This window comes from Pseudorasbora parva, chromosome 4 (assembly GCF_024679245.1).
Source record: "Pseudorasbora parva isolate DD20220531a chromosome 4, ASM2467924v1, whole genome shotgun sequence".
NCBI classification, from domain to species: domain Eukaryota; kingdom Metazoa; phylum Chordata; class Actinopteri; order Cypriniformes; family Gobionidae; genus Pseudorasbora; species Pseudorasbora parva.
The window spans coordinates 23,926,744-24,048,639 of record NC_090175.1 but is presented as its reverse complement, the minus strand read 5'-3'; the positions used below and the strand labels follow the sequence as shown (position 1 = coordinate 24,048,639).

General features: G+C 38.5%; 1 protein-coding gene across 1 annotated transcript; it reads right to left on the bottom strand.

Moving 5' to 3' along the window:
- Positions 1 to 462: 462 nt before the first annotated feature.
- On the bottom strand, positions 463 to 103,631 carry nr3c2 (nuclear receptor subfamily 3, group C, member 2). The gene is made up of 9 exons (XM_067441343.1): positions 103,299 to 103,631; positions 98,846 to 100,628; positions 40,680 to 40,807; positions 25,920 to 26,036; positions 22,928 to 23,245; positions 19,663 to 19,807; positions 13,585 to 13,715; positions 3,834 to 3,991; positions 463 to 2,359 (listed from the first exon to the last, which is right to left on the bottom strand). Exons 2-9 carry the CDS (start codon positions 100,606 to 100,608, stop codon positions 2,204 to 2,206), a joined length of 2,916 nt encoding a protein of 971 aa, XP_067297444.1. The 5' UTR covers positions 100,609 to 100,628; positions 103,299 to 103,631; the 3' UTR covers positions 463 to 2,203.
- Between the last annotated feature and the right edge of the window lie 18,265 nt (positions 103,632 to 121,896).

Genomic DNA, 121,896 nt, shown 5'->3' with positions numbered 1-121,896 from the left:
AAAGCATGCATAAACATTTCACTTTACAAAAGATCTCATATACTCTTTTTAGACAAATTACTAATATATTGTGTCCAGCAAAATAGAATCTCTCAAAAATACTTCACATCCTATGAACCTTTTAACATTTATTCTTTTATATGTATATATCTGTGTATTTAAAAAAGGGAAAGGTTGGGAAAAAAGAGACTACTGTAAATACCGTTGCAACATCTAGATTTAGGTCCATCAAAAACGTTCAACATACAGTGTATTGACAGGTCGGTGAAATGGGATTTGCCTGGGTACCACAGATTGATTGATTTGTTCTTTTTGAACTATTATAATTATGATATTTGTCCTCCAACAGTCGCTTACCACCAACCAGCTACATCACAAAGGCAAACATCAAAAGTTCTTGGACCTTTCCAGTTCCAAACTGACCCCCCATACCCCAAACCCACCCCCACACCACCCCCCCAAAGCACATTACATAACCAACACATTAGCGGAACATCTAATAACCCAATTATCACATTATCGTGTCTGTGCAAATCAAAATCAGCCAATAGGATCATACTAATCCTATCACAGAGGAACCCAACAATGCCCTCTCAAAAATAAAGCTTTCCTGTGCCTTTGAGAAATCTAAGAGAAACAGAAAAACAAATACACGCACACAGATGCACAAAAAAACAGACCTTCATTGTCCTCAGACTCACAGCATTTCAGAACAAGCGGTACCTCTTTTGATTCCATCAGTAGCACAGTGGGGTTATGAAACATGAAACAGTGGTCCAAATTCCTTTTTTAGATACAATTCACTCAAGTACTCTCAAGTCAACTGCTATCCCCCCCAATAGCCAGGTTTTAATTGCAAGGTGGTTTAACAAAAAAATGTCCTATGTACAACGTTTAAAAAATATGCCTACAAGCAACAATTATAATCATAAGATACACATACACTGTGTGTTTATGAGCAGGTTACCGTTATTGTTGTTCACTAATATGAAAGCTGTATGCTTCAAAAAAGCTGATTAATCCCATACTGTATCTAACTGTACATGTGCTGCTACTGAAAATCGTCTACTTTTACATTAAGAAAACAGAAGCACCGTGTTAGAAAATGGCTTCTAGCTGGATCGATTCTTTGAAACGAAACAAAAAACGGTACAATCGTATAAAATGCTTTTCTCTTCAGGAACTGTAAATTAGTATTGTATTTTTTTTAACGTCAAAAGGGAGCTGGTTTAGTAACAGCTTAGGTACAATTTACTATATTTGCTACAGTCCCATCTCGCACACAAAATGTGCCGTGTGTGTCTGAGTGAGCTTAGTGTTTTTTTGTTTTTTTTTACAAGAAGAGCCATAGTATTTGCTGTATTCCAAATGTAAAAAACAAAACCTAAGAAAGAAAAAAAAAAAAACATTATTTCTCCTATCCAATAGCATTTTTGTCGAGCTGCCATTTTTCAGCTTATCAATCATCGGGCCACCATAGCACTCCATCAGCGTGGCCAGTTCTCTCTATGTAAACACTTCAAGTCATCAAAATGTTACATTGATGCCATTTTTGCAGATAAATTTAGATTTGATTCTTTCTACATTAACTTTTATGCGCCAATTAGTCTCAATTCGGCTTAATTTAATGTATTGTAGCCCTTGGAATATGTCCTATCTCATTAAGTATTTGCAAACATCCAAATGTAATACAGTTGTGGAGGACATAATTCTTAACCAGATATAAAGAGCAGTTTTATTCCTGAATCTCTAATTTTACAAGTGCCAGATTTTGGGATAATTACAAATGGATGCAATGGCATTTACTGGCTGATTGACAGGTTTGGGAGTCAAGGATATGTCTAGTATGTGGGCCCATATTACTGTGTGTGTGTGTGTGTGTGATGTATTCACATGTGACTGTGAACTATAGCTTTACCAAAGAATATGGCTTCATATCCATATAGAACATTGTCAGCATTGTCTTTGGGGGTAAGAAACGCACTGTCACATGAAATATGAGTTCTTCTCTGTTGGCCGGGTACAGAGATCACTCTTTGCCTTCCCTCACTACGCAAGCCTTATATGGCTTTAAACCAAGCCTCTCGTTACGCCTTGCATTGTGCATAGCGGGCTTGCTCTTTTTCGCTTTCTGAGGGCTGGGTGTCCTCTGTTTTCCCTCTCAGTTGATCCTTCATTTTCCTCTCCTTTTGCGAGCTTTCAGTCATTTCTTATGAAAGTAGAGGGTGTGTGTTAGGCCCGACTCCACCTTTGGTATCTGATCGCTGATAATTTCCACCAGCATCTCGGGAAACTCAACCTTTAGAGCCTGGGATTCACGGAAAGTGTAGAAACAAAAGTCCAACAGGCTGCCCACAAGCTGTAAAGAGAGAAACACTTCATATTTAATTCAAAATGACAGTGCTTATCATTAATGTTCTGATGAAACATGAGTCTGGGTAAACATGTATTGATGTATAAGAAAGGGAAAGACAGTAGAGCAGCTGAGCTCATTTATGGATGCTCCGTCTAACTGACCAAAGCGCTTTTAGGCAGAACTTGTTTCCCTTCATCTTACAAATTAATAAATCAACACTGCTGTCAAGTGTTCTTCGCCCTAAAGTGCAATTCAAAACATCTTTTCCAGTACTTCTACAAAATGTTGAGCTGGCAGCAGTGCAAAAAGTGATTAGAAATGAACAGCTCTCAGAAATGAACTGCGGCTCTCATCTCTCAGTGGCAATATGAAAGATGGCAGTTTTTCATGTGAATGCACACTTGACATAACTCTTTAATAATCTACAGCTGTAATATTTTAACATCCAGTGATTTTAAACATTTCCGCTTATAATCACAAATCAAATGAACACTTCTTGTGGATACCTCAATATCAGCTTATTTTTATGGACAAATTCAAGCTATTTTATTTAAATAAGAACAGTTTTATGTATGTATATGTTCAAAGTCAAAATGGGGTCTGCACTTAATACAGATACTATTAAAATAAAGCTGATGATTTCTAATACTAAAAACAAAGTATATAAGCCAAGTGGCAACCTCCCCTACTTTCTGTTGAAGCCAATACGGAAGTAACTTAAACTGTAATTCACCAAAGGGAGAATTACAGAAGGGAGCAGAATCTCATTGAGCTAAATGTTAAAATTCCCAACTTTACAGCAGAATAAAAAAAACATTTATGGCTTTGGTCTATACAGCAAATTTTGCCCTTCGTGACAACTATGAGGGGGTGATTTTTTATAACTCATTCGTTTACATTATATAAAGCCTTAAAGTTCTGTATAATTAAGGGCATGGTTACTTTGAGTGACAGGTGGATAGCCATGTATCCGCTGTCTGTTAGTCATTACATCACCTCAGCTCCGCCCACATCCCGCCTCCTTGTCCACTCTCTGTTATAGTTTATTATGGCTTTGGTGCAATGACTATACAAAGCAATTATTTATTTTTGGCAAAACATTTTTTATAATCTCAAGCTTAGTATTTTTCTCACATCTTTATTCAAGAACTAACTGTGCTAACTAACTATAAAGTTGGAAAATCCCTATTTATATATATTTCTCGTGTTCAAATCAAGAACCTTAAAACCTCTTTGCTTGAGCGATATTTAAAACATTTAGCATAATTATGACAGATGGAAATCCGATGAGGTGTTTCTTGCATGACAGGGATTAGATAAGGGCGGTGTAGTTAGAATGTCTAGATGTGTATGAGTGCCTTTTAAGGGAACCATTGGGAAAGACCAATGAGCTTGATAAACTTACTCTGGATAATTAGAGCAGATTTTTGTCTGACTTTGATCTATTAGCCAATAACTGGAGAGTGTTTCAACTTACTTCATGCATGGCGTCCAATAGCTTGGTGAGCTGGAAGAAGCGCTGCCATGTCTGGCCAGAATTGTTAGTGGCTTTCCCAACTGAACGGCGGAGCTCCTTGATGTAATTAACACGCATCTCCTCAAATGCCCCTTGGTTCTTCAGACCATCTTTGGGCACTGTCAGTAAAAAAAAAAAAGGATGTCACTTTGTTACAGTGGCCAGTACTCGCTATATAGTGAGTAAAACAACACTATTTCCTTTAAGTTGCATCTGTCTGTCTGTCTGTCAGTCAGTCTCTTTATTCATCTCCTTCCCTCTAATCTGTCTGTCTCGCAGACTACCTTCTCAGGTGATTAATGTTCCCTTGTGTAAAGTTATTCAGGATTAACTCAATCTAAGTACTGAAAAGTACTTTCACTTTTGGCAGATGAGCGATAGAATCTCATTCAGGTTGAAGGGAGTAATTCTCTCCTATCCTGTAGAGAAAAAGTGCACTTATAAGTTATGGCCTACAGCCAACTACGTGAAGTGGCATACAGCTTATGGACAGCAGAAAAAGAAATAGCTCACCCTCACTCACCATCTTTCAACATGCAAATAACGTCTATTCTGATGAAATAGTAATTTTGTTGCATCCCATTGACTGGCCAATTTAGTTGTTTCATTTCTGTTTGTCTCAATGCGATTTTGATAACAATAATCAATTTTTGCAGACAAAGCAGTACGTGCTAAAAAAGCAATTACCTAGTTGCCGCTTAAGGTTGTATAGTAATAATTACGGAAAACTTTTAATTAAAAAAAAAGTTTTTATTAAGACGCAAGAGCCAACATCATTTAATAATACTCAGTGTAGCCTTAAGGCATAAACATGTTCCTAATTCTTAGCACGGAACTAACTAAAAAGATTACACGTTTTGTTAACATTACCAAATTACAGCAAGAAGGTCTTCAGGATGCTTAAAGCTCTCGACTTAGCTCACCTCCCCTTGTTTTCTCCTCTCCCACTGACCCACATCCAGCCTCATTAGCCACAGGCTGCCATTTAGAGCCCAAGTGAATAAAAAGTGGGATGATTACGCCGCGCTAATTGGTGTCTTGTCAAAAGAAATACATTCTTCTGCCAGTAGAGTCTGTCATTTTGTTGACATATCTGACAGGAAGAGTCAGTTAAAGAGCTTTGTCGGTACACTGATTAATGCACTGTTCTGTAGATTAACATAAAACTGATGCTATTGATAGCAACAACTTCAGATGCAGATGCAGGGAGTTCAATAAAATTAAGGTCAATCAACATTGTGTAATGTTGATTACCACGAAAAATAGCGTTGTCCCCGTTTTTGTTTAAAAAAGCATAAAGTTAATGGTGATGCATTTAAAATGGTATAAATGAGGCGATTCATAAAATGTAAATCATAAATGTAAAGCTTACAATATTGTGAAAGTAGTAATTCTTCTGTTAAAACTTTGTCATGGCAACAATGTAAAATTGCATATATGTATAAAACTGTGCATATTTACTTGCATATTATTATGTCTTGATATAATATTTAAAAGAGTAAGTATTTAAATGTTTTACGGATTGGCCACATTCACTTTTAATTAAATGTTAAATTAATTTTTGTTGAAAAATCAACATAAGTGCAGTCGATTGAGCTCAACTTAGAATATGTGTTTAAACCCATACTTACAATTAATAATTTTATTATTTAAAAGCTTGAACATTTTGCCAGTCCTATCTCTTTAAAATTAATGCTACTTAATTGTATATTTTGTTACATAATGCAGACATTACATAACAAAAAAAACAACTAGTGTCTAAATTCTTTGACGCACAAAATGTACACTGCTGTTTAAAATCTGTAAGATTTTTAGAAGTCTGTTATGCTGAACAAGGCTGCAGTAATTTAATTAAAATTAAATATTATTAAAATGTAAAATAACTGTTCCCTTTCAGTCGGTCACGTTCAACGTACGTCGGACTTAGACCGACGAATTGGGATCTGATCTCAGAGACCTATCTACTTCTAGTGTGTAAAAATGAGCCAATCAGAGATTGGCATGTGATCCGCACATTCCATGCTCCGCCCCGCAGCGTGAGTATAAATAGGAAGTGGAATGGCAGATCAATGGTTTCTACTTCGGAGCCGAACAGTACTACTGTTTCTACAAAGAGTGTGTGAAATTGAGTCTCGTGAGAGAAAGGAGAACTGCCAGTGTGGGTGAAACGGCACTTCAGCGAGTGATCGACCGACCACTTGCAATTGTTTGCATTCATAAAAAGAGCTTTGTTGGTTCGCTGGGCGTATCCCCTTTTGAGTGCTACTAACAGGCTTGCACTGTGGACTGTGCGCTAGCCGCGGTCATCTCCCTGAGTGCTTCAGCACGTCTGAAAAGAGCAGATTTTCCATTCTAAAAGAGCAACACGGTTTGACCCTGCATCTTTTTCAAGATGTCATTCAAACCGTGTGTTTCTGGGTGCAGTCGCTTCTTGTCCCCGCTTGACGGTCACGTTCGTTGTCTCACGTGTTTGGCCGTTCAGCACGCTGAGGCTGCGTTCGTGGATGAGTCTTGTTCCCATTGCAGGAATATGACCATCGCAGTGCTTAGGTCCAGACTCCAATACCTCAAGGCAGGTGGAGCACCTTTGCGCATCCCCCAGTCTAGTGGCCCTTCTGTGCCTAAGCAGAAGGCTGCTACTCTGGCTGATGACATGGGTGGGGACCTGAGGGTGACGGTCAGGGCAAACCCGACGGTTCAGCTGGCTCCTCGGGCCCCTCCCCCCTCCACTGTGCCGGTGGAGTTCCCCCTTCGGGTGTGACAGCGTTGCCCGAGTCGGACCCAGAGCTTACGGCTATGCTTTCCCTGGCCGCCGCAAGCATAGGGCTGGAACCCTCCACCGTGTCCCGAACCTTCGTGGTTGGATGATTGGCCTCTCGGGACGGCCTTTGCTGGTTCTCGGCGCCCCGCCCCGGTGCCTTTCTTCCCGGAAGTGCATCAGGAGATCTCGAAGTCGTGGGCAGCCGTGTAAGTTCTTGTCCAGTATAACGGGCAAGACTTACACAGCTTGCGGAGAAGCTGCATCAGCATTGCATGCCATGGCACTCCTGCAGGTCTACCAGGCCAAGGCGCTCATGGAATTGCACGTCCTTACGAGCGATGAAAGTCACTGCACGCTTTCTGGGTCGGGCGATGGCCACGTTGGTGGTCCAGGACCGCCACCTGTGGCTGAACCTGGCAGATATGAGAGATGCGGACAAGGTGAGACTCCTGAACGCCCTGATCTTCCAGGCCGGCCTCTTCGGCGACGCCATAGAGGACTTTGCCCATCAGTTCTCAGTGGCCCAGAAGCAGACGGAGGCTATTAAAAACATCCTGCCCCGGCGACCCGCTGCTGCCTCCACCTCATCGCCGGCCGCCGTCTGCCCGTTGCCGATGGCGTCCCCCTGACGTCCGCCTCCGCTCCTGTCAAGCCAATCCAAAGCAGCAGCCTCCACCAGCCAAGTAGGGTGCCGGGCGCAAGAGGAAGCGACCCTGAGACAGGCAGCCCAGGGAGAAGAGGAGCTGCTTTGAGGGAGATGATGTCCGCATCCCTCCCCCACCCCCCGGAGGAGGACCGGGGGGCCCCGACTGGTTCTGTACATCTGCTGCCAGCTCTCCGGAACTCGGCAGTACCCACATTTTCACGAAAAGAGCAGTTTCCTATCTCCCTGGGCCCCAAGAGGGCCAGGGTGGCAGTTTACAATGCATCCGGGCCTTGTGTCTCCCTCCCTCCCCTTCCCTTGGCAGGGGGTAGCAGAGTGGGCTTTGAGAACGCTTCCGGGCCTTCTCAGCCACTCTCTGTCCCATTCGGGAACACTCAGACAACACTCCGGGCCGCCCACGGGCCTCCCGAGTCGGGTCTGAGTATCCCACCTCCCTGTCTCCGGGCAGCAGGCAGCCGAGTGGTCTCTGAGGACGCCTCCGGGCCTTCTCACCCACTCCCTGCCCGTACCAGGAGTACTCGGGCGACAATCCGGGCCGCCTCCAGGCCTCCCGAGTCGCGCCTGAGCACTCCTTTGCGCTGCCCCACCCCGGGGGGCATGTCTGTGGTGCTGTTGGTCCCGCTGGTACGGGCACTGGGAGCTTGGTTACAGCTCCCTCGACCGTCCCATTGGCTCATCCGTACCATCAGACTCGGCTATGTAATTCAGTTCACCCGCCGGGCCCCCCAAGTACAAAGGCATCCTCTTCACCTCGGTGCAAAGCAGCGACGCCCAAGTCTTGCGGTCAGAGATCGAGGTCCTATTGGTTAAGGACACGATCGAGCCGGTTCCTCCAGCCGAGATGAAGGGTTTTACAGCCCCTACTTCATCGTGCCCAAGAAAGGGGGTGGGCTACGACCAATCTTGGACCTGCGTGTCCTGAACTGGGCCCTACACAAGCTCCCGTTCCGGATGTTAACGCAGAAACGCATTTTTCAATGTGTCCGTCCCCAGGATTGGTTCGCAGCAATCGGCCTGAAGGACGCGTACTTTCATGTCTCTATTCTACGTTTTGTGTTCGAGGGGAGGGCATACCAGTACAAGGTCCTGCCCTTCGGGCTGTCCCTGTCGCCTCGCATCTTTACGAAGGTCGCGGAGGCAGCCATTGTTCCACTACGAGAACGCGGCGTTCGCATTATCAACTTTCTCGCCCAGTCGTGGGAGCAGTTGTGCGAACACAGGGATATGGTGCTCAGTCACCTCAGCCTGTTGGGCCTTCGGGTCAACCGAGAGAAGAGCAAGATCTGTCCTACTTAGAGAATCTCTTACCTCGGTATAGAGCTGGATTTGGTTAGCCAGACTGTGCGTCTCATGGAGGAGCGAGTCCGCTCGGTGTTGAACTGCTTGAATTCATTCAAGGGCAGGACAGCGGTCCCACTGAAACTCTTTCAGAGGCTCCTAGGGCATATGGCATCTGCAGCCGCGGTAACGCCACTCGGATTGCTTCATATGAGACCGCTTCAACACTGGCTCCATGCCCGAGTCTCGAGGTGGGCATGGCCGAGCGGTCAATACCGGGTCCCAGTGACTCCGTACTGCTGCCAAATTTTCAGTCCTTGGTCAGACACGACATTTCTTCGGGCTGGGGTGCCCTTAGAACAAGTGTCCAGGCATGCTGTGCAATTCACAGATGCCTCTACCATGGGCTGGGGGGCCACGTACAACGGGCATGCAGTTGGGGGTCTGTGAACGGAACCCCAATTGCATTGGCATATCAATTGCCTCGAGTTGCTGGCAGTACATTTGGCACTGCGCCGCCTCAAGGGGCTGCTACGTGGCAAACATTTACTGGTCCGTACAGAAAGCATGTTGCCGTTCGGGACAGCAGCCAGCACCTTCGGGAGAGTTGCGACTCCACCCCCAGGAAGTCCATCTGATATGGGACCAGTTCGGGGCCGCACAGGTAGACCTGTTTGCCTCCCCGGACTGTACCCTTGGCACAGATGCACTGGCGCGCAGCTGGCCCCAGGGCCTACGCAATTATGCGTTTCCCCCAGTGAGCCTTCTTGCACAGACTTTGTGCAAAGTCAGGGAGGACGACGAGCAGGTCTTGCTAGTAGCACCTTACTGGCCCAACCGGACCTGGTTCCCAGAACTTACTCTCCTCACGACAGCCCCTCCTTGGCCCATTCCCCTGAGGAAGGACCTTCTTTCTCAGGGACGAGGTACTCTATGGCACCCACATCCAGACCTCTGGAATCTTTATGTCTGGTCCCTGGATGGGACGCGGAGGTTCTAGATGGAGTACCACAAGCAGTCGTAGATACCATCTCTTCAGCTAGAGCCCCCTCTACGAGGCGCCTCTATGCGCTGAAGTGGAACCTGTTCATTGAGTGGTGTTCTTCCCGCCGGGAAGACCCCCGAAGGTGTTTGATTGGTGTTGTGCTTTCTTTCCTGCAAGTTGGGTTTTGAGCAAAGACTGTCTCCCTCCACCCTCAAAGTGTACATTGCCGCAATAGCGGCGTATCACGACGCAGTCGAAGGTAAGTCCGTAGGGAAGCACGACCTAATCGTCAGGTTCCTCAGAGGTGCGAGGAGACTAAATCCTCCTCGCCCGAACTCGATACCCTCTTGGGACTTAGCTCTAGTGCTCAGAGCACTTCAGAGCCCTCCCTTCGAGCCTTTGGAGTCAATTGAGCTTAATTTTGTCAATGAAGACGGTGCTCCTGACTGCATTGGCTTCCAGTAAAAGGGTAGAGGACCTGCATGCACTTTCGAATCGTGCCTAGAATTCGGGCCTTGCAACTCTCACGTTATCCTGAGTATCCGGATACGTGCCCAAGGTTCCTACCACCCCCTTTCAGGATCAGGTAGTGAACCTGTAAGTGCTGCCTTCGGAGGAAGCAGACCCAGCCCTGGCTTTGTTGTGTCCGGTCCGCGCTCTACGCGCTTACATTGACCGGACCCAAAGCTTTCGGACCTCAGAGCAACTCTTCGTCTGTTACGGAGGCCAGCAGAAGGGAAAGGCTGTCTCCAAGCAGAGGTTAGCCCACTGGATAGTGAATGCTATAGTCTTGGCTTACCAGTCCCAAGACGTGCCTTGCCCGTTCGGGTTTAGAGCACACTCCACAAGGAGTGTAGCATCCTCCTGGGCGCTGGCTCAAGGCACCTCGCTGACAGACATTTGTAGAGCTGTGGGCTGGGCGACACCTAACACGTTTGCTAGATTCTATAGCCTCTGTGTAGAGCCGGTATCTTTCCGCATTCTCGCCCCTAGTTGCCAGTAGCCCTAAGTGCCCATTCTAAGTGTCGGCTTGCAATGCCACTCCCGCCCTCTGGGCCCGATACGTGTGTCTATTGTCTCCAGTTGTGTTGCCCGGTAACGGCTAACCCTGTCGAGCTCCTCCATCACCCCCACGGTGTCAGACGCTGCGAACCGTCTGACGATAGGCCTGCACCGGTATGCTTATGGAATGTGGTTGTAGGCTGGGTCCCATATGTAGCGGTTCCCTCATGGCAACCCCATATGTGTATTCTCCATGGTATTCGCTACCCTAACGGTTAGCCCCATGTCTTTCCCTTGACAGAGCCCGCTTTGTCGTCTCTGGGCATGTTCTTTCCCCCCTTTAATTAGGTTGGCACCACCCCAGAGACTGCCATATGTTGCACTACCCTGCCAGGTTAGTCCTTATGTGTATTCCGCCACCAGGCCTTCTCTGAAGGACGTGGCTCCGCAGCGTACCTTCTCCCGAGACGGGCACGCTTTCCCAGCATTCAGTAGTCACACTGAGTGGGTCTCGCAGAAACAGCAGTGACTGACCTTCCTGCTTGGAGCCCTGACTCCCATACCATACTAGACGGTCCAGTGCGCTCAATAGGGATCCCAATTCGTCGGTCTAAGTCCGACGTACGTCGAACGTGACCGACTGAAAGGGAATGTCTCGGTTACGTATGTAACCCTCGTTCCCTGAAGAAGGGACCGGAGACGTACGTCCCGTCGCCAGGTGCTGTGCTTCCGCTAGGGGCCCAGTCACTAAGTCGGCTCCTCAGCAGAAAAAAGCATTGATCTGCCATTCCACTTTCTATTTATACCCGCGCAGCGGGGCGGAGTAGATAGTAGATAGGTCTCTGAGATCAGATCCCAATTCATTGGTTTAAGTCCGACGTACGTCTCCGTTCCCTTCTTCAGGGAATGAGGGTTACATACGTAACCGAGACGTTTTCTTTTTAATGTATTTTAAAATGTAATTTATTTCTATGATGCAAAGCTGAATTTTCATTGATGATTTGATGCTCCAGAAACATTTATGATTATCACCCCCCCCCCCCCCCCAAATAAAATAAAATAAAATAAATAATAATAATAAATATAAATTCTTACCGACCAAAAACTTTTGAACGGTAGTACAAATGTTGCAAACGCTTTGTATTTCAGATAAATACTGTTCTTTTGAACTTTCTATTCATCAAAGAATCCTTAAAAAAAAAACAGTTTTCAACATTGATAATAATCATAAATATTTCTGAGCACCAAATCATCATGTAAGAATGATTTCTGAAGGATCATGTGACACTGAAGACTGGAGTTGTGATCCCGAAAATTCAGTTTTGCATCACAAAAATATATTACATTTTAAAATATATTAAAATAGAAAACAGTTCTTTTACATCTTAATAATATTTCCCATTATTACATTTTTTTAATATAAAATTAATGCAGCCTTGGTGAGCATAAGAGATTTCTTAACAGCACTGTTTGTTGATGAAAATAAAGATATTCTCAAAATATTTCTGTCAAGGAAATTAACACTGATAACAAAACCATCACACTTACATGTCTAATGTCTATTTATGATGTCTATTTTTATAGACATATTTCTTTTTGCACAATAGTAGCATCTGTGATAATATTTATTTCCTAGTGTCTGGGTCTACTACAAGCCAAAAAAAGAAAAGTTAAATGGGCTTTATAAAAAAAAGGCAAAAAAACAAGAGGGGATTTTGTTTTGTGACTCACTCTTTAGCAGGTCAACACTACCATCGCAAATAAGGTCATGTGAGAGCCTGCAGGGCTTCTGAAACCTTAGCCAAGGTCAAAGAGGAATAACAGCCTCTCTCTCACTCTCTTTCTGTTTCCACGCTAAAACTACAGCAGCCCTGAAGCTTTACACAATAGCTTTAGCAAAGCAAAAGGTTGATAACACATCAGAAAGAAACAAAATAAAACATTTCTAAAAATTCTGCATTATTCAAATAAAAACATTAAGCAAACATGTAATCATGCCATATGATAATATACTAACACAACAGCATTAATAGAAAAAAAAAAAAAACATTTGCATATAAAGTAGATCATAACGAAGCGCTCTAATACACAATTATTTGTGTAATGGGTTGATTTCCCAATGAAATAAGTGTATTTATAAAACAAAACTGCTTTTCCTAGTATAGCTCATATATTCAACAGCACAGCAAATGTCATTACCCCTTAAAACAGAAATGATATGCACAAGCCCCATCGCGGATGTAGTCCGCAAAAGGCATCTAAGTTTTATATTTATGTTGATTTTGTATCAGGAAAGAATCACTCCATCCAATCCTTCAGCTATTCAATTATGTACCATCCCTGACTACACTTTTTCGCTCTCCCTCCTTCCATGAAGCGTTCTCTTTTGGAGAGAAAAACACCAGCTCTTGGAGCAATGCCCATTTCCTGACTGGATTTTATTAAGTACAGCAGGGCTCTCTGGAAAGGCTCCAGAGGATCAGCAAGTGGTTGTGGATCCCAAAATCTATCCTGTATGAGAATTCAGAACTCAAACTTTACTCTTTTATCTTAGTCTCATATGCTGTAAGCCATGTGGAACTGTTGTTGGCTGTCGTGCCTGTCTACCTGACCTGAGTGGCATCCAAAAGGCTTATTATATTATATTATAGTATATTCTATTATATAAATATTATTCTAAATTGATTTTACTTACTCTTACTATTTACTGTTTATGCTTTATATTATTGACAATTATAGTTTATCTAATATATATTATTGTACTGTATTAATTATGACTATGCTTAAAGATTTAAGCCACCCACGCTATAAGGAAAGAGAAGTGTTTACAATTTTTTGCCTCAATTAATTTGATCCATCAAACTTCTCTGGTCTCACATGCCCACACACTCAGTTCAGGTGCTAAAGGTAAATGTGGCGATTCATTTATGTGTTTCCTTATGTTCCTCTATTGTTGGCTGACTCTCTGTATGTTGTGGCTCTGTTTGAAACAAATGTATTCTATAAGATAACACAATCTCACCTGTGCTGAGCAGCAACAGGACCTTCATGGCAAGGAACTCCTCGTAAGTTAGCTGTAGACGCACAAACTCCTGGCTCACCTGCCGCATGCCCACACACAGATCGTACATGGCTGACTGCCGCATGCGTTCCCTGGTAGAGAAATTGAGAGGATCCGTAGTAAACAATGTCATTGTCACATTGTCAGAAAATTGCTATGAAAATACTGCTAAAAGAATATGTATAATAAAAAGGCACTTGAGGCACCCTTTAGGGTTTATTAGATTATCACATTGGCAGAGCCCTTTGGAGAACCTGTACAGTCCAAATTCAAGTAAAAATAGGCTTGGGCAAATAAAAATGAACACAATTTGAGGGTTAGTTCACCCAAAATGAAAATGATGTCATTAATTACTCACCCTCATGCCATTCCAGACCCGTAAGACCTCCGTTCATCTTCACAAACGAGAGGAGTTCAGAGAACATCTTCAGAAGTTAAGATATTTTTGTTTAAATCTGATGGCTCAGAAAGGCCTCCATTGGCAGCTATAAAAAGGCACTAAAGACTTCATTTTCAAAGTCCATCTCACTACAGTGGTTCTACAATCATTTTATGTAGTGACGAGAATAGTTTTTGTGCGTAAAGGAAAAACAAAACAGACTTATTTAGTGATGGCTGATTTCAAAACACTTCTTCGTGAAGCTTCGGAGCGTTGGAGTCAGTGTATCGATTCATGATTCGGATCGTCAAACTGGCAAACTGCTGAAATCACGTGACTTTGGCGATCCGAACCGCTGATCCGATATGCTGATTCATAAAGCTCGGAAGCTTCGGAAAGTGGTTTTATGAAATCGGCCCATCACTATATAAGTTGTTAGTTAGGGGGTTTTTTTTGCACACAAAAACTATTCTTGACGCTTCATAAAATGATTGTAGAATCACTGTAGTGAGATGGACTATTTAACAATGTCTTTAGTGCCTTTTATGGGTCTTGAGAGAGGAAATGTCATTGCTGTCAATGCCATTGCAATGTCATTGCTGTCTTTCTGAGCCATTTGATTCCAACAAAAATATCTTAATTTGTATGAAGATAAACGGAGGTCTTGCAGGTGTCGAACGACATGAGGGTAAGTAATAAATGACAGAATTTACATTTTTTGGGAAATCTAACCCATAAAGAACTTTTAAAAATGTTGTAACTAGTGACCCAACCACCTACTAATTAAAACAGAAATAACCAAAAGCATTTATACCAAATATATTAAGCATAAGCTGTTTGGATATTCATAAGAAATGTTTCTTGAACACCAAAATCCACAGCATAATTGAATGAATTCTGAAGTGAGGAGCAGAGCGCTAATAATGCCAAGGTCATTGGTTTGATTTCCAGGCAATGCAATATAAAGCATATACGTTGAATACAATGTAAGTCACTTTGGATTAAATCCTCATCTAAATGCATGCATGTAAATGTAATGAATTCTATCATAATGGCCTGAAATGAAGAAAGCTATATGTTTACAAAGGCTTCAAAAGATCACGGAATTACCGTATATACCCGAATATAATTTGAGGTTTTGTGTCCTAAATAGGTTGAAAAATGGGGGGGTCGTCTTATATTCGCGATACAGACAAAATCGCATATCTATTAAACTGACGATAACAAGGTCAAGCTGTTGACACTTGTGTGTTAATCTCATTATTATTTAATTTGATTGGTAACAGCCCTATAGCCTAGTGTTTTATTTTAATTGAATGTAGGCCTATAGATCAAATTTAAGAATATAAAGTAAGATTAGGGTTAAAAAATGCCCATTAAAAGAAGGTAAACATATCACAAATATGCAGATTTCAATATGCCAAAGTTGACTGAATTCTGTTGAGAATATTGCTTTAGAATAAATTATGTGTACAACACACACACACACACAAAAGAAAGTAAAATATACAATTTTTCTATCTGTAAAAATGTAAAATAAGCACATTTTTTACTCGGACAAGTGAATGACTGATTTACTTATTCGAAGGACAAGCACATGAACATGCTTAAGGTCGAGCACTGTAATGAATGGTGTTTAAAAAATTCCAATGAATTATCAGTAGAATTATCAAATAAAAACATTTTCTGTTGAAAAACAGATTTTTTCCCACAAAAATCTCTTCCCCCAAAAATAAGTCTGGGAAATTGGGGGGGGGGGGGGGGGGTCCATTACAATCTCTCTTTCTGTATTTATTTATTTATTTATTTTTGGTTTGGTTTCATCTTGACACTTTCTTAGCTGATTATTAATTTACCAGATAGCTTTGCTGATCTGCCAGTTTGTTTGGCTCTAGGTGTGTCTGTCTTTCAGCATACCTGACTAGGTGAATACATGAACAGTATCTGTCTTCCAAAGCCATCTAACCTGATGTCATTCTGTGCTCAGGTTTGTCTGCCAGAACTGATTCTGTCTTCCCATTCTTCCAGTCTGAGGGATTTTTATTTAATATCCTAACCTTCAATCTGTTTTCAGATGGAATGAGAAAAGAGCTTTAAGAATCTCAGTTTATGGCATCGTTACGATAGCTTTTCTTAATATTCTTTTTATTTACACCATTCACGTTCTCTCATAAATAATCAATTTTGTAGAGAAAGACGAGGAAAAGGCATACATTTAAGCTCTTCTTTCAGTTGCTATGGAGAGGGTTTCTTTAAGTGATGTTGATGAATATTGTGAGAGGTGTGAGCTGTACATACACCGCGGTCTGTCAGAGACCATCATGCACATGTGGATTTATATTTCTGTCTCCTTTTGACATACTTTTAGAGGACACTGAAAAGTGTTGCACTTGAAACCTGGAAACTTTTGTTTCAAGGTAGACAGAATGTTTTCAATCAATATCTTTTAAGGGCACTGCTGCGCCAGTCCTGCAGTGCTTCTCAACTGGTTATGCTTCAGGACCTAGATTTTACATTGGACATTTGGCCACCAAAATGCACCTAAAAACCAAACATTAAAATGTAATAATACATTATTCCCCATAGATCCCCTAATATATATATATATTGCTGTATGCTGTAGAGTGAATGGGGTATTGTTTCTGTATGTCTGTTGAATTGTTATATGTTCTTTGCAGCCAATAATTCTCTAAATCAGGTCAGTACAAACCATTATTTCATGCAGTCTAAAAACATTATTTAATGTAGTATTTTACCTTGTGTAACCATGTTTACCATGGTTTTCAAGATTTTGGGCATGTATCTATCCATGTTAGCATCTTCTAAACCAATTAACAGGACAATTTGGGGTAAAATGCCATAAAGTTTGATTGCATGCATACATGAGAAGTGTTTCTAGGAGCCTATTTATTTTGCCATCTTAGAGTAAATATTTATAAGAAATGTATTTTAATTAATCATAATATCAAATGTTAATTTCTAATACTTATATCATTGACAACAGTAGTCCGGCCAGGATATTGTCATTCAAAAGTTGTTGTTGCAGCCCTCAACTGATGTTGATATTTTGGCCAGAAGCTCCACACTCCACCTATCGACCAATCACAAAGTCAGTAGCGTTTCGGCATCCGGGTTGCCAGATCTGCTCTAGTTACCACAGCTGCAGCTACAAACGTTCCTGCTGGATCCTGCAGCCTATTTGACAACCTCAAGTCAGGGGGAGGGGGAGAGGGATACACCTGCAGCACCAGTTTTGGCCACAATCTTACATACACTTCCTTTAACTATGCACGATGAGCAAGATAAGAACTTATGTATAATACACACTGTTTTTTCAGTGTTCTATTTATACTTTTTATATAGGACAGTATAACATCTTATAAATACCCCTATTTTACAAATATTGTGAATGACAACACTCAGTGGCCTGCAGTGCATGGGTACTGTTTCGCATAGCTTAAAGACCTCCTGTGGTCAAGATGATGTTTTTAATGTTGTTTATATGTCTATGAGGTGTTTATAATATCCTTTAAGCAATCATCTGCACATTCATAAGAGTATTTTCTCCTTAAAACTTCAGTGAAAAAAAGGCGCCATTTGAAATCGCCCGTGTTTCTCATGTCACAAACTACCTTTAACCAATCATGTCAATGGTATGGGCGGCTTTAGTTAATTTCATTAACAATGCTGAAGTCTCAAGACTATCCCCTGTATATTTTTCTGTTGATATGAAATTTGGGTACATTTCACAATATAGCGGGTGAATCATGTATTTAAAGTTTATTATGTAGGGGTGACCCTGGATAGTCAAAGATTCAATGCATCGATATGCAGAGCCAGATTCGACCACCGATCTCACATTCCAATCTTTGCGTGTTATGATCACCCCTTTAAGGGCGCAGAGCTTCAAACCGGACGCGCTGCGCCACACCTTTAAAATTCGAACACGTTTTTAATGAGTGTAGGCACGCCTGCAGCGGCAGTCATCACCTGTCCTCGGCGACTCAGGAAGTTGTTTAAAATCCTGCCGCAGCACAGAGCGCCATTTCAAGGTTTTATATTAAATTTATAATATATTTCTCTCAAATCGTCAATGTACATACTGATTTCACCCTGTGCTACAAGATACAGCCATCGTGCAGCTCTTCGGTCAGAAGTCGATTCAAAATTGAGCCTGCGCTTATACAATGTGCGTGTCTGGTGTGAGATACCTGAGATATGGCGCTGAGCTTCGTGTCCGGTGTGCGACCCCCTTTAGGCACAATCGGCTTAAGAACGTGCATGTAAATGCACTTAAAGTGTTATTTTCCTCTCTAGGCAGGTATTCTATTGAGGTTTATTTATCAAAATGTTCTTTTATATATTTGTGTGATGTTCTGTATTTCAATCACGTCTTTAAATGGTATGAGAAAACGTTTTGCAAATGTTTATCCACCACATTACCTTTTTTTAAACCTAAATAAGAAAGCCATTGTCAGTTCATCTGTCAGTTGGCAGGCAGTTTTGGTCGCTTTATTAAAAGTTGTTGCTGCGTGCAGTGTGTAAAGGAAAATAAAAATAGTTTTACCCTCCTGCTGACTAATGTCGTGCCCCTCCCAGCCCATTTACATACACATAGATTCGACTTTCAGTTGACCATAGAAAGATTCGACAATTCTGATTCGTATGTGGGGGAAAAATCTGGGGGAAAAAAAAAAATCGGGATAGGACTTGGGCTGAAATCATGTTCATGGATGCGATTATTAACGTTACTGTAGTATGAAGCAGAGCAGGCATCCCTGATAAGACAACTTTTGCCCAAGTTCTTTTTTTAAAGAGATAGTTCACTTTAAAATGAAAATTCTTTCATCCTTTACTCACCCTCAAGTTGTTATAAACCTGTATTAATTTCTTTATTCAGCTGAACACAAGGGAAGATATTTTTGAAGAATGTCAGTAACCAAACAGTTAACTGGAGTCATTGACTTCCATAGTAGGAAAAAAAATACTATGGAAGTCAATGGCTCCAGTTAACTGTTTGATTACTAACATTCTTCAAAAATATCTTCCCTTGTGTTCAGCTGAATAAAGAAATTCATACAGGCTTGAAACAACTTGAGGGTGAGTAAAGGATGACAGAATTTTCATTTTAAATTGAACTACCCCTTTAAGTCATTTGGCAAATGCAATGAAGTACTCCAATTTTCCTGCAGGGGTCACTGTAATCTATTTTACGCCTCTCCCACTATACACTCAATAAATGGACATTCACACAGTAACACTCTTTCCACTCAACACGTCTTGTCGATTGTGCTGATTATGTGCCCCATTGACCTAACTCTCTGCCCTGATCAAACACGATCAAGAAGCATTTATAGGGAAAGTGTATTTTCTAGACGAGTAATTGAAGGGACAGGTTTAAGGTCACAGCCGTATGCCTGCTGGGAACATGCTTATTGAGCTTAACATTTTTTATTATTATCTTATGCTGTAAGTCTGTAACTTGACGCACCAAATTCCATATACAGGGTTGACCTAAGGCCTATGCAGGTCTGTATGTTGTAGGTTATTGAAATGAAGGAATTTCTCCATGTACTTAAAATGTTTGGAGGGATTTTGAATATTACGGAAATCAACATCTCTAAAGGAAGTAAACATACAGTGTTGTGGAATTAGCTTACTCGTTGAAGACGAGGTCAGGGGCAAAGTAGAGCATTTGGGCGTTGGTGTGTTTGTAGGATCTCCAGCTGAGGGAGAAGGAGGAGAGACACATCCAGGAATACTGGATCAGCGTGATTTGGTCCTCAATGGGTAGACTGCGGAAACCTGAGGGGAGAAGATAAAGGGCACGTTAACACAGAGCAAAGAGACATATGGGATATACTCTGGGGCATGACTTGCCCTGAAGAAGAGCTAATATTAAGCTATAACTATAGGCTCTAAGAAACAAAATAGGATCTGCTTTTAAGTTTGTTTTTTCTTTGATTTTTGGAGATGCACATTTGTTGTATGACAAAAGCCATGTAAAATATTGTGTTCCACAGAAAAAAAAATGACAGCATAAGGGTTCAGAATGATATAAAGATGAGTAAATAATGATAGAATTTCCATAGTACTCTTTTAAAAGAGGCATTGTGTTTTTGAGAAGGATACATGCAAGAAATGGATGTGGTTAGTGGTTAACAATATTGTTTGGAAAGAGCAAGAATTCTTATTTACTTTTTTAGTTTATGTAATGTGTGGCTGTTGCCAACTTAACAGTGTAAGGTTGATTCCTACAGCTGCTGAAATTTGTTCACAAATGAAAAAGTCTTGCAGTGCAGTCAAGTTTACATGAATCACTGAAGGTTTCCACTCATTGTCCTGTTGTCAAAGAGAGTTACCAATACAGCAGACTGGATTCTTGCCAAAACTCACATTGAGAGCTATGAAGTCACCCACAAGCTATAATTTCAGCCACATGAGGACACACTACCGTATAAACTTATCGGGGAAGCATAGACTATTTTTGGCATGTCTGCAATACACAAATTCATTATCGACTACAATGTGTCACACATCAACAATAACTTTCCAGGCAATCTCTTTGTGTTCTCCTTTCTTATAAATAATAATTTTCTCACATTATTCTTTTATAAACTGAAATTGTCAATAAAACTTGCACAAATGTACAAAAATTACCCCTGGTTACACAGACAAGGCATATGTCTAGTCCCAAAATGCATGTTTGAGCTGTTTTAAAGGTGGGGTAAGGCATTTCTGGTAACCGTAGTTGTTATTTCAAATCACAAAGGCCAATACGCCCCTACCCCAAAAAGAATCTCAGCCTTATTTTGATAGCTCTGCCCTACACATAAGTAACCCAGGCAACGACTATGGCAGAATCTGGGTGTTACTATTCCAGGTCGAATATTCAATTAAAAAATTAAAAAACATCACAAAAACACAAACCTTTCTCATGAACAATTTTATATCACATAAGCACGACGGTATAACTAATGAACATATTACAATTATGACAAGATTAGAGTTATAGCGATCACAAAAACACAAACCGTTCTCATGAACAACTCAATAGTACACAAGCAAAACAGTCCAGCTAACGACATATTACAATTATGACCGGATAAGGGTTATATAGATCATGAAAAGAGGAAACAAACATGTATTACAAGTATAGGATCTTACTTGTCAGACACATTTTGTGAGCTGACGCTTGAAACAGACAGTGAGGAGATTTAGATGCTCCATACAGTGTGGAAATGAACAAGTCTTTATCATCGCAGAAATGAGGGGCAGTACGATTGCAAATGGACAAAAAAATCGACCATGACACACGAGCATATTCAAGCAAAAGCCAGCAGAAATTAGTTCTTGGCTAATGTCCGTGTGTTGGGTGTTTTGAATAATGAAATGCACTGAGCCTCTCTTCTCACTGTCAATAGTAGACACGCCCCTTACCTGCTGATTGGCTATAAGTTATGAGTCTATGAGTCCATTTTGTAAAATGGTTTTGAAATAACACTTAGCCTTACCTTTAACTGAAAGCGTCGTCCACTGGCATATTTTAAAATACGTCAGTGTCATTGTCTCAAGATGCACACCAGTAATGTTTTTCCTTAAACATGTTAATACAAGCTACTTAGATGTCCTAATTAAACTAAGGCTTAACCCTGGCTTAATCTAAGCCCTGTCTGTGAAACCGGGCCTTAAAGTTTTGAAATCCTATTTTTTTCCATCAAATTCTCATCCTTATATCAGCTGTTTCTAACTCCAAAAGTGGTTTGAAATCACATGTGAATCAAAGAACAATGTTGATATAGAACAAAATAACCAAAACTGAACATCTGCAAGTCATCACTTGTAGATTGGCTGAGCGTGTGATGCACTGACTGCCCAAAGCCTGCCTGAAAAGTCTTTGAAAGTCGGTGAGCCAGTTTGCCCTGGTGTGTTTTCAGCCTTCTATTTATAAATCCGGATATAGCAAGCAGACACCCTGGTATCAAATAATTGCAATACAGCAAATGACTGTCTTGTAGCAAGGTACCTTGAAAACTTAATTTGGAAAGGCAAATTGAGATTTTTATACAATAAAAAAAAAATTAGATGTTCTATGGGATGTTTTATTGTACAATACAGTGTAGTGTGATTTATTCAACATATGCTAGTAATCCTCAATGAATAAATTACCTTTGATTCTTCTATATGATATGTCGGCCTACTTTTGACATGCTTTTAAAACTCACTTGGAAGCTTGTGGACAGTGTCAGTCAGTAAGATTTAAAAAAAATAAATAAATAAATAATGCTTTTATTATTCAGAAAGAACACATTCAATTGATCAAAATTGACAGTAAGGTTGTTAGAAAGATTTTTTTTTTACTTTCTGTTCATCAGCGAATCCTGATATAAATGTTTTCACTGCTGATAATAATAAGAAATTATATTTTGGAGGAATAACTGCTGCCATTAAATAAATAGATTACAATTTTATATTTTAAACTAAAATAATATTTCACAATATGTTTTACTGTAGCCTTGGTGAGCATAAGAGACTTTCAAAAGCATTAACAAATCTGACCGACCCCAAACTTTGAATGGTAGTGTATATATGTTAATATAAAGTTCAACCCTTACAGTTTTCTCAAGTGTCAGTGCTTGTTAAAAGCATGAAGAATTAAGCGTGGGCTCAAGACATAGATCTTCTGAATTTGATTTATGTAAATTGTTTTAGAGATGACGACCCTACTTTACTATACTAAAGCACCTGACAGGTCAAGGATTGAATCAGTGACTGCATGGTTCCAAAGCACATTTCAGAGACCAACAGCTCAACTAATACTTCACCTTGAACAACAAATGCCTAAATCAAGAGAAAATAACCCTGCCGTCTGAATGGGCAGAAGACGGTATCTGAGAAACAACCAAATTTGCCTTGGAGTCGTACCTGGAAGTACTTTGGCCCACTTGACCACTCGGATCATCTGTTTGCCGGCGAGCTGGTTGAGGCTGGTGAGCAGGTGATCGGTAGTGTCGGGCTGCGTGTTATCATATCCAGCGAACACAACTTCAGGCTCTATGAGCTCCAGGACGCTACACACGGACGGCGACAAAAACGGTGCTACCGTGGGGACGTGGGGGACGAGAGCGGTGGACGAGCTCAACTCTTTCTCGGAGGTCAGAAACGGAGGCCCATCCTTTGAGTTCTGCAGGGAAGAATCCTCGCTAACACTCTTCATCTTTCCCAACTTCTTCGACTTCCGTGCTGAGGAATAACAAACATGTATTATTAAAGGCGTTCGCTTCAGCAGCCTCATCCATTTTATGAATAATTACAATTTATGTTAAACATTGAAGATTCTTAAAATGATTTATAAGAGAGATAAATAATTTGGAATGAACAAGATATTAATGAAAATACCCCCAGTGTAGACTTGAAGCAGTGTTCTTACAGTTTTTCATATTTCAAAGGAGCTGGAGCTGATAGAAGTAATTATTGAAGTAGAGATGGATCGTATAGCAGAGATCACAGTTTAAATCCCTGCTGTATAGATGTGACCTCTTATGTAGTTCAGCAGGATGCTGTTAATTGACTGTGTGCGTGTTCCAATTTGATATTAATTGCAAGATTCCTGTGCCAACAGATTTCATATCACATCAGTAAGTGAGACTGAAAGCGGCATATGTGCTAGTCCCAATAAAAACGGATTCTGTGATCTGGACAACTTTGTGTAATATTTAGAGATTGTTTAATCTTTATCTGCTTTAATGAAAAACTGTTAAAAAATGTATATAGTGAATATTTGTATAAAAATGTAACATATTTCTTTAGTATATACATGCATGTATATACTTATAATTATACACAGTATACACACAAATTATGTAAACACGAACTATTTTGGATGCGATTAATTATGATACATTTTTCCCCAGCGTGTGTGTGTGTGTGTGTTTGTGTGTGTGTGTGTGTGTGTGTGTGTGTGTGTGTGTGTGTGTGTGTGTGTGTGTGTGTGTGTGTGTGTGTGAGACCTAAGTCATAAGTCACAAAGGTATATTTGTGGTAATAGCCAACAATACATTGTGTGTCAAAATGATTGATTTTTCTTTTATTCCAAAAATCATTAAGTAAGATCATGTTCCATAAAGATATTTCCAACCAAAAATATATATGTATTTATATATAAGTATTATTAGTAGTAATTTGTATAGTATAGGACTACTTTAAAGGTGATTTTCTCAAGATTTAGATTTTTTTGCACCCTCAGACTCCAGATTTTCAAATAGCTGTATCTCGCTCATATTTTGTCCTATCCTCACAAAACATACTTCAATGGAAAGCGTATTTATTTTGATGATTAATAAAAAAGAAAAGTTCCAGGGTCACATATATATTATCTTCCCAGCTGATGTTCTGCAGTACCTTCATTAACCCCTCTTAAGCAGTAATGACGTCAAAGAAGCACAATATTTTTCATTCTATATTGGAACTTAATGCCATTTCAGGTAAATATTTGTTTGTATTGTTTTCAAGATGCTGTCTCCATGAAGGACATAATGGACAGAAAATAGACATAAGTGCAGGAAAATCTTGTTTACTGAGCTATATTAATTTAGCGATAATAGCTGCTTTAAGATAAACTATATATGACATGCATGCATTTGTTAACTTTATTTTTTATTTCATTTATTTATTTAACGAACTCTTCCCTAAACAAACTGAAATTTTGCAACCCAACCATGAAGAGGCTGACCAGAGCTGTCCAAATAAAATTGTGATTGTACCCACATTTCAAATGAACATCATGAATCTCCCACTATGTGTGCTTGAGTTTTGGTCTGTTTCTACATTTTTGTAATCACGATTTAATCTTTGCCTAATGTGTTGTTTTCAGGAGTTTACATGGCTGTAGTGATACCCGCAACAATTGTTGAGTCTGTACTCATTTCTAAACTTCATTATTCATATTTGTTAGCCTGAAAAGTCAGACCCACATCAAGATGTTTGGTCTGGAAACTCACCATTGAGAGGGCTTAATCCGAGAGGCGGGATAAACGGTTGTCTTTCAAACTCCCTTTGCACGTGATAGGATAACGCTACAACTAACCAGAGCAACGTGAAGCGGAGCTAGTTGATGATTTAACTTTTGCCATATCCGGTCGGCAAAACTCCGAACACGTCTTCCTTTCTTAAGAATGACTTCAGTGCTGTTTTTTGTTCTTTTCTCAGTGAAAAGCTTAACTCCAAGTCTTCCAGAGTCGCGGCCAAAGCCATTTCGAAAGACCGCCGTTCTCCAGCTTCTTTGTTTACAAGTACCACGCAACTCTGCCATCATTATGTTAAGCCCCGTCACCGACTCTATACACGACGTGATTGGCCTAATCAGAGTTTGTTTTTTCCAGCTCGCAAGTCTATGGAGAGTTGCTAGACAACACTCGCTGCAAATTAGATTTGCTGCCGCTAGTGTGCATCTAGATTTCTAGGGGTAAGGTAGTATATTTGTATATCTTCAATATAATAATAAGGTGGCCCCAATCAGTATGACCCTTGGCTAGCATGTGCTACGCCAACAACCAAAATCTATTTGAAATCAGCCACACTCTCAAAGTTTTATACATCGTGGTCATTTTTTCCAGCTCCCTGAGTACTGATCATATTGTGTTGCAATTATATTGAAAACACAGATGTATGCGAAGTACTTTTCAATATGTTCTTTTAAGCCACTTACCTTTTATTAAAAAACAAAATAAAAAAATCATGTCTGTGGAACATTGTGCAACTTTAGTAGAAAGGCAGGCCCCTCATATTATAATATAAAAAAACTTTATCCTTTAGATGTTTCTTATATTTTAAGATTAATGATCTCAGGTGTGCAGGTATAATTATTTCATATCATTTCACAACAGATTTTAGTCCCGTAGTAAGTAAATTCAGTTACCCCCAAGATTCATCCCAGCTTGTAGACACTTCCGTACTCTGCAGGCTGGGCAGTTTTTCCGCCGAATCTTGTCAATGATACAGTCATTCCTCCCAGCACAAAGATAGTTGTGCTGACCTGTAAAAAGAAAGAGAAACTGTAAAAAATCTCTTTGTATGTATCCTTTTTTCCTGTCAAAAACGAGGAATTAGTTCTTTCATGGTTAACGTGGATAATTTGCTGTAAATGTAAAGTACATTTAATTAGTAAAATAACATGCTTTTCTAAGAAATATCGATAGATTTTGGTTCATTTAAATGTTGCATCAATATAATTTTAATTCAATTAAAGGTATTACGTAATACAAAAAAAAGACACATCATTCAATTACATGCATTAGTCAAAATGTGACCTTTGCAAGGACACTGTGATGCATTCGGGGTCCTGGTGCACAGTCATCTCGTTTTAAGTATACGACGAAAAGGAGACAGCTGTCTTACACTTTACGCCCCTGCACTATTATCACAGAGGACAAATGAGCCATCCCAAATAGTGTTTTTGAGTGTGTCATGGGTTGGCTGATGTCTTGGCGCGGGACACTATGACAGAGTCCGTAACAGCCTGAGAATCCCTCATGCGCTGCCTTCCTCAGCCAAGGCCACAGCTCTCGTTTCAGAGCACCATTCCGCTCCACTGACTCGCCGCACACCCACGCGCTCCACAGGCCAGAGCATCGCGCCGCAGGGCCGCATCCAAGCACTGTGGCCATGTACATCTCTCTTTCTTTCTCTTACCCATGTTCCACCCCCTCTTTCTCTCATTCATCATGGGAAGGACTTCTCTGCTAAACTGCACGGCACTGGATGTGCTACCTACATGAGGTCACTTTCCTTTAGCGCTTATGGACCGTGTGGCTGCAGACAGGCACAATGAGCTTTTTTCGGTGGAGGGGAAAATGCGCAGCGAGTCTGTCTAAAAGCTGCCAAAAAAGCCCAGGATCTGCAAACGGAGCAACAGCAGCTGTAGCCGTGCCACTATTTCTGGCTAAATCACATGACCTCTTACATAAGCCCATTTTTCTTGCTCTAAAAAACAGTAAACTGCGACACAGGAAACACAACGAAGCCCTCCTCCGCCTCACCACCCAAACAGAGACGCAAATCAGACCTGAAATCTGTTCGGCTGACTCTCGGGCCCCTTCTGACCGCTATCTGCAGCCGTCCCACAAATTCTGTTAATCATTATCCCAACAGAAGCACATACACAGACCGTATCGTGTTGTGCTGGTCTGTATCGCCGCACGTGTGCGTTTAAAGGTGTTTGCGGACAAAAGTAGCAGAGAGACAGTTTGTGTGTCTAAAGGACGAAAGGGGAACATCGACTATCGGTGTTTCAGCACACTGTAGTTTGTGGATCTATATCTGTGTGGTGTTTATGTGCATTGGCTTAGAATCTCAGCAAGTGCTTATTATGGTTTATCACAGAAATATATAACGTCATTGTTTAGTTATTGTTTTCTCAAAGTTTAGTTTAGTTTCGTTTTTTCGGATGGGAATGTTTTTGTGTGCTTTTAAGTGTTAAAAGATTTACGTTCGGTTTCGTTTGTGAGATAATGCTAAAAGTCAAATTGTGTTTAAAGGAAGAGTTAACACAAAAGTACAATTTCTGGCATCATTTACTCACCCTTATATCATTCCAAACCCAACTTTTTTGTATTTTGTACAACATAAAAGGTCATATTTGAATGATTATCCATTTGGGTGAATTTAAGACAATGCCAGAACATTTCTCCACAAGATTGGTCTTGTTTTGTTAAGATAATCACTTGTGCATCATTCAGCTTTTCACACTCCAGTCCAGTAAGTGGCTGAAATTCTCATCTGCTTCTTCTGGTGTTTCTGCGCACCAGTTTAAAAGTGCTTTTTACCACCATTTTTACTGTTCAAATTGCTTAAATACTGGGCTGTTTTTCATCAAAACCGTATAAAGCAATTGGAACATTTTCAGTGAGCCACAAATACTTTTTCTGAAATTTCTATGCTTTATTAAGGGTTACAGTGAGTCTCAAAGTACTATATTTGAACTGATAATCCCTACGTTATGGGAACAAAATGTCCCCACAAAGATGGCAATATCCGAAATCCTTGTCCTTGTGGGGACATTTTTAGGTCACCATGAGGAAAACATCTTATAAATCACACAGAAGGAGTTTTTTTGAGAAAGTAAAAATCCAGAATGTGTGTGTGTTTGTTTGTTTATATTACATTGTGGGGACCAAATGTCCCCAGAATGTAATATAAACCTGAGACCACATTGTGGGGACCACATGTAAATGGATTTATAAAATTATGTTGTTGTTTTGTTTGTTTGTTTGTTTGTTTGTTTTTTGAAAATACTGAATGTTTCCTGTAGTGGGTAGGTTTAGGGGCAGGTGCAGTGTAAGGGGATAGAATGTACAGTTTGTACAGTTTAAAATCCATTACGCCTATGGAAAGTCCCCACAATTCACAAAAACCTAACGTGTGTGTATGTGTTCCTTAAAAGCAGGTAAGACGAAAGTTTTACTGCTGATTCCCTTAGCCAGTTCTAGCCTGAAATTATGTGTATCATTTAATCTAATAAACTCATCTCATACACATTGTACTAATTACACATTAATTCCCACAAAAGTGTGTTTAATACTAATTTAATAATGTTTAATAAGTGTGTAATAATAATAAGGCTGACTTTGGAATACCATTTCTACCATATAAAAACAGCCTAAATGTGTGATAACATGGGGGTTCCTGTGCAAGCTTGTCTCCTTTTACACAACCACGTCATTTAATATAGACCAATGAACGGAAAACCTAGCCTGTCAGCTTAGAAATGAAGCAGACATTATAAAAAAGAAAATCCATGTGAGATGCACACAGTACAGTATTCACAACTTTTTTCAGCGGTTTTCCGACTTTCGTGTCGTATCCAGGCTTTAACTTGGACACATGAGCTTCTCCTTCAAAGTGTTTCTCCTTATGTCAAGCTTTCAGATTTGTTTTTATGGTAATACAGTGTCATATATCTAACCTACATTTAGACAGAGATGAATAAGCCGCCCCTTTTCACATTAGCTGTTAGCTACAACATGTAGCATAAACAACAACGACATAGAAAAACACAGGCCAATGGCATACGAATCAGCATCTGTCTAGTTCTTTCACCATGTACTTCAAATATCTTTGACACATGTGACTCACTGTATTATTTGTTTTTGTAGCATGCAGTTTCTGCAACATTAGAGTATTCAGACTGCAGTCAAAAACGTGATATGCCATTTTCAGTGACCTCTGACCTTTAACGACAGTGATGCAACAAAGTTAAGCTAACTGCAAGCTCAATGGCATTGCCAATTTCAATTTCTTAAGAAAGAGATTGATTTATTTCTGCTAAATGTGCTTTTTTATTGATGTGTACTGCAACTAATCGCTATTATTTTTACAATCAGAGTTTTTCCAACACAACAGGGGGATTATTATATGACCAGACACTTGAGAGTTAAATTACAAACTCAAACGCAGCTGTAATCATTTATGAATTATTATTTTTTTCCAGTTTCCTCTCATCATTTGTTATTTCCACACATGTACTTCCTGCACTTTGCAGTCCTCTGCTTTCCTGTTAGAAATTGTATCTGGTCCAAGGTTGAAAAGCTACTGCTGTATCTGTATAGAACGTCAAACAGTGCTTTAATTTCCAGTGGAAAAGTGTGTTATATATTTGTACAGTACATGGAAATGAATCTTTTTCTCTGATGCTTTGCTGTAGATTAGGCTTAGAGCTGCCTTGAGGGCAACATGCCGATTAATAAGCTAAGAAAGCCAGATAGTTCTTAATTAGTTGTTGTGGTTACTATGCTAAATTCTGCCATCAACTTACCAGAAAAAAAAGCCTTTCTTAACCTCAGGCATTTCAAAAATACACGGTCATGACCTATGTCCTAAAATATATTGATGTTGGAAACACAGATGCCACAATGTGATAGCCGTCATCCGATTTGCTTAAACACAAAGGGCGTCTCATTTTGCATTGATGTCAAAGAACAAAGGTATCACCCTGAAGGCGGAAGAGATGGCAGATACTGAAAGCAGCGGTGCCATAGGCAAACACAGCAGGTTATTTGAGGTGAGGAAAAAATGACACGTATGACCTGTTTAGTGGACTGTGGAGTTGTCAGTAGGTCCCGTTAACACCACACTGAATTCTGTCATATTTCAGTAAGCATGTCTATCAAACTCAAGCATGAAAAAGTGGAGTTGGTGGAGTTTCACTTTTTGTCATTAAAAGCCTATTTCAAATTCATCCTTAGGGCTATGAATTATGGAAGCCATTATGGGACTATATCTCACAATTGAGACTTTATTTCTCTGAATTGTGACTTTATATGTGACTTCAATATATGTATATACATTAATGTTAGAAAGGTTTGGGTCAGAAATGTTTATTTATTTATTTAGAAATTGATGTTTATTCAGTACAAATGCATTTAATTGATCAAATGTAAAAGTAAAGACTTTTATAATATTAAACAAAATTTATATTTAAAATAAATGTTGTTCTGCTGAAATTGATATATATCCAAGAACCTTGAAACAAAAATGTGTCACATCTTGTCCAAAAATATTAAACAGCTAACTGTTTGAAACATTGATAATAAAAAAAACACAGTATTTGAGCACAAATCAGCATGTTAGAATGATTTCTGAAGCCTAGAAGGATCATGTGACACTGAAGAAAATGTTGCTTTGCATCACAGGAATAAATTATATTTTTAAAATATATTCAAATAGTAGATTTTTTTTTATTGTAATATTTGTATTTTTTAAAACTATAATGTAGACTTTAAAAAAAAAAAAAACACTAAGATGGAAAAAAAAATTCCCTCGGAAAAAGAAATATTGCCTTTTTTTGTATTTCCATAACTTTTTCACTCACGTACTGATGCACGTTTCTTATGCAAATACACAGTACACAAATAACTGCCATATAGATCCATAAGTCATGTTAAAACCTCTGCAGCAGATAAGTGTAATTTCCATCAGTACTATGATTACCAAGTCACAGAAAAGTTTTAACAACTCTGAAATTAGGTCTCTTGTTTCATTATGGTCTAGTACGGTGTTTCTCAAACCTACCCACCCACCACTGCTGGGACCCCTTTAATGGTGTAGTAAGTTCAATATAAGCCTATAAATGATGAGTTGTGCAGGACTGACACAGAGTATCATTAAACATGATGACATGCCAAGACGCTGATGGCTTTTGAATAATAAGCATAATGCTGAGCTTTCTGAAAAGAATCACTGCACAACCCATATGGAAATCACAGCCAAGCTACAGACTGTGGTTTGCATAGACAAGTGATGAGGAAATGTGTTGATGGGAAAACTGTAGATAGACAAACTGTCTCACATACTTACCTGAGCTATTGTAATTTTGTAGAGAAAGGACATCTCAAACATTTAATGGTATTGCAGTATATATGTTTATATGTATGTCAATAATCAAAATAATAATAAACTACTCACACTAAGATGTTACATGATGTGAGCAAACCTCTTTAATCCTGTTTACATGCCATTATTTTGATTATTCGCTATAAATGTGTTTGTTTTATTGACATTTTACTGCTACTGTGATGTATTTCACTAGGACCACATTTCACAACACGAAATGTTTAAGGGAAATGCAAGACCGATTTGCTGCTTTCGCTCTTCTTTATCCGTGCTGAAATATCGGGCTTCTATAATTTTGCCAGTTTTCAAAGCAGTGCATGTGTAACTCATGTTCCCTCTGTATATTGCTAACATCGCCTCATTTTGGGTAAAAATAGTTTTTCAGCAAACTACGCATTTACTCTTACTTGAGTCATATTATTTTTCAGTACTTTTACTTGTACTCAAGTATAATTTACTTAAAGGGGTGGTAAAACACATTCTTCCGAAGGCTTGATTGTGTTTGCGGGGTGCACTGTAACATGTTCATGCTTCGTTTAAAAAAAAAAAAAAAAAACATTATTTTTAACAGAGTAGAAAATGGTTGTGTTAGTTGATCAGTAAAGTTTTCACGGGCTATGGGCGTCCATGCCGCCATTATATGTGGACAACACTGACGGAGCCTGCTGGATTTACAACACAAGACCATCCACTTCTCCTGATATAGGGTGAATTTAAGGGGATTGGGACACTTTTTGTCATTGAGATGACTTGGAAAAAGTGTCCCAATCCCCCTGAATTCAACTTATGTGACATTACGTGAGGAAACCGGGTAGAAAATGATTGTGTAAGTTGATCGTTAAAGTTATCACGGGCTGTGCTGTGTCCGGCGTCCGCTTCCTCCTGGCATGGTAATCCCATTCAAGGCCTGTAAGTTCATGTCCACTCTAACGGGAAAGGCTTACAGAGCCTTTGGATAGGCTGTGTCCGCCCTGCATGCAATGGCATTGCTCCAGGTGCACCAAGCCCAGGCACTCATGGACATACAGGACCTACAATAGACCTTACCCCAAGCTCCTCCGGGAGGCGACGGACCTGCTCTTTGGGCGACGAAATTCACTGCTTGCTCCATTGGTCAAGGGATGTCCACCATGGTAGTCCAGAGCACCATCTCTGGTTTAACCTGGCCAATATGAGTGAGACTGATAAATATCAGTTCCTGGACTCCCCCATTTCCCAGGTTGGGCTATTCGGCGACGCGGTTGAGAGCTTCAACCAACAGTTCTCGGCTGCCCAGAAGCAGATGGAGGCCGTCAGGCACACCCTGTGCCCCAACGGGCCACTGCTGCCTCTATCAACACGCCAGCTGCAGATCCCCCAGCTACTCGTCACCGAGCGTTAGAGTTTAGATTCCCTGCCCGAGCCCAACCTGACCCAAACCAACCCGCGGGCCGAGTCGGGCTGAGATTTCCCGGCACTATCCTCGGGCTGGGTCGGGCAGGGCCTTTGATCCAGTTTTTTTGTGTGTTTTTTTAATCATTACTTTATTAGTCTAATTGAGTGGGCAGAAAGCTATGCTATAATCAGAAATAATATAAATTTTTAGCAAAGAAAGAACTAATACTACAACTAAGAAACAACTGTGAAGGCTACAAAGTTGCAAAAGTCAGGATTAGTATAAAAATGTGCGTTAAACTCACAGCTCATGCAGTGATGAAACACTGCATTCTGAACAGAAACCCTCTATCATAATCAGATGAAATGTAAAAATAATATTATAATATTTAAACAAATATAAAAAAAGAGAAAAAAAACATTGTTTAATGGTTACAACAAAGTAAGCTACAGATAAATGTCTGAGCTTGATTTGAGCGAACATCATTTAACCGGTGAGCGGTTCATGAGCGTGACCTGCAGATTATTGAGCTGAGTTAAGTCAACTCAACTTTATTTATATAGTGCTTTTACAATGACGATTGTTTTAGAGCAACTTCAGTGTAAAACAGGAAAATATTGCAACAAAATTTGATTTGGCTGTACTGTCGCTCTGGAGAAAACGGCGATGTTATCAACTAATTTCAGTTTATCAATGTTAGTTTTGACTCAACTCGTTGGTTATTATTGAGTCACACTGGTCCGCTTCGCTGCGCTCGGCTCATTACAGGCTCGTTCTCGTCAGAACACCCATGTATTAAAAATGGTCAAGTTTAAATCGGGCTTGGTCTAATAATTACAGTTAATGTGTCGGGCCGGGCTGGGTTCGGACACAAAGTGCACTGGCTCGGGTAGGGTCGGGCTTGATTTTTTTAGCCCGATCTAAGCTCAACCGAGCGTGTCCCCCTACCGCCACCTCGCTCAAGACCAGCAGCATCATCCATCGGGGCCACAGTGTGGAGCCAGCTGCAGGGAGGTCGCCCAACCCCTGCCAAACCAGGTGGCAAGCGGACCCTGTGACCCTGAGATGGGCCACCCAAAGATGGAGGGGACAGCTCTTCGAGATGGTGTCTGCATCACCCCCTCCCCCGGAGGAGGGCCAGGGGAAAATCTTTTCTTCAAAGTTTATTTGTGTTCCACCACTGGCCTTCAATAAAAGCTGTTTCCAAAATTTCTAGGCTCCAAGAGAATGCGCTTGGTGGTATACGGCGCTATGCCCAGTCACCCAAAGGTTCCTCTCCAATTGCCAACGGGGGGGGGGGGCACTGGCTGTGCTCAGGACTCGAGAGGCTTCCACACACCAGTGCTTCCCCTCAGTGTTAGCAGGGTACTGCACTGCACACTCAGACCCCACTTCGGGCCACTACACTGTCCAATTCGGGTCCCTGCATGCCACGGGTACGTCTGTGGTGCCATTGGTCCCGCTTGTTCGGTTGCTGAAAGCCTGGTTAGTGCTGCCCAGCCTGTTTTGCTGGCTCATCCATACTATCAGACTTGGCTATGCGATTCAGTTCACCTGCTGGCTCCCAAGTTCAGGGGTATCCACTTCACATCGGTGCTGAAGGAGGGTGCAGCTATTTTACAGGCAGAAATCACAGTCCTAATGGCAAAAGACATGATAGAGCCAGTCGGTCCAGCCTTCATTGTACCCAAGAAAGGCACAGAAAAAATATTTTGGTGCATCCGTCCACAAGATTGGTTTGCAGCGATCAACCTAAAGGATTCATACTCGATTCTCCCTCGATCCAGACCCTTCCTATGCTTTGCATTTGAGGGGCGGGCATATCAGTACAGAGTCTTACCATTCGGGCTGTCCCAGACGCACTCTGTTTGTACGAAGGTCGCAGAGGTGGCCATTGCTCCGATTAGAGAGTGTGGAATTCGCATTCTTAACTACCTCGATGACTGACTGATTCTGGCCCAGTCGAGACAACAGTTGTGCGAACACAGGGACATGGTGTTCAGTCACCTCAGCCAGTTGGGACTTTGGGTCAAATTGGAAAAGAGCAAACTCTCTCCCTGTGCAGAAGATCTCTTTTCTCGGTATGAAGTTGGACTCTGTCAATCTGACATCCCGTTACACCACTGCAGTCAGCAGAGTTGAAAAGCTTGTCTTGGAAGACAGTGCTCCTGACTGCATTAGCTTTCATTAAGAGGGTAGGGGACCAGTAGGCATTTTCGGTCGACAAATCGTGCCTAGACTTATATGTGCCCATGGTTCCCACCAATTCCTTCCAGGACCAGGTGGTGAACCTGCAAGCGCTGCCCTCGGAGGAGGCAGACCCAGGCCCTGCTGGGCCCCCTGCTGAGCTAGGTGCCATATGTTGTGACCCCTACGGCGGTCCCATAAGTGTATTCTTCAACGGTACGGCTCCCTACGGCTAGCACGTGTCTTTCCCTTGGCAGAGTCCGCTGTGCCGTCTCTGTCTGGTATATTCTCCTGCCTAGGTTGGCTGGGGCTGGGGGTATGTTGCACTGCCCAGATGGCCAATCCTCCACATGATACCTCCCTGCGGGTAGGATGTGGCCTCCGCAGTGTCCCCCTTGAGGCACGCTTTCTTAACGTTATTCACTATTATGCTGAGTGGGTCTTGTGGAACAACAGCAGTGACTCTCCTTGTGTAAGTTCCTTGCCCCCACAGATTGGGGTCTGAGGGGCTTATGCATTGTGCTGGAAGTGGCAACAGCCATTGCATTTTCCTTAGGGATCCCAATATTTGGTGACGTCGACATAACAGCAAATGTGATTGACTGAAAGGAAACTTCTCAGTTAAGTATGTAACCCTCTTTCTCTAAAGGAGGGAAGAGCAACATTACCTCCTGTCACCATGTTTGCTGTACCATAGCTGTACAGCAGAGTCACTAGTTCGGCTCCTCAGTGAAAAACAAATGTGTGCTGCATCCGCTTCCATATTTATACCCACACTGCGGGGTGGAGCGCAAGATTAAAATCTCTCACGCCAGTGGCCATTGCCCCATTCTGTATACAAGCAAAGCTGTTAGAGCTCCCAGAAGTGATCCCAATACGTTGGTGACGTCAACTGTCAACATAATGTCTCCGTTCCCCCCTTCATGGAACAAGGGTTAAATACGCATCCGTAACATTTCCTCTGCTGCACTAGCATGTGCACTTTTGTCAATGGTTGAGTGGAGGAAATGTAGTTAAGGTGTATATATGCATACATGCTGTGATTAGGGTTACTATAATTGTAAGTATAATCACATTAACATAATTTCAGGACTGCCTTAAGCACATTATAAGTGTGAATATAAACAAATCCCATGTCAAAATTAACTATTTTCCACCAAAACGGTTCTTGTGCTAGAGCTCAGCAGGAAGATCTGCAAATATTTACACTGAGAACACATTTTAACATCCAAAATTAATACAATTTTGTAACAGTAAAAAATGTTTTTAAATATATATATAACAAATAAAATAAATAACAATCAATTTGCATATATATAATATTTCTAAATATGGGCTGAAGTAGTTCATACTGGTTTTGGTTTGAGACCTGATTGAGGGGGCCAGTGCACCGTTTAGTTTTTTGTTTTTGGAAATGCACATAATGGTTCTAAATGGGGCACCAGATCTGGCACCAGCACTGCCAAAAATGGGTGAATACATGCCTATATAAAGACGTCATACCAGGAACAGCTAAAACACTATAAACATTTGTATGTGGATTCCTTTTTATTTAACGTTTGTCCCTCTTCATGCCGGAGGTCCGAAATCTACAGCTAAACCAACACAGTGAAACTGATCTATCCGTGGTGCCAAATGTAATTACAAATTCTCATAATGAAGGGACAAATATTTTAGTGCTCAGACTGAACAGCTGTAGAGCTCCTAATAAAAGTCTGTTGAGTATTAGCTAGTACCATATGGCCACTTCACACTATTCCCACAGAAACAAGTGTTTATGCTGCTATTAGTTATTATTTGAACAGTTTGAGAACTACACAACAGAGGTTGTTATGTGTTGAGTGCAATATTTTCCTTGCACAAAATTTTGCATTTTTTCTGTTTTCTTTTATACCGGAGAGAGCACACCAGAACTTTCCACGTTTCAAAAAAGTGTGAAGGGTGAAAAAAAAGGTCTCTCATATATCTTTAGGCGTCAGTCTGGTTGCAGTCTTTTGCTCTTTTTCAAATCTACATGAAATGCCACACAGAGGCTGAATTTTGAAGTCATCATAAAACCACACTCCTAATTTGAAGGCTATTCCAAAGGGTAGCCATCTTAATAATGCTGCCTCCTTCAAAGATACATTGTTTTGGCCAAATTCTGGTGTGGTCACAGTTACGTTACCATTGTTCTGTGAATTTTAACCAAAGAAATCCAATCATTTCTATAGAAATAGTGATATGGAATATCATGTGAGAGTGAAAGACTTTCCCAAGCAGATTTCTGGAACAGGCTGACATTGATCACGCATAAATTCTCTGTGTTGACCAACAGAAAAACGTTGTTTTCTGAAAAAGTGACCTCGTACATTGCTACCACTGTAACAATCACAGTCACACAATTTCACAGAAATTTTGCTAATGTAACCACACTTTCAGAAAGCATCAAATGCATACTTTGTGGAAAATAAGGCATGAGAAAGCTCATTCAATACTAAAAATACTTTTTTTTGTAAATCAGATTGATTATTTTGGCCAATATTTGTGTTAGCTGAGTATTTGGATGCTTAGAGTAGTGTTTCCCAACCCTGTTTTTGAAGGCAAACCAACAGTAAACATTTTTGAACACTTCCTTAAAAATAAAACTATTTAACTTATCAGCTCAGTCGAAGAGACTATCACAACCTAAAATGGATAGTCAGATAGGTGAGACATCCATAATGTGTACTGTCAATGTCCTCCAGGAACAGGGCTGAAAAACCCTTGTGCTGTTAGCTTAGCAACATGCTAATGACAAATTCCCCTGAAATCAATTGCCTGTCAAGTCTCCCTTGTGCGGAGCGCTATTTATGTTAAATTACTGCCTATGTAAAGCATTCAAATTCATTCTCTTACGAGCTTCCATAACAGTTTATAACAGGATACTGAATTAGAAAGCAGCTGCCTGTTTGGGCAGCAGGCATCGAGGCTAGGTTTTAAAACAGACCTGTCTCTGTCTATTCCCTCACTGTTTCTATCGTTTTATCCATTTCCAATCTTACTGCTTACCCTCCTTCTTCCCCTAGCTCACTCTTCACAATCTCTCTCTCTCTCTCTTGATCCATCTCTCTCTCTCTCTCTCTCTCTCTCTCTCTCTCTCTCTCTCTCTCTCTCTCTCTCTCTCTCTCTCTCTCTCTCTCTCTCTCTCTCTCTCTCTCTCTCTCTCTCTCCTCTCCCTCTCCCTCTCAGATGGTAACTAGGCTGAGGTCAGGTAAGGTAATGGAGCGCACACTCTTACACAGCACTACCTCTGCTGTGGTGTTGGGAAAGCGGCTGCACTTCTGAATGCCCTTGAGATGTGACCTCATTCAGAGCTCTAAGGAACAATCAGACTGCTTGATATAAACACACGATTTTCAAGTGTTTAATAACTTTTTCTATTACTACCATTAACTAATAAATTACTAAATTAGTTCAATAGTAAATGGTACCGCACAATGTACATTCATCTTTATCGCAGAAAAAACCCTGACAGAGTGATCATGAGACATGAAGCGTAGGCATCAACCTGAAAGGATTATTTTGCAATAATGACTGTACATTTTCATGCTGATTAACAAATAATAAATAAATGGGCATGTAATGTGTCTTAAAAGAAACATGAAACTAGGTCATTATACAAAAATATTTATGACACCAATTCAGAATTCCAGAGAGCAAAAATATAAATATATTATAAGATATTATATAAAATATTTCGCTTGGCATTGAACTTTGATCTTTATCATTTTACAGGTATTATTTATGCTCTAACAGCAACATTACACACTAAATAAAGTTTGAAAGATGGAATCGCGAAGAACGGGACCTTTAAAACATCTTGAAAACACAAGATATTTTAATATAACCTGAGAGATTTCTGTCCCTCCTTTGAAAGTCTACGCAAGCAAAATGTTGACACCTAAAAAAAAGTTCTGAGAAATTATAAAACTAATCTATATGAATCACGCGGTTTAATCCAAGTTTTTTGAAGGGACATGATCACTTTATGTGATTAACAGATTATTTTGAATTCACATATAAATATTAGTCAACGCACACACACACACACACACACACACACACACACACACACACACACACACACACACACACACACACACACACACACACACACACACACACACACACACACGCACACACGCACATGGATGATCAGCCATTTTTGCTTGATGTACATGATCTATTACTTTTGCAATGTCTTTATGAAATATTTGAAGCATCGCAGTTTTGGTTTGCATAACCATTTAATGGACAGACTGAAATCTCTCATGTTTCATTAAAAATATATTATTGTGTGTTTCGAAGATGGTGGTTTTGTAGAAAACTGATGGTGAGTAATTAATGACAGAATTTTCCACTAGATACAACTTACTGCTAGCCTAGAAATCTAGACGCACCCTAGCGGCAGCAAATTTAATCTGCCCGCAAGTGTCGTCTAGGAACTCTCAATACCCTTCTGAGCTGTATTCCTCACAATCTGGACGGGCCAATCGCATCGTGTATAGAGTCGGCGGGCGGGGCCATAATGACGACGCCCGAGTTGCGTTTGCGTTCTTCTGTTGTCTAGTAAACACAGAAACTGGCGAACGGCGGTCTTTCGAATCAGCTTTGACCGGGACTCTGGAAGACTTGGAGTTAAGCTTTTCTCTGAGAAAAGAACAAAGAACGGCACTGAAGTCATTCTTAAAAAGGGAAGATGTGTTCGGAGTTTAGCCGACCGGATACGGTGAATGTTTAATCTATCAACAAGCTCTGTTTCACCTTTGTTGCTCTGGTTGGTGGTAGCGCTATCCTATCGCGTGCAGAGGGAGTTTGAAAGACAACCGTTTATCCCGCCCCTCGGATTGAGCCCTGTCTATGGTGAGTTTCCAGACCAAACATCTTGATGTGGGTCTGGCTTGTCAGGCTAACTTACTGCTTATTATATGAGAAAAATGGAATATTCACAGGGTTATTTTTTTAATTAATATCTAGTTGTTGTTGTCTGTGTAATCGGCAGAATGCCACATATGCTGTCTTAATTTACACTTCAAATTAAAACAGTCTTGACAAGGTTTTGACAAGTTTTCTTCAGTGACAATATGTAGAGTACACACAGGTGTTTCTTTGAATAGACTCAATAGATCTCTCTTGATTTGCCCCCCATCTCACACTTTTTCTGTTTGGCTGTTCTAGATGCTCTGTGGAGTTTAGATGTGTCTGTTAGCTTAATCAGCAATTTGCACCTTTCTGAAGAGGCTGTGATAATGATGTGCCTGCTTTGAAGCTAATAAACTGAAAAGTCCACACTGAAAGTTTCCTGAAAGCATTAATGATATTTCGCTACTCTTATCAGATGTGAATTATCCCATAGGACATTGTTACCCAAATATAGATGGGTAAAAATCTAGGCAGGGTCTGTTTTACAAAGTATTATGCAGCAGTATATGGTTAATTCATTTTTATTTAGAGCTATTTTTTGCATATTAGTATATGTAATTAAATGCTTTTCTTATGGATCTTATATATTTGGATCAATACACATATCTCACCATCCAGAATGACTGTGATCTCTAGAGCTCTTTGAAATATTATAAACCAACCAGGAATTTATTCCGCTTTAAACTGGCCATTTCAACATGGATTCATCCTGTTAATATGACATAAAGACATTTCTCAACATTAAGAGAGAAACAGAAGTGAAAAAACAGATGAGAGTCTTACCTTCTACTGCTCTTTTGAAGAAAACTTTGCAGCTTCCACATGTAACAACCCCATAGTGACATCCTGACGCCTCGTCTCCACATACCAGACACACTTTGGCTGTCGAAGACGTGTGTCTCAAAGACGCACTGAAATAAGAGCAAATACATTTTGTAGCTGTAAATTGTACTTGAGACATCAAGTTACAAACTACACAAATATTTAGCGCAACAATTTATGTTCTCATGCTCAGGAATACTGTATAGCTATATTGTATGTGTTGCATGAGTAACTGAAGAAATTACCATAAACAAATTAAAGCATTTGATATTTGAAAATAGCTGGAAAATCAGAAGCAAAAAATCGTATAAAAAAAAACATAAAAAAGGTCTTGTGATACATATAAGATAAACAAAATTCTTTGACATTGAATACATGTGAGGGTTGACCCTTAAAGTGTTAGTTCACCCAAAAATAAAATTGATGTCATTAATGACTCACCCTATTGTCGTTCCAGACCCATAAGACAAATCGTCTGAACACAGTTTAAGATATTTTATATTTAGTCCGAGAGCGTATCCGAGAGTATACACACTATACTGTCCATGTCCAGAAAGGGAATAAAAACATCATCAAAGTAGTCCATATGTGACATCAGTTAGTTAATTAGAATCTCTTGAAGCATCAAAAATACATTTTGGTCCAAAAACAAAAAACGATGACTTTATTCCGCATTGTCTTCTCTTCCTTGTTTGTGTTCAATCCTCAAATAAAGATTCAAATGGTTGTGAATCAGTGAATCGATCAATGGTTTGGATCACATGCCAAACTGCCAAACCGAATCATTGATTAACAACCGTTTGAATCTTTATTTGAGGATTGAACACAAACAAAGAAGAGAAGACAATGCTGAATAAAGTCATCGTTTTTTTGTTTTGTTTTTTTGGACCAAAATGTATTTTTGATGCTTCAAAAGATTCTAATTAACCCACTGATCATCAATTGTTAAAAATAGTGCAAATTTCAACTAATTTTTTGCTGCATGTTGATTGAGTATGTTTTGATCTGGAGGACAGAAGGTGCTCAATTATTATTATTATTAGAACTAGTAGTAGTAATCAATTTGCATAATCAATTATCGCATACATATAAAATATTAAATTCATAAATTAATAGACCCAGGAAAAAATAATTACCGCCATGTCATTGACCTGCCTGCTATTTCATTAAAATAAATAATCCATAAATAACATCCCAGATTTGAGCTAAGTTTGTCCTGCTCTGCAGGGCCGTTTGAGCCCAACAATTTTAGCACTGCAGAAATCACGTAATTCCCACATTGTTACTGGGCACCCAAAGGGCACAGCATATGTCACTGACTCATAACATATGCCTCACAATTTTGCTCCAGATCATAAGAATGGTCTGTTCAGGAAGTCTGACTCTACAACATCTACACAATTGCGCCCATATATAACATGCCAATTTCAAAGTAGTCAACGTATACCTAATCCATTGGAGACTCAAGATATAGAGTCTACACAGAAATAAATACTGAACAATATTATGTGGCAAAGAAAAAAAGGCGAATGTTGGAAACTCAAAAAGAGAGATTTTTATATCCGCTGCCCTCCAAAATGAAATTGAAACATTGAAAATGAAGCACATACTCCAAATAGTCTGGCTGACTTGGCAGAAATCTGATTAAATTGCCCAGTGAAACCTGACATAGCCTGAGTGGGCAGAGCCTCTTATAAGGATGCCCTGTGGACCCGGTGAAAGTCACTCCTATGGCGAGCACAAAAAAAAAAAAAAAAAAACTACACATAGCAGAGCTCATTTAAAATGAACAGTAAGACTCTAACAATGCTTTAACGACAAGATAGGCTTAGCACGTACCTCCCCGGCCCCGGCTTTGATAATGAGTGTGCTCTCGTTTTAATCAGTAGTGCACGGTAATTGTCTGGTTAGCATTCTGACAACATCCTTGAGTCTTAACAAGCCTCTGGGTCTCAGAGGCACGTTCCCTCTCAAGGCCTGGTGCGGGTAGTAACTTCACAGCATCTTTCTGACACAGTCGAGAGAGCTGATCTAATTCTCCCTCGTCCGTCTAAACACACATTCAATTTGTTAGCCGGTTAGCAGGGGTCTCTTGCGAGGGAGTCGATTGGCAGGCCCTGGTGAGCTAATGGCCCCGGCAGCACCGCAACGCTCGCTGTGCATGATGTGGAGAGGTCTGGCTGTATTAAACTATTCAGCAAGCCCCTCTGTTTCTCTTGTTCTGCAGCAAGCGTTCTCTGCCATGGAGTAAAAAAGAAAAAGACAAAGCAAAGGGCCGGCAAGGTGACTGCTTTTGCAGGAAGTAGGTCAGCGTTCATTGTTATGAAACAGATCGCCCTTATGACCGGCATACTGCGAGGCTGCGGTGTTTAGTGCACGAAAGAAAAACACCAATTAATGATGACAAGTACTTTAGCTGGTGGATATTCCAGCGGTATAAATAACGAAGCAAATGCCTGCCTCCCTTCTCTTAGAAAAAGTCAGAAGTTCGATTCCAAACTTCACTTCTGTTTTCGTGAGGCTGTGTGTTAATGAAGTAACCCGTCTCAGTGCGTGAGTGGTCAGTGGGTTTACATGTATAACAAATGCTGATAGCGATCAAAAAAACAACTCATTATGAAAACCTGACAACGCAAGAAACCTGTGTTTTTACGTCAGATGTTGAATCCTTTGATGTGTTCTCCGGTTTTGACATCAAAACATAAACATATTGGCCTTTCTTTGATAAAAGAATACAATGTCTTAAATGCCGTGCGAGATGCGGCATGTAAACATGCTCAGAAATGCTTGAAGTGATTCTCTGGAAACAGACAGGTCATAAGGAAGGTAATATGAAAAAGGTGTGGGGTGAAGTGAGGACAGTTGTAACTATCCACAGGTGTTTGCATTTCTCATCCATTTTAAGTACAATTGTGGTCGGTAGACTCACCATGGGTTGAGATCAAATCTCAGTCTTTCTATTGTAAATTTTTCTAGCTTTAGGTTTGATGAAGCACAAAGCAGTAGATATGCCTTTTCATCTTCAGAATTCATAAAAACATTATATCCCTGAGATATCCCTGCAAGCAAGTGGTTCACTCAAAATACTCTAAGATGAAGAAGCAGAGTTTTGATCATTAATATGACAATTGGGCCGTTCCTGTTACGCAATGCCTTTTGAACACTTTAAGTTGAATATAAAAACAAATGAATGAGTATGCTTTAAATTTTAAGAAATAAGGACATATTAGACGTTGTATTGCTTTTCCATAGCATTATGCCTCAAATGTCAAATATACAATGGTTTGGTTTCTTCTTTAAACAAAAAAATATGCATGCAAAAATATTATAATTTGAGAAAATGGAGGAAAAAAACACATCTTAAGCACACAGAATAATGTAAATGTTATGTTGCTTTTTGTAATTGCACTTTTGAATGATTAAATAATTGTGGCATCCTTAATTGTAATCACGATCAATTGTGCAGTTCTAGTTGAGACCACACACTAAAAACCCATTCACATCAAGGACAATAACTGTAAAGATAACGATATAGATATAGCTCTAAAAAACATTCTCAGTATTAAAAAATAGCAGTCCACACCACAGCTAACGATAATGACACAGATAAACGATGTCGTTGGAATCACTTTCAGGGGTGCGTTTCCCAAAAGCATTGTTAGCCAACTATGGTCGCAAGTTCCGTCGTTATCAACATACTTCAACGAGTCTGGGTTTCTTTGTGAGTCTCAAACAGCATTGCCTCCTCATTCATATGTAATTCATATGACTTTTCTACCCTTCCCGCAGATAAAAAATGTCAACAGTCATAGTTGATGTTTATAATCGGATACCACAACAATTTAATTCAAGATCGTTCGTTTGTTCGGCCCATTTCAAGCAAGCTTTGCTCAGCGACTTAAACTGAAGGAAGGAGCAACTATATTCCTGCAAGCAGTAAGTAGCGATTTTATTCACTGACTGTTTAAATTTCTGATTAAATTGAAAGTTTCTTAGAGAGACAGCATTGTCTAGATAATGCAAGATGCTAGTAGAGTAACAAAAGGAAACTCCACCATACAAAATTAAATAGTGTGTCTAATGACAAATGTTAATATTATTTTGAAATAACAAAATACAAACGTAGATACGTTGCTTACAGATCGTTCACTCGATTGTTCACTCGATCCTTCTAGCAAACGTCACCTTTTCCACCGCTTAAACGATTGTCATTTGACAAGGCTATTCATTTTGAAAAATTATATATATTTATATTTTTGAGAACTTAAGTATGATGATTTTGCATGCTTGTATTTCATAATACATCACAGTCACTGTGTAGCCTACATTGTGACTAACGTTATATAAACATGCAATATCGTTGACGAAAAAAGACAAGTCTAAAATTAATGGTTTTGGTTTTGCCTGAGGGAAGAAAGAACGTTCGTGCTTGCGGTTGCCAGATTTCGGTAATTTAAATTCCCCAATCAGAGCTTTTCTGTGAAAAGAACACGTATGCTATCTGGTGTTTTACCTAAACATGTACAATCTGGCAACCATATGCACACGAGCGCTCTCTCGCGCGCACGGATGATCTGAAAACACCAATAAACAAGTAGGCTGCATTTTAGCCATCTCCATTTGAGATGTTCTGCTTAAAGTGTCATTCAGTCGGTCTGTGTTCTGTCAGGAAAGTCAGGACTCATGAGCCACTTCGCTGAACAACTGAACTGCTGTGTGCTGTGAGCTGCTGAAATAAGCCAATCAGAGCAGAGCTCAACATTAATATTCATGACTCTTCCAAATAAGGCAGAAACAGAGCATTACATCCTAGGGACAATTTATAGGGTTGTAAATGGACCTGTAAAACTGTATCTGGACAATTGTTGCCCTTAAATAAATAAGCCACATACCCTCTATGTAGATATCAGTTTTTAGGTCCCGTTCTTCTCGTGTTTTTGAAGCTTTGATTATGTTTACAGTGTGCAATATAACATGAGTTCATGATACGCGTGTAAAAAAACAGTTTTTTTTACACAATTTACTTATCTGTACAGCGCTGTTTCCTCTGTCCTAAAAACGGCCTGATGATTTCTTTGTTCTATGAAGCCCCTCCTTCAGAAATACGTAACGAGTTCTGATTGGGCCAGCGCTTCCCGTGTTGTGATTGGACATCAGCTTAACGCACTTTGCCCGGAAAGGTCCTGCCTCTTACCATAACGGGGAGATGGAAGCGCTGAATGCCCGCTCTTCTCCACGTGGAAGAGTAACAAGACCACGCCCCCTATTTTGCGTGTTCTTGTGGGCGGAGGGTTAGTCAACAAACGGTTCTAGTGACGTCATTACATCCCTGCACTTCCTGCTGTAGTCCAAACCAGCCGTTCGCTGTAGGCTTTGAAAGGGAACTTCTGTTAAATAAATCTCGCTTGGCATTGAACTTTGAGCTTTATAATTTTACAGGTATTATTTATGCAACATTAGCAACATTACACACTAAAGTTTGAAAGATGGAATCGGGAAGAACGGGACCTTTAACATATAGTTTCAACTCATTCTAGGGCACCTTTAAAGTGACAGGCAAGCACAGGCTTAGAATAAACAGAACTATGTCATCCTTTGGGGTGGACGATAGAATATGTAACCCCTCCTTTTCGAACCGCCCGCTCCAAGCGGGACTCGAACCTGGGTCTGCCGGCATGAGAGTCAGATGCTCTAACAAGGAGGCAAAACTTGTCAGGATGATGGTATCATTTAGTGCGTGAGTTTACATGTACAACAAATGTTGATGATTATCAAAAAACAGCTCATTATGAAAACCTGACAATGCAAGAAAAACATGTTTGCATTAGATGTTGAATTCGGTGATGTTTTCTTCCCGGTTTAGACAGCGAAACATGATAAAAGAATGTCTTGTATGCTGTGCATGCGGCATGTAAACATGCTCAGAAATGCTTGAAGTGATTCTCTGGAAACAGACAGGTCATAAGGAAGGTAATAAGAAAAGGGTGTGGGGTGAAGTGAGGACAGTTGTAACTATCTACAGGTGTTCGCATTGTATGTCAGTTGCAGTCTGACTAAGAAGAATCATCATGCATTTAGATCAAATGACAATTCTTCTAGATTCATTTAGCAAAAATAAGCAGAAATCAGTAGATAGGCTATACCTTTTCATCTTCAGATTTTATAAAAAATGTTCAGAGATATCTCTGTAAGCAAGTGGTTTACACAAAAAGACTCAAGGATGCCGAAGCCCTGTTTTGATCATTAAGATAACAATGGGGTCATTCCCGTTATGCAATGCCTTGTAAACACTGTAACTCAAATAATAATAATAGTAATAAAACATGTATATGGCCATGGTTTGTCATTTAAGAAAAAAATATATAAAAGGATATATTAGACTTTGCTTTCGTCAAAATCGGGCAGTTTATTAAACACTATTATTTACACAAATCATTGGGCACCATCTTTTTTGAATATTACAAAAGACTACAGGATGGTAAGTGATAATAAGTACACAGAATAACCTATAAATTGAAGTTAAAATGAAAAGAGTTAATGCAAAGGCCCAGGCGAAAGACAAAAATAGCAACATCCAAACAAAATTTTATGTCATGTTAAATTAATTGTGATATTATAAGAGATTAATCTAAAGCTTTCCATCTTGAAAATGTGTAAATTCCATATTCAAACCAATACATTATGGTCGCTAAAAAATAAACTGCACAGTAGGAATGACCCAATTGCATTCGTTCAGCAGAAACTGTAGTTTATGTAAATGCCAGTGCAAGAGGTATAATACAGTGTGCTTAACCAAGTTTCATGGACAATAATCAGGAAGCAATTTTTTATTTTTTATTTTTTTACAATGCTGCACCCTAATATGCAAATACTTATTGTTCCCTGAGCAATTATACAATCTAAATTCTTTCAAATGAAGTAATTATGAATGAAAACGGTAGTGATCACTTACCGGCAGTCACTTATGGAAATAAGCATATAACATTTCATCATGTTTAACTCAGCTCAACTCAACTCATTTTATTTATATAGCACGTTCAAAGCCATTAAGACGGACCAAAGTGCTGTCCATAGTAGATAAAAATAGTTTTTAAAAAACACACACATTAGAGCAATGAAAGCCCAACTTGAAAACTACTGGAGTGCAATGTTTTGGCATTCTCTATATATTATTTGGATTCTGAATATTTATTGCTGCTTACATGTTGCTGCATCAGCTGAGATCGGCAGAAAGATACTGGAAGGGTTGAGGAAGAAGACTGACAGATGGATCAGGAATGCAAAAATAACAAACCGTATAACAGCTCGAATGCACTGCGCTGGAGCTGTCACGTATCAATCTCAGCAGAGCGCTAAAGCGGCAGTCTTTCTCCTGGCTCTGTGCAGAGCAACGGACAGAAATAGAACACGCAGCGATAGTTATGCTGAATTTAAACCATTAGAAATGTTCTCTATCGGTTCAGGTGGTGTAAAGTTATCACAGGTGTACAGATGCTAACCAAAGCCAGAAAGTAAAAGCCAGTGTAAATGAGTCCTGCTCGACTTCAAGAGGATCACCCTTCATTGTGCAAACAGTGACTGCACTTACAGACAGCTACCTCCTCTCCGGTCTAGTGTGTTTATGTAACACAACTTGGAATGCGGCAAAAGCTAAAGGTAGATTAGGTAAAACAAACAGGAGAGAGGACAAATGGCTTACATAATCAAAGTGAGACAATCTAAACATTATCACTGCATCACACGGCCTGCAGAAAATGATGGGTCCCCAGAGTGCTATTAAGACCTGGATCTACCAAAGGGTCAACTGCAACGTCAGTGAGTGCGTGTAAAATGCATTTACATTCTCTTAATAGAGCAAAACATGAATTAATATCCTCTTGATCTGAAGTGAGCGGCCCAATATGGCTGCCTCCCTAATGCGGATAAATGTGTGAGTTATGAAGTAGTAAAAACAAATAAATCTGTGAGACAATTATGAAATAGTTTTCAAAACAATTTTGCAAGGAGAAAAACATGCTAATTCAGACATCCAAAAGTTTGTGTTACTAGTTTGTGCACACAAAATGAATAATCATAATAATAATTTTACTCAAATCATGAATAACATCAGATAAATAACATTAAATATTATTATTCAGAATATAATTCATCTTAGTTGGTATTTTCTTCGTATCTTCTACACTGTAAAAAATATTGTTGGTTTAACTCAAAAAAGTAAGTAACCTGTTTGCTTAAAATGGTGAGTTTATTTAAATAAAAAATGTGAGTTAATACAAGGAAGGAAATTGGTTTAATAAATAGAAACTCAAAATATGAATGTATCTGAACCACATCAAAATTTGATAAATCATGAAAATAGCACAATTTGGCACGTTTCACTGCGTCATCACAAATAAAAAAGGTATCCTATATGCTTAAAAAATCTTTTAATAATATTTGAATAAAGGTTGTCAATTCTCAAAAATGTTCATTGTATTAACTCAAATTTTTAATGTCAATGAACTCAAATTTTAAGGCAACTAGGTTACTTACTTTTTTAAGTTAAACCAACAATATTTTTTACAGTGTTAAAGATACAAAGAAAATAGCAACTAAGACTTTTACTTAAGATATTTTGTAAATATTTTTTTTCAGTGTAGAATAAAGTTAAGAATATTTTCTATTCCCAAAAATAATGATCTTATGAAGAATTTGAATTGACAATTATTTTTATTTTTTTAATCAAAAAGGTAAAAAAAACTTAAAGCTACGCTGTGTGATATTTTCCCCATCTAGCGGTGAAAAGATTATAACCATCCAGTGAGTAATAGTTTCTGTTCCTCTCAATTCTGATTTCGTTTTAACACCTACGGTGGCCGATTTAGTCCAAGATTAACATGACAATCCCCCTCTTCACATTCAACACGGTGACATCGAGTTTTAAAACGCGAAAGGCGAAGCTTGAATTTACGGGTATGTCCCTCTTTGGCTAATGTACTTTCAAGATGTAGGGGCAACATGGCGACCGGCATCCGAACCCCTCACCCGTATGTATTGTCAATGCATATTATAAACTTATGAAAATACTTTATTACTTGAAAGAAGTAAATATACATTAATGAGAACATATATTTTTGAAATAACGACGTGTTTTTAGCTAAGAATAAACTAAAAAAGTTATAAAGCGTAGCTTTAATTGTTTTAAATCCCCAGAAGATGAGTTATTTATTTATGAATAAGTTATTTATGTATGTTCTTTTAATTTTTGTATTGTTTTTATTATTATTAAGCATTAACTGCACATATTCCTATTACTAGAGATATACAAAAGAGCTCTGTCGGAAGTGACACCAATGATAATGTAAACAATAATTGGTCATGGTTGTATTTTCAATTTCTATATACTCTAATTATTGTTAACAACATGTTATTCTTATTTCACATACCCCATTGTCTGTGCCTTAATTTATTTTTTATATTGATTAATTGTTAGCTAACTGCGTACTTTGTATATGGATGTTTCTGAAATATATAACTTGGACACAGTATCCTCTAATAATACCCCTTTAAATTGTATTGGACGCATGCATTTTCGTGAAGCTGCTTTGAAACAATATGTATTGTGAAAAACGCTATACAAATAAATGTGAATCGAACTGAACTGAATTATATGTGGCATGACTTTATGCTGAAATTGAAATTCAGTAACAACTCTCCAACAACAAACCAAATAGGGACCTCATTTTTAACTTTACAATTACAACAATTTTAGGCAGCAATCAGCACAAGTGGCCATACACAGGATGTGTCTGCTAGCAGCACGCACACGCACACACACACAGGCAAGAGGGAGCACAAATGAATGCAACAGACCGCTTCATCTTCAGACAGGCTCTTAAAACATAGCCATTTGAAATACATGGCATAATAAAAAAAACGCAAAACAGAATGCTGAACTCGGATTAATTATTACAGTAATCTGCAGGCAGCACATAAAAAAATGACGTGTGGTGTTTTTTATAGAGTTGATCAACAAGTCTACAGCAAGAACCAGATAACATCAAAGACAGTCACTTTAAAATTTCTCTAGTGTACTACAATGTGCCTCATTAATTGTGTAGAGGCTACTAATGCATGTGATGTGAAAGATGTTCAGAAAGATTTGAATAATAATTGGATTATTTTAATATATTATTTCTAACCCAAACAGTATAGACTACAACTGTCATTTTACAGTTATTATTCTTGCGAGATGCACATTGCAAGATATGTTCAAGGCATGCATATTCACTGCAGTGTGTATAAAATTAAGCACACTGGACCTGACATTTGGGGGAGAAACATTGGAAACATCCCGATTCCATGTTGTATTACAAGCATGTAAACAGTGAGTGAGGGATAGATACTTCAGTCTGTCAACATGAGCCCTGGAGGTATGACAAGACTGACAAATAAGTAAACTATGAATCTGACATCCTCATTTTTAACAGTCGCACTTGGATGCCAATTATTCGAGCATGTACTTTTTTACTCATGTAAGAAGAAGAAAAAAAACTTGAAGAAAATATAGAAGAACTGGATAGACAAGGATTGTTGACTGTTGAAAGTGCCACAGGTTATATCTTTAGGGCAGACAGCCTCAGTGAACTCAGTTTTATAACTTTGCTGATATGCAGTCTTCTTTTTATTCCCATCAGGCACAACAGTGTCATAAATCCTTAAGTGAGTTGTCTATATAATTAAACTATATAATGGATTACATTTGAATAGAAATAGTGATTGCTTTAAGTTAATCTTGTGCTTGTTTCCAGATGTTGTACACTGGTTTAATTAATGCCCTCTATAGCAAGAAAGGTTTGAGATGTCATAATCAATGAATTAGGGAACTCATCTTGTGTTACTCACCTAACTAGTTCATCTAAATCAATTTAGGGTTCATTAACATAAATATTATTTCCCTGGGTGTGACAAAGCCTGACAGAGAATGAACAGTCATCTATTAGCAGAGCCACGGAGACAGAATCTCATGTAATAGGCCGAGTGGTCAACAACGCCAGATGTGACAGTCTGAAAACATCAACAATGATGCAATGATGTTCCCTGCTGCCAACTATTATCACTACGAGCAAAGTTTCTATTAAGTATTGCGGTATTAAGCAATACAACCACACAAATCTTAAATATTATATGTAAATTCAAAGATTAGATCGAATAAAATAAAAACATTAATCCTTCTACTCTACTTGCATATGCTTTAAAACAGTACTTCTCAACCGTTTTGACTCCAAAGTCCACCAAAGAGTAATCAAAAACCCATAACTTTTCCAGTTTAAAATTTACTGGATAAGACTAAAAATAGTGATTATTATTATTTTATCATTTTCCATTTTCTGAGGCCCTATTTGGCCCGAGCCCACTGGATGAAAACCACTGTTCTATAATGTTGACAAAAATAATCTTTAGCAGATAAATGCAATGAAAAAAAAAAAATGATACACATAAAATATGTGTCCTTTTTCGCTTCCTGAAAAACAGTTTTATCTAATCAAATACTCTCTAGAATCACAATGCTCCTCCCACTAATACCGCCTGGAGCCAACAGCATAAGTAAAACATTTGCAGCTTTTTTTTATGTTGTATTTTTAAATGGACTAGCCTTTAAATAGGTACCTTCCAAACATCCTGTTTCAATGTGAAAACCAACCTGGAAACTGAGCTTCACCTATGGAAGCTCATTTCAACCACAAAACAAATCACTCTTTGACATAAAAAGGTGAAATTATGAGATGCTAAATCATAATTTTGACATAGAAAGTCAAAGAATATGAGATAAAAAGTTGAAATGGAATATTTAATGAATACAAAGTCAATTTTGAGCTAAACGTACAAAATAATAATAATACAAATCATAATATATCACCCAGAATTAATACTTTTTATCTCATTTCAACTTTGTCATACTTTTGAATTTTTAATTGTTATTTAGTTAAATTATCGTGACATTAAAAGTCCAAATTAATTTTTAGCAGAAATAGGCTTCCATTCTTCACCAGAAAGATTAAAAAAAGATAATCAATGTTATAAAACTAGCTTTATACAAAACAATCTTATATTTAAAATAACCAGATTTCTGTGTGATCCAGATATGGTTTAAAAAAATGTGAGGGTATTTCTCAGCAAATAGCCACAACCACCTGTAGCACCTAATTCTAGCAATAAACCCCATATGAGGTCCTGTTTTCAGCACCTTTGGAATGATATGCTGCACAATTTACACTAATCTGGCTTATGACGAGCCTGGAGATATAAACAGACCTTCATGAAAGTCTGTACACATACAACTGTGCAAAAATGCCACAAATCCCTTGTGTTGGTGACATGGGTGAACTTGTGAACTCACAATGAGCCGTTTCCACTGAATCCAGTGTGACCATCTCTTTGCTTTTGGTGGCCTACTTTAGGCACCGAGTCAGAAACATGGCCCTGATTCACTTATGACCTCCAGACTGGGTTTATGTTGACTAGGACAAATAGGAAGCTAAATCCCTTCAAGTGTAGCTTACCTGAAGGGGACATACTGATGGTCCTCTCTACCTAGTCAGTCAAAATGTACAATAAAATCGTCACTGTATAATTCAATACAGACTGATATAGATTTCAGTTTAGATTTCAATTACTTTTATTCAAAAGTTGACGTATACAAACTGTGTGTGTGTGTGTGTGTGTGGGGGGGGGTATTTCTACAAAAAAAATAGTGGTCTTTTAATGGTCTTCATCCAGGAAATCAGCAAAAATTGTACAAATACTCTAGATAAAGTAACTTTTCAGTGCCTTCAATAGCCTTCCCCTTTATGTTCTTTAAAAATGTAAGCCAAATGAAGACTTCACATGCCATTACCTCTAAGTCTATCTCAATTTTTCTTTTAAATTGCCATTTTTATCAGGCTCCTATGTTTATGTTCAGTAGTTTTACTTTAGATGCCAATAAAAAGGTTATTAGTCAGTTACTGAAATGCCTTCATTTCAGCCTGTTTGGACAAGACATAGCAAACATTTTCACTTTGTTGTGGATGGAGTAGAGCTGTTCTTTAATGTAGGTTATGTCCGTTTCTGTCAGGCCTACAGCAGCGCACAAAACACTTAGATGCTACTCGCCAAATGCTGTCATTGCCGCTGTAACAATTTTCTATTGACTAAAGGATAGAAAACCCAGAATACATGCTGCCAGTCTCTGTTCAGGACCAATTGGTTAACAGAGGTTGGTTGTCTTCTTTTTAATATGTGGCTTCAGTATTGCTAGTAAAGCATCCACACTGACATCCTGAAGAAAACTTTAAATCGCGCTGGATAATCCCGCAGCTCCTCTACTCTATCTCAGGATTGGATGGACCCAAGATTTCCTCTTTCTTTTTCTCTTTTTAAGAAGCGAGAGGACAACAATTTGATCCACAGCTTGAAGACTAAATTTTGTATTGTTTTGTGATTTTTTACAACTTAGTGTGCAAGGACCTTTAGAACGATTAGCGGCTTTTGCCTCTGATGTATTCAAATATTGGATAGACCTACAACCAATCAGAGCAACGGAGTAAGTCACGAGCGACACATAGTTGTCAACAGAACTCAACTGCACGCACGCTGGAAGAAGTAGAAGAAGAAAATGAGTGTAAACCACTGATCTATAGAGAGAGAGGTGAATGCATACATGAACAAGTTCTCCGTTTAGGATTAGAACGAATTTAACCCAAGAGCTCGTTGGTGACGTGGATGATTGCATTATGTTATCTGTCCATCATCGTATAAAGCCCGCCCTGACAATTTGATGGGTCCAAAACAGCTCCGGTTCGAGCATAGTTGCTCCACAAAGGAGCTCAAATGTTGTGGCCAGGGCTAAGCTCGGTTGGCATCCAGGCTATAACTATTCAATATAGGGTTAAAATCTGGAGTCAGCCTGATGGACTTGCTCTCAACCCACTTCTTGGTTGTCTTTGGAATTCGGGCTGGAGCATTGTCTTGTTGAAAAATCAGATCACTCCTCTTTGGATAACAATTTTTCATTTGTGTTCATGACTTTTATCAGGGAAGTAGCTCATCAATATTAGCAGCTAAAAAGGCTCACCACACAATAACAGATTTTCCTCAATGTTCCTCATATAGATACCATGCAACTTGTGTTTTATTGTGATTCATCACACCCCACACAACGTCCCATATTGTGTCAAAAATTTGATTCTGCCAATGATGTTTAGCTAAAAGAGTAATTAAATTTTGCTAATTTTGTAACTAATAATTTTTGGTTAAGACAATTAAAAGCTTAGTGCCATTTTGGGCTTGGCTCTTTTTTTGTATAAAATACACTCCTGTTCAAATGTTTGAGGCATGTGATGGCAAAGCCGAGTTTTCAGAAGGCATTACTCCAATCTTCAGTGTCACATGATTTCTCAGAAAACATTCTAATATGCTGATTTGGTGCACAAGAAACATTTGAAGTATTCTGGCTGCATGTTTACCTTATGAAACAATAAACAATGGAGTTCAGACTGTGCCGTGCCTCTGCTGGAGTTGTCTGACAGCCGGCCGGGCGATTCAGTGCTGCATTTGGACAGTGTGGCGTGCAACATTCTGTGCGTGCTCACCGTAAACTGTCCGGCCCGAGGCCAAAGTCACACAGCTGTAATGACACACTCATTGAACAAGGCTTACTCAAGGGCAGCAAGTGGACATTAAGACTGAGTTATGAGGTTAAGTTTGCAGTCCTGCTAAGAAGAAGAATCAAAATATCATACCAGCCCTTATCAGCAACAGATGTGCTTTAGAATGCTTGAGTTATGAGTCATCTGACATGCTGTATATTTCTTTAAAGACATGACAGGTCAAGCTGTGTTTAATGAGATACTGATTAACACCTAAGATACTAATTTAAAAAAAAAAAAGAGTTTAATTCTTCCTATATAAAAGAATGAAAAGTCTACTGCTTTTGCTTTATTAACTTAAATAAATAACCCTGGGTTCTACAGCATTTGCCAAAATGTTGATTATCACATCACAAAAATGTAATTTGATTTGTGCCTTCTTTGCTTTTAAACAAGCAAAAATGCTACAGTGTTACAAAATGTACAATGTTTCAAAAATGTTAGTGTGTTAGAGTGAGGCATTTACTATAGAAGTGAAGGAATTATATAATCTGTAATGTTTTCAGAAGTATAGCCACAAGACCTAAACTAAATATGTTAACATGATTTCAGTGTGAAAAAAAAAAAAAAAAAATGCTTGCTAACGTTTTCTATGTAAAGTTCTATCCAATTTTAAAATGTTTCTGCCGTGACAACAGAACGGCGCACACCCTTAAAGGGACAAAATGAAAATTCTGATTTACTCTTCAGATTACTCTACAAATTACTCTTAAATTTGTTCCAAACCTGTATGACTGAAATTTTCAGTGGAATACGATATTTTAAGAATGTCGGTAACTAAACACATTCGGTTACCAGGCTTCAAACATAATGATATAAAACGAAATGATTTTTTGTGAAGAATCAACAACAAGTGGGACACAATCATAAAGTGGAACGAAATTTATTGGATATTTTGAACTTTTTTAACAAATCAAAAACTGAAAAATTGGGCATTCAAAATTAAGTTAATACTTTGTAGCGCCACCTTTTGCTGCAATTACAGGTGTAAGTCGCTGGGGTATGTCTCTATCAGTTTTGCACATCGAGGGACTGACATTTTTGCCCATTCCTCCTTGCAGAACAGCTCGAGCTCAGTGAGGTTGGATGGAGAGAGTTTGTGAACAGCAGTTTCCAGTTCTTTCCACAGATTCTCGATTGGATTCAGGTCTGGACTTTGACTTGGCCATTCTAAAACCTGGATATGTTTATTTTTGAACCATTCCATTTTAGATTTTGCTCTATGTTTTGGATCATTGTCTTGTTGGAAGACAAATCTCCGTCCCAGTCTCAGGTCTTTTGCAGACTCCATCAGGACTCCATCTTCCCTGTCCCCGCTGAAGAAAAGCAGGCCCAAACCATGATGCTGCCACCACCATGTTTGACAGTGGGGATGGTGTGTTCAGGGTGATGAACTGTGTTGCTTTTACACCAAACATAACGTTTTGCATTGTTGCCAAAAAGTTAAATTTTGGTTTCATCTGACCAGAGCACCTTCTTCCACATGTTTGGTGTGTCTCCCAGGTGGCTTGTGGCAAACTTTAAATGACACTTTTTATGGATATCTTTAAGAAATGGCTTTCTTCTTGCCACTCTTCCATAAAGGCCAGATATGAGCAGTATACAGCTGATTGATGTCCTATGGACAGAGTCTCCCACCTCAGCTGTAGATCTCTGTAGCTCATCCAGAGTGATCATGGGCCTCTTGGCTGCATCTCTGATCAGTCTTCTCCTTGTATGAGCTGAAAGTTTAGAGGGACGGCCCGGTCTTGGTAGATTTGCAGTGGTCTGATACTCCTTCCATTTCAATATTATCGCTTGCATAGTGCTCCTTGGGATGTTTAAAGCTTGGGAAATCTTTTTGTATCCAAATCCGGCTATAAACTTCTCCACAACAGTATCTCGGACCAACCTGGTGTGTTCCTTGTTCTTCATGATGCTCTCTGTGTTTTAAACGGACCTCTGAGACTATCACAGTGCAGGTGCATTTATACGGAGACTTGATTACACACAGGGGGAGTCTATTTATCATCATTAGTCATTTAGGTCAACATTGGATCATTCAGAGATCCTCACTGAACTTCTTGAGAGAGTTTGCTGCACTGAAAGTAAAGAGGCCGAATAATTTTGCACGCCCAATAAAAAAATGCCCGAATAATTTTTTTCAGTTTTTGATTTGTTAAAAAAGTTTGAAATATCCAATACATTTCATTCCACTTCATGATTGTCCCACTTGTTGTTGATTCTTCACAAAAAAATTACAGTTTTATATCTTTGTTTGAAGCCTGAAATGTGGCAAAAGGTCGCAAAATTCAAGGGGGCCGAATACTTTCGCAAGGCACTGTGTATATATATATATATATATATATATATATATATATATATATATATATATATATATACATACACACTCACCTGAAGGATTAGTAGAAACACGATACTAATACTAAGTTTGACCCCCTTTCGCCTCCAGAAATGCCTTAATTCTACGTGGCATTGATTCGACAAGGTGCTGAAAGCATTCTTTAGAAATATTGGCCCATATTGATAGGATAGTATCTTGCAGTTGATGGAGATTTGTGGGATGCACATCCAGGGCTGGAAGCTCCCATTCCACCACATCGCGAAGATGCTCTATTGGGTTGAGACCGGTGACTGAGTCTATCGAGACTCATCAGACCAGGCAACTTTTTTCCAGTCTTCAACTGTCCAATTTTAGTGAGCTAATGCAAATTGTAGCCTCTTTTTCTTATTTGTAGTGAAGATGAGTGGTACCCGTGGGGTCTTCTCTTCTACTGTTGTAGCCCATCCGCCTCAAGGTTGTGCGTGTTGTGGCTTCACAAATGCTTTGCTGCATACCTCAGTTGTAACGAGCGGTTATTTCAGTCAAAGTTGCTCTACTATCAGCTTGAATCAGTCGGCCCATTCTCCTCTGACCTCTAGCATCAACAAGGCATTTTCACCCACAGGACTGCCGCATACTGGATGTTTTTTCCTTGTCACACCATTCTTTGTAAACCCTAGAAATAGTTGTTCGTGAAAATCCCAGTAACTGAGCAGATTGTGAAAAACTCAGACTGGCACCAACAACCATGCCACTCTCAAAATTGCTTAAATCACCTTTCTTTCCCATTCTGACATTCAGTTTCGAGTTCAGGAGATTGTCTTGACCAGGACCACACCCCTAAATGCACTGAAGCAACTGCCATGTGATTGGGTGATTAGATAATTGCATTAATGAGAAATTGAACAGGTGTTCCTAATAATCATTTAGGGGAGTGTATATATATATATATATATATATATATATATATATATATATATATATATATATATATCAAAAAAGGTAAGCTATTTTCAAATTATACAAGATTCAACTATTTTTTTTAGTTGAATATAGTTAAAGTAGAAATAACTTAAACTTCCAAGTTTATTGTACTGCCAAGTTTAAGGCAGCAACAGTCCTACAGTGTTGTGAAGAGTTATTGCATATGAAGCCATGACCGCCAAGACCCCCCCCCCCCCCCCCCCCACACACACACACACACACACACACATACACTAAAACATTGCCGTGAGAAGGAGCACCACTGGATTTAAGCCATCTAATTTGCAGCATGTGAGCCAACTGGCTGTGTACAGTCTCATGTTTGACTGTACTTGACTTAGGAATAGAGTCACTGGGTCTAACAACCAGAAATAAAAAATGTGCCTGATAACCAGGTTTATTTTTAAAATTGGAAATAGGATTTGGCCTCACAAGTTAATAAAGGCATGTGTGGATATCAGTCTTGCATAGATGAATATCAGCTCTACAGATGTAAAACTCTAATTTATTTCCCCCTTTGTGTATATTAGTCCCATGGGTTATGATTTTTTCTCATCGCTGACTATATTTAACACAATTTCAGTCTGTAGCAAGACGCATAAATCTTAATGGGGTATTGTTTGAGTTGTAGCACAAAGGGTTCTTAGATTACGGTACAAAACGTAAAAGAACATTATCAGAACATCACACACACATGTCACTTTAGACCACGAGTGTCCTTGTTTCATGACCTTTTTCAGATGTAGTATGTGCACGATGGAGGATTACTGCACCATATGGAGGTTTAAAGAACAATGCTACACCTGCCCAAGAAAGCTCATGAAGCATGTACGTACAGACCACAAGAAATGCTCAAAATAGCTCTTGTTGCTTACTAACAACAATAAATCCTTTTTTTTTTTTTTTTTTTTTTAAATTAAATCCTGTTCAATAATGATTCTTTTTGAGAGCAACATCCGTCGAAAGCGTGTCTTCAGATGTTAAGGAAATCTTACAGAATGAACTATCATGGAAAGCACAAAACAATTTTTTTTTTTTTTTTTACAAAATAATCAATAGGTAGACAGGTGGTCTGTGGTGAGTGAAAAATGTACAAGAAAAATGATTTTTAGGGCTGCCTTAGGTAATGTGTGCACTAAAAATAATTATTATACTGTATATAGGATTTCCATCACCAAAATGAAAGACGATTCTATTTATTTATATTTATCAAAGAGTGATTTTAATTATTTTATTCTATTGACAGTGCAATTTTTACAGTCTGAAAAAAACATTGTTCAAAAAAGTGATAAAAGAAAGTGGTATTTTCAGATACGCTGTCAACTTAATAAAAAGTAAATATTTTCCAAATTTGCTTTTGTACAATATAAAAGCTCATTATTTTATTGAATTGTCTTTACCATATTCTAAATATATTTCCTCAATCATGGCATGTGTTTTATGAAGGGGTCCCTCGCAATCATATTTTGGGATCCTTGGTATCTAAAAGTGGTGTCTACTTGCTGTCTTAAATTTTTTATCTAGATAAAAGTGGGTCTATCATCGACAGCCCACTTTGATTTTAATGATTTTAATTTTTGATTGAAAAAAATTGTTGAAGCCATGTGTGCAAATTGTACCATGACTTTCAAAAGGGTCAACTGAACTGTTTTAAAATAATTTTGTCATTTACCATTATTGGACATTAAAACCCCTGTTAAAATCCATATACAGTACAGTACTTCTTTGAAAAATATGAACAGGTTTATACATTACCGCGTGAACCACAATTTGAAGGTTGACATTTTTTCCAGTGAGGAGAATATAACAAATTATTGTGGTAAGCTTAACATTGGCAAAGCAACAATAAACTGTTTTTACAGCGTATAAATGTCACATAAGACAGCTATGGCAGCGGGAGACCTGTCCTCCTGCAGCAATGCCACCCAGTCTGACAGACACTAGGGTCAATGCCACATCCAGTGCCCGAAGCAAACCGACTCCACCTGATGTGTCACGCTCTGCGTCACACACTAAGACACGTGTAAGCCATGTGCCTAAGACAGATTCTGGATGCTTTCTAGGAACATACTTGCTGCTCTCGCTCATATCCATTCATTTTATGAATCTGTTTTCTTTTTCTGTACATCATTTTCTCTCCTTCTCTATCTGTTTTTTTCTCCCTCTCTGTTTGAAGCACAACTCTTATTCAATGTAAAAATGTTAAAAATAAAAATCTGCCAGTGTAACCTTGAACCACCTTAAAAACTTGAGCCTATCGATGTATATTTAATAAGGTGAAACATTTGAGGCGATGCACTATCTGCCCTTTGCTGGATAGAGATGTCACCTTGGATAAGCAATTTCTAGGTGATGTCAGCACCAGAGCGCCACTAAATCTGAGCATGCTCACTGAGCCCCACATCATATAATGCCTCTGTAGGTCATATTGCAGCAAAACCTACATGGACACATTCACATTAATTTTCTGTGAATGCATGGTTAGTCTAAAGAACTTTCCGGCACATTTCTATAAATTATACATATACATATATATATATACATATACATATGGATGCACCCATATAGCCAGCCATAAATTTGAGCTGTAATGAGAAGTTACATATTTAAATGCTTATTACATACATCGGCATCTTGCAGTTAAGGTAAATGCGACTTTTCCCCTCACAAATCTGACTTTTTTTCTTGCGCTTGCTAGTTTAAATCTTGCAATTCTAATTTTGTTTCTTGCCATTCCAAGTTTATCTCAAACTTCTTGCTCTTTTCTCAGAATTGCGAGATATAAACTCAGCCCACCAGCTACTAGATACAATGTTCCTTGTCAAACCACACTTAAAGGGTCATGAAACCCTAAACTAAATGTTCTGAGATTTTAACAGAGGTATGTGTTGAGCTTCATTAAAGATAATAGCATCTGTTAGATTTAAAGTCCTCATGAACTCAAAATAGACCCTTTTTACTTTGTTAGCATACAAGTCTTAGGGCTTAGTTTTGAAAATGCTTAACCACTCCCCTCCAACCGTTAGTCTGCTATGAGCGATCGATGAAGAGGAGGGGTTCTGAAGTAAAACCCTATTCAATATTCCATTTCACTTGGAAATACGTCAAAGCACAATAGAAATCTCACTTGCTACTTCCGGTTCACTGGGACTTTAATTGTAGGGGAAAAGTGGCTCATTTTGAGCTTTTTAATCTATCAGGTTTAAAATCTACATTTTGTCCACATCACATATTGAGTGCTTGTCTCATAATTATTCATTTTTCTTATCCTGTCAAGTCAAGTCAACTTTATTTATATAGCGCTTTTACAACAGGACTGTACAGAAGGATTCAGCTGTACAGTCGTTCTGGAGAAAACGGTGATTTTATCAGCTCTTTTCAATTTTTCATATAGCGACAACGTGGACATATCAGTAAAATAGTTGATACAGTTCATTTAGTAAATCATTTTATTTTGATATTTAGTTGAAAACTTAGATCGAAATTTTAGTGTCCCCAACTGAGGAAGCAAATCTCAATCTCCAATTGCGAACTCAAAACTCTGACCAGTTGATAATCAAAATGACCTAGAAGATCAAAATCAACTGCAGGCGGTCGATCCTTTTGTTATTTAGCACCTAAACTCTGGAACTTGTCTTCCTAGCATTGTTCGGGAAGTAGACACACTCTGTCAGTGTAAATCTAGACTAAAAACGCATCTCTTTATATGGCATCATCATAAAACATTTTAACTTATAATATTAAAATCAATTGACTGATTGTTAGGCTGCATTAACTAGGAGGCTAGAATAACTAGGATATCCTGTGAGAAGACACTGTCTCTTGACTCTCTTAATCTTAATTCATGACACCCCACTGTGCTTTCCAATGACAGATGTGTCAAACTGTGAGATAGCGTAGTAGAGAGCCGTTCACGGCTCGCAGGTGTTTGTTTCTGTAGTGTAAAAGTTGCATGGCTTTCCCTGCGATGCTGTCAGGGCTAGACTCTGGCTGCGGGCGGTTGGTTGGCCATCAACTACCGACACATCGAAACTGTTTGTGTGTAGCAAGCCTTTTTCTTTGGAAGTGAATGTGTTCAACACAATCATGTTAGCTGATAACATGTAATGGGTACTATCATGATAATTAGTACCGCAATTCAGAGAATCGGATCTGCCTGATTTACAACACGTCAATTCATCAATTTCTCCTAAAATACATGAAAGAAGTGGGAGAAGAATAGAGTAAACTTTATAGTTATACAATTAGTACCTAATAAGAATAAAACACATTGTCTAATTAAGAATTGAAAGGGTTGTTATTGCAACTTTCTAGACATCAGTGTGTATTTTATATAATGTAATTATAATGTATTTTTATATAGTGTATTTACATAAATGAATAGATTTGTTAGTACTTATGTGTATTTAAATGCAGTGGGGGAATAAAAGAGTGCTAAAAAAAATGCTATAAAATGCAGATATTTTGACTGATGAAACATGAAGACAATGAACACGGCAATTATGTCTATAATGCACAAAAAATCATAGAATTGTGTTTATATATATATATATATATATATATATATATATATATATATATATATATATATATATATATATATATATATATATAATATTAAGCCTCTTCTGTTACACATATATCATAGATCACATTATATGGCAAAGAATAGAGCAGGCTATTTCAGAATCACTGTATACCATCAATAATACCATTAATATGATGGACAACATTATAATATAGTTGAGACTTGTGAGTACACCAGAATCCTATGCAATTATTTTTGTCTCACTAAATGCTGCAAAGGGTCCTATATACATGTATATATATATATATATATATATATATATATATATATATATATATATATATATATATATATATATATATATATATATATATATATATATATATATATATATATATACATTCTACCTGGAAAAAATATAAATAAATTTGTATATATATATATATATATATATATATATATATATATATATATATATATATATATATATATATATATATATATACACTGTATGCCGGTGTGTAAATGGTAAATGGCCTGCATTTATATAGCGCTTTTAACAGACCCTATGGCCATCCAAAGCGCTTTACATTTTTGCCTCGCATTCACCCATATATATATATATATATATATATATATATATATATATATATATATATATATATATATATATATAAACACTGATTCTTGAGATAAGGGACAAAACATGTCCCAAACACAAAAGCCATAGTAATGTTAAAAAAGTAAGAATGTCAACACAATATAAAATACTTCAAAAGTTGCCAAATGCATTGCTTATTCTTTTAAATAATCTCTTTAGTATTATTTTAAAAGCACACTCTATACTTGGAAACACATTTAATCTAACCTGTCCTCAGCATGAGGTCACAATGTAAAACTGATATCAAACGATATAAGTAAATATTGCTTCATATTTTCCACAAAAAATAGATATAAAAGTTGTGTCCTCACTTCGTGTCAACTCTGTCAGGATTTTTTATAATTCTGAATAAATCAGGCCATGACGGGCAGCTTTAACTCTGAGGAGCACTTAGTATTTCCTGCTCATTGTGGATCTCACAGTAGGACACAAAGTCCTGAAAGTTATGTATTTTTTAAAATAAAATAAAAACAATACTGAAAACTCTGCAGTCACAGTTTTATGTCACATGTCAACATGTCACATGTTTACATGTCAACTCCGTCATCGCAGTGTAATAGTTTCTCTAAATAGTTGTGGGATCAATCTTGCCTTTTTATGTTTATTAAGGCAGCAACAACTGAGAAAAAAAAAAAAATTGCTCCACTGTACAATACGTGGTGGGGGGGGGGGGGGGGGGTAATGTTATTTCATGCATTTTGAGTTTTTGTACACGGTTAAAGACTTGGATTCCCATGGCCAAAGTTTCAAAAAACAAGTTGGACGTTTGATGGGGTATTTCTGTGTCAAAAATACTCCTTCTGGCTTTTCACAAGTTTCGGAAAGGGTTTTTATTTGTATTTATTTTTCTCGAGTATGTGCCTATCTGACGTCAACAAGGGCGGGATTTTCTTGTACGGACACTTCGTCGCACGCTTTCCTTGTGCACACACGTCGACCAGAGTGAGAGACCAAAAGCACGCCCATCAACACACTTAGCACGGCTTTAGAGAAGTCGTCTGCTGAGCTGCACAGGTCAAAGGACAAAATCAACAATGTTACCAAAGAAGTGAGTTTTTGTTGTCAAGACAAGACAAACCTGATCTGCTTTCCAAAAACTCCAGCGTTAAGGGGACAGTGAATGGAGTTAGTTTTTCCGGATCACCAACGGAAATACGCAAATGTTTTTGTTTGTTCCCTGCATTTTGACATTGATTGTTTTATAAACAAGGCCCAGTTTAATTCCAGATTTGCAGAAATAATGCTGAAAGATGGAGCAGTCCCAACGATAAAGGTTTACCGCTGGCAGTGAGTAATACTGCTTCAAATGTCTGCACCCACATGATACGCCTCTATACTACTCGGTTTTATCCGGAAAGACTCAGTACAGCGTATCTGTCTTTTATAAATATGACAAAACTTTTTTCGGAGATATGAATGATGCAATACTACCTTTATAGGTACTCAAGACTGACATGAGAATGACAGACACTGTGTGTATTTAAACTGACTAATATATATATATATACCTTGGTCAGTTTATTGATTCTGATTGGCTGGAAGGAGTGCAGTAAAACCATTTAATGCACAGGTAGTTCCAGTTAGAATGTAATCATATATACACTGTAAACATTTAGTAAGTAACCTGGTTGCCTTAAAATTTTGAGTTAATTGAAATTTAAAATTTGAGTTGATACAATGAAGGAAATTTGTTTAATAAATAGAAACTCAAAATATTTTTGTATCTGAACCACATAAAAAATGTGATAAATCATGAAAATAGCACTATTTGGCATGTTTCACTGCATCATCAGAAATAAAACACACACAATTACCCAAACTGCTTAAAAAATATTTTAATAATATTTTAATAAAGGTTGTCGAATCTCAAAAAATGTTCATTGTATTAACTCAAAATTTCAATTTCAATGTACTCAAAATTTTAAGAAAACCAGGAAACTTTTTTTCTAAATAATTTTTTACAGTGTAGGCATTATAATAATTTAGCATGCATGAGTCTCAGAAAGAACAATATAATGGTTAATATTAATTCCAAGAATTATTAATTGCAACTGAAATGGCAACTGAAATGAAGCCCATGTTTATGCTATAGAGAGAGGCAGATAGCTCATATACTGTACATTGTGGACTGTGATATGTTAATGCAGTTATGTTATGTAATGTTAGTGTCCTTTGCTCCACATCAGATAGGACAGGTAAATGATCTGCTAAATATACTCAGATGGGTTGGTTTACAAGGCTCTATAATTTTGAAACTGGCTAATAGTCTCTCCGTACCTGTACCTAAAAACTCACATGTGCCGTATGTCAACATGATAGAAAGAGGAAGGATAGATAGGTGGAGAAGCTCTTGTTGCAATAGCACTCTTATCTGACTCTAGACACCACAAATAGACTGAGTCAGAGAGACCACAGGAGGGCCGGTTACATAACAGAGAAGAGGGAGATGGGATAGCTGCAGATTGCCTCTTTACCCCTCCGTCTTCAAGGATGATTCCATCACCACATATTCATTCTGAATCACGCTGAACTTTTAATGAATCCTAACATGGGAGCGCACAGCTCAAACAAAGAAGAGCCCAACCAAATACGCTCCAGGCTTTTAAATATTTCCCCATATTTTCCATCCTGGAGGATTGCGGGAGGAACTCCAGCCCAGTTTTACTATCCTGTGCTAACACTGTGCCTTCTTGTTTAAGGTATACTCAAGCAAGACTGCCAATGAAGGTAAATACACAGCATCATCCGCTCCTCTCATAAATATTTAGGCATTGGGACAGGCCTTTGGTACGTCTTGCTTTGTTTTAACAGAGTGGAGGAAAATAAAGTATGGGCTTTGCTGTAGACACTCAGCACCAGTCTTTTAAATTCCAACCTTGTGGAAAAGGGAAAAAAACGGAGGAAGAAAGACATAAAATGGACAGTTTACCAAGTTCTGATCGAAAGTTCCCCTAAAAAAAAACATTTAATCTTGTGGTATAGTGGTTTATGTTTCTTTTTTAATTGCCTTTGTAATTACCTTTTGAAGGTCTGGAGCTAGTCAAAGTGCTAACATGAACAACAATAAAGGCTTTCTCCATTTGATGGGGAATACTTTCCTATAGATTTTCCCTTGAGTGATAATTCCCAACGTGAAATGAGGTTTGAAAACAAAAACACCACACATTTCTTGTTATCTCCTTGCATGTTGCTTCTTGTATGCTGTGAAATCCCCTGTTTAATTAGTATTTGTCCAACAAGGTGAGAAGTATCACTATTAGAACAATGCTGTAAACACAAAGAAAGTGGAACATGAGACACTTATCTTTATGCATAATTTTCCTGACCTTACTCCACAGGCTTTTTACCATAGAGTTCATTCTTTTCTGTTTTTGTACACAGCGACACCACATCCATTTGTGGACTTTTCTTTGGTGTAGTTGGCCTCATGGGAGCTTCCGTTACCCACAGACTTTTATAGGAAAACCTATCATAACTTTTTCTTCAGGGAAAAATTGCCAATTTCTCTATGAGGTTCCCTGCCAAAGAACACACTGGTAATGACCAGCCCCGATGAGGTGAGGTGAGGCTGCCCCTTGAAGCACATCTCCCGCTGCCAATCTCCAGGGATCCGACAGGAATACTTTCCATTTAGCACCTCCAGACAAGCTTTTACGTTTTTTAAGTCGGCTTCATGAATATGGAACTAGCCGGCAGATTTGAATCTCTGTCTTTGGCTAACTACGGAAGTCTCTTAGGATAAGTCTATAGCATATGTGGCAGTCATTCAAAGTCAGATGACCTGGTACTAGATCTTTGGGTACTCTGTAAAACTGGGCTGTGCAGAGGCAGCTTTAAAGCCAGCCTGCAGGATCCACTGCAGTACCTATTGTCATAAATAAATAACCAACTGGCTAGACAGAGTGAGAAAAAAGAATGGGGGGGAGCATTGACTTCTGTATAAAAATTGCATTTATCTATAATTATACAATAGTTACAACAGAATAAAAATGACACTAATTGATGTTCCTTCTAATGCAATAATGCTTCTAATGTGCAGATTCTCATGCTCCTCCATTTTATTTGGTTGGAATGAGGGTCAGCTGAATCTAAAGCTGTATATGTGCTCGATAAGCCATGGCTGAACTATTTTAAAACCTACATTCTATTGATTCTTCCATTCTTTCCATTTCCATTAAAGTGACAATAAATTTGCTCCACTTTATACTCTCTACAGCGTTGCTGTTTAGTGTATGCTGCATCTGATTGGACTCTGCCATACCTTTCAACCCAAAGTCCTTAAAGGGGTCATATAATGCTACATGCACTTTTACAAGTTGATTGTATGGAAATGTGTGTTGGCAGTTCCTATATACAACCATCCTATAATGATAAAAATCCATCCAGTGGTTTTTTTTATTTTTATCTCCTTATATGTTTTCCCGTGTCATGGCACACGGTCGGACGCCCCTCCCACGATTGTTAATTGACAGCAGTGTTTCAACACAGACCCGCCCTGAGCGAGCTCTGTCATCATCACAGTCTGATATTGAGGATACGCTGGAGCAGAATTTCATCTAAGCAACTGTGGTGTTCTGTTCTTGGGTGTAATAACGAACACAGCAGTCATTTTGATGTTCCTAAATCCGAACCACCGAAGACACAGTGGCTGAGTTTTGTTTTTGAAGGGAATATTACCCCGATCAACGTCAATGCTTTCATGTTTGCACCGCACAAATCATTTCTCACCAGACTGCTTCATAAACGATGACCAGTATAAAGCAGGTTTTGCTAAGAAGCTGCTCCTGAAAAAAAGATCGGTATCAACTATTCGTGTTCCTGAGTGTAATGTTTGAAACGCGTGCACGCTTCATGATGAATGCGGCTAAAGTTTACAGGGTAAGTTAAATTACGGCATGGCATCCCGCGTTTATAATGAACCACACATTATGGTAATTGTGTTATTACAAACTGCGTACCCTAGTGATGAAGTTAACATGATAACAATGCACTAAGCTTACTTTTGTAGATGGTTTATAACGGTGTCTGTTGAAACATTCCTGTGGTGACTTAATGTCAGTGCTTCAGCCCTGACACTGACAGTTGTGCCTAACACTGCATAGATAACATTACGCATCACTGACATTTACATTTCATTTATAGAAAAAAGTTTTTCATGACCATTAGCTGTAACATCAATCTGTCAATGAACTAACGTATACATCAGTAAATGCATAGCATTCGTATCTCACAATGCTAACATTACCCTGCCAGTACAAAGATATATCAAAGTGACATTACGTTAATCAACCATTCTGAAACGTCCAGCTTGCCAGGCTGTCATCTTGTTCCAGGTTCAAATTGATACGATGTGTCCTCAGAGACTCCCATTGCCATTTTTTCTCCAAAATATTCCACAACGGTTGTCAAAGCACCTTTCTACATGTCAAAACGGCCCACAGAACAGAGGGGTGGGGTGAGCAAAGCTCATTATCATTTAAAGTCATATGCACTGAAATGGTTTGCTGAAAACAGAGCAGATTTTTTTTTTTTTTGACCAGGTAAAATTAGTGTTTTCGTACAATACTAAGGAGAATTTTTAATTAAAGTATATTACAAACTGTTCATTTAGACACTAAAGAATCATATTAACTTGTACAAAAATGGCATTATAGGACCCCTTTAAAGGTCCCGTTCTCCGCGTGTTTTCGAAGCTTTGATTATGTTTACTGTGTGCAATATAACATGAGTTCATGTTTCGCGTGTAAAAAAACACAGTATTTTTCACACAATTTACTTATCTGTATACTGCTGTTTCCTCTGTCCTAAAAACGGACTGATGATTTCCTGGTTCTATGAAGTCCCTCCTTCAGAAACACGTAACGAATTCTGATTAGGCCAGCACTTCCCGCGCTGTGATTGGACAGCAGCTTAGCACACTTTGCCCGGAAAGGTCCCGCCTCTTAGCATAACGCGCTCAATGTTATTGCAAAAATGTCTATGTTGCCTTATCAATTTGAGCCGGAATCAGACCCGGAGAATATCGAAGAGGATCGATTACAACCTGCTCAGGAAAGACTTTTGCTGGATGTTTCAGAATGGTAAGCTGTCTATTCAGTAGTTTAAACTGATCATTACAAACACCAACAATCGATGGTGTCTGAATGAATTACTACACTTCTATATGCTAAGTTTTTCGGATTAGTTTCAATTACCATCTAACGTTAGTTAACAAAGCTAAACAGAGTTGCACTTTGTGTCATGAGTTACATAAACTGTTAAACGGACCAACTTAAATAATAAAATACACATACCGGTTGTCCACCATAAACAACGCCTTCTCCAGACAAAGAGGGAACTGCGTCATCTTTTAAGAATAATCTTTCTGCGAATCCGGCATTAAACTGATTGAGATTGTGGAAGTAGTCCTCAGCTAAATGTGCTGCACATAGTTTCATTGATCTCTACGTACATCGTCCGTGGGAAGGCCAAACAAAGGTGATTTGACTCCGGGATGAAAATAACAGTGTTTCAATGGCATGGCGACAAACACACTCTACAAAAACAATGCTTCCTATTCTCGACCTGCGAGAGCAAAAGGACAACGCCCCCGAATTTGCATGTTCTTGTGGGTGGAGGGTTCGTCAACAAACGGTTTTAGTTGCGTCATTAAACCTGGAAGTGCAGGGGTGTTGTCCAAACCGGCCGTTCGCTGTAGGCTTTGAAAGGGAACTTCTGTTAAATAAAATATCTCGCTTGGCATTGAACTTTGAGCTTTATAATTTTACAGGTATTATTTATGCTCTAACAGCAACATTACACACTAACAAAGGTTTGAAAGATGGAATCGCAAAGAATGGGACCTTTCAGATATAGCATGACTAGTATACACATCTTATTCAAGTTGATAGATCAGACAGGTTTTCCTTTCGCATTTATCACTTTCCTTATGCTAAACTTATTGAAGTGCTCTGAATACTTTCATTATTCACTCAAACTGCTCACCTTTAGCAAAATTTGCAATTACGGAAGCAAAATTAGTCACTTGTGTGCTTTCAAAGTCTAAGAATTTTTGTTTGGGTGGGATGTGTGGGAGAGATCGTTCTACACAAACGGCCAATCATGTGACAGCCAATCGTGATCAACTTAAGCAGGGCATGCATTACAGATTTTAAAGCAGGTTTCCTCAAATCTAGTCCCGGAGGGCCACTGCCCTGCAGAGTAGTGATGCTGAAGACCTTGATTAGCTTTCTCGGGTGTTTTAGAACAGGGTTGGAGCATTTGCCCTCCAGGGCAAGATTTGAGGAACCCTTATTTAGAGTAAATCTGTATTATCAATGTTTATGGGCCTGACATGTTTTCATAGAGATTGTAATACAATATTGAGCATGACGAGACACAAGCCCATCCAACCCAAAACATGAATGTATCATACAAACATATAAAAGCAAACATAACAAATGAAATGAAACTACAAGGTCACAATATGATTAGTGCTCAACTCTTGATCAAATAAAATCAAATAAAAATGGTGAAAACTCCATTGAACAGGTGAAAATCAATTGCATGAATAACTGCTTTGAGATATTTGAAATAAATAAACTCATTGATAAAACAAACTCCAAAATATGAAATGCTTGCAAAAATGATTTAATCAAAAAAGTTACATTTCAATAGCCGTCATTGGAGTATGATGGTGTAGTTATAGGGCAGGACAAATCTCAGATCTCACAAGAGCCAACTCATGAAGGTATTGCCTCTTTAATTGGTTTATATGCTAATCTGCAAACAAACCGAATAAGATGGAAGACACGGGATCAGTGTAGAATTTAACCAGCGTAACCTGAAATTAAACATTTTTCTTGAACATGGAATTTCCCTGTGATTCATACTGAAATATTTCAGGTGAAAAAGTTTTACATTCAAATTTTATCAGCCAACAGGAAATGGGCTCTAATTTGCATGGAATTATCATTCTCCTTGACTTGCATTGGTTTGGATAAATACAGTGCGCTGAAGAGAAAATAAAACAGTTTTACATAAACAATTTGAGCTAACAGGCAATAATAACTACAAGATAAATCATTTATTTTAAAGATAAATTTATACATTTTAAATTGACTTTAAAGATGCTCCTGTCCCAGTTTATCCCGTATAATATATTGTTATATCTGCATTTGTTGTCAACAAAATAGAAATGACAAACTGTCTTTGAAGGATATTTTAAAGCAACGAAATGCTAGATTCTCATGTAAAAAGTGTAATAGACTTCTATGAATATTTATTTTAAAAAATCTATTGTGCCAATTAAGAACTGCACATATTGAATCTGGGCTAATATTTAACTCTGCCTTGTAGTGCAAATACTTCTGGCTCGTGATTCCGGACATGGAAAAACGCGAAGTCTACAAGGTCGAACCCACTGTTAGTTCAGAAAAAGGTGGAAATGTATGTGTGTGTGTGTGTGTGTGTGTGTGTGTGTGTGTGTGTGTGTGTGTGTGTGTGTGTGTGTGTGTGTGTGTGTGGTCCTGGTAAACCCAAAATGTCCCCACAAAGAGGGCAATTTTGTGGGGGGGGGTGTAAAGGGCTTCCAGGCTTGAGGTTTAATTTCACTTTGTCGCGTTCCTCCTTGCTGGCTAATTAGTTTGCTCATACCCTTGATAATAATTATATAATTATAATTATATACTTATTATCTCATATTATAGTCATTTCGGTGCTGCACCTAATCTATTCCTAATCTCCTCAAACACAGTAATCTAGACAAACACGACAAGCCCTTTCATGTGATAAGTATTGAACACTCTCAGCAGCCAGTCTTCATACAGAACATTTTTACCATGATTCATGCTTACAGTGAGAGGAAATTAAATATGTCTTATTAAAGGCAGAAGGAGTGCAGTTTCTCTCGAAAATCCAGTAAGGTGGGTTTTTTTTTTTAGGTCAAGTGAATACATATTGTGTCTGCCTAGCATACCTGCAGAGGAAAGAGATAGTGAGACTAGAGAAAGTTTCCTTCCAAAAGTTGTCGAAAAACCAGCAAAAAAAAAAAAAAAAAACTGTTCTCAGGGTAAGCTAGGAGGGAGAAAGTTAAGGCGCTTAACAGATGGAGATAACTGACACATCAACAAATGCTCTGACAAAGTACTGCAGCATCATTCTGGGGATGTATCCCACCCTCCATATTTTCCCCATAGCCCACCCTCCATATTTTCCCGTAGCCCACCCTCTATATTTTCCCAAAGCCCTTCACAACAGCCCAATGGATTTGAGAGCTTAAATGTCACTCGTCAGATCAGTGTCATTCGCATTAAGCGTCCTAAGCACAATACAATATGTATGTAGGCCAATGAGTGGGCCTTACTCAATCCAATTAAGTACAATGAATGGAGTCGCAAGATATTTGAGATTTGTATTTTCATACATTAAATAACAATCGTCCCCACTGGTGATTTGTGGAGCTATTTGTGTGGGCTTGGTGAATCTGGAGCCTGGTAACATTTTTATTAAAAATGTTGTGGCATGGTGATTTTCTCTCAAGCCATATAAGTAACTGCATGTGGACCAAAGCAATAAGATCCTCCTTTGTCATGTTTTTTTATTATGTATTGATATGGCCACCATGATCACTTTACAGGCCTGTCATATGAAGTGCATTCAGAAAGTTTTTTGAATATGTGATGTGTAAAAATAAAGATTTATGTAAAGCATTTTTAGCATTAGGTTACAACAAAACAAAATGTAGAAAATGAAGAGAAAGGTTTATGAATGCACTGTAATTTAGTCAAAAGAAGCATCTTGAAATCAGGGGTAATTCATCCAAAACTGAAAATTCTGTCATCATAACTCACACATAACTCACTGCTTAACCACCATAGCACAATGCATTGTTGTTGAAAATAACTAGCTAGTCAGGACTGTTTCCCGAAACCAGTTGCATATCTGTGGTTTGAACCACATTAGTTCAACAATATCGGACTGTCGTTAATGATGTAACGTGCACTTCTGCTAATTTATCAATTCGAGACTGCAATTAATGTATTTCATATTACTATATAATATACATAAACAAGAGAAATACCTTTTTTAATTACGTTGACATGCAGTATTTAGCATACTTCCGTATGCACGCGGTTCATTAAGGCAACAGCTTTCTCTGTGTAACGTAATTTTTCTGACATGCTTCTGAAACGAACTAAGAATTACTTTACTTTTTTTTTTCCTTTTTGATGTTTGATTCATTGCAGGTTACCTCATAAATCACACTATGGTGTTTTCTTATTATTATACACATTCCTTAAAATGGCACAGATTGTTTACAAGCTAAAATATATAGGGCCCTATCTTGCACCCAGCGCAATTGACTTTGTACACCGACGCATGTGTCATTCCTATTTTGCACCCACGCAAAGCCCGCTTTTCCCTCCACAGAAGCACGTCGCTAAACTAGTGAATGAACTTGCGCTCCCTGGGCGGTTCAGCGCAAAAAAGGAGGCGTGTTCCGGCGCAAACAATCCCTGGTGCTATTTTGCTGTTCCATTAAACAATTGCACCACTGACCAGAAAAAACCTAGTCTAAAGTCAGTGGCGCGTTGCGCGTTGTTCATTATGCTATTTTAAGGGCGCATGCTTGACCATAATGTATAGCGTGCACAACGCGCATACACTTTGCTCATGAAATCTACACAGATGCAACAGTTATTTTTGCAAATCATAAATTGTTACACTAAAAAAATATTAACACATGAGATGACGGAAATCATTGTGGTGTGCCACGAAGATGTGAAAAAATAGGCATAAATCTAGCTTATAAATTATTCAGGCTAAATGTAGTAATTAAGGATCAGACCTGTTTGCCCAATAGTGGCAAGACATATATGTATATAAGGACATCTGACAAATTGGTTTGTCCGTCAAGAACCAGAAAAAAAAGTCGACTGAAAAACTGAAAAAACTGTTTAATCGACGCTATTTTGGGTGGGTTTCTCTCATCCCCATACAACACAACTTCAGAACATCAGTCTCCTCGGCTGTGAACCGCTCCTGGCGTGCGCCTGGTAAATACGCCATAATAATAGCAATCCATAATGGAACTTGCGCACCTGCTTTTAAAGGGAATGTTGGATGACGCTCTGATTTGTTTATTCACGTTACGCCCAAACCACACCTATGAATAATGAAGCTACTTCAGACCAACCCATTTTAGATTTGCGCCGGGCGCAAGAGCCATTTATCCCGCCGGGAAAATAGCAACAGCGCCGAGACCCGCCCACAAAGTTACTTGCGCTTCGTGCTTTGACACTTGCATTTCAGATCATTAAAATAGGACCCATTGAATAAAATATACATTTAAATGCAATGAAATTGGTGATATTTTGCGCTTGCTTATTGTTCTCAAAAGCTCTATTTAAAAGTGCAGTGGGTAATACGTATGAGGATCTAATGAAAGAAAACAACACAATATACATAACTATGTTTTCAGTGACCTTACATGATGAGCTGTTATATTTGTATTACTATAGAATGAGCCATATCTATCTTTTTACACCGTGGGTCCTGTTACAGTGAAGTTTTGTGCTGTCATGTGTCTACAGAAGCCCTAAATGAACAAACTGTCACAGGCAACAACCATTTTGTCCTGTGTTGGTCACTGTAGCTTTGAAAGGGAGGGGTGTGCGGTGGCCGTTTCCACTTCACAACCTCACCACTAGATGCCGCTAAAATTTACACAGTGCACTTTTGTCCACATGTCATTTTAACAAGACACATTTTTAACTCAAGAGCTGTAGTTCCAACCACGCAAGTTTTGCGATACTGATTGCGAATTTTCATTAAAACTATGGTTACTTTTGTTGTCTGGCTATCGCCAGACCAAGCTCAATTTAAAATTGAACATTGGTCTGGGGAGTCTGCTCTGTATTTTCGAATGCACAAGGTCAAAACCAGTCTAACCTGTTTTTGGGAAATGCCAAATCAGTGAACTATGTTAGTAACGGTGGACTTGAACTTGTGACCATAGTTGACTAACAAAAGGGAAAAGTATGACTGTGTGTTTGTTTATTTTTAATAATGTGTTCGATTTATATAGCGCTTTTCAAGGCACTCAAAGCGCTTTACATTGAAGGGGGGAATCTCCTCAACCATGTGCAGCATCCACCTGGATAATGCGACGGCAGCCATATTGCGCCAGAACGCTCACCACACACCAGCTTATAGTAAAGAGAGATTTTTGTCTATACAATGGAAGTCAATGGTGATCAACATTCTTCAAAATATCTTTTTAATGTTCTGTAGAAGAAATAAAGGTTTGAAATGACATGATAGAGAGGAAATGCTCAGAATTATCAGTTTGGTTTCATTAATCCCTGTAAAGATCGACATCTCCTTTTTAGATTTTTGCAACTGACCTTGGTCAATGTGAAATTGTATGATTGTGAGTGTTTTTTTATCACCTGTTAAAAAGGACTGGTTAAAGTGGATAGTCCATTGACCTTTATCAGTGCATGACTCAGCAGTTGCTATTTTATATACTTTATAATTAAATTTGATTGAAATGCTGTAATGCTGCTAATACATACACACACACACACACACACACACACACACACACACACACACACACACACACACACACACACACACACACACACACACACACACACACACACACACACACACACACACACACACACACACACACACACACACACACACACACACACACACACACACACACACACACACACAATGTTCCTTCCAATTATTTTACAAAAAATAGCCGAAGACATAATCTATGGATGAACAGAAGCAGTATAGGCACATTTCATCTCTAGCGTTCCGTCTGTTGAGCATTTGCACTAGATCTAATCTTGTTAGTGCAGATTTAATGAACTGAAATGCCCAGATGGTTGCTAAAGAGAAATGCGAATGGTCTGATTTGCTCACATAAGGCAAGGATAGCTGGCCGTACTCTTTATTTCCTGGCCAAACGTCTTGTTGATTCTATAAATAGATATAAAGTCTGTACTACACAGGTTAGTTATAGATGACTTACATGTAATCCATGTCAGGTTGTTTATGCATGATTATGTATATTGTGACTTAGGTTTATGTCTCAAAAATGTCTCATTTCAGTCTCATTCCCTTCTTTTCACCACATCCATACAGTTTAAGCAATCCTGTCTTTCTTTTATAACAATTACAATTATGCGTAGATTTGGAAAATAGAGGTTCAAATGAAACCTTGCCACTGCTTTCTATGCTACAATCCTTGATTAACTTATACATACACCAGGTTGACTATTATTATAATGAGATATTAAATCCCAGCAAGCAATTTTTTCTTTTAAAAGATGTCTAATTGTCGTCTAAACACAGCCCTGGCATCAGGCTAAAACAAAGCAAAATTTAGGCTGTCAGTGAAAATTTTATAGACATCTTAGCATAGCCCAAGAATAGACTAGTCATCAACCGTGGCTATGCACAGGCTACACATAGAACATGTCAAAGAAATGAAACCAGACACCTTGTAATCCCTGTTGACTTTGCTTACATGATAGAATATCATACATCTTGCAAGTTATTTTGGCAAAAACGGCATGTAGGTTATTTTGGCTAGAAGTGGGTTACTCATAGCCAGACTATATCGGGTCTATAGTTAACTGAGATGGCGAGATGACAGCTATTTCTTGCTGGGATGCGATTGCAGTTCAAAATTATTTTTATTTTTCCTACAATATGACCCCAATACTTCTAGATCAATCGATATTTGATTTTTATGTTCTAAATAGAGCTATTCTAATAGAGTTTTTCATATCACAATATGCGGAATATTGCAAAGTCATTGTCTATATCAAACCATATAGCAGATACTGCTATTAAATACCTGGCAAACTTGTACTTCACTTTGTATCTTTGCTTTAATTTGCTCTGTGTTGCTTATCCTTTTATTACTTAAAAAAATACTTCAATAATACTACAAATTATTGAAAATCACTGTATCATTTATTTTTTATTTAAAAAAGGAGTTTTCTAAAAAAAAAAAAAAAATTAGTGTTTAATATTAGATTTTGCTACGATACAAAAACTGGTATTGAGAATCATAACAGGTATTGAGATTGACTAATGAAATGTGTGACGACACTAGTCAGGACTACCCAAAGTAAATGTTAAATCTAAACTATTTACACTATAAATGTCAGTGAATTTAATACCATGATTGAAAACAGATTATGCTGAATTTGTTGGTCTAGAAGAACGACAATAAATCTTACTTATCTACTGACCGAGGCTAAACTTAACTGCTCCCTCAGCTCTTTGTTTCTGCTTTGTTCTGTTGCGAAAGGTTATTTTCTCAGAGCCTTATAAATCAACAATCTTTCGGCGGTGTGAGTTTAATTTTTAAGGTTTCAAGGGTGTTATTCATCTCTTTGGAGCAATAAGGAAATTTCCCTCTGGCTATTGATGATAGGATAAATCAGATCATCGATTTTATATTGCCATCCTAATAAAAAAGGATGACACACAATGTCATATAACAATCACTATCATATGCGGCAAATAAAACACACTGTAGAGCTCATAATCGTCAGTCCATCGCTCTGTTCCCATACATAGGCCAAGATGGTCGACCAATGCAGGACAATGGTAGTAATGAAATGATTGCAGAGTGAAAACACCTAATAAATGCGTCTCCTCTTTTCACAAGTACAGGCCAATTACCTTAATGCGCTGCCATAATATCACTTTACAAGCATCATGCTGCAACCTTCCCAGTGAGGAGATGATTACATTTTGCCATATTCCAGTCATTTCAGTTCAAAACTCCAAAACACAAAAATCTGCAACCTGTAACCTGCAGCCACGTTCAAGTATAACATTGATATGAATGGCCAAAAAATTAATTAATTCAAACAACATTCATACATATATTTAGCTTGTTTTCATGTAGTTAATTATGTGATCAGTATAAATAGCAAATCACATTCAAGACAAGATAAATTTAGTTGAGAAGAAAAATAGCAGCATAAATCAAAAATAAATTGTAAGGTTTATGCTTATTACTAGAAAGACAAAAAATACTTTTTAGATTAATTAGAAAAATGTACTTTAATTATTAAAAATAAATGATTAAATACTGAATTCAAATACTGATATATTTAAATGAGTGTATTTAAAATGAAGTTCTTTATTTTCTGAAAACAAGGCTTATTATGCACTGGTTTGCTTTTCAGGTAAATGTATCTTGTTTAAGTAAGATTAGATGTTTTATTTACTGGAAAACGATACAAAAATACTGATTAAGAAGATTATTTTGTGCAATGTTCAAAAGAGATTATGGAATGTATTGCTAAACAAGACATCACTTATTTTTCAGTTTCACCGCAGTTTAAAACACTGTGTCCTGAAAATATCTGGGGGATAAAAAAATAAGCTTAGCGAGCATTTTTGGCACTACTAAACAGTTCTGACATCCATGGCTTGACAACAATTGAGTTGAAAGAGTTAACGTCGCAAGAGAAGAGATCATGCCTAAACAGCACACCAACTGCAGTGACTGTTATGTCTCAAGTTCGGCGTTAAGTGCTAAGGAGAAATTTTAAGGGCTCCCGAGGGACCGCAGTCCCTCCTGCATGATTCCAACATGCCCTCGTTTCCAGAGCTGACGATTCTCAGGGGGGCTCGAGACTGAGGGATCCAAACTTCTCAGCGTGCTACAACCCTTGGGCGAAATCCGACTCCCCGATATCTAGTGACTCAGCATTCGGGCAGGGCATGGCAAATTCCAAGACATTTTCCCGTGGCATCCTGTCACTACAACCACTAATAGCAGGTGGAGTGAGCCTGATTATCTATGAAGCCCCTTCTCTGGCCTGTGTGTCATTGCCGATGGTCTGTTTTCCTGGCTCATTACAAACGGAAGTTAGTTAAAGTCATTAAAAACAGCCTCAGGTGCAAAGATAGAGGCACTTGATTAGACCCAGCATGTCTGCTCTTCTGCTAGAGCTCCTCTTCTAGAAAGGTGACTTTCGTTTTCTTTTTTTACCTTTAGTATTAATACTTCATCACATTATGTGATGCCATACTCTCTGTTTTTCTTCTTTAACGTAACACGCAGTGTCCAAGATCTTGAGACCTCAGTTGCTCCTACTCAAAGGGATAAAAGGTGTAATTCACATAGTGCTTTGCTCCCTTTTTTTTTGCTCCTTCCCAGTTTAAAAAAAATGAAATGCAGCTTTGTGTCCCACTGAGGATGCACAAATTTGATTTGTGCATGTCTAATACAACCACAAAGAGAAATCTAATAAACATTATAGCACTACAGAGAAAACAAGAAGAAACTGAATGCGATCGTGTTTGTCTAGCAGAGGTTTGCAGAGACAAATGGGATATTATCTGAGGATCAAACATAAAATAGTGCACAGAGGAGAGTCTGTTTGAGAATTAACCTGCAACTGTGAATCCCAGTGGTTTTGAAATATTGAAATGTGCCAGAAGACTGAATGGGATGCAATATCACCCTGCTTTAATAACTGTGTTCTGCCATATATATAATATAGTTTAGTTTATGAGCGTCTGGAGAAAATAGAGCATGTTCATGTTTTTATTTTTCCATAAATGAGGGAACTTTTCTTGGAAAAGGTCCATAAAGTACTTTTGAGTTTATGTTTTGTAGGCTAATTAAAATAAGTTTTTCCTATAAAAAAAAAGAGACAATTAAATTCTGTCATAATTTTTTTGCATTGCCCACATTGCGTTCTTATTTCGAATCATGGATCCAATTCACAAAGCCGTCTGAATAATTAATTGATGAATCAGACTGATCTCTGATATAACACAAGATTCATATGGCCTGCTTTAATGATGTTTTTGTATTTTTCGTCACTAAGGCCATGTCCACCAAAGCATTTTTTCCAGAGGCTAGCGTATTTTTCTAATTGTTTTCAATGGGAGCACCTCATATTTAAAACGGCAGCAGCACTCAATTTTTTTTTAACGGTCGCTCAGAATTGAAAAATGTTCAACTTTGGGTAAAATGCAGCGTTGATCACTGTAACTTTTTACCCAGTAGAGGAGTGGCAGGACAAGTCTCACAGCGACCAAGCGTCACAATAACAAACAACAGCAAGCATCTCTTCATCCAAAACCAAAACCAGAGCAAGGAAGTTTGTGTCTACACTTTTACATTCAGAAACAAACTATTTGCAAAATCAGATAGTATACAGTTCCGTGGATATTTCGTATCATAAAACATATAACATCTATCCCTTCAATTTGGCAAATTGTCTTCAATCTTGAAAACATGGCATGACCACATCCAGAGAGTTTGTGTGTGTGTGTGTGTGTGTGTGTGAGCCTGTTTATGTGGTTTATGAGGACACAAATTTGTATAACTACATGGGTATTACACTGGTATTACACTATAAATGTGGTTTATGAGGACATATCAAATGTCCTCATAATTCAAATGGCCTTAAAAACATACTAAATGATGTTTTTTTGAGAAAGTAAAAATGCAGAATGTTTCCTGTGATGGGTAGGTTTAGGGGCAGGGGCAGTGTAGGGGATAGAAAATATGGTTTGTTCAGTATAAAAACCATTACGCCTATGGAGAGTCCCTGTAAACCACATAGACCAACATGTGTGTGTGTGTGTGTGTGTGTGTGTGTGTGTGTGTGTGTGTGTGTGTGTGTGTGTGTGTGTGTGTGTGTGTGTGTGTGTGTGTGTGTGTGTGTGTGTGTGTGTGTGTGTGTGTGTGTGTTCTTGTATATCTATGGACATCTGTGTGATGCACTGATTCGTTGGACTCTCTACTGTACTGTGCATTAAATTTGGATCCAGCCCAACCATTCTTCCATGTGTACTGGCAAACAGACATGAAGAATGGTGGCAGTGCTCATAAACCACCGTGACACACATTCCCAAAACCTGCCGTATGCTTTTTAGGTATCGGAATGGAGGAAGCACTTGAGGCATGTGAAACATGTCAATAACAACTTGGACAGAGTTTCTTCTACTTCTCAAAAGACTTAAGCTTTGCAAAGCATGGCTTCGCAATAAAAGTGCAGGAGAGTAGGACACAATGGCTGTGGGAATACAAAAAGCATTATTCAGATGACTTGTGACATCAATAAAGTGGGTTAATGGGGAGGCTGGACACTGTGAACTGCCGTAAAAGCAGCACTTTTTGTCCTCAGCCTGCCAATCGTTTATCATTCGGCTGATGAACATTGGTGGGGATCTGACCCAACAATTACCCCATTGGCCTTGCTATTGCTCTACAGAACAAAGTAGGAAATCTAGGTCATTACTGCAGTCTGAGTGGTAAAACCTCCCCATTAAGCATTCATAATTTCTGATGCAGTGATGCAGTCCTGTTTTAAATAGTAGGTAGTACGCTGTGGTATATTAGGTTCTCACAAGCATTTAACTTTATCATATGTTGTTGCTGTAGTAACTGCATGATGCATTAAAACATATCATTGTACTGGGTCTGAGCATCACATCAACAGATATGAGCTTTAGTGACGCACCTATTAAAGGTGCAGTGAGGGATTTCTGAGGAACACTAGCCACTTTTACATGCACACTTTTTTGTCATTCTGATTTAAATAATTCCGATTGAAAGATTTAGTGGACTGTTTACATGAGACGTTATCTAAACCGATCTGGGGTTTACATGTGCTGATCAATTTCAATTTCAATTGCGATTGAATCGATTTCAATCGCAATCATCACAGAGCAGTTTGTCTGCCGCATCAGAAATGTTGACGCCGTCCTCTAATGCGACCCACAAGTGGGCCATGGATCATTCTATAGGGGGTTGCGAGACTTTCTATGCATTCTCCTATTTTACAGTTTCGTATGTTGAATCATTATTGCCATAACTTTCTAACGCTAATTCTAAACTGTCCTATCACAATAGTGTATCACTGCCGCGAACGGCTCTTATTAAACAATGTCCTACTCTCTTTACGCAAGCTTGTTAACGACAGCGTGCTCGAGATGCCAGAATTCCTTCTGGAATCAAACCAGACACGAATATCCAGAACTCGCAGATCGCGCAATGAAGTTTCTCTTGCCATTCAGCACCACCTATCTTCGTGAGTCGGGATTTTCAACAGTGACTGCAATGAAAACAAAACGCAGGGATAGACTGACAACAGCTAGTTTGAGTGCAACACTACGAGTGGCCCTTTCCCCAATTCCATCTGGATATCATCGTTTCAAAACGGCAGTCTCAAATGTCACATTAATGTGATTAAAAATAAATAAATCAGTTTGTCTCATAGTCTGCCTAATTATTGAAAAAAAAAAGTTTTTCGTGAAATTATTGGTAAAACTTTACAATATGGTTCATAACATGAACTAATAATGAACTGCACTTTCAATATTTACTAATGCATTATTAAAATCTTGTTAAAATTAGTTAACCCTTAAAGACCTAGAACATTTTTGGGGCGCCTGATGTGCCTCTACTTTTCTTTGTTTTTCTCCCCCATTCTAGCAGTTAGCATCAAGTGCTATCATTTTAAACAGGAGAACCTGAAGTTTCCATCTAGCTCATTTGATGTCCCAATTTTACATTTATTTATTCTGAGAATGGATTAAATTAATATAATTTCAAGACAAATGGCAGCAAAAATGTGATGTTTTTACTGTGAACTCGAACAGAACTTCATGAAGTTTGGATTTTCCTTTAGAAAGTTAGACTTGGTTGTTTTACACTTCCAGATTAAATTTTGTCTACATGTAACAATCCCTCAGCAAGTTATAGCCATTTATTATAACATTATTCAAGGCGTTTCTAGGTTTTTGAGTGAAAACAGGTGCATTTTATTTACTGATAATGTGTCCTAAAAAGTTCAAGTAATAAAGTAAATAGAAAGATTGTTTTATAATAAAAACACTGAAACAAACATTTTTCTTCAGAGAAATATATTATAATTTGAGCATGAAAAACAAACGCAAACAATACATCAAGTTGTGACAACAAACCGTGAAATAAAATATACTGAGGCTACTTTTACATGTGGGCGGCTATTTTCATAAACGGACATTTCAACTTCTCTGCACATAATCTTCTCAAACACAAATTGAGGAAAATATAATAGTGAAAATGTGTAAAACACAAACTACATACAAATAGAGAAATATACTGACTGTGCTCTGAGAGAGAGCGCTTTGCACGCGTTTATTTCTGTTTGGTTTCATGATGCATGCAAATTCACACCCACGTTCATTTTTCAGAGAAACGTGATTCGTGGTTCAAAAGACCAAACACTGTGTTTATTGGTTGAGTTGATGAAAGTTTCAACGAATCTGAGCACAGGGGGGTGGGACTAATAAAAAATAATAATTTCTGTTTGGCTCAGGGGAACAGCCCACGTGTTTTTCCTGGACAAATCAATGCTGCATATTTTGATGACGCATCCACACTGACTATGGAGCCTCTGAATGATCAATCACGAGACATATTATACCTATGGAAAGCGGAGATTCTCCTCTTTGCAGTTTACAGCATACAGATTGGATTTGCGGTTTAAAAGTTATTAAACATTTTAGAACGATAGTTATTTTTAGCCGCGGGCGGCTGTCTCGGTCTTTAAGGGTTAATGCACTGTGAACTAACATTAACAATCCATGAACAGCTGGATTTTTATAAACTATCCCAGGTCTAAAATGTATGTTATTTATTTCCAGCCTTAGTGAGTGGTATGACTGGCATACAAAAAAAAAGTGGGTCGCAGTAGGCAAAAGGTTGAGAAACCCTGCTCTAAAGCAGCTGGAATGTGTTCACGGATGCCATAGCAACTCTCAGCGGCCACCAGGACATATACGGTTTTATAAAAGCTATTTATTTATTTATTGTAAAGTGTAATCATCTCAGAAAAATATTAATTCTTCTGTCAGGCGCAGTTGAAGTAAAAAGCTGTCAAGATGAGAGGGTGTAGCCGGGCTATGTCTGTCATTATGCCAACATTATCTTCATAACTTCTAACGAAATAAAAAGTTTACCCCTCAAAAAAATGTACGTTCCTCTCTACATTATAGCCTAAGTGATCGCGGCGCGCGGTCAGTGGTGAAGGCGCGCGCTGTGTATCACCTCATATAAGGACGACCACTGAAAAGTAATCGGGTCGGGTCGTTTACATGGTTACATTTTTCGTTTGATCGGTTCATAAAAAGGTTTATCCCACCCCTCTCAAACCGATTACAATTTCATTTGGTTGGGGTATTTTCATTCCGATTGAGGTGTTTATATGGAGCATTTTCATTCGGATTAGACTTTTAAACCGATTACAGTGCTCCATGTAAACGCACCTACTGTTGACATTTGAAATCAAACCAAACAAACACACTCCTCCCTTCATTGCTCCGCTTCCAAAAAAGCACAAACATGCAATGCTAAAGTGGATGTCTCTTTATCGTAGTTGAAGTGAACCAAAATAATGCTTTGTGAAAGATAGTGTGAAGATGACAAACTACAAGAAAGAGAAAAATATTGACATACAGAACACAAGAGCATAGGCCTATAAACAAGAGTTTGTTGTTAGTCACCAGCAGCACACCAGCTCCAGACAAACAATGACACAAAACTGCCCTGTTACTATAGCTAACATTACAACAACAGCATATCTGGGTTCTGTAAAAACATGGCAAAATCAATATTACTCTCATATTGGGCAGAAAGAATTCATCCTCTGCGTTTGTTTTCAGGCTTTCCTGCTTAGTTCTCTCCAGCGCTTAAAAGCTTTTCTAATATTAATGCGGATCCTAAAGCTCATGCCTGATCATAACCCTTCTTTTTCCAGTGCTTTTCTCTTTTCTAATGTCTCTCAGCCATCTCTCTTTCTATAGCCTTTCTTCAAATCTCCCTCTTGCTCCAATCCACTTAAAGTCCCCATGAAATTTAAATGTAAAGTTTGTTTGGCATTTACTATGAATATGTTTTACTGTTACTGTTTACTGTTATGTCTCTGACTTCTGCCAATATGGATCATTGATTTTGCACTGCTAACGGCTGGAGGCTACATTTTCAGGACCGCAGTTCTGAGGCTCTCTCCTGAACGTTGGGTTTTGATGGGCGTGCCGCACTGGAGACTTGGAAGTAAATGCCCACGGCTAGGATTGGATAAGATTTGCATATTTAATGAGCTTCAGCTCCGCTGTCAGTTCACATGAGGGAGGGATTGTTTTGAAAGCGGCAACCGGAATGATCTCTCGATCACAGGGCTCGTAAACGATCAGACAAACACGATGATTTATTTCTCATCCACCCGCGTTTGATTGGAATATTATTTTTGTATTACACTTCGCCCGATCGGTGGATATAAGTGCGAACCGCAGACCCTCACACAGACATGTGCGCGCGAGCCCTTCAAATATCATGTCGAGAGTGAACAACCTACGTAGATCAAGAAAGGAATGTTATTTCATTATTTAAGGTTCACCGGCCTGCTGACAGGCTTACATGTCCAAGTCTAATTCCAATGCAATACTATCAAATATAAAAGACTTGTTTTACTCACATAAGTGTGTTGCACCATTTATGTCATATCCAATATAGAAGAAACAGCATTGTGTTTCAATCACAATGGCCCTCATTTATCAATCTTGCGTAGAAACGGGCGTATATGTTGGCGTAAAATTATGCTTACACTCCTCTCACTGCCTGATTTATTAAACTGTGCGCACCTCTGCAATCCAGGTGTACGCAATACTTGCCCTTGATAAATGCTACGGCTGAAAACGATCGTCATTAGAATAACATGCCCCTATATATTCAAGCCTCTGCCTTCCCCACACCCTCATTTTACGCCATGGACACACGGAAGACAGCAAAGAAGCGAAACTTCTCCGACGTGGAGATCGGGAGCGTCTCAATCATCTTACTAGTCCACTAGTCAGGGCACTGATTTGGACATAAGTCAATGGGCTGACTCCCTGATCAGTGCTCTGACTAATGGACTAGTAAGATGATTGAGGCGCTACCATTGAGACAATCACCAGGGAAGTGGAAAAAAACCCAAATTGTTTTATTTGGGAGTTTAAAGAGTGGGATTAAAGGCACCCAAAAAAAACTAATATGGACCCAAATTATGAGTACTGTTAATAGTGTGGAGGTTGAGAAGTGCACTCCAGCAGTTTAAATAGCTGTTTGGGTGATAAATTACCTATCACAATTCATTATTTTACAGCACGTGTTTTGAAACAATTAGCATTTAATTTCGTATCACGCACATGTATTGGGGTGTACGATATGATGATGATGTGATGTGGAGTAGCCTACCATCACATTAATAATTGCATGACAATTTGTACGATTCTTTTTATTATTATTATTATTATTATTATTATTATTATGATTTGTATTATTAATGACGCTTATTGTTATTTAGAAGAAGAATGCCGTTATTATTTATTTTATTATTATTATTATTATTTAAAAGAAGAATAATGTAATTTTTATTATTTTGTCAGTCTGAATTATTCAGTCCCAGTCCGTGCACAGCTGCTGCACAGGCTCGCAACTGGAGGAATACATGCCTCAAATGCTTTGGTAGCCTATAGTCACACAAATTAAACGTTGAAGTCTACGTTGCACAAAAATAAACACCGAAGTTTATCATTTTTATGCTGTTGTTGTTTTTTACAGTGGGTCATAATACAGCATATCTTTGTCAGTGCGTTTTGTGGTGTTAGGAATAGTTTTTCTGCGCATTTTCGCACTAACTCAAAACGTGCGTACACCACCTCCTGAGCTGGCGTAGGATTTGAGTGTGCTGTACGCCGACGTCCATATTGATAAATCTCAAAGTCACCGTGGGTTTGGGTGTACACAAGGTGTACGCTGGAAATTTGGTGTATGCACTTTTGATAAATGAGGGCCATTATCTCTGCAAATCCAGTCTCGACCTATGTCTTGTTTACAAATGATTCAGCAGTGAAATGCAGCACATTGTTTTCCCCACGTGAGCTGGAACTTCATTAAAAATAAAGTTCAACCACACATTCCTAATAATAGGATCCGAAGGAAGCTTATATGTAGCGACTGTTTTTCCACAACCAGACACAGCGCAATATCTTGCTATCTTCTTCGGCATGTTTATTGCTGCTGGCTAGCAGGATCCGAACAGCTCGGTGGGTGGGACTACTGAATTTGGCATGCTTATTTTTCTGTAGAGGCGGTGTTTCACCACACAATGATGTCAAGATGAGGCACATTCTGAGGTCGATCGTTTTCTGAGCCTGGTGTCAAAAAAAATATCCTTTGACTAACAAGGAAGTTTTCGACTCTGAAACTTACAGGATATTCTTATATTACCATGACCTTTTATATATCAAAAGCTCAAGGGAAAGTTGATTTCTCAATTCATGACCCCTTTAATAGGCTATTTGTCAATAGTAAACAGGTCCCAATGTTTTGGGGATACCAACAATATTATTGATTTGACTGCACTGACACTACTGGATGAGAACAAAATTGAGCTGAGTGCTTTATAGATGAAATGAGCTAATTTAATAATTGATGATCTTTACAGCAGAACTGAATTAACACTGAAATTACTTCTGCTGAACATACACACTGTTTTCTTTTAGAGCTGCTGCATAGCCCAAATGAACTATATTTGCATCATTGAATGATTTTTCTGTTAGCACTGTAAAGCTGCTACTTTAAAAACTATCTGTACGTGCTATTTAAATAAAGGTGACTTGACCCTCACTGATTTCCATTATATGGACAAAAACCATTCTTCAAGACACTTTCTTTTATGTTCCCTAGAAGAAAGTTGTACATATCTGAAGCAACGTGGCAGTGAGTAAATGATGACAAGTTATTCATTTTTGAATTAACTATCTCTTTAAATGCTTTTATAATGAAGTTGTATTTCTAAGCGAGAGTATTACCAGTAAAGACATACTTTCTCTCCCTGACAGGTCAGGAGTTTTGAACTGCTGTGTAATGATGTGCTGATTTTTTTAATCTCAAACTGTGGTCTCTCTTTTTCAGCGTTGCACTCCAATCCTCTTACTTTTCGTTCTTCAAACAAGGAATTTATGTCTAGAACATTCCAGTTTGCAATGGCACAAGAGACTGGCTGCTTAATTTCCTTAAGACAAAACAAACTGCCACACGTCTCTCTCTCGCTCTCTGATTAGGCAAATACAAATATCACATAAAAGAGACAGTGCTTGTCCCTAAATTACTGATGACAGTAGAAACAAAGGCAGGCAGTAAACAGAATGTGAACTTGGCCGAGTACAGTGTGGTGAAATGTGGGGGTTTGGCAAACTCTGCCCCAGGCAGCCTCAAAGCTGTGTATCAGGTGTTCAGAAACAACACAACATAGCCACAGGCTCTGAATACACTCATGAGTATGAGGTTCAAAACACAGGTGGTTATATTTAAAACAATTGCCATAGACAGAAGTTGCTATTGAAATACTCAGGCATACTTCATACCCCGTATAATCACATGATTCATCTTAGTTCACTCTCCATATAATTTTTAAAAAAATATGTTTTCTTCTTTTAACATGATATTCTAAAATGCACAAAAGTAGAGAGAAAAAAATAAAAAAAAATAAAAAAAGGGTGTGCAATAGATGCAATTGTGTGAAGTTGTAATCATGAGAAATAATTTTGCAGCTGCTAAAATTCCATTAGAAGAAATCATCACAGTTGTTTAAAATAAGCAATATTCACACAGTAAAATACAAAGTTGCAATTGTGAGACGTACAGCGAGTATATATAAATAAATTTGCAACTGTAAGACTGTAAGAGATACAGTTGAAATAGTCACAATTGTTCAAAATAAGAAATAAAGTCATACTGTGAAATATACATTTGCAATTGTTAGATGAACAGTGAGTTGCAATTATGTGATGTCATAAATATCATTAAGTGTACATTATGAGAAATAAAGTCACAAATGTGAGAATGTTGCAAGAGTGAGATATTAATTCACATTGTAAGATAAAGTCCCCATTGGCAGATGAAGTTGCTGCTATATTATGAGAAATAAAATTGTAGTTGCGACAACTTGTGAGATATAAATTTCCAGTTACTTAATTGTTTTATAAAGTATACTTAGCTATTATCATACTTCGTTCGCTAGCATATGCATACAGTTGAACGCATAGCCTTTCAAAATATACTCCATTTGATATTGTTGACATGGGCTCTAGAGAGTTTCATCTTTGTCCAGTATCTGAGCTATTTTTCTCCAGAAGTTATGACCAATAAAAATGTCTTTATATTCTAAAGTCTAAAGTCTCATAACATTTTGTTGTTCTGGCTTGCATCGGCCAGTGATTTTTACTTTGTGAAACAACTGATTAGTGCAAAACAAATTCAATGCACATGTGCGACCTGCACATACAAAAATAAATGTGTGTCCTCAAATATGCGTAAAGACCAATGTATACTTTGGCCATGCATGTTCAGCAACATTCCACAGACTGTCCGTGTAAAGCAGTTTTTCGTCATCAGGAGGGTCCATGTGCGAATTGTCACCATGCAGCCTAGAGTGTCTTTCCATGCTCACGGCCAAGGAGTATACTTTGAAAGGCTCTATCACTCAACTGTGTACAAGACGGAGCGAAACGCAGAAAATTAAGTATGCCACTGGCTTAAAAACTAAAGTATACTTTGGGCTCAAGAAAAGAAGCTTCCATAAGGCTGTGCTTAATACTTGTAAAGAACCACCCGTTGCTGATTTAACCCCACATGCCATTTTTCTTTTCCTGTAATAGAACCCATTGAACTTCCTGCTGAGGTTTACTCTTGTATTTGAGACTGCACTGTGGATGTGTACACTTGATATAGTGTCTTTTCTATAAAGTGCCATCTGACACCTTCCAGTGTCTTTTTACCTGCTGGTTCTGTGTGTCACTGGCTGTCTCCAGGGCATGGGACATTTATTTGTGGACCCGGTGCCTTATAGCCCAGTCACGTCAAAAAGGCGCAACTCAAGACTCGACAAAGCTCAACGGAGCTTGTGTTTGTTTCCCACAAATGAGTTCAGAGGGAGGTGGGGGATCTGAGTTTGCTTTCTAGGTCACGTCTGATGCCACAGTGTTGACCGCTTTGAAAGATTTATCAAGCATACTAAAGGTGTGGTCGGTCGGAGTGTAGTGAGGTAAAATGCATTTAAACAGTGTTCTTGCTCTCCTGCTCTAATTGAGCTTCACCTATTTTGTTAACAGCTCAAGCTGAAAATTAACAAATCAAAGTGCGTTTTAATCAATGGCTGCCGAATTTGCCAGTCAATCTAATCTACATGACTGATTCACCTGACTTCATCCACAAAATGTGGACTGCGCTGAAGCTTTCCCACAACACTTAAGCAACCTACAATTTGACGTGAATGATCAAGTTACTCTTTTTGTTTGTGCAGTCATGCACAGCTAACGACAGAAAACAGCAGCGCTGTGACTCTCCGTGAGAAGTATTAGAGGTCACATGACCTGCCTATGCAGTGCTATTGAGTCAAATGAATCAAAGAACGCATTCAAACAACACTTTGGATTGTTCATAACGTCTGGTCTCTGCTTTCAACTCACGGCTTGAAAGATTTTGTTTTTACTCTCTACTGAATCATTGTTAGGAACAATCGTGTATATGAATTCATGACACAGATCTTATTTTTATGAATCATGAATCAAAGACATATACATTCTCATGTAAATTACAGAACTGACTATATGACACATCAGTTATTTTGAATATAATCTGTCCATCTGTATATATATATATATATATATATATATATATATATATATATATATATATATATATATATATATATATATATATATATATATATACTTTATAATTAGGATGATATACAGATAACTCACTGTCATGCTATTTTTCAAGGGTTTGCTGTGTTATTTATAGTGTTGCTTGGCCACATGCTAATAAATAATAGAGATTTTAATCAGCACATAGAATTGGTACTGTTGTAATGTGGGTATGCCACTGCTACCTTGAAGAAACCTGGCCCAGCGTCAACAAATGCTGTTTGAGGAAGAAGTTCAAATGAGGACAGCCATTACAGACCCAGAATCCCAAGCATTACAGTAGCTGCACTTTTAATAGAGTGCAAAGAAACCTTTGTTCAAGAGAATTTAACATCCTTTCCTTTCAACATCCTAACTATTAGTTTGCCGTTGCCAACATTATAATGGAAATCAGTACAAGTAATTAGACAACAAACTCTCTGTTTTCTACATGTCATCATCAATTGTGATACACTCTCATAATTTAGAAAAAACAGAAGCAAGAAGTCGGAAGATAATAAATAATTTACAAAGCGTTTGTATTAAATATTTTAAAATACATGAAACTTTGTGATTCATATTTAAAATATAGTTGATGGATAGCAAACATCACTACTCCTTATTCCAGCAAAGCAGAGATCTGAATATTTTCTGCATTGGTGAACAGCATCATTTTTGTTTTTGTTTTTGTTTAGTTGTTTTGCCATTGCTGGATTAATAATTTGTTTTATTTATGATATTAGGCTAAAATTAACCCTATAGCATGCTTAAAGGGAAAGGCATTTTCCATAAAAAAATAAATAAAACTGCCATCATTTACTTATGTCAATCCAAACCAGATTAAGGGCCAGATTTACTAAATAGAGCAAATTAGCATGTGGGAGCAATTCCAGAAAAGTGGCAATGGGAGTGAAAAGTTCTGCACGTGATCCACTGATGACACATAAAGTAAAGAACTCAGATGCAGACTGATCATTTCCAAGAGCAGGGCAAATAATTAGCGTCTGGTTTAAGACATGCTTCTTTAAGGGCAATACATTAATGCACATACCAGTAAACTGACTACCACAAATCTTAATTAATCACCTTGTGTGATTCAACACTCTCCTCCCATAAATGTAGCATCTGAAAGGGAAACTCATAAAAATGCATATGCAATAAGGTCATCTGTAAAAAATTACCATGTCCACACCTTTTCAGCGCTAATACTAAATCACTGCGTGTCTTTACTCTTCAGTAAATCCTGCCAGTAGTTTTTTTAACGCCACAAGAGATTTTTCTCTTTGTAAATCCAGTGTTCTGTCGATTTGATAGTGGATTTAATAATCACAGAATTTGTATTTTTTTGTGAACTGTCTCAAATTCACTACAAATGTAATTTTTTAAAAGTTGAAAGTCTTTAATAAGGAGTAAACAGGTAGCCTGGATGCCAGCCGAATTTAGCCCCGGCCACAAAATTTTTAGGTCAGGCAGTTCGGTCTGGCCTTGATCCATAGAGGAGTAATTATCTGTAAATTAATAGATAATATAAATTAACAGAAACTGTTCGGACCAATGAAATCATCAGGGCGGGCTTTAGACGATGACGGACAGATGATCAACAGTAACGTAATCATGCACGTCATCAAAGGGGCTTGGATTATATTTGTTCAAATCCTAAACAGAGAGCTTGTTTGTATATGCTGCACCTTCACTATTTCTCTCAATAATGATGATCATGTTGGGTAAGTACTCTGTGTTTTTTACAACACCGGCAAAGATTTTTCAGCGCACGTGCAGACAGGGTTGCCAAGTTTTTACAACAAAACCCTCCAACTACTAGCACTAAACAATAGCTTCTCGGTGAGTTCTCCGGAAAAAAAATGGTGTTTGGGGGGTAAAATGTGTGTTATTTTGGCAAGGTTGCTGCTAAAATTCGCACTCATGGGTCTATATATCACATAATTGAGATCGCTTCAACCCGCAGATATAGAAAACAACCCGTGGAAAAAAAAACACGGACTTGGCAACACCATGGGCAACACAGTGCAGTTGAGCTCTGTTGGCGTCACTTCGTTGCTCTGATTGGTTGTTGGTCTATCCAATTGATGTCTTTCCTGGTTTGGTTGAAACACGCCCCATAATCACAGCCCAATGGAGCAGTTTCAGACTCATATTCTGACTAGAATTGAGTATGACCACGTCAGGCTAGTTAACAGGAGGCTGAAGCTGTAATTTTCTAATGTATGTAACGACTGCTTATATATATGATATGTTTTTTTCTGGTTTGGGAATGAATCGACAGGTAGAAATGCAAAGCAGTCCCCACAGGCATTTGTTACTCCCAAATAAGCAGCACATAGAGTAGTTTGCAACACTTTTCTCTCAGGCGCAGGACTCAGAGGAAACCGCTCATACTTCCACTTCCCGCCTCTTTCTATTCCTGCATCCCGTCACAAATGAACAGAGGTGTTGGCCCTGTCAGCAGCCCATCATGCAGAGATTTTGTGAGGTTGGGATTTAATTGGTTTATTAGTATCCAGCCACATCTAAATTGATCAAATCTATGGTGGCATTAATTTTGTAAAAGAACATACAATTAAGAGCTCATTAGTGCTCTCACAGGGATATGCCCTTTCATCTGCTGGAGGAACATTAGGAGTTGGCCCAACTCCAGAGCAAAGATCTCGCTTCTTCCTGTACTGCTGCTTCTTTAACATGCCTCATCTGGCATACTCAGTCCGGCCAAATGGAATTCTGCTGTATGAAGTATTTTTTTTATTTTATTTTTTATTAATATTTAAATATACATTCTCAATAATTAAAACTAAACTTGTTGTAAGGTGTGTTGTAATTGTTGCAATTGTCCATGTTGTAATTGTCCAGAAATAATAGGCTTCTATATATTGAAAGAGCATGGTATCTGTAAATATACCATGCTCTATCAATATATAGAAGCATATATTTTTGGACAATTTCTGGACAATGTGTAAGTGCGAATTGTGTTTCTTTTACTTGAATGATAATGCAATATGGTACAGAGTCTGCCTAATTTCAGCTTGCCTGCAGCTGGAAATGAAACTTCATACAGAACAGCATGCATACATTTCTGCACTCAACATCTAATAAATCACCCTAAATTAGCTAGAGCAAGTTTTGTGGAGTAAAAATAAATGTAAAAATAATAATTAATTGCACACGTGGTGAACTTATAATTTGTGTTGTTTATTAATATACTTTTAGATTATTAATGTGTGTGTGTGGGTCCCCACAATGCAATATATACCTGAGATCACCTACATTGTGGGGACCAGCCAGCCACAATGGAAGTGGATTTATAAACATGGAGAATGTTAAAAAAGTATAAAAAAAAAAATGCAGAATGTTTCCTGTGATGAGTAGGTTTAGGGGAAGGGGCAGTTTAAGGGGGATAGAATGTACAGTTTGTACAGTTTAAAAGCCATTACGCCTATGGAAAGTCCCCACAACTCACAAATACACAACGTGTGTGTGTGTGTGTGTGTGTGTGTGTGTGTGTGTGTGTGTGTGTGTGTGTGTGTGTGTGTGTGTGTGTGTGTGTGTGTGTGTGTGTGTGTGTGTGTGTGTGTGTGTGTGTGTGTGTGTGTGTGTGTGTTCATGTTTTTCTAACCCCGGTAAGGACTTCAACCTGAATGCACACTGACTCATGGAGAGTTATGTCACCGTAGGAACGTAAATTGAGGTCTTCATGAGAAAACAAATGTGTAAATCATACAAAATGAGGGGTTTTTTTATATATAAAAAGGCAGAAAGTGTTGTGTGATGGGTAGGTTTAGGGGTAGGGTTAGTTGAGAATATACAGTAAGTTGATAGAATATACAGTTTGTACAGTATAAAAATTATTACGTCTAAGGGTCCACAGAGATAGCAAACCAAACATTTGTGTGTATGCATGTGTGTGTGTGTGTGTGTGTGCGCGCGTGCGCGTGCGCGTGCGCGTGCGCGTGCGCGTGCGCACATGGCTTTTTCTCATTCTGTTCTGCTGCTCTGAGTAAGTGTAGTTTGAAATTCACTGAAAATGTCATTGCTAGTGTGACCTGCTGCCCTATGCAGTGCTGCATCACTCAATTGCATAATTTTGGTTAAAGGGGATTTCCATTCCTCTCTGTTAATACTCACTGTCAATCTTCCTTATTGTATTCAAACAACAAACGGCTTATTCTTTCACTCAACGTTTAATAAAATGCATTCTACTGGTTACCAGGCATAGTAGTTTTCATCATTGTAATATATAGCTTCTCAATAATCGTCATTTCTACTTCATTTAATGAAGTGTCAGTTTCAGCAAGATTGTCAATATCAATTCATTCTATTCAGAGTGGTGGAAAAAGTTGTAAGGAACATATCACTGCAGGTTGTCGTTTTGGCAGCACTGTTTTACAGGAATAAGAAAAACAAAGGCATGAAGAGATTTGCCTAACACTATGCACAGCTTGAAGGCACCAAACATCTCTCTCTCTCTCTCTCTCTCTCTCTCTCTCTCTCTCTCTCTCTCTCTCTCTCTCTCTCTCTCTCCCCCCACCCCCACTTATCTTCATATGTCATTTTCTCACTTCCTTTTCTCTTTCAGCCTTTCTGGTTGATTTTCTATCTTTTAACATGTAATTGATTCAATAATGGATTATAGTTAATGTGGATATCAAAGTTCCGTGTGAGTACTATCAGGCTCCTATGATGAACCTAATGGCTTATGAAGGAGGAGACGAAAAACAGATACACAAAGAGAAACATTAGAGAAAGACAGAGAATATAACAGTAAAACAGAAAGAACGAGTGGAAAAAACACAGACATATTGACTGACCAGGCGTAATGTATGATGTTGAGGGCCAGCTGGGGCCGACGTGGCAGTGAGCCATCCCACCTCTGACTGTCATCTACTCTGACATTCTGGCTAAGCTGGATCTCATTAGGATGAGGGTGACTTTGATCCTGTCAGCAGTGATGTGACTCCCACTATATAGGTTGCCTTCAAAGTAAACTGCTGTATCATTGTAACTTTCAAACACAGTAATCTATATTTGTAGTCCTCATTTTCTCTTACTTGATTGACAGCCCCACCTGACTATTAACCATTCAGTTAGAAATTGTTGTTTTTTTTTCAGTTACGAAGGTTTTAGATTAGCGCCTCTCTTCCCCGCCTCTCACCTCTGTCATCTCACTCATGGTTTGCTCAGTGTGTTAGTTATTGATTTGAACTTGGTGACAGCGTGGAACCACTGAGAGCAAGTTTTGAGCTATACTCAAAGGCAAATTATGTCAAGGTTTTGGGTAAAAATAAAAATGGTTGTCTCTTGATCTGTGTCGTGCATTAGTGTGCTGTCTCACAGTGTTTTTTTAACGTAAATTCATGTTCCAGTTACACTTCATGATGACACATTTGTCAACATTACTTACACTATCAACAAAAAACAACAATGGAGAATAATTTTACAGCATTTATTAATCTTTGTTAATGTTAATATTTGCATTTAAAGTATTAATTAAAACGATTTAATTAAAATAAATGTATTATGAATCTAACAAATGAACAAATAAACACTAACCAGGAATAATAATTGCCATAAAAATGTTTTCCCTTTAGTTCATCATACCTAATGTACTAATCAAACTTTATTGTAAAGTGTTACCAAAAAAATAAAATAATAATTGCTTGACTACACCACTCGTAACCTCCTATCTTAAAGGAACTGTACACATGCATTAACAATTAAATAGCACTAAGACAGTATGCTATGTAAATCATAAACTTAAATAATTCACTGCAGCCTAGTAGCCAGTCAGAAGGGACTGCTCCATAATAGATGGTGCTACAGTGGCGAGCTTAGCTTGAATCTGCAATCTTAAGTAAACAGACTTTTTTTTAAAAATCCTGTTTTAATGAATCATACAAGTTAGACTTACAACGAAAGCTCTCTAGCTGAAAAACACATGACAAAAAGCGACAAACCTATAGACAACGGACATATCTCTCATTAGTTAACTTAGCGTAACATGGTTCCTGCTATCATTAAAAAAGAGATTATTTTGGATGAGTGTTTGGCTGACTGTTTCAGAGGACATCTGGGATGGGGTGAAAATCATTAGCTATACTGCTAGAGCTCGGCTAGCTGTAATTGCCTTGTCTCAGAATAGCATCAAATGAACACATTCTGAAAAGGGGGTTTAATGCATCACTCCGTTAGCTCAGCAAACATCTGACTCTTGTAAAAGTTTTGCCTGTCAGATGGGATATGCTTTATAGAACTGTTTAGGGCTTCCTGCACTTTGCAAGCTTGTTAAAGAAATTATGCAACCAGAAAATTTAAGTCTGGTAAGCAAACATTTATGACTTGAGTAACTGGCGAGTGTTTCTGAGGGCCTGTTGCGGTTGATTCAGCGTTCATATAGCGATGGCTACAGCGAAAAGGTCAAAATGTCAGTTTCGTCCTCACATTCATTTTACACTATCCAGTTTTGCTTTATTTGCTAAATTTTTAATTAAGCATCGAAACACTGGCTTAAAATCAAATCATTAATTAAGCCACTTTCTGTATTCTTCGATCTTTGCCATTGTTTGTTTAAGAGCCTTTCATAAAAACTGCTTGGTTTTCATTGTTTTTGAAAGAAAGGTACTTGACCTACCATCAATTATGTATGATGCTGCTGCATAATGACTGGACTCAATAACAAGATATATTTCATGGCATAATATCTTCCAAGGCCTTCTGATAACAACATAAGTTATGTTTATGTTCAGATTCACAGAAAAAGGACTGATAAGAAGGAAACTTTGCTTCCCTCCATTAGTCGTTCTTAATAGGACACTTGCCTTGTAATGTTGGGTTGAGATCACATGTTGGTCAGCTTCAATTTGAAGTTTAGACTTAGGAATTAGGAATTAGGACATTAGGAAAGAGAGGATGTTTCAAGTGCACAGATGCAAGCCATTTGTCTGTCAGTTGGGAGCTCCCAGACAAATGTAATTGATTTAGCCAATTTATTAACAAAACAAAGAGTTTGCGACTTGCTACATTCTCAAAATGTTTCATTTGAATGCATGAATAGGATTAATCTAATGTTCGAGAACACAACAACACAACTGCGCAAAAGATTTCAAAGCACTCCCCTTGACATCTTGCTTTAAAACACACACACATACACACACACAAAAAGAAAACTCTCTGCTTGTGTCTTACCTTTCCATGTTTTCAGTAAGGCAGACTGGGCCTGGATAGCCATCCCCCCTGGCAGAGAGAGGCCCCTGTGTCAGCCCTGGGCGAGTTTTCCACGTCTCCATTAATCCAGTAACTGGAGAAATTAGATTCAACAAGGGGTTCGTCTGGTCTCTCAAATTGTGGCGTGAAAACGACATTGTTCCTTGCGCTCCGATCTGGTAATGAAATGAATGTCCACCTGAATTAACGCCAACAATAGCCGACATGGGCACATTATTATTCGCTTGGTAATAGCTGCCATCATTGGTTTCCTGTTTAATCCCCTTGGGCAGGCCATTGTTAGGAAACACACCAGGTTCGTAGTTGCCATTCAAAGAAGAAACAGGAGGTCCCAAGATCCCAGAAAGACTATATTCGTCAATATTATCCCTCAAAGACAAGTATGTGGTCTCTGCAGAAGGAAAGCAACCCAGAGAGTGCTGCGGCTCAACAAACTGGAGGTTCGAACAAGTCACCTCTCTGTTTGGCTCTGTCTTAATGTGTGTTATGAATGGAGAATGTGGCATAGCGCTCTTGCTGCTGCCTAGGCACATGCTCCTGTAATCAGTGCCAGGTTCATTTTTGATATATTTGGCCACTCCCATAGCATCCAAGCCGATGTTAAACATTTCCCCGTCCACATTCTCTACCTTCGGAAACTCGAATCCCTTGAAGTCATGCTCTCGACTCTCAGGGCTGTTGACGTCATTTTGCACTAGGCCCAATCCACTGGGAGGGCTAGAGACAGAGAAACCCCTTGAAGAGTTCCTGGGACTGGACATGGTCATGCTGCCAACAGTGGGCGGACTAGAGATGGATGGTCTAATGTTACAGGTATTGCCTCCATTTGTTGTTGGGCTTGAGATGGATGATCTCATGTTAGTGTTACACGAAAGTGGTGATCTCACGCTACCTATACTATGAGGGCTGGAAACCGGAGATTTCATAACACTGAGTGGACTAGCCACAGGAGGTGACCCCACCATGCTGGATTTTACAGGGCTACAGGTGTTGGGGCTGGTGTGGTGACCTTGGGTCAAGTTGGTGCTGGCTGAAGCCAGCGATGGACAATCAGAGTCAAAGTAGGTGGGGCTGGTAGTGGACGACACCATGTTGTGTCCAGTAGGACTAGACATGGGGCCAGACCCAACGGTGCTGCAAGAAAGAACGGTGGCCAGTGCAGAGGGCACTGAGGCAGAGACCACAGCACACTCCTGAGGACCACCATTGGGTTGCTGGGCCCCAGGTGGGAATGAAGACGGGGGAGCTTTCATCTTTGGGCTCCCAGTTGTTCTAGCCTGGCTGTCTTCAATTGCTTTCCCACAAAGAGGATACAGTTTCCCCGGGCTACCCTGCCCACCCGCAGTACCATGTTGGGCAAAGCCAAAATCTGCCTCCCTGGCAGCGTTCATGTACAAGCCCATAGACTCAGCGACCGTTTTGGAGAGCTCCTTTGAATCCGTTTCTGACTTGCGGTTAAGGAAGGAGTTGTTGAAGGAGGGAAACGGTAATGGTTGATTCTGGTTAACTCTAAGCATTGCTGTCTCTGTAGCCTTAAAGTTGTTGTCCTTGCAGACAGACGGCACATTAGGGGCGTTGCTCGAGTTTACAATATCCATGAGCACATCACTGTTTGTCAAACTCTCTTCTGCAGAACAGCAATAATCCATGGTGTTTGGCATCTGTGCCCACTTGTTTTCTGTAGTTGCCCCTTCGCAGTAACTTTGGTATCTTTTAGTCTCCATGCCTGGATCATCTGACAAACCTAATGGACCAATAAATTAGAGACATTTAGACCTTGCAGTCAAAATAGCAAAGTTTTGATTAGTACAAATATTTCTCATTAGTTTGACTGTCAAACCAAATAGCACATAGAATCATCATTTGAATATTTTTTGGAAAATGCATTATAGACCAACTACTTATAAATCTTTGCATTTTTTTATTACAAAGAAACGTGGCATTTATTTATAGGATTCGTTTAGAAAATTCTTTATTTATTTTATTCTTTATTATTTAGTTTTTCATGACCAATTTTTACCCTCGGATTTTACCCTCAGGCCGCTTTTTGCTGAATTATGCAGTTGCCCTCTTCTTCCTGAATGCGGGGGCTAACCCCTGCACGGTCAATCCCAACCTAAAATGTTTTTTATTTGACAAAATTATTTTAGATTTCCAATGGGCTTTACTATGTTTTTATCGCCGTGTTGTGTGAATCCAAAAAAATAAAAATAAAGAGTAAATCTGTAAATTTACTGTGAATCTCTTTGCTTTGAGCAGTACTGGATGCTGGCACTGCCTCAGATGCAACGCTGCACATTTCAGGTAGTTTCATGGGATCCACTCACCCCTCTCATTGAATATGAATTGTGACCTGGCAGGTAACTTTTTCTCAGCAACTCCCTGGCCTGTGCTTTACTTTACCGCCCCCTCTAACTTCAGCTGCTATCTGTCTGCACCATAAAAAAAAGGTATGTTACCTGCTAAATGTAGGAGGGATGATAATATCACCATACAGATCAGGTCAAGTTAATAAAATATGTTCCTCCACCCCTCATATACATCCACTGAAAGGCAGTGCTATATTTTTATGCTTACTTTGGGTTTGAACCATAGACCTCTACCACTTACTTATTCACAGTGTTCACAGCACTGTGTTGTTAGGCAGTCTCATCATTACTGGTGATAGCCTAGTCTTTTTTATTTATAGTTTAGATAGAATTTTGAATTATTTTTTCTGGATCTATTTGTATTATTTTATAAAAGTTATTCAGTCCTATTTACTTCTGCTGTCCTTCAGATGACAACGATACACACAAGTTAACTTTTAGCAGTGTTATAATCAGTTGGTAAAATGTGTGCACCTTCTGAAATTACAAATTATCCGTTTAAGTAATTCATCCCGGTGCTGGCGTCCTAAACATGTCAACAAAAAAGCAATAGTGGACTGAGATGTAAAAACAGAGACGGTGTGAATGCAAAAATAACTAGTTTGGATCTGAAAAAAAGCGATAACAAGCAGTCTGGGTTCAATGTGTTGTGTATTCATTTCCCCCACATATGTAACTAATGAGTTATTTTAGTTATTTAAAAAGTAATTGAAAAAATAAAAATGCTGTGCACAAAATCAATAGGCTTAGGCTAATACATTTTGGACAAAAAGTTAATGTCCCATCCTGTTGCACCAAGAGGATCTAAAAAAGAAAGCTGACCACACAGTAATAGATCCTCTGTTAGTTTAAACCACTCATCTAAATGTTCTCTATAGTTGAGTGGTTTAAACTCTCATTTATGTACAATACGACTTTCTCCATCCAAACTAAATCAACCATGAGTAGATATTCTCTAACGAGATACAGTAAGTTCATCAGGCGTTGCACTTCGTCAAATGATAACGACAATATTCCGTTTGACGTAGTTCGTTGTTTATGTTTTGTTTTTGTTTTTTTTCCCCTCTATCGTCTTTCTTCCCACGATGCCCTGCTTATGCGCGCAACCATTGGACAGAAGCAGACACACTGTCGCCAAGAGTTTATCACGCCACTCACGGATTGGTCCCGTCGCTCTGTCAGTCTTTTATTTATAAGCTTTGTAGCCACAAAACTGCTGCGACATTCTTTGCGAAATTAAAATTACGAACTTTGCTCTGTGTTTAGCCTGTAAAAACTTTACGTGTTAGTTCGGATGCGCGATAACTCTTGGTGCATTGCACAGCTAGCGACCTCCAGAATGAGTGTGACGCAGTTGTTTCTTTTGCAAAAGAACTCCCGACTAAATATCGTTGCGATGCACTTTATCCATCACATGACGTCAAGTGAATCAGGCATGCTCAAATAAGTATGAATTTTTGCATGCATTTGCACAAGAATACATCTTATTCGCGACTGCTCTCACCGGCCAGAACATTGGTCATTATTGTGCCCCATCTGACTTCAGTTTCGCTCAACTCTGTATTCACTGTACTTCAGCACACGTACAGTAAATAAGATGCAGTTAATACAAGCTGTCCCGTGGTGAACGTATCGAACCATGTTAAGCTTTATAACAACTGTAATATTTGACATGAGCTTGATTTGATATTTGATATAGCCTAAAGCGTTAGCATGCAATGTGATAAAAAGTGTTCACTTGCATGGATTTATCTAGTTCAGACGAGAAAACGTCAAACATGTGTATGCAAACTCCGATGCAAAGGATGCTGGAATAGGATAAATTGCATTATTGTTACCATACAGTTGTAATTATAGGCCTATTGTTTATTTAGAATTAGGCTGCATGTTTCTTTTCATCGGTTTAAAGTGGAAATGCACTCATGCACAGCACGGGGGTTCCGTTAAACATCAAGTTTTAGACAAGTTTTTAACGCGTCTGCATTTACAGTAGTTCATACATACAAGACTGCTTTGCTCTTCGGCGAGATAATAAGACATCTTACCGTAGTCACGGCATCCAATTTTGACAGTTATCTGTACTGCTGGCCACTAGTAATCCGGTGGCTAAAACGAAGAAAACGACACTACACAGTGTCGTTGAGTTGTGTTTAGAAGTATTCCCAGTGTCGCGACTGCTTGCATACTAGTTTCAGTTGTGACAGCTGAACGCACCGCACACTGCCGCGCGCATGACGCGAGATCCTTAACGACAGCGCACTGTGCGCTTACAACAGTCGACAGCGACTTCACCGAAACGTCCTGTCGACAGTTTTCTGTTTACGTGCACATTGCTGCTAGATTGTTGAAGGCGCCCAACTGAAGACTAATAAAAACAGCGGAGGACTCAGACAGACTTGCGTAGCGACGTCATTGTGTGCACATGGACCCTCCTACTGCAATGAGAGCTCGAGTGGGAGGGGGCGATGAATGCGCTCAGGTATATACGGCTCATAGTCCAGAAGTAGGGCAAGGTATAGTTTGATTACGCAGGCGCTAACCTGTGCATCTAGGACAAATGGATATGCAAACATTAATAAGTGCGTGACTTACTTTGCTAAATGATATTCGTTGGTAAGTAAAACTCGATTAATATCTGTTAATCTAATTAATTTACCATGCGTTGCAAAGCCAAACTATTTTTTTTTTTTTTGGAACACGTTTCGTAACTAAGAAAAAAAACACATTTTAGATTTAGAGGATAAGCGTAATTATAAATGTTGTATTTTGCAGAAATGGATCAGTGAGGATTGGTAAACTGATCCAGCATTAAATGACAAACTGATGGACGTATGCAAGAAATTCCAATGTTTTGGTCCCACACTCTCATGTCATCCTCCAATGTTTTCTAAAAGTTATGCAATTATCTTTTTTTTCTTTTCTTTTTTTTTAAATAAACCAAAAGACAGATAGTCTACATAATGTCATACAATCTTTTTATGCTTAGATCTTCTGATCTAGAAAGCGCTTGAAAACTCTGGAGAAAGTCCTTTTTTGTGACTCTTTTGGAAGTGGTTTGTGTGAATTCCAGGCTTGAGATGATCACATAGGAATGACCTCATCTTCTTAGTGCAGTCACTAACTTTTTAACAGGGCTAGAACAAAATATGAATGTACTAATTAAGAACTACATGAATATAAATCAAATTATATATATATATATATATATATATATATATATATATATATATATATATATATATATATATATATATATATATATATATATATATATATATATATATATGTCCTCGTTGCCTTGACTATAAAGGTTGAATAAGGCTAATTTTGAAAAGACCTACCACAAGGTGGTGCAATTTTTGTGATTTTGTTGGAATTTGTTGACATGGAAATGGTCTTTAATAACCCTGTGCTTATGTAATGCTGATAAAGGGGTGATAATTTCACTTATATTAAATACCTGTAGTATGTAATATGCAGTTATAGTAATATGTCTGTAATTACAGTCCTTCTTAATCCTGTCAATGACATAAATACTTATATAAAAATGCAAAAGCATCTAAGTCCGTCTGATGTTTTTCTTTAAAATAAGCATTTTTGTCAGGCTCCATGTATAGGTTTCTACCTAATACTGGTACTTCTGAATGGGCTGAGGCTGGGATTTAGCAGGTTTGAAGTGAAAGTATTTGATGAACATATACTATGTGCGGAGAGCATACACTCAGTATCGTTATATCATTTTTGACCGAGGTAGCTTTTAGAGGCTTTTGCATTGGAAGTCTTCATAGTTTAAAATGCAGATTTCATAGTCTTGTGTTTATCTGATTATGTTGCATAAACTCTTATTTTCTCTAAGTAAGTAGTGGCGACGATTTCTGTCCAGCAGAGATTTGTGACCTTTTGAGGCTGTAATGTTACCAAACCTCCTGCGGTGCTTAACTTGTAATCTTACATGCAAGAACTTGCTTTAAAAAAAAAACTGAGAATTTGCCTCTATTAAGGATTAAAATAAACAACATTTTCTAGAACTAGCAGCTATTTGATTTAGCTACTGAGTAATGAGACGACTGTAATGTTTATTGTCCATCTGTTATCAAGTCAAACTGTTAGTTCTTTCTGGTCAAATCATAGGGCAAACACTTGTAAAGTAACTATTTTCTTATATTTGGATTATCTGTAGACTAACACAAAAAGCAGTCAATTATCAGCTAAATATTATAGCTAATGAATAATTACATCTCTCATTACTAAGATTTTGGAAAGCAATCGATCATGATCAAAATAACTAAGTAAAGTTCCAATTTACTTTTAATTCACATACAACTTAAGCCGATGTACAAATATAGTGCTGGGCAGATTACTTACAAACCAGTTAGAGAATAAAGAATTACATTTTCGTCAAAGAAAGTGTTACCCAATTACATTTAATGTTATATAATCTTATTTGGTACATTTTGTGAATCCTAAAAGATTCCTTGAATAGGCCAAAATTTGATCGCTAGTTTGACAGAGTTACATCACAATGTTTTCACTCTGCATTGCATTTCGGGAAGGCGACGCCATTTTGGCAGGATACGCTATCTGTTGCCATGGTTACTTAGACAGTGAGACCGAGAAAGCAGTTTGAGATTTGCTAGCATTTTTTTGCGTTACAGCACATTTCTTGGGAAGAAATGGAAAAGGACGAAGCAAAAGAATCGGTACTCTATCGAGAGACTAAAAAACATTTTTTTAGAGAAACTGCTTGACATCAACAACATCGACCCGTACGACCTGCACAGAATGGACAAAAAACCCACAAGTGCTACCACCTCTCACATACCCTGACATGGTCAATTACCTGGTTTATGATATCAGTGCCTACACAATACAAGAGTTCAGAAGCTGCAGAAGAAAAATACACTTGCCTTGGGAAAAAACTTTTTGGGGAAAGTAATGATCCTCTTACTTGAGTATGTTTTTTTAAGTACTCTTTCCACTCCTGGCCTTGTCTGCCGTACAGTCTGACATTAATGACAACTGAGATCCCACAGTGTGACATGGCTTGACAGCGGGGATCATGTTCTTACAGTCTGACAAGCAACAGTCTTAAAGGACTATTATAAATGGTACAGCAGTGTCCGGCTTTAGTTTTTTTTTTAGCTATGTTTCCATCTAAAGTAGCAAATTTAACTTGTGCAATTTACCACTTGGAACACCATTTACAAATAAAGCACCGTGAAGAGAAAGAAAACATCACTTCCTGATAAACTGGCACTTAATATCAATAAGAAAAGTAGGAGAAGCAACTATACATAAAAAATGTCATATATAATAAATGACTTGCATCTCAGAGCGTGCAAACAAAACGCAAGTTCTGGGAGGGAATTATACCATACCAAACCACTTTGACAACAGCATTTCAGATGTTATCCCATCCCATTGCGTAGTCACATGAGTTTTTTGATGCACAACGAGGAATTTATTTTGTAAATGTGTTTATCTATCATAGTTTATGTACATCATTTCTTATCTGATAAAAAAAAAAAAACAGACTCAAATGATGGAATATGTTTTTTATGCACATTTATAGACGCATTTACAGCTCTGGAAAAAATGAAGAGACTACTTAACATTGAGAAATCCATGTTAAAGCTACACTGTGTAACTTTTTAAGTTTATTCTTAGCTAAAAACACTTAGTTCTTTCAAAAATATATGCGCTCATTAATATATATTTACTTCTTTCAAGTAATAAAGTATTTTCATAAGTTTATAATATGCATTGAAAATACATATGGGTGAGGGGTTCGAATGCCGGTCGCCATGTTGTCCCTCCATCTTGAAAGTACATTAGCCAAAGAGGGACATACCCATAAATTCAAGCTTCGCTTTTCGCGTTTTAACTCTCAATTGCAGTCATGAACGAGGTCGAACTGGAAGCCATGTTAATCTTGGACTAAATCGGCCACCGTAGGTGATAAAATGATATCGGAATTGAGAGGAACAGAAACTAATATTCACTGGATTGTCATATACATTTACACCACTAGATGGGAGAAAATATCACACACTGTAGCTTTAAGGGGTCTTTTAATTTTTTTCCAGAGCTGTATATGACCATTTTATCTTATGTTAACGTTAAATTGTGAAGTGTATACAAGTGTTTGTGTTTTTGTCATTCATTTTACATCACGCATCTGTCTTCTTGGATTTAACCATATGCAACCCCTCACAGAACACAAGACTTACTGCGAAAATATCATGGATATCCCCGCAGCCCACCTCCTGATGGAGCAGGGGGATGGCTCCCTCGAAGATCACACGAAAGGGTTTCTCAACCTGCCGTGCCTCACCCACTACCCAGACCGTTGTTTTCTATTACAAACACTAGGATTGGCAAGCAGTCGAAGGCACATCTGCCCATGGATGGTCGTCGAGGGAGATTTGCAGAATATGTTGAGTGGGTGCTGGTGCTGTGCGATTCACTGTTCACCGTCTGCATTACCGATGAGAGCAAAACACCAGCCCCACTCCAGAGCCAGAGCCCACTGCTAACTGGAAGCCTAAGCCTGCCGTGAAAACTGAGCCAGTGTGATTGCCCAACCCGATCACACATAAATGTGTATAAATAGTACGAGTGTGCAATGGCGTGGAATGTATACGCCAAAACTCATTTTGGCGTGCATATGATATGCTGTTTTTCGCGTGCATATGATACGCACTTTATGGCGTATATATGACACGCTCTTGGGTAGGTTTAGGGTGGTGGGGCGTATATATGACACACTCTTGGGTAGGTTTAGGGTGGTGGGGCGTATATATGACACGCTCTTGGGAAGGTTTAGGGTGGTGGGGCGTATATATGACACGCGCTTGGGTAGGTTTAGAGTGGTGGGGTGGGGGGTTCGTATGTATAATACGCCATAAAATGCGTGTCATATGCACGCGAAAAACAGCGTGCCATAGACACGCCAAAGTGAGTTTTGGCGTAAACATTCCAGGACATTGCACACTCGTACTATTTATACGCATTTTTGTGAGAATACCCTGGATTGCCAGAGGTTCAGTTTATTCCTTAGCCCGAACCTGAGCCCAATGCAGAGTCTGTCCAGGTCTGAGCCGGCATTAGCGTCTGTCAATTAGGGCATTTTAGTGGAGTTTTGACCTGTATGACCTCTGACCTCTAATAGGCCAGAGGAGAACTGACCCCCTGATGGATCCTGGTTTCTCCCATGATTTTTTTCTCCATTCTGTCACCTGATGAAGTTTTGGTTCCTTGCCACAGTTGGCTTTGGCTTTTAACTTTTGGCTTTCTTAGTTGGGGACACTAAATATCCCTTGTCAAAAAATCCTATTGGAATTTTAGTTTATCCTGTAGGATCTTATTGGATTCTTAGAATCCTATTGGACATTCTGATTTATTTTAATGGAATTTCACTTTGTCCTGTCGGATTTTATTGGATTCTAAAAATCCTATTGGACATTCTGATTTATTTTAATGGAATTTCACTTTGTCCTGTCGGATCTTATTGGATTCTAAAAATCCTATTAGACATTCTGATTTATTTTAATGGAATTTTAATTTGTCCTGTAGGATCTTACTTAGAATCTTATTGGACATTGTGTTTTTATTTAATGGAATTTCCCTTTGTCCTGTGATGTTTTTTTATTTTTTTTATTATTACTTATTATAATAAATACATTATTAATTAATTAATTACTTTTTATAGTTACCCTGGAATGAAAATAAAGTCGCCCTGCTGTTGGCCATATGTCCTTCTATCTTTTTCAGACCTCATAAGCAGAAAAAAAAGAAGTCATGCACGCACTCCTCCATGGCAGTGAAAGGGGGTGAAATCCAGACTAAAATTTTACAAAAAAAATACAAAAGCATCATGCAATGATACAGGGAGATGTGCACCATATATGCAAAGAGGCATACAATAAGGTTTTGCGATAAAGAAACCATATATTCAGTCAAAATACTGAGGCCGGCTATCATTTCGGTTTTTTTATCCTTTTTTAAAGTTTTAGCCTGGTTGCCATTCATTGCCATTATATGGAGGAGTGCATGCAGGACATTTTTCAAAATTTCTACAAAAAAAAAAAAAAACAGATAGAAGAGCATAGGTCATTGAAACAGCAGCAGGGTGAGTAAAACATGACTTGCAGGGTGAACTAACTTTATCCCTTAAACTTTTAGAGTGGTGCAGTCTGGGGCTGGACTTATTTATAGGGGTGGTTCCGTGGTTTTTTTTTCTAGGCTTGGTTGTGTTTAAGAAGGCTTGGTTGTGTTTAAGAAGCTTAATACTTCTCTTCTTTTTTTTTTTTTTTTTTACTCCGTATTTTTCTTATATTTTACCTTTATTCCACACCGCTATCTCCACTGTCCTTTGAGTGGCTTGTTTGCTTCCTGCTTCTATGAAGCCCATTCCTCCAAGAAAAAAAAAACAATGGTCTTAGATTGGTTAGATGGCCAAATGTAGTTTCTTGTATTTTAATTGGCTGAAGTGCCAAGCACAGGCTGCAGGAAATTCCACGCCCCTTACCATTACGGGCAGAAGTCACATCTGGGGCAGTATTTATGTTAATAGCAAGGGTTTATGATGTCACCAACCCGGGAAGGCAATAGACTACCATAACTTTAAAAGACAATATCACCATTTGCATTGAACTTGCATTGAGCAGCAACATTACACAATAACTAAATTTAAAAAAGTGAATCACATGCAACCACCCCTTTAATACTGGACAATGAAGTATTATATGATGAGAAGGTGTTTGCTACACTACAGTCACCACTGGTCCCATAAAATTTTAAGTAATCTAAGTCATCGCTGGATAAGTCCAGCTCCAAGTCATCTCGGTCTTCACTGGATAAGTCATGTTCCAAGTCATCTAAGTCAAGCCCAGCTCCAATTTTCACTGGTTAATCCCAGGTCCAATTCTTCTTCATCATCCAGCAAGTCTCCTGCGTTGTGGATGGTCTTAGCCTCCCTCTCCCTCCTCCACTGTCAAAGCTAACAGTTCCTCTGCCTCAAGCAACCAACCCCCAGCCTCCGACTCTGTATACTGACCCTTTGGCTCCGCCTTAGCTAAATGCTACGTCAGCTCCACAATGGACTGTCATCCCTGGCTTCATCGTCCCTCTGGCTTCACCTTGGTCCATCTTTGCTCTGGCTCTGCCTCAGACTTCCGAGTCAGCAGATTTGCCTCAATCCTCCACAGTTCTGGCTCTGCCGGGCTCCTCCTTCCCTCCAGTTCCTCCATTGTCCTCACTCCCAACATCTCCGCCCCAGACTGTCAAGCCCACGCATCCATCTCGATCACGCCCGTCTACAGCTCCTCTGTGGTCCTCTAAGCCTTCTGTGTCATCCTGAGTCTTTCAGTTCTTAGGCTCAGCCTGAGGGACAGTTTACATCACATATTTTTCAAATTAAATGGAAAACCTTTTTTAGTATTTTTTTAATGGATCATGTAGCTTTTTGCATTTCAAGAAAAATTGCACACATTATCCCAAAATCTCAGGTTATAGTTACATGAATATGAGAGGGAGATATACCTTTATTTTCCCCCAGTATACACTTTTAAACATCAATAGGTAACTCATAGCCATCAGTAAGACATGTTAATAAATAATGCTAATAAATAAATCTGGCTGCATTAAAAGTAGATAAGCAAATTTGAAGCAACCCTTTTTACTCTTTTAATAAAAAAGCCTGAACCTATAATCAAATATTCATCATTAATAATATTTGGTTAAGGTGTATTATTTAGCAGGAGATGTTCCCCTCAGCGCTTGCATCTTTTGGACATGTGATTCTAAGAAGGAGGAACTCTTCTGCTGTTTTTGATCTGCTTTCCTCTTCGGTTGACTGGTTGTGCTGATATATTGATCTTTAAGTCATCATATATTGGAGGAATCTGAAAGACAGCACTGGAAATGAAGACTAAACAGCATTCTACCGAGATAAATTAAAGTAAATTAATTTGAGAAAATGCTACAAAACAACATCCAAGTTTGTACAGGAGGGCTCTGCTGCCAATTTACAGAAAGTTGAAGCTATACAGTATACGCGGCCTGAAAATGTTTTCTTACAAAACTTTCTGAGTGAAGCCATTATTTGGGTCTCCTTGAGTGGTGATGTCATGTAATGCCTTCCATTAGGCAGTCTGAAGAAATAGAGGGAAGAATATATGGTACATAGAACTTCTGCAAAAAAAAACCTGTCAATTTGCAAAACAATGAAGTGCTCTAAATGAGATTATTTGCAGTAGCACTATTTAAAAACTGAGGTGAATAAGCCTTTTAAACTATCCCGAACAACCCAGAGCATGGAATAGGTCAGAATTATGTCTGTCTAGTGCATTTTTAAATTTTAGACTTAAAGCTTTTATTGCTGCTAAAAGTGACCTTTTTAATATAAAACCTTAAAGGGTTATGTCAGGCACGTTTTACAACCATGGGGGTTCCTATCATGGGATTATTTTATGGATATAAAATTAAGTTAATTAAATTAAGTCAACAGTGAATTGCTTTGCAGTGTCAAGTTGATTTTTAATCATCACTATAATTGCTTATATTATAATTATTAAAAAGGTGATTCTGGTATTTTGACTTCTGTGACTAACTAATGCCTTTCATTACAACCCCTGTGTTACTGCAGCATCAGATCTTGCAGTATTAGCCTATAACAATCATTTATAATATTTTAACAAACATGTTGTGCATGCACAAAAAGTTAATTTAGAATGACACACAGACATCAAGAATCAGCGTATGAATCTCAACAATGGTGACAATAAAAAATGCAGCATATTCCTATTCAGCTGCATAATTTATTCATACAGCAGGGCATGCTGGGTACCAGTATAGTGCAAAACTCCCAGCATGCATTCCAGGATGAATAAATTATGCAGCTGACATGTCCTACTAGTTTAAATCTAAATATTTAGTTATTTTTTGTTGTTGCTTTTTTGTTGTAGTTGTTGGGAAATCTAGTAGCATTTTGTTGATCTGATTATATTAATATTTTGTTGACATACACTGATTGTTGATGTCTGTGTGTGTCATCATCAATCAACTTTTTGTGCACATCTTTTAAAATATTCAAAATTGATTGTTATAGGCTAATACTGCAGGATCTGATGCTGCAGTAACTCAGGGGTTGTTATGAAATGCATCTATAACACAATTGTTAGAATCAAATGACATCAGTCAATTGTAAGATGATTATAAAACCGTCAAAAGGTAACAAATGTATCATCATCTGATACATCTGATCAGTTCATTTAAGGTTCCTTTGCTACTGCAGATGTGTTTTACAAACACATTTTCACAACAAGCAAATGTATAATAAAAGTAAAGAGCCCATCTAATGTAAACACTGATCACCATTATGGTGACTTCAGATGAAACACATTAGATTTAAACCTTTGTTAATTCTCAATAAGAGCTTCTTAAGACATCTGACAGAAATAAAGTCAGTCTGGTTATGATGTGTGAAGCTGGTAATGCTGTTTGTGGAGTTGTTTAATCCTCTTCTGAGATCTTCAGAGATGTCTTTTTATCCTCAGTCAGTTGCAGTTCTTGTGTTTCTCGTCTCTTTCTCTGTTCTCGTCTTTCCTTCTATGATTCTGCTTGTTAACAGACTTAGTAAGGCTGAGATGACTCCATATTTAATATACTGTACACGGATTTTGTGGATCAGATAAAATCCAGTTCTAGTTTATTTTTTTTGCTCTTGGCTGATATGTGGCATTGTTATGGCCTGCTTGTGACCCAGATGGCAAATAGAACTGGGCCACTCAAGGGCCGTCATTCCAAGCAGCATGTGGGCCAGCTCAGTATTCCACATGTGCCAGATGTGGGCCAGATCCGGGCCGACACAATGTTGCTATGTGGGTAAGGAAGCAGACGTTACACGTAGCATAACGTTAAAGGGTCATGAAATCCCCTCAGTCATTTTTTTTTTTTTTTGCAATATGAACAGATGTTTAGCAATGTTTAAAATCAGCATTTTTAACCAGTGTAACAGCACGTTTCATTGTGTCACCTGTCAGTGACATATGTACAGTCTGCATATCGCTTTGTTATTTTTTTGGTCAAAAAATAACAAAGACTATGACTTTATTCAGCATTGTCTTCTCTTCCGCGTTTGTTTTCAAACCTGTGCACTCAACATTTCAACATTTGACTCTCTCCGTAGTCATATTTTAATATTCATGTGTCTGTATAACTGTAGGTCTCTATTTTATGGGTTACCCTCCTCCCCCCACCATTACATTCCCTACACTCCCATACACTTTTCCACAGCTTGACACACCTATTTGTAGATACTTTTTGCAAGTCTGAGGTGTGAACATCCAGGCTAAATAGCAACAGAAACTGTAATAAAACTTGAATAAATTATTTTTTATCCATAAGCGTCGGACTCATCCTGGGTCTCTTCCGATTGCTTTCCATCGGCTGTAGAGATGAAGAGGAGTCCTATGATTCCACACATTCACATCATCATCAAGCTACACCTTTGTTATTGTTTTGAATAAGCGACCTCTAACGGCAAAAACTGCATACTGTGCCTTTAAACAATCACTAGTTAAACATAGCTAGGATTTTAGCTAGGATTTATATATATATCTATATATATATATATATATATATATATATATATATATATATCTATATATATCTATATCTATATATATATATATATATATATATATATATATATATATATATATATATATATATATATATATATATATATATATATATATATATATATATATATATATATATATATATATATACACGCTTAAAAACAACTAATTAAAAGGGATGAAAACAGGTATAACATGACAGATCAAGCGTGCAAATATAAACTACAGTTTTCTCTCTCTGCTTTTATCTCTCTTCTCCCACATATCTGACCTCCACTTGCTTGCCACACAATCTTTAAACAACAAGATTTACTCTCATTATTTAGAGGCTCAGGGCAACACCAAAGGCAGGCGTTTAGTATCACTTTAGCACACAAAGCATAAATGCAATTGTCTCTCCACCTTATCATCAAAGGTCACACAAAAAGGGAGAAAAAAACGATGAAAAGTAGTATGTTCATGAACACAGATTACGCGCCTAAATAAAGAACCCTAGGTACACCATGCAGCCACTTGTATTGAATAATGTGTTTATCCCATTATGGCTCTGATGCATATTCACTAGGAACACTAAATATGAGCGATGGCCTGACTCCACATCAGCGCATTACCGCGTCTGACTTTTATCACAGAATAATGTGATGTTTGACGAAATTGTGTCAAATAGATTACGAATTAATATGCTACGTGTCTCCTAGCACACATTCTGTGCAGCCTCGCCAGTTCCAGATGCCAGGGTAGCATTTCATTCGGATGACAAAAAACGCGGTCCACGCTGTGTGAAAACAAGTGATCATCAAGATTGTGCATATGTTTCTGTACTGGACCATTAGGAAAGCTTATAGCTCTTTGCACAGCCGTTAGTTGCAATTCTCGGTCGAGCAGTGTTACAGCAGTATTTAGAGAAAAAAGTCAGAATTGCAAGTTTTATTACCTCAATTGCGAGAAATATAGTTACTGTTGCGAGTTCTAAAGTCAATTATTAGACAAATAATGCACATCTGAGGTGGTAATCCCAGCATGAAATCATTGAAGCAGTGTTGAGTTGAGTCAGTGTTGCTGCATCAAAGCCAATTACATTGAATTAGAATTACAAAGTGATGTTGCATTAGCATCACTCTTGCCCCCTCAGTTAATGTTGAAGCAATATTGATATTTTAATCACAAATCAATAGTAATAATATTGATTCAACATTACAAAGTGACATTTTTTTCAACCTCATTTTTGCACTCTCAGTTAATATTGAAATAATGTTGAGATTTCAACTATAAATCAATGGTTTTTTGTATATGCATTGACCTTCACAATTTCTCTCAGGCCCTGTCCACACGAACACGGGTATTTTCAGAATCGCAGCTTTTTCTACGCGGTTTGGCTGTTCGTCCACACGCAAACGCTGTATCCGGTTACTAAGACCGGACTTTTTTGAAAACTCCGGCCAGGGTGAAGATTTTTAGAAACTCCGGTTACAGCGTTGTCGTGTAGATGGTGAAACCGGAGATTTCGGCTTTTTAAATTGAAGTGCACGCTGTTCTCTCCTTTGTTTGATATCAGATTTTCCACATCTCCTTTTGATTTACGTGAGTCGATTCTATGCGGTGGACTCCACTAACAGCGCTTATCACATGTATATCCTACAGATACATGTTCAGTTATTTCATTGTATTGCAGAACAAAGGCGCCAGAATGCAATAATACAAAATAGTAAAGCAAGTGTGTGAAGCTATTACAGTCCACTTCGGCCCTGCATCTGTGTATATACAGTTACCTCACTGAGTCCAAAGCAAAGGAACTTGTAGGACGTGTTTCACTTGAGCCCTTGGCATCCCTCAGTCAGTGCAATGTGCATCGGTGCAATGAATGGGACCCATGTGGAAATCAGGCAGCCAATCATAGCGTAGTTTTGCGATCTCATGTGGACAGAATTTTTTTTTAAACCGTGCTTGTGTGGACGCGATTGGTTTTTTAAAACGGAGGAGGAAAAACTCCGGTAATAAAAATACCCGTGTACGTGTGGACTAGGCCTCAGAAATGATGATCATGTTGGGTAAGTACTCTGTGTATCATTAAAGGTGCACTATGCAGCTTTTGTCCACTGGAGGGTGCCTATGCAAAACAAATGCGTAGTTTGATGACGCAAAGTGTGAGCGCAGCATCTTGGGAGATGTGGTCTTCTCATCACAGCCGGTGAAAAATAGGACTCGGGCAGAAATCACGTTCATGCATGCGGTTATTAACGTTACTGTAGTCTAAAGCAGAGCAGGACCGAGTGTTATGGACCTGAGCAAAGCTGCTGGAGCGATTGTTAAACAAGTACCCGCCTTGCGAATACCGGGACTTTTATTATGACGGGACGGGACTCATTTGCCGGGCGCCTGCACAGATCCCCTCTTCCGGTTATGATTTTGAGGTAATGGAGCTCTGTTTATCATATTAGATACATTTAAGTGTGTTTAAAACGATGTTATGACGTTACTCCGTGCGTTCAGTTGTTCACACTGCTAAGAGTAAAGCGCTCATGCCAAATAAAAGCCGAAACCGAGGGGAACGCAGATATGACGCAATTGACAGGCGACTCTCTCAAATGCAATGCTGCAACGTCCCTGTCCTGAGTTAAAATAGCAATTTACTCACAATTTACAAATAGTTGGAAACATCTGGGATATTGTAGGTACTCAACTGAACAAAATATATAACACTGGCCTAGTGGTTTTTGGATATTTTACTGCAAAAATACTACATAGTTCACCTTTAAATTATGTTATTTTTTTACAACACCGGCAAAGATCGTGTATTCCAGCCTGATACCAGCGCACGTGCAGACAGGCTTGCCAAGTTTTTACAACAAAACCCCGCCAACTACTAGCACTAAACAATAGCTTCTCGGGGGGTTCTCCGGGGGAAAAATGGCGTTTGGGGGGTAAAATGTGTGTTATTTTGGCAAGGTTGCCTGCTAAAATCCGCACTCATGGGTCTATATTTCACATAATAGTCGCTTCAACACGCGGACATAGAAAATAACCTGCGGGGGAAAAAACGTGGACTTGGCAACACCATGGGCAACACAGTGCAGTTGAGCTCTGTTGACATTTGACAATGCGTCGGTTCGTTGCTCTGATTGGTTGTTGGTCTATCCAATTGATGTCTTTCCTGGTTCGGTTGAATCACGCCCCATAATCACAGCCCAATGGAGCAGTTTCAGACTCATATTCTGACTAGAATTGAGTATGACCACGTCAGGCTATGGTAATATAGCACTGATGTAACATTACAAAGTGCTATTTTTAAGAACTCACCATTCATACAATGTTGAGATTTCAACCACAAATCAATGATAATATCATTTATTCAACATTACAGAATATTTTTCAACATCACTTTTGCACTCTCAGTTACTGTTGAAACGATGTTGAATAAAAAAATAAAATAAAATAAAAATCTATTGAATTAACATTATGAACTGATGTTAGTTTAATATCCGATTTACACCTGCATTAATGTTGAATCAGTGGTGAAATAAAAAGGGTAATGGTAATGCTACTGAATTCAATGTTACACTGATAGATTCTACATCACTGATGTTGAATCAACACTGAAATTACCAAAAATAATCAATGGTAGGTTAATATTGTTTGATCAATGTTACAATGTGATGCTGATTCTAAATCACTTTTGTTGAAACTGAAAATACAACTGAAATTTAATGACAACAAAACAAGAATGCCACTTGATGTACCAAGTTATTGTTGAAACAACATTTCAATGGACCCTTTCAAATTCGGCGAAAACATTTTAAAATATAAAATGACCTTCTCAGCAGAATTTATGAATTTATTTTATTTATATTTATTTATTTAACGGTTGACCACAATCAGTGATAAAAAAGATATTAAAGATAATTCTTTATAAAAGAAAAGGGTCAAAAGCATTACAACCTTTAAAAATAAAATTAGTTTCTGAAGTCTGATGTCATTATAACGGTGGTGGTCCAACGGTTCAAAAATCTAGCTTGCATCAGCCTCTTTTCCTTTGGGCTCTCTGAAATCTGAAAAATACAGCAAAATGTTACTTACTGTGTATAATGTTACCCTTTTTGAAAATAGACATGACTTTAGATTTTACTCTAAAATTACAATAAAATCAAAGCCATGTGTCTAACCAAGATGTGTTCCAAATTTTAAGTTTATATCACAAAAGTTCCCCTGAGATTTTGTTTAGGCGCAGTTCTAAAAATAGCCATCGGGTGTAATCCACATTCCATTGATTTTTTTTCTGCGCCCAAGGTGCTTCACCTGTGCTTTTCCAAAATATAATCTCAAATCAATATCTGCCTAGGAAATCGCCTAGTCTTAATCTGCATCACTATTTGTGAATACGCAGGCCACAAGAAGCAATTAGGTGTTTTTTTTTTTAATCACTTTTACTCCGGACATGCTAGCTGGCAACATAGGATTCCATTCATCATACTAAACTAAGCTAGCGGTGACCCCGCCAAACTAAAACAATGCATGCACTGACAAAAATGAGACAAAAATGCATTTGCCCACATCTAAATGTAGGAAAGAAGTTGAATAAGCCTTATTTCTAAAAACGGTGGAGTGTTCCTTTAAAGCTGCAGATTCATAGCCTGACGTGGTCATACTCAATTCTAGTCAGAATGAGTCTGAAACTGCTCCATTGGGCTGTGATTATGGGGCGTGTTTCAACCGAACCAGGAAAGACATCAATTGGCTAGACCTACATCCAATCAGAGCAACGAAGCGACGTCAACTGAACTCAACTGCACCGTGTTGCCAAGTCTGCATTTTTTTGTCTGCATTTTTTTTTCTGCGGGTTGTTTTCTATGTCCGCGGGTTGAAGTGACTATTATGTGATATATAGACCCATGAGTGCGAATTTTAGCAGCAACCTTGCCAAAATAACACACTTTACCCCCCAAACACCATTTTTTCCCCGGAGAACCCTCCGAGAAGCAATTGTTTAGGGCTAACAGTTGGCGGGTTTTGTTGTAAAAACTTGGCAACCCTGTCTGCACGTACGCTGGAATAAACGATCTTTGTCGGTGTTGTAAAAAAATAAAAGAATTTAATGATACACAGAGTACTTACCCAACATGATCATCATTATTGAGAGAAATTGTGAAGGTCAATGCATATACAAGCAAGCTCTCCGTTTAAGATTTGAACAAATATAATCCAAGCCCCTTTGATGACGTGCATGATTACGTTACTGTTGATCATCTGTCCGTCATCGTCTAAAGCCCGCCCTAATGATTTCGTTGTTTTTCATTCTACATAGAAAACAACCCGCGGGGAAAAAAAAAGTGGACTTGGCAACAGTGCAGTTGAGCTCTGTTGACATTTGACAATGCGTCGCTTCTTTGCTCTGATTGGTTGTTGGTCTATCCAATTGTTGTCTTTCCTGGTTCGGTTGAATCACACCCCATAATCACAGCCCAATGGAGCAGTTTCAGACTCATATTCTGACTAGAATTGAAAATATTTGTGGGCGGGGCTAAGTTTGGCTGGCATCCAGGCTAGCAGATTCACCATGTAGACCTTAATCTCTTTAAATATCACAAAATAGTCATGTCAGTCATTTTAAGTTATGATGTTTTTTTTATTATTATTTATTTTTCAGTGGAAACAGGCTAAACTGAACAGAGATCAGTTATATTCCCTAAATTTAAGGAAAATGTATAATTTCCTGATTAGTTATTAAAGGAGCAGAAGATATGGCACAGGTCAGGTGATTATGCTTTTGACAATAACTCAATGTATAACCAATGTCAGCATTATCAGGAAGGTGCTTCTCAATTATTTAATTGTCCATCTTCATCTGCCTTCACTCCTAATAGAGAAATGTGCTCTGCAAGCACTGATGGATGAAGACAGTGCTTGGGCTGTGTGCAGTCTGATTTCCTGCTCATGTTCATGTCTCTTGCACTTCTGTTAAATGATGTTAGAACTTTATTCAGGAATTTCATAGAAAACATTACTAAAGCATGATGCATTTTTTAAGAATGCAGAAAAAAAGTTTAATTACAGTCAGTAATGATACAAATCTGGTGCAAATAACAAGCATGCAAAATAAAGAAACAGCGAAATGAGGTGGATGGAGCATTGTATATAATTGTACAAGACAAGTCATACATGTCAGGTGGTTTAACACACTAGACTGTATAGGATGCACCTGTGGTTTAACTGCCGGGTAGAAGTCATCTGCGTAGCTCACAAACTTCAATGAAGAGCACATCGAGGGCTCATATAGCAGCCTCAAGGGGGGCGCTCACGAGCATTCTTCTTTAAGCTTAAATGATAAATGGCACACACTACGGTCTTGTGGACTCATAGACACGTGCACGCAGCGGCCATTGTAAGTCCACAAGACGAAAGGGCACATGAAGTGTGCTATTTGGGACAGGGCCTTAGAAGTACACATGCTAAACCAAAATGGTTTATAATTGCGTTTAACAATCAGTGACAAATGTCAAACTACAATAGATATTTTTCAACCATTTTTAACAGACTTGGGCCCTGTCCCAAATGGCACCCTAAACCCTCACGCTTGCGGGCTCAGAGAAGTGCGCATCAATGGCACATATCAGCCGCAAAGGGCACGGTCACCCTTCTTTAAGCGTACATGACGAATGGGACACCCTGCGGCTTTATGGACTTAACAGATATGCGCACACAAGGGCCATTGTAAGTCCACAAGACCGAAAGTGCACATGAAGTGTGCCATTTTGGATAGGCCTTGCTAAACTCATGAATGCCCACCCCTAAACCTACTTTAAACCTAAGACATACTTAAAAAATAAAATGTCAATCTCAACCAAAATGATGTTTTGGATCAAAACTCAATATTGTATCCATGTAACCATGCTGTCTGGGAATGCACTCACGATGCGAAGCGGAGTGTGCATTATTTTTCAATAATTCAATGAATCGGAGTCAATTATTCCGCTTATACTGTTACCACACCTCAAAATACTGTTCAGATGATTTATTTCAAGACATTTGTCAGGTTTTATCCTTAAAACTCTCGTGTGCACTCTGCATGACTAATTTCATGCGCATCTAAACCCAAGCTTCAGTTGCTAATTCCAAAACGTTGTTTTAGAGCTAGTAACAGAGGCTTCAGCCACTGATTGCAGTCTAATGCAGTTATTAATGCAGAAAGTTATGAGAGAGAAAGAGAGAGAAAGAGAATTTTAAAAATGTTGAATTTTAAATCTCTTTAATTAATTATCTACACAAAGATTTTTTTTAAAGATTTTAAGAAGTAAAAGTTTTTTAAAACAAATGTTTTTTTATAAACCATTACCAAAAAGTTCTGAGTGATATTTAGATCAAAACGTCTTCAAAGCACAACACATTTTCAACAACAGACAAGAGAGAGAGAGAGAGAGAGAGAGAGAGAGAGAGAGAGAGAGAGAGAGAGAGAGAGAGAGAGAGAGAGAGAGAGATGAGTATTACCTCAGTCTGTGTGTCTTTTAAGTGTTTGGCTGAATTTAAAGAGTTAGTTCACCCAGAATTGAACTTCTGTCATTAATTACTTACCCTAATGTCGTTCGACACCCTTAAGACCTCCGTTCATCTTCGGAACACAAATAAGGGTATTTTTGTTGGAATTTGATGGCTCAGATAGGCCTTCATTGACACCAATGTCATTTCCTCTCTCAAGACCCATAAAAGGCACTAAAGATGTCTTTGACGCAGACGGATTGAGATCCCAATTCGTCGGTCAGTTCCGATGTACGTCGAACATGACCGACTAAAAGGGAACGTCTCGGTTACGTCTGTAACCCTCATTCACTGAAGGAGGGAACGGAGACGTATGTCGGAACTGACCGACGAATTGGGATCTCAATTCGTCGGTCAGTTCCGACGTACGTCTAACGTGACCGACTGAAAGGGAACTAATAAATTGTCATTTGTAACCTATTGTTTACAAAATGTATTTGCTTGCTCAGTGTCATTGTAGATTTTTGTTCTT

Bases quoted from the DNA above. Each gene is read 5' to 3' on its own strand.
- nr3c2 (XM_067441343.1), bottom strand. From the start codon at position 100,608: ATGGAGACTAAAAGATACCAAAGTTACTGCGAAGGGGCAACTACAGAA. The intron at 40,808-98,845 runs GTAAGACACAAG...CTCTTATTTCAG, and splicing joins CTTACTGAAAACATGGAAAG to TGCGTCTTTGAGACACACGT. The intron at 19,808-22,927 runs GTACGACTCCAA...TTCTCCCCTCAG, and splicing joins GTGGGCCAAAGTACTTCCAG to GTTTCCGCAGTCTACCCATT.